We start from the raw sequence: 144,179 nt of genomic DNA on the forward strand, positions 1-144,179 counted from the left end.
AACCGACTGGAAGCTTTCGAAATGTGGATATGGAATAGAGTAGAGAATTAGCTAGGACGAGCGGAAAACGAATGAGAGGGTGTCCTAAATGGTGGGAGAGAAACTAATAATTTTAGATATTATTATCAAGAGGAAGAGAAACTAGTTGGAACATTGGTTAAGAAGGAACTATATCATGAGGGATGTTTTAGACGGTATGATGGCAGGAAAGAGAGGGAGACGGAAAAGGAGAATACAATTAATGGACGATAATTAAAACAGAAAAATCGTACTTGAAGAAGTTAGCGGAGACCGTGAAGCATGGAAGCTTCTCAGCTGCTGCCAGTGACCTGCCAAAAAAATGACAGGGGGATGATAATACCGCGTTTAGCACTGGTGAACATGTCGAATTTATTGTCTTTGTGGGCCACGTATACCACCAGTGTGTCTTCTGGTTTGTTTTCGTAGCTGTATCAATGAATGAAACTAAGGTTTACTTGAGCTCTAGACCGGCATCTCTGTTACGATTGTTCCCTTCCTCCAGTATAGCTATGGTTTTCTTGACTTTCTCTCCAAGTAGGCTTAACATTTTACTAGCAGGTTCCTAAAAAGAAATGTTATGTCCCTCAATTATGCTCTGTTCTGATAAATCTGATTTTTCTACTTAACGCCGTTTAGTGTAATCAGAATGTTCTTTACGAGGAGTTTTAACAGTCGTCCAGTCTGTCCAATATAGGCTTTCTCACATTTGCATTGAATGCGTAAGGCCTAAATCATCTTTTACTGGACGTTGCAGGGCTCTGAGTTCGGTAGAAGGTTTATGGATAGTTTATATCCCGTGCTTTGGTAACAATTTACTTAGCTTTCCTGACAGGAGACTACTGTATGGAAGCCAAGTGATTCTTCTTCGATCTTCTCGTTTGATGGTCTGGAATGGTGTAGCCTGTGGCGGCCCTTTTTTAAGTCCCTTCGTGTATCTGTATTGCTGTACTTATTCAAATGTTAAGGTGAATTTTAGATGATGGAGCTCGGTTTCTAGGCTATGTTCATCTGATATGGCGAGGGCTCTGAACACCAATATTGCGTTGAGCCTTCTGATGAAAACTTGTTGTCGAGGTAGAGGTATATGTGTGGGTTTTCTTTATACACTGTCTTCTAGGTAAGTCGGATTTTCTTCTAATCAGAATGTCCAGAAATGGTAAACTGCCGTCATTTTAAATTTTCCATAGTAAACCTGATAGGATAACATGTATTGATGAAATCTAGAAACCTTACTAAAAACTGCTGTCCATGGAGCTACACGAAAGTATCGTCAACGTATCTACATATGTAAGTTGCTTCAGAGGTATTAATTATAGTATATGATGTTTAAAGTCCTCCATAAACAGATTAGTCACAACAGGCAAGGCAAAGCAACTCCATTAGTTGCTTCATACCTAGTATTGGCTATCATAGAGAAAATATATGGAAGTGGGTGTGTGGCAGGACAATTCTACAATATCTGATGGAAAGTGTTTCGCTAAAAAGTCGCAGTGTCCTGGATCGGTACTTGTGTGAACAGAGATACCACGTTAAAGCTGATCAGTATATTATCAGTTTTTTTTTTTTTTTTTTTTTTTAAGATTGCTTCAAATTCTGTGGAGTTCTTTACATTGTGTTCGCATTGGTTGCAGAAGAGACATTAAAGTATTTTGCTAGACGGTAGGTTGAACTTCCTATGGTGTTGACAATCAAAGGGACCCCAGTTTTATGTATTGTGGATAATCCATGCTTTCATTAGAGAAGAGCTGTTTGTATACTTCTGCTAATCCCGATTTCTTCAAAATATAGACGGTTTCTCGTTCTATGATCGGTGTAGGGTCACTCCGTAGAGTTCTGTAGGCCGTTATTCAGTAGCTCCGTTATCTTCGGTTGTAATCTTGAGTAGGCAAGATCACTGTCGTACTTCCTTTGTCAGCTAGTAACACTATGTATGGATCTTAGCGAGTTGATCTGAGAGCTGCAAATTCTTCTTTGCTGATTTCAGATTCGGTGGTCAGACACACTTCCTGCCTGATTTCTTTAGCTTCATCATTCGGCAAGGAATGAATGACTCTTTTTATGCTGGATATGTCGGTAACGTGTTCGGCTCTCAGACCACCAAATCTGAGCATCAACAAAGGGGAACTTGCAGGCCAATCGATGCAATTTAAATAATTATAAAATAAAGTTAGCCACTTTTTCTTTTTCCTAGGCTGCAAAACCAACATTTAAACCTTAGCCTCAATTTGAGTAACGTTTCGAAACAATTTCCACATTGAAAAAGGTCTATTTGTTGTGTTTCTGAGTTGAAGAAGAAAATGCTAAGATACTCAACTATGGTCGTTTCTTCGTACAGGTCTTCGTGTCTGGTCTAGTCTTATATGAAAGGTTTTAAATTTTTGTGCAATATGAAGTAAGTGGTTGGCGTAGGCAAATGGTTAATCGCATCGGTTTTCTGCCAAGGTGGCCCGTGTTAAAATCCCTGCAAGTCCTTCAACGTGCTTCAATTTCAATCCATACTTGTATGATGTGCAAGATCTCCTGTGGGTAAGTGGGTAAGGAAACATATTCGAATATCGAGGAGCTGAAGTAGGTCCATGAATAGACAAAAATTTACCAACTTCCTTTAATCATTCCAAATTTGAAATTTTCAGTTATTTCAACCATTTTCAAACTCATGTATGATCAGTGTTCTTTTTTTCTTTCTTGTCACACAGATTGTAGTGAAATAATACATTATGCACACAACAAATTGTCTCACGTATAGCAAATGACTCATTGGACAATACGCTCCAAACAAGAGAGATTTTTTTTTTTTTTTTGTGCATCCACTGTACAGCAAAGGTTTGTTTCAGTGCTCCACAGCCTTACCAACTATCGTCTGCTGGTTGAAACGGTATGTGTAAATTGGGTTGCATCTATCTAGGCGTCTGTTAGTAGCCGAAAGTACTGAAGTCGACCTCATGGGGAGGATACTTTTGCTGTCGACTGTACACAGAGTACAGCCGGCCCTGCACACTTTCCACAACTGAAGCGAAATAGGCTTTTTGGAAAAAAGTATGATGCAAAGTTTAAACTTTGATTACTGATTTTAAATCTGTTCATCCTGTATGTAAAAACTGGAATGAAATACTAGATTTTTGTTGGTTGTAGAATTAATGTAGAGAACTATGTGAAGAGCAGAGAGCTCATATGAATTGATATTTTACAGATGCTGGTGAACAAAGGAAAAGTGGCCTCCGCCTAAATGCTACAGAAAAAAGCACTGAAACAGTTTGAGTGCAGCCTAAAAATTATTATACAAAGTCAGATTACTAACAATTGATTATGCATCCTTATAGTACATATATATCAACAATTACTATTGATTTAATTTAAATGCTGGCTGCTAACCCTCGCACTACCTAGATTATATATATATATATATATATATATATATATATATATATATATATATATAACGCGGAATACCAAGGAGGTTCATTTTGTGCTCACCTGTTAAGATTAAATATATCTCGCAAAAGAAAGAAATTAGAAACTCTGACAAAAATCTACAGGGACTGAAGTGAACAGTACACAGGGTGAGACTAACAGCTATTTAATATACTGCCATCTAGGAGTGGCAATTCTAAATGTTAGTCACATCTACCAACCGGGGGTACTTTGTACCCACCAACGTAAAATAACAAAATTTATGAGACACACTAATACAGTGACTGAACTGAACACTACATGGGATGAGACTAACCGCCAAATTTAGGAAAGGCGGGATACGGCCATTTATTATACTGCCATCTAGGAGTGAACCTTCTAAATGTCAATCACATTTCCTACCAACGGAGGAATGTGTACTTTGTGCCCACCAACTTAAAATAACAAATTTATGAGACATACTAACGTTCAATTTGTACCACCGCTTCAGCTAAACATTTACAATTCTAAAGAAACGCTTAGAAGAGTAATTACAAAAACACATACTGTGGTGGACACAAGTACCCCCTCACCCATTGGTAGTGCGAGGGTTAATGGAAACTGTTTTAGATCGAGAACTATAAAGGGGGTTTATTAACACAGAGGCAAAATAATAAAAACACACAGAGGTGAGTTTTCAAAACTTTACTTGTAACAGTTGTACACTGTCGGACTAATCTAAATATTTTCATTTAAAAAAAAATCATCAAAATAAAACTTGCCGCCTTTCATACATTCTTTTTTTTTCTTTCTTTCTATTTTATACATCCATCACTCTTGCACACTATTTATAGCATCTTATAGCATTAGTTGCATCCAAATGTTTATAGAAATAATTTAAAGTTAATATAATTTCTGCCTTCAGAATGTTGTTAAGAACACTACTTACATGACTCAATATTACCATAATTACCACAGACACAACAGAAGTCAGTCGAGTGCGCCTTCTCCCTTCCACATAATTATTTGTCTTAATTACAATACATTGAATGGATAAACAACTGTCAGTATAACTTTATGCACCATATTTAGACTTTCATCACATCAGAATATACTACAAACTTAGTTGATCAACCTACTGACAAAGTCCATAGTACTTTTGGAATAACTGCATAGTTTTTCTTTGATTTTTTAAGAAAAAAAATCGAACTGAACTTTCTGTTCTCTTTCCTCCACACACATGTGATATGAACAATTTTAATAATATATAGCACCACACTACAAAAAAACTGTGATGTATGTTTGCATGCATGCTAATTTGGCAACTTAACAGTATTATTTCAAATGCTTGTAAATCAGACTCAAATAGCCTTAGATACATGAAACGAAAAGGCGCTATGTGAATACTAAGAAGTTTTCATATTGACGGAAACAATAGTTCTTCATTGATAGCAACTTTTTATTATAAGTATGCACTGCGTTTACAACATATTTATCATCATTTACTTTCTTATGCGTTACGTCAACGTTTAACAGGTTTATTCCATATTTTCTTTTCTACAGAAATTGTTAGGAAAAAAAACTAAGCTAATTAGGTAGCAATTTGATGGCTCATAACGCGGGATTCAAAGGCTTGCACACCATAATACATCATAGTATGTACAACAAACTTATCAGGATCTGCCGTCAAACCAAGTTTGGTAAACATTGGACGAAATCCATCGATCGCGTATGCTATAGACTCAGTACAACAGCTGGCCCTCGACTCACTGGAACCTTTTCATCCGGCCGCCTAATCCGTTATTGAAAATGTATTTCTAACGATTATCTCTTATACTGAATTGAAAATTTAGTTTCTAGATAACTGATGTCCACCTTGAAAATATCCTTCGCGTCGGAACGTCCAGTGTGCCATCGAACATCGAGAGAGAGAGAGAGTAATTTAGAACGTAAAGGTCAATTTTCCTACTAAAATTGCAAACAAATAAATTTTTCTGCGTTTAAGTAATTAAATATTTTGGTTACAATCGTAATAGATTTTATGTTCCTGTAATGTTAAGAGTGTGATGAATGTGTTTCTCCTGTTAAATATGGCTACTCACTTCTTGTAAAATGTTATATACTGTCTCATATGGCCCTCGTACATACCTTTTTCATAATTGTTCTTTTTTTTAAAGAAAAAAAATCAAATCGCCTCTTTATTTCAAGCATGGTATAACTCAAAATTCCTAACTTTTCAACGGAAGCGCTTGAAAGTTTCAAAACGCAATGGAAACAATGGGCGCACGAACGACACAAAGTGCTCTCTAGTTCCCAGTTTTGGAAGCACATCTATGATTTTCTTTTAACCGGAGATAGACATCAAGATTAGCTTTCATTTTCTGCCTATAAGTCAATAAGGGCGATTTTTGAGTTATGTCGTTCTTGAAATAAACAGGCGATATGACGAAGGACGAAAATAAATATAATTTTCATATACTTCATGAACTGTTGTCTCCGAAGACAAGGGACGAGGGAGACGCAATAGCATATGTCTACTATATCTATTATAGGGAGCTGGCTTTAATGAGAGGCTGAGGAATTCAGAGTTGATTGACAGGTGCCCCACCCCGTCACCAAGAAACGGTCACTCGACGGTCCTGGGCAGGGTTGCCAGTGCGTCAAAAAATTCAGCTAATATTCACTTAATTCAAAGAGTTTATGCAATTATGCAATCCCTATCAAAGATTCCTGTATACGTGGACACACGCAAATTAGGCTGTGATAACAAATGCTTCAGTTTTTTCTCCCTTGCTCCTTCGTCGCACTGCACTATGGCCTTCCTTATTACTTCTCTAGCTTCGCTGTGTATAGTTTGCCCTCTCTTATGCTGTGAAGCCATTGCCAAATGAATAATAAGCAACAAAACCGCAACCACAACAGCACACAACAAATAACCAACTCACACTCTCTTCAGAATGACATTCATATGACAATTTTTTAACCCTGGCAACGCTGATACATAGAAGGAGGGTAAGGGAGTATTGCAAGAGTCAGGCAGAAAAATTGTTGAAAGTTTTCCCCCTTTACTTCAGTCCCCGCTGGTAAACAAGCTAGCTCCCTATAATAGCTACTTGGTAAGTTAGAACGTAAAAATATTAAGAATTTGTGTAGTTATGGAAACTGGGATACACTTAATTATATATATATATATTTCGAATAATCTTGTCTATTACAGAACAAATATCATCGGTAAGAAAGAAAGAAACTATCAACAAATTTGTTACTGAATTTTAAAAGATTTGGCAATCATCGTGTATTGAACGTGACCAAGAATGGCGTATTTAAGCTGCTTTGTAGTCACATTTTCAGCACAATAGTGACAGAAAATTCCTGTTTTATGCTTAGCTGAGAGAATAGTTTGAACCATGTGATAAAAGGTTGTTATGGGAAGAAAGAAAGAAAGAAGAGGAATACAACAATTAATAGCATTAAACGGCACTTCTTACTTCAGAAAGCAGTAATATCGAACTCTTTAGTTTACGGTAAGTGATTAGCGGCTTTATAGTGTAAAACGTTAAATAGAACACAAGTGTTTCCTGTGTGTTACAATTAGGAACTGCAAATTATTTAAAAAAGGTTTGGCCAACATCGAATAGGGAAAGGAATAAATGTATGTATGTATAGAAAAGTGAAAAAAAAAAACTAATAATAAAGAACGGTTTACATAACTATATTTCTTAGCAGATGCTCTCCTTGAAATATTTAAGGAAAAACATCTTTTCGCGTGAAGTCAGTAGTGTTTCGTAAGCTACATATAATTAAACGCAAGTCAAGCAAATTTATTATAAAATACGAATGTATAAGATCAAGACTCACATCCTTAACGGAAGAGTATATCTTCCGCTGCTCACTCGTATTTCGATAAGCCCGCATAGGTCCACAGTTGCAAGTTTGTTGGGAAGTTTAAGATTGGGTATTTAATGGGGACATCATGATGTACTTGGTAAAAATTGCTTAATATATGAGCACTAGCTTTACAGATATAGAGTTTTGTTTGTTTAACGAATATGCATTGTTATATGTTTGTTTATAGTCTTATGATTACTGGTTTATTATACTAGAGCAACAGATTGTGAGGTTTCTGATGCTGATAGTTCGTAAAGTTAATCAAAAGGAGATTAAATAACACTAGTTAACAAAGGTTTTGTTACATAAAAGGAAATACCTGTTCTTAAAGGAACTTTTTGCGCTGAATTCGAATATGCACTCGGTTTTTCTCCATCACGTACGATTTTCCCGTAACAGAGGGATTTTCGGGAAAATCCCTCAAAAATTTCCCTTTTCGTTTATTTTACACCCCAAGATCTTGTCCCCTTGCATATACTAACATAGAAATTATACCTAAGTATACTTTGATTCATATTTAACAAACCCTCCAAGTTTCGTAATAATCGCTTTATTCTTTCTAGAGAAATAAATATGTTTGTATGTATACTGTGTGTACTGTTTATTGCACCTTATAGTAATGCTTTCAGATCTCTTAAGTTGAGGTAAAACGTTTTGCTTTATTACCACAAACACATATATAAAATATAATACAATATAATTTACAAGTGTGACAATTTACAATAAACAATAATACAAATGTACCAAAAGGTCATGAAAAGACAATCAAAACTATCACAATATATGAAACTTCCATTGGGTTACAAAAACGTACACTACTTCCTTCTTTTGTAAGAAATGTTGCATTCTCTAACAAGACCCCAACAATAGTCCCCCATCATTGAAGGATCCCATCGTCCCTGGTACCTTTTCTCCACTGCCATTATATCTTGGTGGAATCTTTCCCCCTGTTCGTCGCTGAGAGCACCTAGGTTAGCAGGAAAGAAGCTGAGGTGGGAGTGCAAAAAGTGGATTTTTAGACATCCTACAACCCAACTCTTTGTATTTCTGTATCATGTCCTGTACGATTTCTGTGTAACTCTCAGCTTTGTTATTGCCCAGAAAGTTGCGCACAACACACTTACATGCTGTCCAGGCAGCTAGCTCAGCACTGTTTAACTTGCTGTCAAAGCTATCATCAAGCATTAATTTCCTAATTTGGGGACCAATAAACACTCCCGCTGAAATCTTAGCATCACTCAGGTTAGGGAACTTATCTCGCAAATACTTGAAACCTTTACCAGATGTGTCCATGGCTTTGACAAAGTTTTTAATAAGTCCTAACTTGATATGAATTGGCGATAGTAATATTTTATTAGGATCTACCAAAGGAGCGTATTTGACGTTGCATTCTCCAGGTACGTAATTCACTCTAGGTTCCCATTCCTTCACTTCATAATGTTTGTCATCAGCTCGGCTATCCCATAAACATAAAAAAACATTGGTACTTCGTGTAACCGCACTGCAGTCCTAATAAAATACCAACTACCTTGAGATCACAACATATTTGCCAACAATGGTCCTTGTAATTTATAAGATTTAGCAAAGTTGACATGGTGTCATAGGATTCTTTCATCTTCACTGAGTGCGCAAGTGGTATAGAAGGTTTTTTTTATTTCCATTATGTAAAAGGACAGCTTTAAGGCTGGCCTTTGACGCGTCGATAAATAACATCCATTCTTCTGGAACGTAAGGAATTCCTAGCTCCGCCATCAACCCATTTATATCCGTACATACGCACACATTATCTTGCATTGAGAAATAGCTTGAAAATTGAACATGCCTTTTCCTGTACACTGATATGTTCGTTTCTGCATCCAATAAGTTCCACTGCTGGAGCCTTGATCCCAGAAGTTCCGCCTCTTGTTTTGTCAGGTGCAAATCACGGACTAGGTCATTAAGTTCACATTGCCGGATGAAATGTGGCTCGCGAACACAGTCAGGGATGAACGTTGGATCCTTGGATGTACATGTTGATGTCGATGGTTCATCAAGGTCATGATGATCATCAGAGTCTTTTGGCCATATCTCTTCCCAGTTGGTAGGGGGCTCGGGAAGTGGAAGTTCATCCCCGTGCGGAATAGGTCTAATTGCGGATTTAACGTTGGGATAACTTATTGTGTATTTGCTTTTTTTAGAATGTCCCTTAACTACTGTGAGACAAAAATAACAATCATCCAGATGGTTGGTGGGTTCTCTCCACACCATTGGTACGGCAAATTTCATGAACCTCCGTTTCCCTTTGGCCCATGCAAGTAAAGTGACGTAGCACGGCGCACAAATTATGTTGGGTGCCCAAGTTTTGTCCTGATCTCCCACACGACATCCGAAATATATATAATATGCTAGTTTCACCGATGGCGTAATGGATCTACACTGTCCTTTAGCTACAAACTGGCCACACACATAACAAAAACTATTTGGTGAGTTAACACACGAACGCCGTCCTCTTGACGCCATTGTACTGATCACAAACTTAACTTCTGGTCTTAGTTGGGTATAATGCCGTTAAGATCAAACATGAAAGCACTCTTAGCAGCAAAGACAACTTTGAAAGTGAAGTAGTGTTAAACTACACGTCAATATAAAAATGTACAAAACTCCCTCACCAGGTGTCAAGAACACAAGAAAGAAAGAAATGCGCGGGGGGAGGGGGAAAACGATACCGTAGTGGAAAATTCAGACGACATTAGTTCATTGTTGTCAACAATGAGTCTGTATTCCATTCTTTCTTTCTTTTGCATTCTGTTACATTTGATAACAAATATTGATAACCATTCCATGAACAAAACGAAAAAACTTGGAGAATTGTATATATATATGTATTAAGATATACATATACTGTACGTTTAAAAAATATATACGTTGGAAGTACATTCTATTTTTATACACGTTTCTAATTTACAGAGAGCAATACAAGTGTGTTGTTGACTATTGTAAATATTCATTTTTATGTCTGTGTTTGTAGTAATAAAGCAAATCGTTTTTACCCCAACTCAGGAGATCTGAAAGCATTACTATCAGGTGCAATAAACAGTGCACACAGTATACATACAAATATATTTATTTCTCTAGAAAGAAGAAAGCGATTTTTACGAAACTTTTAGGGTTTATTAAATATAAATCAAGGTATACTTGGGTATAATTTCTATGTTACTATATGTAAGGGGACAGGAGCTAGGGGAATAAAATATCTGAAAAAGGGAAATTTTTGAGGGAATTTCCCGAAAATCCCTTTGTTACGGGAAAACTGTACGTGATGGAGAGAAACCGAGTGCATATTCGAATTCAGCGCAAAAAGTTCCTTTAAGATCAGGTGATTTTTCTCATGTAACAAACAAAAAGTTTAAATTTGTTAACTAGTGTAATTAATCAAGATGATTATGTTTGAAGTAAGCTGGTAGTATTTTGCATTTGCGTTAGTAATTAATGTTTTCATAAATTTATAACACAACGGATCATTATAAAGCTCATTCCAATAAAATACCCAAAATGTCATTTTTCAATGTTATAGATACGTCATAGAATTTATATGTTTTCGAACTAAATTCTTGAATATACATAGTTCGCTTTAATTTAGGACGATCTTCACATATTATACATTACAAAGTCGCTATTGGCTGTCAGTGATGACAAAATTTTCATGATACTTGCTGGGGAATAGCTTGGTTATGACATGACCATGATTAACTATTCACTTATATCGTAGTTTATATATACTATGTACATACACTAAGCGCACATTGAATTCGTTCAATCTACTCCTTTATAATGATAGTATTAAAAAAAATACTGCATTAAGGATAATATTACGTCGTTGTGAAAAATCACGAATTTCTTTAGAATGCGTTGTACTCTGTTTCGTGCAAATACGATTTTCTTTGTAAAGGCCCACTCTCCTTTTCACAATATAGATATTTATATTCCTAGTTAGAATAAAGCATAAAGTCCTCGTCTTGCACACTTATTTTAAACACAAATGTTTAAAAAAGAAATACACCTTTCTTTGCATAGCTCATTCTACAACGGGAACTCTCCAAATGTGTTTTAGCTAACTCTACAAACGAAAAATACCAGTTAAATAATAAGCTATATTACACATATGTATATACACTGCTATTAAACATTTATTTTATGCTAGTTAAGTCTTTATAACTGCGAAAAGTAACTCAATTATAAACAATTATAAACTCGTCGGAACATTTCAAATCTCAATCGTACACACACACATATATATATATATAATATATATATATATATAACTGATTCTTTTTAAAGAACTCTTGGCTATTTATATTCTAAACCAAATAACAAAGAATACTGACAGAATTTTTTTCAGAACATATCTATATCAACTGCTCGGAGTTTTAAATCTTTTTTTCCTCACTCAAAATTGAATATTTGAGAAATTAAACGTATCCCTTTCATTAATTAACCAACTTTCATCAGTTATCACCTAACTGAACAAGAAACGAAAGAAGTACCGATAAATAAGCTAATCAGTAGCTATTTCACATTTCAAAAACTGAAATTATACAGAAAACAGACAGATTCAGCAAACAGGACAGATTTAAGCTCAAGTTAGGTTGAACTCGCAATTATCAAGCTACGACTCAAATGTATCATGCAGACAAATATTTTGTAAGCTAATTTGTGACACTTTTAAACATGTAAAAATAGCTTTGATAACCACAAATTATCATCAATATGAAATAGAGTATGTACGGAAACAATACCTTATTTCAGTACATAATTAGATAAATGCTGAATATTCATGTTAGTCAATTCATTTTTGTATCCGAATATCTCAGAATATCAGAAAAACTATGAGAACACTGATAAAAGCTGTATCCATTCAACCATGAGCAGAAATCTTTAAACATGGGAAACGGAAGATGAGAAAATCGAAAAGAATACAGAATACAAGTCGCACAGTCTAGATCAACATTTTCGACACTGAGCAAAGGAAATCACAACATTAAAAACAAATAAGGTATTTACATTCTTCCTGAACCAGTAACAAAATATAGTTTCAACTCTTCGATTACCAAATGATAAAATACAGGGAAGGATAAAATGGAATACAATGAGACAAAAATACCAAAGAACACTCAAACTGAATTTACAATTATATGACGCACTCATACGGTGTAGGTCATGCACACACGGTCTAATTCTGGATCGAATTTATGTTCCACACGTCAACGCTCTAACGCCTTAGCAGTCTCAATACAGTTAGATATAAAGAGGTATCATTGATCACAAAAACACAAATCAATGACTCAAATATTTAAAAATTTGACAATGCAGTTTTTCAATACTTATAAAAAAAAATTACAAGCGAAATTTGGCCCACATATTGAGAAAGAAAAGGCAGATAAAAAGCTATTACAAACTTAACAGAACAGTCTAGAGAGACGGGTGTGTAGGGACTGCCCATAGTATTGTATTTCTTATGCAGCAAGGTCAATTTTTATGTAGAAAAACAATGTTTACGGTGGTTGTCACGCATGTTTACGGTGGTTACTATAGTGTTTTCAAAACTAGAAACAAGTTGACGTTTGGAGAAGCACGTGGTACGCTGTTGTCACTTCGTACGCATCGTGAGTCATCAGCTGGAACTATCCTGCGAGTCTTAACGAAAAAGAAAATCTCTAAATATTGGTTTGTTTGGAATGAATGAAAGAAAATGTTTGTCGTCCCAGTTTGTGCATGCTGGGATTTTTTTTAAATCACTTCCACGTACAAAGAAACGAAAGATGCTTCTTTCATTCTGAAAACACGTGTTTACTATTTAGTGGCAACATTGGAATGTTGAAGTCTGTTGCCAAGGAAACCCTCCACCCACTGTTGCTAAAATGACGTTTATGATTTGACCCTCGCTGAGTGACCACAATAACTATATGACGTAGATTTCTTTCTTCAAAACAAATCTGCACGTGTTTTTGTGCTGTCAGTTTGTTTCTAGTTTTGAAAGCACTTTAAAAGCTCATTATTAAGTCTCAGACCCTATCTAACTTATGTTGTTGAATTAGAACAAACGGGCGTTAGTGACCTTTATCTGCAACTGAAATTATGATAGACACAAATTTGCGATGTGAGAAGCATTTACCGAAAGTTTTTACCTACTAACGATGATGAGTCTCACTGAAACTGAACTGGATCTTATAAAGAAAGACACATTTTTGGGTAAGTTCGTTCTTAATGTCATGTAATAATTTTGATTTATATTTTTGTTTTAATTACATTATCCATGTTAGCAACTGTCTGCTTCTCTCATCCTCAATAGACACGGTAACCAGTATGTGGAGCAGATTGAAGCAACTTGTACGTGGTTGAAGCAGTGTTGGCAAGACAATATGACAGGGGTAGGTACACCAGTCATGGACTTATGATTACTCGTACAGTGCCAATACTCCTTGCTAATCGAGCTTCCTCGTGGGATACGTGGTTAGCGTGCAAATCTTTGGCGCGGGAGACTCGGTTCGATTCCCGGCGGGAGCTCACGGTTCGTACCCCATGTTAAGCTGTAGGTTCATGCCCCATATACGTTCGTTGCTGAAAGGAAAGAAATTCAAATGTAACCAACCAACTTCTTACTATTCACCCCACCCACTCCCATCTTTGGCTCTTACTGATTCTCTTGGTGCCTGCCTCCTGTCTTGTTCACTTGGAAATGACTAATGTATATGGACGAGGACTGTATGCTCCAGGTAGATATGTATAAGGGAGATGTTTTTTTTTCTTAAAGGTATCTAACACAGCGTTGAAAAAATGAAATCTGAAAAAACTATTATTTCATCACTTCTGATATGCACGCTATCATCATTTTTTTCCTACATAAAGCGCAAAACTTTTTTTTCTTTCTTCAGAACAGGAATATGTACAGCACTGTCAACACTTTATCGGATTCCTTAGCCTTCCTTCCATGATGAACCATGTCAAATGAACTAAATGAAGACCATAATGCTGCAAATATTACGTTACTCCAAAACACAATCATATATATTTTTATACAATAAAGCAAAAATTTTTGGCCCTGATCTCTCCTTAGACACTGAAGTGACAAATCGCATCTTGGCAGTTCTAGAGTTAAGAAATATCCTCTTTTCTTACAAGCTTTACACAGATAAAACTCCGAGAATACTTCCCGCTATCAGCACTTTGAATAAAGTTTACTGTTGTAGAGTAGTATGTCAGAATATACTGTTCGACTTACTGTTCAACATCTAAGAAATATCTAGAAATATCTAGATATAACTTAAGAAATATCTAGAAATGTTAAAGTTTTCATGCTGCCAAACACGAAACAATAGTGAGTACAGCGATAACATGGTCACAGAATCATATAACCTGACGTAACAAAACAGACTAAATTTAATTTACGGCTTTGAATGAAAGAAACTAACTATTTTTCTGTTAATTTTATATTATTATACTTAAACGTAGTTAAAGCATTCTCACGCACTTCAGATGAACTATCCTTCCTGGGTAAATGTAACTTGGGGTTGAATTTTCCCCATGCATAACGCCTGGTATTATTTAGATCGAGAAATATTAAATGAAACCTAAAACGTAAACAGTGAGTAAAGAAACAGCAAAAGTGAGAAAAAAAATATATTATTCAAATAGATTTTTTTTTTAACACAATATTCATCTACCTAACTCCTACTTATATGTCGCAATGGATAGACACGTTGTTTCGGCTGTTTCTTCTTCGTTGTTGTTGCTTCATAAACTTCGGTAAAGGTGTTGATATGAAACCAACCCTCGTCATGGAATTCACCTAATTTCCTCTTAAAGCAGAAGCGATTTTAAACTTGATAAAAGATTCAGAAAAAGGTAAATATATCTATAGTGAATCTCAATTTCATTTCAATAGGTAACGTTGTTACTACAGAATCAAACTTAAGGTTTATACAAAAAAAGTTCCTAGATTTTCTCAAGAACTACGCATAAGAGTTTACACTCATCCATATCAGTTTATCCACCTCGATAGATTTATCGATTGCTGTGTATGTCTCATCTTTAAACTTTTTTTTTTTTTCGTTAAACGTTAATACAGGGTTTCTACTCATCCGGAGAAATCTATTTCCCTGAGCTTTAGCAGGAAATTCCGTAACTTTCATTACAGGTGTCTGATGACGTTGAAACATAAATAAGGAATAAATAACGGTTAATATTTATATATGAGAACACATATAAATATATTTTGTAAAATTTCCCTTACTTTCTCTATTTCCATTATTTTTTCCCTGAGCTTCCCTGATCTGCCCCATTTTCCCTGACTTCCCTGAGCAGTGGGAACCGTATACAGGGTGTCTACTAAAATTCCAAAATGAAATTTCGTGACCTTTTTCTTTCCCAAACCATAAAATTTAGTAACATTTTCAAGAGGAAATTTGGGCCGAATTTTCATGCACGCGATATAATCGTGTTTTGCTAGCGATTTGGCAGCGTCTAAAGCCGACCATAGACATTTTTGGTGCTGAATTTTGATGTTTTATAGGATAAAATTTTAAAGTCTGTACTTACATTTGAACAGATAAAAAAAAAAAAAAAAAAAAATCGTGACTCAAAAACTATATTTCGTGACTTTTTCTTGACTTTCATGACCGTTTTCTGATTTCGTGACCGACAGAACCCTCGTGTAACACTGTAGAACTAGAGGAAAGCTAAAATGTGACCGGATTATAAAAGCAAACTGAATGAAGAGCATTTTGTGAGTCGCCAAATAAGAAGTTAAAATAATAATAGTTTCATGTGGAGTTACGGAACATAAACGTGGACGTTGTGTTTGTGTGTGCGAGAGAAAGGACATGAAAGTAAGGAACACGACAGCATTCGAATACATACAGATTCTCCAACTTGATGAACTTTAAAAAAAAAAAAAAAAAAAAAAAAAAAAAAAAAAAAAAAAAAACAATGAAAAGACAAAAACTGCTAAAGATCGCAATACAGAAAATTCGACGCCAAGCAGCTGCATTCAACTAGAAAGAATAGTGTCATCTATAGTAAACTGTTAATTTTTCTGTGTGGTTTTCACTATTACAATTACTCATTACGAATTGTATTTCTACAAGCTTTTGGATACAACAAAATGCTTCACATTTAACTCTCACACCACTCTTTTACATTTGCACACAAATACATATATACTTAAGAAAAATACAGTCTTCCAATATCACAAACTTAAAAATGCAACTGCCGCATACAAAGCAATATATTCATATATATACTACATACGTTATGTCGTAAAAGATATTCATCGATATCTTAGAAACTGAAGGATATATCCTTCAATGCCTGAAGGAAAGGAAAAGAAAAGAGAAAGAAAAAGAAACACGATACAATCAAAAACAAGATGCACTAATACGACAAACTATTTTTTTTTTTTTTAAAAAAAGAAGTTTCTCTCCTGTATATATATAAAAGAAGTTTCTCTGTTCACAATATTATATATTGTGAACAGAAATATAAAAAAGGTCAATCCTTTTCTATTTGAAACGACTGCACACTTGATTTTATTTAACAAAGGAAGAATGACTTTTGATAATATCTGTTTCTAATTTGCGATCTAATATATAAAAGGATAGTTCTAATTTCTCGACTTCCGAGATTTTTTTTTTTTGTGTGTGTGTGTGTGTGTGTGTGTGTCATTTATAAAATGGTTCCACACCAGACCAAAGCAGTCCATGAGAAATTTAGCTCAAAGGAATAATATTAAGTGATCCGTACCCAAAAATCCATGATTCGTCACCCCTGATTACGCGACTGAAGAATTTTAGCTCCCTCTCACGGCTGTCCAGAATATCAAGACAAACATCCCTCCGATTGGCCTCCTACTAAATCGTGAAGTTCTTTGGAATCATTTTGGCGCACACTTTTCTCATACCCAAATCCTGCGTTAAAATTTGATGGACAATGAACATCTTCAAACTCAATTCACTGCTAATCATTCTCACCATCAACTAAAGATCTGACCTCAAAAGATCTCATTGTCGTCCATTTTTGAGGTTGAAGGTCTTACCGCACGAAGTTCATCTTCCACATGTTCTCGGCCTTCTGAAAAGGACTTCTGCCATTTGAACACTTGTACCCTAGATAGGGAATGCTTTCCATATGCCTTTTGTAACTTTGCCTTTGAGGTCACAGTAACGGATTAATCAAGCTTTATACAAAATTTGACGGTACAAAGTTGCTCCAACTTTTACTGATCCATTTTCGAAACTCATCAATTTAAATTTCATTTCAGATACTCTCAAAGTCGTGTAGTATCTGGAGCAAGTTCAAAATTATACTGAGTCAATGGCAAGGGTTAACCTAACTGCTGTGTAACGATGGAGGCACCAGCTTTATCGGTTCATGCACAGTGTTGCAAACTCGTTTCTTTTCTAACATACCTCGTACATATATTCATCTTTCAATACTTCTGATGTCTTCTTTTTGATACGGCTGTACAATTAAAATGTTTGTGTTAGCAGTACAAGCTTATTTTTTTCTGCTTATACAGTTATAAATTTTAAATTTTTGCTTATTTTAGATGTCCATTTTTGAAACCCTAGACCAGATTTATACTACTACTAAAATTTCTACATATGTTAATCTCGATCTATAGAGAAGATATATTTAGAAACTTCGTTTTAATAGTCTTTCCAAACAAATGAAAAAAAGACATCGGATATTTAGCACCATATCGCTACACGTAGGTTCAATCCAAAAAGAGTCTGACTTCGACATATATCCTAAGTAAAACTAAAATAATCTTTTGTAAAACGAATGCGAGAGTATAATCGAAGTTAATTGTCTTTGGACAACAATATAACATTTATTTTTTCAAGAATCTTCACAATCATTCTACATAACCATTAATCAGGGCTGCCCATAAAAAAGGGAGTACCAATGTAAAAAAAAAAAAATTACAGTTTTCTTTTCTCAATTGTTTCAGTTTAAATTTTTTTCAGCCCTGAGGCTATACGAGACGTGGAGTGGACCTACAGTTTAAAATTGAATCCAAACCGTATAATACACTCGATAGTATCCTCATCGAAATTGAACCCAGACCACGAGCAGTAAAAGCACGTGCTAGCCACCTGGTTCAGTGGGGAGGGCTGAAATAAAGAATGGCTGCACAGGGGGTCTTTCCACAAATATATGAACAGCCGAATCAAACTACTTTTTGAAACTTTCGCGTTATTTCAGCATAAAAGTGGCCTGCTTCTGAACATAAACTGCGTTATTTCAGCATAAAAGTGGCCTGCTTCTGAACATAAACTGTCTGAATGTTCAGAATCACGATTTTTGATTAACTGATTTGTATTTACGTCCTGTCAGCAGCGAGGATGTATGGGACTAGACCTACGATACTTACTAGGAAAGTACTTGGGCTCGAACGGGTGAATACGTACAAAAAGGATAGCATGTGTAATGTTAACACCCCGGAAGCAAATAGTGATGTCCGTTTTTCTGCAAGATGATGTAAACGTTCTCAAAAGCAGGGCAAAGTAGAGCATATGCCATAACTACAGGACGTCTATAAAGTCTGACCCCGAGCCATTTTTGCGGAAACGGTTGGGTGGATGGAAACATCGGCGCAGCCGTATCCCATTATTTTTCGGCCCCCACATGTTGAATGAAAACGTATTTCTCCAGGGTCTCCCGAAGGATCCCAGACAGTGTCCACTTCACGATTTTCAAATGGTAATGGGGGTCAAGGAGTATATCGTTTGAAAGGTATTGCGAAAAGAAACAAACTGCAAGTCCCGAATCTCTATGCGCACCCTATGCAAAATGGTGGTCACAGACTCTTTCATGACATCTGTGTTCACATTTTGACTGTCTACCATTTTGTACAGGTTGAGCGTAGAGACTCGGAACTTGCTTCATCTTGTTTCTATTCGCAATACCTTTCTAATGATATATTAATTGACCCTTTTTACCATGTGAAAATTTTGGTTGGACCCTGTGTGGGACACTCCAGGGGAGCCTGGGACACAACTTTTTCATTCAAAATGTGTGCCCATAAAAATAATGAGATCCATGTTCGCCAATTTTTTTCATCTACCCAACCCTTTTCCTCAAAAATGGTCCAGGGTCAGACTATAAATGCCTTGTAGTTACGGCAGGTGCTCTACTTTGCCCTACTCTTGCGGACGCATCTTGCAGAAAAACGGCCATCACAGTTTCCTTCCATGGTGCTAACATTACACATGATATCCTTTTTGTGCGTATTCACCCGTTCGAGCCCAAGTACTTTCCTTGTTAGGCGTTTTCAAAACAATCTTCATTCGATAACATTTCCTGACCAGCAGATGACGCAAGAAATAGGCTACTTTCCATGAATACAACAGACTTAATCTTCAGATTTACTGCTGTTCCTTAGCAGGGTTTTAATATCTAAGCAACCAGAATTTCTTTAAAATAAAGATTCTTAGATAATTTATCTGTGAAACAAAAGACAAAAATGAGCTATCATTTCAAACAGACGAGGATTGATACGTCAAATTAGGACTCAACACAGAAAAGTGGCCTTGTAAAGTAAATATTTCATGAAGACCCTTGGTGTATATTATCAAAACACTCATGCAAACACTAAACGTATTCCTACAGCCAATATGGCGCATGTATATGAATATATATGTATATAAATACAAATATCTACAAACGTAAGCCTTGACAGAAGCAAGGCAGAAAAAATTATTGGAAACAAATTCTACTCCTTACTACAAAACATACTTACTAGCGGTGACAAAGATAGATTTTTGCTTTTTTTTCTTTCTTATTCGTACAGAAAAGCACATTTAAGGGCATAGACTACGCAAATATTTCGTAATTTTCAATTAAGTAGGATTTCTTTTTACGTAACGTGAAAACATTTTCCTTCATTTTTCTTATACCAGTACGTTTTCCTTATATTGTAACATTCGAAACTAAGATGATATAACCAACAAATGACAGGTAATGGTCTAAGAGGTACAGCAATATAATTTGTTTGCAAACGTTCCGCTGATGCACCAAGAAGACTATATGAAAAGTGTACCTACAATTTACCGTAAAATCCAAACCACATATATCCCCGCTCCCGCACCGTAAGTAAATATGCTAATCATTTATTCACAAGGGAAGATCAGTACAGACGCTAGTAAACAATAGATTTGTGAAGATATTAACCATCTGGCCACGAGCAAACGATCAGTGCAGAGGCAAGCAGGCAATAAATTTGTGCAATGTTAACCATTTAGCCATGAGGGAAGATCAGTGCAGATGCAAGTAGACAATAAATTAGTGCAGACATTAACAATTTAGCACCGAGGGAAGATCAGTGCAGACGTAAGTAGATAAATTTGTGCAGCTGTTAACCGTTTGGCCGTGAGCAAAAGATCAGTGCAGACGCTACTAGACAAATTCGTGCAGATGTTAACCATTAGCTAAGAGGGAAGATCAGTGGACACGAAAATAGGGAATAAATGCATTAAGTCTGATCTTAAACTATTTAGTTCCCTGTCCTACAATTATGCCCTTTCCGGCAAAGAAGACGGATACCAATGTGAATCAATGATTATGGAAGAAGTGATAGAATGAAAGTACTAAAACGGAGCGGGGAAATAAACTCACGGATGGGTATCTGGTTATGTACTATAACACTGCATAACTGAGATTTAACTTCAAACTCTTCGCAGAGAAATCAATGCTCAATCATTGTGTCTCCAGTCACCGTTGAGGTCACACATATACCTGCTCACAGAAACGTTAGAAAGAATTTTTTTACTAAATTTTTTGCCTTCGAAAAAAACAGAAATTTGTTTTTTTTATTAGTTTTCACATTTTGAACGGCAGTTTCTCCAAAACTTTATTCACCAAAATCATAATTATCTATTGTATTGTGTTGTGATCGTTATTCTTTGTATTAGAATTACAATTGATATGTATTACAGTACTTTTTTATCTATAAATTGGAACATATTTGACATTTTTTTTTACAGACTGATAAACAGCATATTCTGAACAGGTAATTATAAAAGAAAAACTTCTTCTAATAATTTTCCAGGAGGTAATGTACCTAAAATGGAAGCCACATTTCCTCGCTGAACTGCTATACTGATAATCATAATTTATTTCTAACACAATTTGTTTTAAACACCGCTTTACTGGCTTTAAAACCAGATTCGAATTACGTAAAACGGCAAAATAATCAGACTGAGCATTGCGAAACAATCATTAAAAATCCGTGCCATAAAACCTAATAAATAAAGTTCCTTTTTGTTACGAGAGGAATTAATTTTATGTAGAGAATTAGGATCTTTTAAAAGAGTTAATCAGGCATCGCGAATGTAAATGTGGGGCTCGCTTTGTGGATCAAGGAAGCTATTTGCTGATCAGAATATTTCATGGGTTGGAAGACCATAAATTTATTATCAAAATGCAATATTCATGATACACCGAGAAGAAACTTACAAATATGAAATCGAGAATATAAGATATTGCCATGTATCGACCACAATACGAATTAACATAACAGTATGGTAGTATCAGACTAAAGTGAATTTACTAAAATACATACATATTCCTTGATTCATAATTTTGATGTGATGGTTATTGATGATCATTGTGATTTCTTCTATGTCTTCTTTATAATTTAAAAAGTACAGAAACAAATAAAATTTAGGTTCCATTTCGATGTAAGACATTGTTTATTGCAGCGTAATTGGCCGGTTAGTTGTATGATGTCATAATTCACAGTTGGTTATTTTACGCAGAAATACGCAATATCTCAAATATATTAACCTTGTATCACAGTACTGCTGAGTACTGCACCGCTTTACATCCGTAATTTCAATAATGGATTCTATCGCTATTCCATTATTTTGAGAATTATCCTTTATGTTATTTACTGACGAACTTATCTACGCATTTGTAATTTTATTTTACATATGTTGGTTAGAACAAAAGGTTCCAGCACTGGGATATGAAAATTAAAATTGAAGATAGTTACAAGATTATTTAAAACACGAACATGGATGGCCCACTAGTTTTCCAGACTCAAGCGGCTTATTAACGGAATGGATGTTTTCAAATAGTCTTTAAAAGAATCTATTCCCTCAACGAACGGCTTCAGGCTTGAAAACAAGTTATCTCTAGCCAGGAGATAATTTTGCCTTTAATGTTTGTATTTTAAGTTATCATACAAGTACCTTTTTATTTCCATTTTTCGTAAGTCTACTTGGATTCGTTTGTTCTAAGCAAATGTATCCGTGCAAGAACAAAAATCACATATATCGAAAGATTTTCTATTTAAGTCAGTTTGTCGGATAGATTAAAAAAAAAATCAAAATTATTTTCGTAGTCTATACCCTTAATTCGATGAAAACAATATTTTCCTAGTTATAAAAAAAAAAAGGAAAAAATATAAGGTAAAATACTCTAAGTACAAAACTTATAAACAAATTCTGCATTTTAACGAGAAGCTGCCAAAGAAGAAATTGTCATGCCTACAGAAAAAAAAATTAAAAATCTAACTCAAGTAACTAACACACAACACAGTTGTTCTTTTTAATCTTTGGTATTACTAAAAAAAAATTGACTACTGAACCGAACACTGCGTGCTGCTGTTAACAATAATAATTTAAACTGTGACTTCTTTCTCTTAATTATTTAAACACTACCGTCATTTTTTATTCTTTACGTTTATGTACAAAACGGCTAAATTACATCCATTCACAAGCCATGTACAACCGTCGAAACCGTAGAATTCTCACTAATCTTCTCTGGCTCCATCAGCTCCGTCCCTTCGTTGACTTGTCGGAAGAAAACGTCGCCTCCGCTATAAACGTAACTAGTTTCTTTAAACATGAGTCCTAAAACAATGTTCAGCGCACTTCCATCATACCGATGACAACCTGAGTACCGGTAGAGCGGCTTTTTATTAAACCTACAACCACTCGATTGTGCCCCGATGGGGTCGATACAATCTTGGGTCAGCGAACACTGTACCCATGGCAGCATTAGTTTCGTATGAACTTCCGCTGTATTATACAGCAAAATATGATTGGATTGAACCATTGGCAGAAAGAAAAAGGATTCTGATGATGTGTGGAAATAATCAAACATCTTAGGATGAGTTAGTGATGATGTTGCATGATGGGTAGCCCACGTGACAACTCCAGTGGACCGAGCTTTCTGAAGAAGCGGTTCCAAGTGACCGGTTGTGAGTCGAAGATCCACTTCAAGGAACAACACTGCACCCGCCTTATCAAGTGCATCCTGCAAAATATAGGAATGGATATTACTATCTGCTTGGATCTACTACCAGAGCAGCTGGAAAAGTTTCTACAATCAATATGAGAAAATACATGTGAAATTTTGGAAATAACTTTATTCTTTTTCAAAGTATTCACCTTTAAAGATATCGACACATTTTCGCATGCGGCCAAACCAATTCTGAAAGCATTATTTCCACTCTGAGGCTGTTGCTGCTGCTTCAAGTGAGACAAATCGCTCACCACATATCCTATTTTTCATATGTGGGAACAAAACGATGTCATTAGGTGATAAATCAGGTGACTACGAACAATGAGTGATTAATTCGATATCTATACTGGATAAAAAATAAATTAAATAAAATTAAAAAAATCAAGATTGGTATACTGCGTGGGAATTGGCGTCGTTGTAGTGACGAATAATGCGACGATTTGAGTTTGTTTTACGGAATTTATTGATGTCCTCTGGCAAACAAATTGTATATCACTCAGCATTCGAACTTTTAAAGCTAGGTTGCCACTGTCCGGTATAACCGAAGAAACAATCATTTATTTGGCAGCACTTCTCGAACGAACAACTTTCGTCGGTGTCGGCTCACTTTAAAACATCCAAATGGTGGACTGCTGTTTCGTTTCGAGTTTGTATGAGTAGATCAGTTTCGTGGCCGTAACGATGTAGTACATCAAATTTCACTTATCTAGCTGATTTTCTAGAGTATTTCCTTATACTAATTGACAGGAGCCTGTTTTTGAGCTTTAGTCAAGTTATGTGGGATACAATGGCTTGAAAATTTCCGTACGTTCAGGTGACTATGAAAAATCGTATGTATTGCTTTCAAGTCAATGTTCAAGAATGCTGAATCTCATGCTATGTCACATGCCGATGTCTCTCAATCGCTTCCCACACATTATTAACATTACTGGGAACAACAGACGTAGATGGACGAATTTAACGATATTAATCAGTAAGAAATCTGCGATCATTCTGAAATACAGAAAATCAATCGTACGCAAAGCTATTGGTTGGTGTCTTATCCCCAAAAACCAAATGAAGTCGTTCATACCTTGTTTTGGCGTTAAACTATCTTTGAAATCATTAAAAACACTGTCCGAAAGTGTTTACACGAAATTTCCATTTCTCACACAAAACCTATCCAAACTGCTGTGACAAATAAACGAACACGCTTAAACAAACAATCAAAGATCATTTAAACATAGCAATGTCTATTCTTCCGACTTAGTGAGTAGATAGGGAATGGGGATTCTGCAGACAAATTTATTATTAGCCCATTTTAACTATATGTCACCCTATCATCTCTAATAACTTCTAATCTACCCCTAATAATTTCTAGCGCACTCCCTATCCCAAATAACTTCTATCACGTCTCAAATAACTTCTATCTTACTCATAATAACTTCTAATGCATTCTATCACTAAATCCAGTTATAAAAATCATTAAATCTGGTTATAACCGGTTTTGACTTCAAAAATCATTAAATCTGGTTATAACCGGTTTTGACTTCAAAAATCATTAAATCTGGTTACAAAAAATCATTAAATCTGGTTACAAAAAATCACTAAATCTAGTTACAAAAATCTGGTTATAACCGGTTTTGACTTCAAAAATCACTAAAGGAGGTGGGCGGATAAGGGCCATTTTTCGCCCATCAGACAACGGAAAAATGAAGTGTCCGATTCCGACAAGTTTGCAATGTATTTGTATACTAGAAGATATGTTGCATATGTAAAAATAATAGATACGTGATAAAGAAAATAGTAAGTCATAGAAATGAGTGCCCAAAGAGTCCGTTTCAGCGTTTTGTGACATTTTGGTAATGTTTGCTGTCTTTGATGGAGGCTTATAGGAAGAAGGAGTCGATGAACCAAAATAAATCTGACTCGTCATAATATAACACTGTGTAACCTTTGATATGAGTACTAACTGATTTTGGTTCAGTGTGTCCTTCTACCTATTAGAGAACAAAATGTATTGCGCGAGAGTATAGAGCGATGAATACCGTTTATACGCTGTAATGTACGAGTTCAACTGGATACTCTAGCTCTGATGTAAGTTACTGATTGTGACTGAAAATACATGCTCAGCATGTCAATAAGATATATAAAGAAAATGTATTGTTTGCGCGGATATGTGTGTAGGGCAGCAAAAATAGAGACAGCACGTTATGGAGTATTGAGAAGGCGTGTCATTTCTGAAAGTGGTATGAGTAAAAGTGCGAGCAGGAAAACCAGTCGCAGAATGGCATGAAATTCTGCAATAGATATATATATATCGAAGAATCATACATACCACGCGTCAATGAAGTACCGGTGGGAAGTCATTAATACGTTATATTGCAATACTGAGGGAAAGATGAAAAACAACGACCAACAATTGTTACCTGATGTCTCCGATCCTTACACTCACGAGCACTTAAGTGACAAAGGTATGTACTCTCTGTACATACATCATGACGATGCTTCTGTTCTCCGAGTTCAGTGGTACTGTCAATGTAAAGTAGGCGCACGGGTCGTCGGATGTTGTGGGCATGTTGCTTCCGTACTATGGTTTCTGGATTACTAGCGCCACAATTCCACCGCAGTTAAGAAACCGAGTCTAGAATATACTCATACACTACAAGATGCCGCTGCAGGATGGTCCAGTGGCGATTCGGATGACAACAGAAAGCACGATGCCTAATCTGCAAACTAGCTACAAGTGTCTCCAGCTATCTGATTATTATCTATGCTTGATTATTTCCGATGTAATATATTGATCTCATAGTCGTAGTAGACTTCATTCTTCTTATTCTTGCCGTTAGTGTTCTATTTACTGTTGCTTTCTCGGATGCCAACTCATGACATTAGTGTTTACGTTCCTCATTAACACACGACTTACGTCTTTGTTTATTTTATTTTTTACCTCTCACTTATAGCGCTTTCCATCAAAATATATTTGTTTTCTTATTTTTATGAGGTATACTATTGGAAACCATGCATTTCACATCTCGGGCCTGATGGGCGAAAAATGGCCCTTATCAGCCCACCTCCTTTGGTTATAAAAAATCACTAAATCTAGTTACAAAAATAAAAAACCACTAAATCTGGTTACAAAAATCTGGTTATAACCGGTTTTGACTTCAAAAATCACTAAATTTGGTTATAAAAAATCACAAAATCTAGTTACAAAAATAAAAAAATCACTAAATCTAATTACAAAAACAATAAAATCACTAAATCTAATAACATTTAACAAGAATGAACAATTACATTTTAAACTCTGATACATACTCTTTTAAATGTCGTTTGAATTATCAAAATCGGATAAAAAATAACGAATTTAGCATTTTGCCGCCTGTATTTATACAACCCAACACAACTTATCAGCTTTGAACGACAGAGAGGTTTGTGCAATAGAAACAGAGAGAGAATGATTAACAGCGGAGTAACGACGCAGTATTCTTCGCCTCCCATATACTTAACATTGAATTTAACGGCTGCACATAGCTCGGGAGCAGCATTCTTCGCTCAACTTTTCTCTCGTAACGACCAGAATTCAAGCGAATGCATCTTCGCCGTTAGCATCCTTGTCGACAGAGTCAGTATTTAGTTCCAAAACGTGCCACATGCATGCGCTAGTGTAGCAAGGATACTTTTCTTTCTTTATTTCATCTAGCCGGCAAATTCAAAATATAGTAGTAGTAAGATTATCGATATCTTGGTTCCTATTGAATATTTTGACAATCTGATTACATTTTTGGATAGCCCATATATGGATTGCGGGTTGCATAAATTCAGGGGCAAGTGTTGCGGGATTGCATAACCTTTGAAATTTCAGGGGCAAAATGGAAAATGCTTAATATTATCCTTATTTATAGATATATTTTGAAAATACAAACGGGCCCCACAATAGAATTAAAGATGTGATTTTTCTGGTGCATAACTGGTTGTCTACCTTTAAGAATACGATTTTGAATTTTAATAACTGCTAATTTATGTCAGTTTTGAAAAATAAAAAATACTAGCATAATCAATACAAAATTTTAAGACTTTTTTTTAAAGAATAACATTTTCCCGAAAATTCAAAAATAAACCCGTAAAAAATTCCCGAAACTTTGATTTTGTTATAACTTCACCAAATATTCATCGATTTTAAAAATTCAAACGGTAAATGGTTTCTATTTTCTTATAATTTTTTTCTAACGCGTTACTGGTTGTCTATGTCTAAGGATAAAATTATAAAAAATCAAAACATCTTCACCATTTAAGAATGTATTAAGGAAATGTAAACAGGATATAAATACTAGACTATAAAACAATTATTTTCATGTATTACTGGTTGTCTATGTCTAAGGATAAAATAACAAAAACAACTTTTATGACAAAAATATAAATTTTACTTAAAACTAAACTATACATAATTACTCACTAACACCTATCAACTACAGTACACATAAAAATTAAATATGACCTAAAACTAAACTATACATAATTACTCACTAACACCTATCAACTACAGTACACATAAAAGTTAATTAAATATGACCTAAAACTAAACTATACATAACTAGCAGCGTTCACCCCGCTTCGCTGCGGTCACCCCGGAACGCAATAAACTTTGTTACTTAGATAATTTTTACTTTTTCGCTTTCAAGTGATATGATAAAAACCATAGAAGATTGCAGTAAATCTTAACATTATATCGCCTGTCATTTATGTTAACCCGCCCCGCTTCGCTGCGGTCATCCCGGTGCTGGCATATTGTAAAAGTGTCTGTAAAAATAAGCAAATCAATTAAAAAATTTTAAACAGAAGATTCAAGCTATTTTCCGCTGTATATCGCCTGTCATTTATGTTAACCCGCCGAGTGACACGGTCATGCGGGTTGCATATAAATACGTTTATTTTTACCTATGATGAACTAATAACAAAGGATTTGTACGTTATGGACACTTGAATGGTCAATTATCTCAAGACACTGGTAATTAAAAATTAAAGTGGTATGATAAAAACCATCTAGGGTCCAAATCCTAATAACCCCCCAAAAATGAAAGAAATTGGTTTAGCCGTATTAGCGTGATGAGCGGACAAAGGATTTTGTACGTTCTCTTTTATATATATAGATTACTCACTAACACCTATCAACTACAGTACACAAAAGTTAATTAAATATGACCTAAAACTAAACTATACATACATTTTAACTATATCTTATAATGCCCCCAAGCTAATGTACTTATACCACCCTCTAGTATATATCTTTTATCATCATTCTCAACTTCTCTCAACTTTTTCACCTCTTCATTCTCAACTTTAAAGGCATACATCTTTGATCTTAACCCAATAAACTCCGTCATTATTTTACCTTTGTTTTCATCCTTCATCTTTCCTAATACTTTTTTGTTTACTAGTGGTATTCCATATTGATTATCCTTTCCATAATCACCTGTGTCAAATAGATCAACCATTTCCTTTAAGTCTTTGTAGAAGTCATCTGTATTAATTTGATATATAAAACTATCAGTATCCGTGTAACATAAGTCTATATCGATATCATATTTAGGTTTCATAATGTTGTAATGGAAGTCATACATTAATAGTTTTGATAAATCTAGCACACTCATACCAACATATATTGGTTTGTTGAAGGTCAATTTTTCTTTTTTCATATGTATCGCAGACAAATTTTCAGTAAATATTGTTCTGTAATCAAAGTTCGGTTTCGCTATTAACTTCTCCACCCTCATTGGATCACATTCTAAGGTAATAGATGGCCTCTTTCTAATGTTTTCCATTGTTTTACCAAATACGCTATTGTTCATTAACTTGTAAAAATCTTTCTCGAAATCATTTTTAGCTCTTGTTCTCATATTTGTATTTAAATCAATATATTCCTTTAACCAGTTTGATTGCTTGAACTCTAATATTCTATGAATTTTCTTTAATATCATCCCAAGTGACATATAGTTTTAAGTTTCTGTAGTGAATAACATCTTTCTTTATTGTAAAGCGTTGTTAATAATTTTGAATGTTTCGATCCTGGTGGACACATTTTCTGGAGCTAATGGTAGATCTGTATGTTTATCATGTAAGTATTCTGGATATTCTAAATCAACTTCTAATATGTAGCCAGTTTCTGAATCATCTGGAATATTCATTATGTTCATGTAAGGTTGAACCCATTTAAAGTCTTTGTAAGGCATGTATTGACTCATAGCCCATCCATATAAATTATTTGCACCTAGATAAGCTAAATACTTTGAAGGTTCGTCTTTGTTATAACTTTTCATATACTTATTATTTGCTTTTACATACCTCTTACTACATTGTGAAATTCCACCTCTTATACCTTTTTCTATCATTAATATTTTGTCAGTCAGTTAACATTTCTAGTTTAATCTTAGTCATCTTTAACATTGAATCCCACGATAAACCAGGAGCAGTGAAATACCAAGCAGGATCTAAACCATATGCTTTTAAACACACATCTCTAAAACTTTCAAATACATCAGCTAATATTAATACATCTGTCTTGTTATAAAGTTCTGTATATTCACCTAGATTTTTAATATTGAATGACTTCCAAACATTTTCCGCATGCTCATAATCTATATCACTGATGTGGGTTTTAGTAAGTTTATTAAAGAACATTTCTTTTGAAGATAGTTTTGTTTCTTCTAATCTTTCAATTGAGTCAATATAATCATATGGGTACACACCTTTTTTAATTACTAAATCTAATAAATCATTAGTGAAATACTTTGACATTTCTCTATATTGTTCTTTTGTAAGGTTATTTGCTAGTTCTGCTAAACTCCTTGACATAAACCTAAATGAATCTAGAAATCGTAAATTAATCCCATTCTTTTTATCAACCTTCACATATTTTGAGTATGTTATATATTTTTCTTCATTGTTTGCAATTAGTTTTATTTCATTCTTATCATAAGCAAGTTCTTTAACAAATAGGTGAGTATCATAACCACTTAAATTGTGAATAAATACTGGAATGAAATTAGGATTTCTTTAGCTTAAGTTACAATAACTGTGAGCTGCACCTCTAAACTTTCCAGTTAAATGATCATGATCTCTTACTTTTGCTTTATTTTTATTTATATTCTTTAAACATTTACCTAATTCATGTTTCCATTCTTCTAACTTTTCAACCATGCTATCATTATCTTTAGCGAATTGTATTTTCTTATTTAACATATTTATTTGTTTTTCAATCGCTGGTGGTAAATCATTCAAGTTTTTCTCACATATATGACAACTATTGGAATTATTATATCTATTTTCCTCATCTTTAGTTAGGTTATTCATTTCAACTTTTTTGTTATATATTTTCTTTATTTCTATTGCTTGTTGTTTTAACTTCTTCACAAACACCTTTGCAGCATCTAAACCAATATAACTAACAGGACTTTTATACATACCATTTGAGTATTTGATGTAATAACAGAAACTCATTGGTAAATGCTTTTGATACTTCACAGTTTTAGAACAATTATGGTTTACTTCCATTTTACATAACAAACATTCAAAATCGGCATATATCGTAAATGGTACTCTTAATGATCTATTATAATTTTCGAATTGTATTTGTCATATGGTTTTGGAAGTTCTATTCTAACAGATTCATGCTCCTTACAATATAGCTCATGTTGTTGTAATTGCTTCTCATTTCTAAAATGTCTTACCAAACATCTATCACAAAAGTACAATTTCTCCTTATGTTTTGTTACTTGACTTCTTATTAATCTCGATAAATCCTTTATCCAACAAAAATGACTATTATTTTCATCTTTTACATATAATAAATTGACGTGTTTGTCCTGCTTATTTTTTGATTTGAAGTGGGTATATATTATATTCATCATCATAACTATACACGTTAATGGATATGTTACTTCTCTTTTCAAACTTTACTATATCTTTTAATTGTACAGGAAATTCAATACCATTACAATATTTATCTTGTAACTCAATCACAATTTCTGTATAGTGTGAAGGTCGTTGATATTGAGAACATCTATCAATAGGTTTTAAATAACTTGCAATTGAATATAAGAAACATTTATTATCCTGATTTTTAATATTGATTACTGCTTTCTTATCTTTAATTGGTTTAGGAAGGTCAATATAGGAAGAAGCTCGTAATGGTACACATTTATTTAGTCTGATTTCTAAATGTTTAATTTGATGTAATGTCCATCCTGATCCTCTACCTTGAAATTCCTCCATCTCTCTACATAGTTTTTGTTTAGCATGGGTTATATATTCATCTAAGTCAGTTGATTGTAATATTCTTTCATTCATAGTTTTAAAATTGCGTTCTTGTACTTCTTTATCTTTAATATAATCACAAATGAATACAAGGTTGACTTTTAATGGGTGATGCTTTAATTCTTCCTTGATTTTGTTAATAACTACTTTCCCACTTATATTTAAAAACTTCACCGGATCTTTATATCCTCCTATGTTTTCAATTGTGATAGTTTGTAATCGTTTCTGTATTGCTGTTTCCTTTGTTTCTACTTTAATTGGTATTCGTTGTGGTTTCGATTCTTCAAAACATCTTGTTTAAATGGAAATATGTTTCTAATTTGTGATCTGTTTTGTTCATCTTCATGTTTAATAAGATCAATAAGTTCTGCCTTTCTTAATTTAGAATAACCTTTTATTCCCTTACCTTTACAATGTTTTTTTAATTCATCAACTTTCATTGTGTATAACACTTTCAATTCATCTGGTTCATTTTGATATTGTTCGATTTTTTTTATTAATTCACTCTTATTTAAAGAACTATTGTTACGGATTTTCTTGACTTTACATATTAGTTTTAGTTTTGCAACCGACATTTCCTTCATCTCCTCACCAGTAAAATTAATATTCTTTATACTCATCTTATATGAAAAAATACTGTATCGTTTTTTTATATTCACCAAATTTTTTAGATCATTTTCATAATATTTTTTTCATGTTATATATACCAACATTAGCATACTCAATTTTCCTAACACAACTGCTAATACTTGTACACTCCTGCCATTGTCTACATATATTAGTGTGTTGTGTTAGTATAGGGCTTTTATGGGATCACCCCATTAAAGTCATTATTAATATGATAAAAACTGAATCATTTTCATATACTCACTCATCATCATAATTATCATCACCTTCTAATCCTATTTACCTTTTATGAAATAACATTTATAATATTATATTACCTTTATTTATTTATTATGCAAATTATTAAACCCTAACCATTTAATAAACACTTTATTACCTTTTATGAAATAACCATAAAAGATAACATTTATATTATATTACTTTTATTTATTTAATTATTATGTAAATTATTAAACCCTAACCATTTAATAAACACTTTATTACCTTTTATGAAATAACATTTATAATATTATATTACTTTTATTTATTTAATTATTATGCAAATTATTAAACCCTAACCATTTAATAAACACTTTATTACCTTTTATGAAATAACCATAAAAGATAACATTTATAATATTATATTTTATTTATTTAATTATTATGTAAATTATTAAACCCTAACCATTTAATAAACACTTTATTACCTTTTATGAAATAACATTTATAATATTATATTACTTTTATTTATTTATTTATTATGCAAATTATTAAACCCTAACCATTTAATAAACACTTTACTACCTTTTATGAAATAACATTTATAATATTATATTTTATTTATTTAATTATTATGCAAATTATTAAACCCTAACCATTTAATAAACACTTTATTACCTTTTATGGAATAACATTTATAATATATTACTTTTATTTAATTATTATGCAAATTATTAAACCCTAACCATTTAATAAACACTTTATACCTTTTATGAAATAATCATAAAATATAACATTTATAATATTACTTTTATTTATTTAATTATTATGTAAATTATTAAACCCTAACCATTTAATAAACACTTTATACCTTTTATGAAATAATCATAAAATATAACATTTACAATACTACATTATTTTTATCTATCCAACTATTATGTGAATCATCAAACCCTAACCATTTAACAAACACTTTATTACCTTTCTTTCTCAATATTTTTTCAACCAAATACTCATCCTTATATTTAGTTTTCAATAATTCTGGTTCATAAAATCTTCCTCTAACTTCTTCATTGTTTAAATCTTTAATTTTATATGTTGGTGGATTAGATGGTATAACCTCATTAATAACAAACACTTCTGCTGACCAATTTGGTGTATAACCTTTTTCAAACAAACCTTTAATTTTACTTATACGAACATAATCACCAATCTTGTACTTTAACTTAACAGGCTCATATTCTTTCTTATATACTTTTTTCAATATCACATGCTCATTATTCTTATTCACTTCTACAGGATTCACACCAATTGTACTTTGTTATTATATTCATCAACCAAACCTTGCAATATTTTTAACCACTTATAATTACCTTGAACAGTAAATTTCTTCCACATATTTTGTTTAAGTGTTTTGTTAAATCTTTCAACAGAAGCTTTTTTTACCACTATAGGTTGAATAATGATTAATCCTATTTTCCTCCATCAACTTCTTAAATTCTTTATTGTAAAACTCTTTACCTTGATCAGTTTGTAAGTTACTAGGTTTTCTTACTTTTAACACTGATTCAAATGCTTCTGTAACATTCTTACCACTCTTATCTTTAACAGGAACAGCAAACGCATATTTAGAGAACACATCTATAATCGTTAGCAGATACTTATAACCTTTATTTAATTTGGAAACACCTTTTAATACTCCACTATCCATTTCAACAAGATCAGCTTGCCAAAGATCATCGATACCTTTAACAATAACACTTAACCTAGGATAATTCTTTCTAGATGGTTTATGAATTTCTTCTATAATGTCTTCTCTAATACCTTCACCTTCATATAGTCAATCGGGCTTTTTAATGAATTGGGATTTATTAGTACCACATACAACACATATACCTTTCTTAACATATCTCCCATTCTTTGTTCTACTCTAATGGTACCTTTCATTGCACCTGTTGATTTCTTACACTTAACACAATACATCATTATTTATTAAAAGAAAATCATTAAAGTTCTCTTTCTATATACATAATAACTTGCAATGATTTTCCTTCTTCCATAGCTGAATTTTTTGTGCTTGAAACATAATTATATCACCCTTTTTACTGTTTAAAGGAAAATTTACCACTATAGTATTGTTCAAAAATATATCTAAAAAGTATCTATCCAAACTTAATTCCATATGCATTATTTTTCCATTATAGAGAAATTCATAACCATTAGAGAGATTAAATATTTTGATAATTGGATCTGGAACATTTCTAGTTCTCAATCGACATAATAAATTTATAGTTTCTTTTTGCATAATTAAATTAAAAGCTTCCTTCTTCATCATTTGGAAATCATCTTTTGTTGTAAGTGTATTTAATAGGGATGATATTTCTGACTTATATTGATTAAATTCTGAAACAGGAACTTTTGCTTTAAATAGAATAGTAACATTATTATTAGTCTTTTTAAATTCTTTCATATATTCACCTTTTAAAACCTCAATATCATCTTTCTTTATGTGTGTGTCTTGTAATGATTTTAATACATCTTCAAATTTGTTTCTATCACTTTCTAATTGGTTGTTAATATCGCTTTTCACTGACTCGAGCTGGTTTAACGTAATAGCATCTTGTTGATCAATACCATTAGTTATATTAACTATTCTTTTTTGTGTAAAATCAATCCACGATCTATAATTTGTTGTGAAAATTTTATTTAGTTCAGATTTAAAATTTCTACGACTCATTAAATTTTGATGTGTGTAATAATTTTCTCTTTTATATTTTTCAAATTCTTCATTCTTAACATTATCTAAATTCCTTAACTGTTTCAGCTGCTCTTCACTAATATCACTTACCTTACTTTTAACATTACCAAAAATATCCATATTTATTATATAATAATTTGAATTATTTAACAGCAAGTAAAACTTATATACGAGCGAGTAAGCGAGTAACAGTTATACGAGCTCCACCAAAATCAATCAAATCACCATTCTCATCTTTAATTGAAACTTTGAAATTATTAAATTTATTGTGATGTATTGGGAAAAATATCTTTTCTTCAGATTCATATATAATTGGTTCTCTAAACTCTGCATTTGTTCTAAATGTTGCAATTAAGTCTGTTTCGTTGTGTGTTGTATCATTGTGTTTTAAAAGCATACCTTCTGCTAAATCACAGTGAATATTTATAGTATCAAACGGATGAAACCTTGGTGGCTTATCTCCAACATGTTCTATCTTTTCAGCCAAGTTCTTTTCACTAAAACCTAATACAGTATTAATGGTATCTAAGGTTATATCACATTGCTGGCTAAATATTTTAACTCTATTTTCCCTTATCCTCAGTAAATTGAATATTTTTAAAAGGATCGTTGGTATATGGAAGGTTTGATTTAATATATTCTTCTAATTCTTGTAAACTATATTGACCAGGCTGAATTATGAGTTGTTTTGTAAATTTTGAGTTGCTATTACAAAATGTTAATTTGTTGTTCTTTTCTGTAATGTTTGGAGTTAAGTATGTTGTGTAAAATCCTGCAACAGCTACTTCTAAATCGTTTTCAAATGGGTAGTGCAAAGACATGTTTAATACAGATGAATAACCATCTAAATTAAATACTTTCATTTATTATATAATAATTAAAATGGATAATTGGGATATTAAAGTAAGGTTAACAGAAGAAACGGCGAAGAGAAAGAGGAATGGTGAGTTGTTACCTGATGATATAAGATGTTTAATAGTTGGGCCTAGTGGTTGTGGTAAAACGACGTTAATGATTGATAATTTTTTGTTGGCACCTAAATGGTTAAAATATGCAAATGTTTATATTTATTCTAAAAGTTTAAATCAACCTAAATACCAACACTTAATACAACTTTTTCGAGATATAGAACGTAATATTAAAGACACAATAGCAATAATAAAAGGAAACAATGAAGAGATTATTCCATTAGATGAATGTGAGGACTATTCTGTGGTAGTATTTGATGATTTCATTTTAGAAGAACAAAACCACGTTAGAGAATATTTTACTCGAGGTCGTCATAAGGGTTTGAACTGTTTCTATCTTGGACAAACATATTCTAAAGTACCAAAACAATTAATTAGGGACAACTTAAACTTTCTTTGTATATTTAGACAGGACAATGTAAATTTAAAACATATATATGATGAATTTGTTGCATCTGATATGTCGTTTGAAAAATTACAATCATTATGTAATAAGTGTTGGAGTGAAGAACATGGTTTCTTAACAATAGATATGACTAGGAAGGTGAATAATGGTAAATATAGAAATAAAATTAAAGAATTTCTAAAAGTGTAAACTAAACGTATATGAATGCAGGTGAACGTATATGTTATGTTATTTTTTCTTTATACAATAAATGGATGTTAATAAAGCTAAGTATATTAAGTTAAAAGAAGAACTTATTAAAAGATTTAAGGAAATTAAACAAAGTAATCGAAATAAGTATGAGAAATTTAAGGAACAAGATCAGCCTGTTATTGATGCAATTAAAGATTTAGAGCAAGATATATCAAAAAGTAGCAGAAGAAAATAAAAATCTAATTCAAGAGTTAGTTCCAGTTGTGTATAAAAGTGCGAGAGTGGATTCAAGCTTATTAGAAACACCACCTATGTATGATAGTCCTATAAATGAAAGTGATACGCCTATAACAGAAGAAATAAAACACATGAAAAAACAAATTAAATATAAAGTAGAAGGAATAGAATCTTTAGCAACAACTCATTTTGGTAAGATTGCCTCAAGATATTATGCAACTAGAGATGATAAAAGTTTTGGAATATAACCATATGATGAAGATGGGAAAATTATACATATGATAGGAAATGCAGAAGTTAAAATTCATGATGATGATTTAGTTATTAATAATCGACATTACACAGGAACAGAAGGTTTATGGGAATTATTGACAAAACATAATCCAACAAATTATTATGATGATGATCTAGAAAAATATAAACAAATAGTAATTGATTCTAGTGTTGCATTTCATAATAATGATCCAAGTACAAGAAAACAAAAATCTAGTAAAGGTAAAAAATATAAAGAAATTATCAAACCTATTTGGGATGAATATATAAAACCAACACCTTCAAAAAAGACACCAAAATCTGGAGAAGGAATAAAGATATATAACGAATTATCAAAAGAATACATATGGATGGATGATGTAGAAAACTGATTGATCGCTTGATTGTTATTGATGGGGAAGAAAAATCTGGAAATGATAACTTTTATAATGAGAAAGTAGGTATTATGGATATGATTAATTCTAAACTCATACAATTTATTCCTAATGATCCAAAAGGCATAGGTTATTTGATAAAGATATTGAATACGCTGCCACCAAAATTTTGGAATAGTGAAAAGTATGGAAAAGGATTAGTAAATGATTTGATTAATAAACTTCCATTTGAGTTGCATATTCCAGGATTTCAATATTGTGGTCCGGGTACAAAACTTCAAGAAAGATTAGAAAGAGGTGATAAAGGTATTAATCCATTAGATGAGGCTTGTAAAGAACATGATATATACTATAGGGATAATAAAGATACAGAATCAAGACATATTGCAGATAAGGAATTAGAAAATAAAGCTTGGGAAAGAGTTTTTGATAAAGATGCTAATTTAATAACTGAAAAACTACCTGCTCTTGGACTGCTTTAGTGATGAATACAAAAGTAAGATTTGGTTTAGGTTTATAAGTAACAAAAGTAAGATTTGGTTTAGGTTTATAAGTATTTTTTAGATTTAGGTTTATATGTACTTTTTATGGAAATTTTTCATAAAAAGCTTTTAATTATATAATAAATATGCAGTTAAAAGATTTTACATTTACGATTCCTAATGAGGAACTTAAACAATTAAATATAGATCACATTTTAACTAACAAACAACTCAAACAAAAAGAAGCTAAACTAAGTAAATGACAATGTATGTCTCTATCTCTTTCCATACCACAACTTAAGAAAATAAACAAAGAAATGAAGACAAATGATAATAAAGTTCATTATGGTGGTTTTATATTTACTATTCCAACGATTTTAGCTTTAATAGGTGCTCTAGGTTCTGTTCCTGGAGGTGCGGCTGCTATTGCTAAGACTGTAGATGATGCAAAAAAGAATAAAATGGAATTAGAGCAAAAGCGACATAACTTAGCAATGGAAGAAAAACAAGGTGGTAAGCTTTCAAAAAACGTAAACTCCAAAACAGTAAAGAAAAAAAGAAATTAAACCTTTAAGTAATTTAGACCTAATACAACTTGTTAAAAAACTTAAGAAACTTTAGAGGTGTATTTATGAGTGATGAATTGCCTAAACAACCAAGGAAGAATGAGTGTGGTATTGTTAATTTTGATACGTCTAAAAATATAGGAACGCATTGGATTTGTTATTGGAAAAAAGGAAATAGAAAGTATGTGTTTGATTCATTTGGAGGTAATCCGCCAAAAACACTCGTACAATATCTTGGTCATAATATAGAGTACAATAGCAGCCGTATACAACATTTTAACGAGGTAATTTGTGGCCATTTATGCATTACAGTGTTAAAAATGTTTACAGATGGGTATAGTTTTTCAGAAATTATTAGTCAGGTGAATGGGAATAAGGATATTTGGAGAAGTTATATTTAAGTTTTATGGGTTTATTTTATGGGCTTAATTCATAAAACGATTACAAATATTTTTTATAATAAATATGGATAAGATAGAATCATATGAATTACAATCCTTTAAACCTAATCAAAAAACAATCGAGAATTTAAATAAGCCAAACAGGTCTATTGAATTTGATATTGACGTGGGTGATGGCTTCATACATCCATATTATGCTGATATTTATGTAACTTTTGAAATTAGAGGTAGAGATGCTGATGGAGAATATACTGCTGGTCAAAATATTAGACTTATTAGTAATTTCTTCCCACATTTGTTTTCTCAAATTCAAGTTAGTAAGCATGGACAGATATTAGATATTATAGATTATCCTGGTTTAACTTCAACAGCTGTAAACACATGTACGATTTCAAAACCAGAGGCAAATCACTATGATGAATGTGGATGGGAAGGAATTACGTGGACAAAATCAGATGAAGAAATAGTGTTTTTGCTAAGACTTTTTCCAGGATTTTGTTCAGATTTTAAAGATATTATGTGGAAAGGAGGTTTGAAATATACATTTAAAAGAAGTGGTTCTGATGATAATGCATTTGCTATTTGGAAAACAAAAAAGCAGGATGGAACATATGAAGACAATCAACCGCATCCAGGTAAAGTTAAGATTACAAATATGGAGTTAAGAATGCCTATTATTAATTATGAACCTAACTATGCCACCTTGTTAAGATCTAATATGTTAAAAGGTAAGATTCCTATTTCATTCAACACGTATCAATGTTTGCAGAAGACTGTTAGTGGGAAGTATTTAGAATTCAATTTAACCACACAATTTAACTCAAGTGAATTTGATATGCCTAATTTCGTGATTGCCTTTTTCCAAACTGATAGAAATGATAATCAAGAAAGAGATTCAAGCTATTTTGATCATTGTAAAGTTCGGAATATCCATTTTCGTAATTCTAGAAATGAATCTTTCCCATTAGAACCTTTAAACTTAGATTTTGCAAAACATAAGTATTTGAAAGTTTATGAAACGTATACGGTATATAAGCGAGCTACAATTGGAAACACTGAGATGTATTATTACCCGAAAGAGTTTTTAAAAAATAGACCGATGTTTGTAATTAATACAAGCAAACATAAATCAGTAACTGTAAGTGATAAAACTAATTTGAAACTGACTGTTAATTTTGAAAGCGATGTACCAGATAAAACAATTTGCTATGTTGTTGATTGGTAAGAAAAATTTAGAGTATGATGTTGAGAAAGAAAAAATAATTGAGAAGATATAAATCAATTATATGTTTATTAGATCTGTTTAGTTTGTAAGTGTTTTTATGACAATATAAAAACTTATTTAATAAATGAATATTCCAGATAACATACCACGTGAGAATTTAATTGCGTTAATTGAAGATACTATATTAAATCTTGAGATGTTATTAATGAAAAACAAAAGGAAGTTTAAGAGAATAAAATGTGTTTATACTACTCTTATTACGTTATCAATTCTACTATCAGCTTCTACAGGGTTTATCAATGTGTTTATTCCTGTTACAGTGTATTCAATTATTACAACTGCATTTGCTTCGGCTTCTGCTGTTATCACTGGTCTATCAACACGGTTTAATATAGCTTCAAAGAAAGATTATAAAAATATGGTGAATCGAATTGGGCTGTTTAAAGATGAGCTTAATGTAATTAAGCTCATGAATGGTGAATTAACAGATGAAAATGTAAGAGATATTGTTAACAGAATCAATTACATACTTAACGAAATTCGAGACTATTAGAAAAATTCTATATAATAAATATGGCAAAACATGTTGATTTTTTAAACAAGCTTGGAAGTCTTGAACAAAAACAAGTTATTGGATTAAGAGAATTAGAATTAGATACAGAATATAAGATTGAGAAAATGGAAAAAATAAAAACTAAGTTTGGTAAGAGTATTTTAGTTGAATGTGAAGAGTTTAAGTTCTTTCTTCCACCTAGATTTATAAAAAACTTAACAGATAAGATGATTGATGAAATTGTTAAAGATGGATTAAAAATCAAATATACTGGTTTAAAAGATAATTATCCAACTGTTGAGTTCTGTATGTAACAAAATTGATGCAAATAAAAACAATCTTATAAAAAAGTGAGCTGTTAGTATGGAGCCTCAGAAGAAATTTATTCTTACTAATTCATTCAATGTGATTGTGAAAGATGTACAAGATCAAACGCAAGTAGTATTTGAAATCAATGGATGTTTATTCAGTTTGAACTATGATCAATGGACTGAGTTTAAGAAATCATTATTTTCAATAGAGAATGAAGTTAGCAGAAGATTTCACTATCAATATCCTAATTTGTAACTATCAATATACTAATTTGTAACTATTATGTAATTATGTAGAATTTAGTTAACTTTTATGGTAAAATCATAAAAGTGTTTTGTAATTTTATTTTACTAAATTTAGTGATTTTTTATAACTAGATTTAGTGATTTTTTTGTTTTTGTAACTAGATTTAGTGACTTTTTTGTAACCAGATTTAGTGATTTTTTGTTTTTGTAACTAGATTTAGTGACTTTTTTGTAACCAGATTTAGTGATTTTTGAAGTCAAAACCGGTGATAACCAGATTTAATGATTTTTTGTAACAGATTTAGTGATTTTTTGTAACTAGATTTAGTGATAGAATGCATTAGAAGTTATTATGAGTAAGACAGAAAGTTATTTGAGATGTAATAGAAGTTATTTGGGATAGGGAGTGCGCTAGAAATTATTAGGGGTAGATTAGAAGTTATTAGAGATGATAGGGTGACATATAGTTAAAATGGGCTAATAATAAATTTGTCTGCAGAATCCCCATTCCCTATCTACTTTAGTGGAAACGCTAGTGTCATTGTTAGTAGTTGTTTCCAGAAACTTTTCCAGTAGCCCTTATACATTAGCGAATTATAACATACACTTAACTTGACTGTCTAGTAATACAGAGTAACCAGACGTCCCGTTCTTAATGAGATTGTCCTTTTCTTCAAAAAGTCGTTCAGTGCTCCGAGAAAACACAAACGGGACGCAAAATGTCCCGTTTTACAGCAAACAAACAGAAAAAAAGTGGTTTCTACTTTCAGCCATCCAATGAAAATTCTTGTATTATTTTTGTTATTCAGTATATATGCTGAATTTTATCTGCAATTCGTCTTAATATGACTATTATTTACTGTAAGGAGTTAATAAACAGTACATAACGTCTTCCGTATAATTTGAGCTGTAATAATTCCAGATGCATAAACATACTGGTCAATGGTTTTACTGCAGTACTATTGATATAATTAGGTTTCTCGTATCGGTGAAACTGTTCACACCAAGTCAGCTCTTGTAACATTTAGTCTCGTATCACTGTTGAGCTTCTTAAATTTGCAAACGAAACAGTACATAAGATTTTCTCCATGGAAACAAAACATTGTACTAAACACAAAATAAAAACATGAGTGGAGGGATCACACATCTTCGCGATTAAAAATCCAAATTTCAAAAGCGTGGGAACTATATATATACACCCTCCATTCCAAAAGAAACCGAACTTTTGAAAGCAAATAGTACCACTAGTGCCATCTGTTGTAATATTTTACCGGTAGATGGCGTAGTCCCTCATTGACAACTGGTATAAATGTTATGACATTTGGATGCACGGCAACAAAGTTATTGCGTTTCAACTGTCAGTGTGTTGTGTACATCGGTCGGAAAATGAGTTTCAAACAACGAGCTGCAATTGAGTTTTGTGTTAAACTGGGTAAAACTTTTAGTGAAACGCACCAAATGCTACAAAATGCATATGGTGATGAGTGTCTATCCCGTACGCAAGTTTACGAGTGGTTCAGGCGATTCAAATCGGGTAGAGAGACGCTGGATGATGACGAAAAATCAGGCCGTCCCAGAACCGGATTATCGGAAGAAAACATCGAAAAAGTGCGTGAATTCATCAAACATAACAAAAAATCGTCGGTGAAAGTTATTGAAATGGAATTAGGCATTCCTCAAACAACCGTATACCGCATTTTGACCGAAGTTTTGGGCTTTAAGAAGGTTAATTCGCGGTTTGTACCACACAAACTCACCGAAGACCAAAAGGTTGATCGAATTGCGCATTGCAAAGACATCGTTAAAAGTGCTCGGCAGGATCGAAACTTCTTGAAATCGATTGTAACTGGTGACGAGACGTGGTGTTTTGAATATGAGCCCGAAACAAAGCGGCAAAGTGCTGAATGAAGAGCGCCGGATGAAGGAACACCCAAAAAAGTCGCTTGGTGAAGTCAAAAGTTAAGGTGATGCTGATTTGTTTTTACGATTCAAAAGGAATTATTCACAAAGAATTTGTTCAGCCCGGCCAGACAGTCACTGGAGAGTTTTACTTGGGCGTCATGAAGCGTTTGCTGGCAAGAATTCGTCGTATTCGGCTCGAATATCGCGAAATCGGCAGTTGGACTCTTTTGGACGATAATGCACCATCACATCGTTCGCGACTTGTAACTGAATTTTTGGTCAAAAATCACATTATTCAGTTGCATCATCCGCCCTATTCACCAGATCTCGCTCCGTGCGATTTCTATCTGTTCCCGAAACTGCATTTGGCGATGAAAGGAAAGTGGCACGCATCGATTGATGCATTGAGAAGGCGACGACCGCCGTCCTAAAGACCATTCCAATAAAGGACATGGAGAAGTCGTTTGACAACTTGTTGGAGCGTACAAATATGTGTATCGATGCAGAAGGGGAATACATTGATTAATAAAAATGATTTGTTCCAAAATGTACATTGCTTTTTTGTTTTTTTAAAACGTTCGGTTTCTTTTGGAATGGAGGGTGTATATATATATATATATATATATATATATATATATATATATATATATATATATATATATATCCTGTCAGGGATAAGGAAAGTACCATGTTACTTAATTGTTTAAGGTTATTAATTAACAGAAGTTTATAATAATTTCTAATTGTACTCTTATTTACCGCATTTAATATTTACCGCTTTGGAGTCATATAGTTCTTTACTAAAACAGTCACATTTATAAACTTATTATCACTGACACATTTATAAAACTATGGTGAATAAGGCAGCCCGCAAGAGAGTGTACAGTCAGTGACAATAGTTCTTTCCATTTGATGAAATTAGTTTTGTAAGTAACTTCAGGATGGAAGGATAATTTTGAGTACAGTTTTCAGTAAATTAAAAATAATGTAATTTTTTGTACTTTCCAGCCATACCACCGTTGTTCCCAAAACAAATTTTACCACACGGAAAAAAAAAACTTTTGTCACTGACTGTACAAGAGTAAACATTTAATTATATTTCGAGTACTGTGTAAGCGACCATATTAATGCTGAAGATAATGATGACGTTTTTATACGACTATTTTACACGATACTATTAATTTTTAATAGTATTTATCCATTGTCCACTACAGCTTTTTCAGGAAAATACTTATTACTCACTTGTCAAAATTTGGCAGAAAAGTTTTATCGAATGCATTTAAAGCTTATCTGGTTAAAAAGCTGTTTGATGACTGTTTGCAGAACGGAACTCTTATTATGAAGGTGTTACTTGTTTCTAACCCCTTTTTATTTAATCTTAAATCGCCTTTAGTTAAAGTTCCTTCATACAACGATGCTGACAGAACATACTGTGGTTATTTATTTATTTTATTGATGTGCTAAGGCTTAAACAAAACCTAATATTCAAATGAACATTAACTCATTAGTATGAGATCAGTAACAAAATTCGACACACGAAGAGTAAAATAACGCAAGACTGAACTGATAGTCGAACCCGGTTGGTGGCTTACCGTGCAGATGTGTCAACCACTCACTCACTCGACTCTCTGACCAGCCACACACTTTTGCATTCTTTAAGGTAAGTGATGAGCACCTCAAATCATATACGTTGGAAGCTCCATTGTCCACATTACAGAACACCTCTGACGGTTCAACTATATCTTATATACATGAGAAATGAATAAATAAACCCGTACTTACAGAGGAGTTGGTTTGATATAAAATCGATTATTCCTTCCATTTACTATGTACTATTCAGTCTGCATCCAGCCGTGGTACAGTGAAGGTTATCTGATAACTAGTTTCGCTTGTGTAGTGTCTTAAAATGTGTGCTGCAATAGAAAACTCCGTAAAGTGCGAGCTGTTATACGTTTTCTTACGGGAAAACAATATTCACCGGCAGCAGCTATTCACCGGGAACTTTGTGCCGTGTATGGACCAAATGTGATGAGTGAAGGAGTTGTTTGTGAATGGGTTCGTTCATTTAAAAGTGGAGGAACAAACATTCATGGCGAAAAGAGGAGTGGCAAGCCATCCGTGGTCACTGATGAACGCGTTCAGCAAAGTAATGGAAAAGTTCGGGAAAATCAACGTTTCACAATAGCAAAATTTTCCAGGGCTGTGATATATGACGTAAAATCTAAAAAAATGCGGTCACAGACTGGCTCAAGGCATAGGTGGGAGATTTTTATGTTGATGGAATTTCTAAGATAGTGCAGAGATATGATAAGCACTTGAATGTTTATGGAAACTCTTGAAAAGTAGAGCAAAGAAATAATTTTCAGATGCATATAATAAATTATTCTTCTTTACTTTGGTGTTTCTTTTTTAACCAATTGGAGGTTACTTTCCGAACGGCTCTCGTATAACTGGATTGTTTCATTTCAATCAGATTTGATTCCAGGTAACATGGCAATATTTATTTGTGAAGGTTTTTATGATCCTTAAAAATCTTATGATATAAACTACTTTCTAAGACATAATTTTAGATTACTTGCAAAATATGAAATGATGCTGCATTGAACTGTGAACAAGTTTACGAATACAGATTGTATTTTGTTGTTTTCAAATATGTTGCATCAATTCTATTATTTTACCTTACGCCAAGACATAAACACATAATAAATAAAATATTTCCTAGATTTAAACCAGTGAACATCTGATGGAAGTGTGATAAACTGCAAGCGTATCACTACTCTATGAAGGGAGGCTATCAAAAGTGTACTCGGTTAGGTAAATTAATACATAGAAATCACTGAAAAGAAGCAATTCATGTACTGTATTTCATGGCTCTTTTGACTTTTACCCTTTGCTTACTCGTAAAATTATTAGGATTGTGCATGTTATATGCATAGCAAAGTTGATGCAAAAATAAATTCTCTTCGTCTTTCCTAGTCCCTAGTATCTAGGGTTCTAGGGTGCTATGGATTTAAGTTTTTCGCTTATAATCTTCAATTACAGCATGTGAACGGATTCTTTGCGATAAGTGTATAGCATGGAACTTACCAGATACTTATACTTACAATCTTAGGTAGGAATGTGCATCACTTCCCCATGAAATTATGTAAACGTCGCAGTCAATCCGCCTTTTTCAGTTTCGAACTTTTAAAATACTATCTACGAAATATTGAAAGCTAAGTAAGTAATTTGTCAACTATTCAGTTATTGTATCACACACCAAAGTTTTTGTTACTTCGATAATCAACGTTTTGATATAATTGTCATGGTTTTTCCTTCCAATCTACAACGAAAGCAATAATCATTCTGTCTCATTAATTTTACTTTTACATTACAAGAAAAATACCTATATAGTTCTTTAAGGCCCCTTGAAAAAAACCTACGTATATATGTATCTCCTTAGAGAACACTGAGAATGTAAAATAAATAAATAAAACTTAAACCTTAAAAGTCTTCGTATTGAAATTCTATGTTTCTATTGAACTCATCAGTCTTGATCACAAAGAAAACGTTAAAATGAATGATGCAGGACATACGAACGGTATTTTAGCAGGATTGTTCCATTCTGACCACACAAATATATATTCAAGCTGCAGAAATCAACATTCCTTTACAAAGTGGCATGAACTCTGCAGATTCATTCAAAGCACAATATTAACGCGCTCTCCCCTAAGGAATAAGTAATCATAAATCCAACGAAACGAATCAGCGCATGGAAAGGCAACACTGGTCACTTTCTTCTCAGTGATAAAACTAATTTATTATGTTTGTATTTAAAACAGATGAATATTAAAGAACAAGGAAATGAAACTGAACACTGGGCGTCAACGAAATGTGCTGACGTCCGCGTAAAATAAGTATCCAACTACTCTTGTGCCATATACGGTTCAATTTCATCTTGCCGATACTCAAGTATTAACGATGGAGCCTCAGCTTTTATTTTACATACAATTATGATTTATAAACTCTCATTATTCCATAATACTGAACTATTTAATTTGTTCTGAATTTTTTGAATTCCTTGTTGTGTTTCTCTAAGTAGCAACAGAAGTTTTGAGATAAGTTTCTAGTTCCTAGTTTACCAACCAACGCAATCTTACTTAAAAAATCGAAAGTATAGGAGTTTTTTACACAAAAGTTTACTAACCTGAATTATGAGAGGCCGATATGCATGTAATCTTTCTTCTTGTACGTGCGAAGGAAATGGCTCAAAGTCGAAGTTATTAATAATACATTTAGTGCTATTGCAATATCGTGATAACTGGAATTAAAAAAAGAGAGTATAAATACAAGTTTATTTATAGGATTTAACGTTTTTTTAACAACACCAACTTGTAATATCGTCATGATAGACATTAGTTTCAACAATTTTTATTAAATTCTTTTAATTGTATAAATAAATATATATACAGAATTACGTACCAGAAAATAGCAAGAATATTATCACAGAACTACAAACAAGTACATTATTAGCTCTAACAGGGGATGAAAGATAGGGAGAAACAATAAAAACTAGGAATAGAATAAAAGTAGAAAGAAAAGAGTAAAATGTAGGAAGAGAATAAAAGGTAGGTAAAAAGAGAATAAAAAGTATGAAGAAGAGTAAAAAGTAAAGTAGGAAAATAAAAAGTAGGGAGAAAAGTAAAAAAGTAGGAAGAGAATAAAAATGAGAAAAGAATAAAAAGTAGGGAGAGAATAAAAAAACTGGAAGAAAAGAGTAAAAAGTAGGAAGAGAATAAAAAGTGAGGAGAAAAGAGTAAAAAGTAGGAAAATAAAAAAGCAGGGAGAAAATATAGTAAAAAAGAGAAATAGAATAAAAAGTAGGGAGAAAAGATAGTAAAAAGTAGAATGAGAATAAGAAAGTAGAGAGAAAAGAGTAAAAGCACGAAGAAAAAGCAGGGAGAAAAGATAGTAAAAAGTAGGAAGAATAAAAAGTAGGGAGAAAAAGAATAAAAAGTAGGAAGAAAAAAGTAGGGAGAAAAGAGTAAAAAGTAGGAATAGAATAGAAAGGAGAAAAGAGTAAAAAAAAGTAGGAATAGAATAAAAAGTAGGGAGAAAAGATAGTAAAAAGTTGGGAGAAAATATCTGACATTCGAATCGATAGATCTCATTAAGCAAAACAAAATGATACAGGTATGTATAAATTCTCATACGTACATTTCGAGAATTGTTTTTGAAAACACAAACATTGAAACTGTACGAGAACCACGAGACTCAATAAGATCAAACTGGTAGTGAAGTATGGGCTAATCAAGCACTCTATTATGACCCTACCAACGCGGCAATATACAATACGATAAATTACATATAGCCCAAAATTATGATTCAATCTTTAAGCTTTGATTTTTGTTTAACTAGAATCCGTCCAAAGATGAAATCGATATCACATAAAGCTGAACAACATTAAAAGCTTAATGATTTTAATTACGTTACAATATATTATTTATGTATGTACTGTATATGATAAATATTGTAATATTCCGTTCACGGTTCTGTTTATAAACAATTAACATGTGTTTTTATTTACAAACAATCCCACGTGCATTTACTTCAGATCATTATGAGAAGCAGACGATAGCAATCAGCACCACCACTCATCACGTGATGGAAGGGGAATGCTAGCGCCACCACTACACAAGAACAGCTATAAAATGCAGATGATCACCGCATCGGGCATCAGTCAATCTTTGCCTGGTCAATACCCCTCTCTTAGCTTGAAGCGGAGCTTTGAGAGATTCCTTACTAGAAAACCGCCCAGCTTGCAACGTAGTATTGTGCTTCTTTTCCCGCCTAGGTTGCGCGGAGCTGTGTGGAACTCCAAGCTCTCTCTCTGCTTGCAGTGGAGCATTGAGAATCCTACAAACTTCACTCAGCTTACAGCGGAGTTTTGTGAGGAATCCGTCCCTTAGCTATCCGGCTTAGGGACATCTACCTTTCCTAAATTTTGGTGAACTTTGTATTTATTTATTTACTGGAACTGTAAAATAAAAAACTCGTAGTGGGAGAAAACGATTCCCGTGTGTATTTCTGCTATTTATTTATTTATTTTATTTTATTTTATTTTATTTTATTTTATTTTTTTTTTTTTTTGTATATGGTAGTGATAATATGTTACAATGGAATAAAACCTATTAATTACTATTGACAACGTACAACATATGTTTTAGCCCCTTAAAACAAGTGTTTTTCTCGACTTTCCCGAAAACAATACATGATAATCTATCCTCAAGCATTCCATTTTGTTTAGTTCGATCTATCTTGCCCTCAAACAATATTATCGTTAACATTAAAGTATAAGAGTTAATGTTAATTTTAGCCTATATCTTACTAACCACATTGTGTAACCACATTGTGCGACAGTTGTGATAGTGTCGTAATGAAAAAGCTTCAGTGTCCGTTTCAATTTTATTACGTGGTGTGGTTATCGCACAGTATCAATTTTTAGGCTTACAAGACAAGTTCGTTTCTCTCTATTTTCTCGAAATCTACGCATTAGGATTTACACTCACCCATAATCTTGTTGAGTTCAATAAGATCTATTAATATGTCTCATCCTTGGACTATTTCTCATGTTAAACGCCAATAATATTGTTGAATTATTTCTCTTCATAATCGCTATACATTAATTAGATCATACTAAGGTGAGGTTTTTTTATTCATTTATTGAGTATATTTAGAATTTCTATTTATTATATATCTACTGTATTCATTAAATATATTGTAGTCATCGTTACTGTAAAAATCTCGAATACCCCAAGAGCAGTCATACAGCTCGTTAAAAAAAGCTCAATCTGATACAGCTAGGTTCTGCCAATAATATACTCATAAAAAACTTAGAAACCCAGATAGGTCCATCCCCCTTTTTTGTAGTTGGGTCTTCAGCAAATCCTGTAGTCCAGCGTTTCCCAACCTTTTTCAACTTGCTGCACACTACAGGTTTAACTTGAATTCTCGCGGCACACCATTATATATATAACTATTATTATTTGTAAATATAAAATACCGTGGTATTTTTATGTGATTACTGATCTCCTTCTTACAGAGAAGAAAGCTCGATCACTGATTTTCCCCCGTGGTAAATCATTATGCTTATTTTTCATTCTAATTTTAAAATAGAAAACAATTACAATGAAATATAGGACTCGGGTTTTTAAAAATCCACTTTCTCTTTCGAAAACTGTATCTAACCTTTAACTAAAAGGGAAGATCACTAAATAACGAACATATAAACATATCTCCTATACTTTTAAAACACAAATGTAGGCAATTTGTATGCATGTTTGCTTTGTTGAATTTATTGAATGATATGTTAAAATTTCAAGTTACGAAATAGTCTGCAACAATAAAGAAGCAATAATGGTCATGACAATGATAAATACGTTTTTCAACATTAAAAATGTACAGAAAAGTAACACATTATGAAACTTAAAGTTGAAGATTTATAGTAGAGGTTCATAGTAATGTCAAATACAAATATACATTTTCCCCTATGTCTTGCAAGTTGGTTCCTACAGAATTAATAATTTGTTTCGATTTCCTCGCGGCACACCAGTGTGCCGCGGCACATCGTTTGGGAAACGCTGTAGTCAATGCTATTTATTGTGTAGTTTTTCTACACTAATGCCATCTAAACAATTCTATAAAGTAAAAAAATATACAAATCTTTCAGGTTTATGTCCGACGGTTATGTCGGCTAGGCTAAACCAGAAAATGATGATGAGAAATGAATGCAATGGTGGAATGAGTAAAGTGGGAGGAAACGGGAGAACCCAGAGAAACCCATGCACACGGTGTTTGTCCACTACAAGGTTCATTTGGTAGAGGCTGGGATCGAGCCAGGGACTCCACGCACCAGAGATGAACTCTCTACTACTGAGCCACCTTAGCCCCTGTCCAAATATACGTTCTTTATCTGGAAATTAGTAATAATACAGAAGTTTATTCAAGCTGGTCAATTCATTTTGAAATTACTAATAACAGACCATAGCAGGCAGGTATCCACTTTTGCTGGCGATTGTACAGAATTATTTTAAATTATAGCTTCCTGTATTGCAGTTTAATGTGAAACTGAGTAATCATCAGTACTCTTACTCTCAGGTCGCCTTAAAAGTTACTGAGACTGTTGCACAGAAGATGGTGTTACTGTCCCGAAACTTTAAGTATATGAGTACTAGCAGATCAAACTTAACATCGTTTGACAGCTGAAGGAAGTAGCTGTGCGAAAGTTTTGCGAGTCTTATAATAGTCAGACGTAAGTCATTGTGCCATGAAGATGTGAGAACTCTCTGCAAAATGGCGCTACATTTTACAATTTTATTTCGATAAAAGCGCAAATTCTAAGGAGGCCCATGAAGGAATGTCTGCTGTTTATGGCCACGATGCGTTGTCAAAACCAACAATCAAAAGATGATTCAGTCACTTTCGTTCTGGAAATGTGAATGTTCACGATGTTCATCGAAGTGGGCGACCAAGTACAGCAAAAGTAGATGATATTCTGGAAGAAGTCAAGCAAGACGAGCATGTAAGCAGTCATGGCGTCACTAAGGACGTAACATACATCATTAAACAGTGTTATCCGTTGTTATCCTCATCAGACACCTCTGTGGTCTGATGAAGATAACGATAAGTTGTCGAAACTGTTACACTGTATTTTAGTTCTAATAAATAAGTGTATATACTCTGGTCAGAAGTGTTAATTATTTTTTTACTGAGTTCCAGAGTCATGATGGATAATAAACAGTGTTAAACCATTTCAAGAAAGGCGCTACAAAAGCAATCTCGATATTTGGATGCCACATGATCTGACTCGAACATTTACTCGATCGAATTTCCATCTACGAGTCTCTACTGATACTTTAAAGAACTCGAGCAATTTCTGAAATATTGATTACGAATGATGAAAATGGATAAACTACGACAAGGATGTGCAAAAAAAATATCGTGGTAGAAGAAGCTTCGCTGTCTGTGGCACATCCCACATTGAAGTCCAGGAAAGTTATGCTGTGCGTTTGACGGAACTGGAAGGGTATCGTGCATCACGAGCTGCTGCTGCCGCCAGACAAAATGGCAGACTGGGACCTGTACTGTCGGCAATTAGCGAAAGTGCACCTCGCAATAAATAAATAAATAAATATAAATAAAATAAAATAAAACGGCCTCAACTGGTTAACAGGAAGTCGTTGTATACCACGCTGGCAACGCCAGACCGCTGCATCTTTAAAAACCTGTCAGAAATTGAGGTAACTTGGCTGAGAAATAACTTGGCTGTCAATTTTTTGACGAGAAACCACAAAAGTACTATAGAGTTGGGATTGTGGTATTCTCAGAGAAATAACAGGTCATCAATAACAAAATGGTTTATATGTGGTTTCATTATGGTATTTCAAACAGCAATAAATATATTCTCAAAGGCCCAATATTTTTAGAAAACCTGATATTACCTTGGAAAAGACTCCACTGGACTACTGTTTTAGTAACATGTAGATACACGAAGATTGAAAGAAAGCAGTCGATTGAGTCGAGATTCGAACCCGCGTCCCTGGCTTACCGTGACGATACATTAACCACTGCGTTACACAATCCGCTTCATGAACAGCTATACATTCTTCCATTCTTGATATCGGTGCTCAAACTTGCACACCTATGGGCTACGTAACAACTCCTGTTGAGGCTGGAGAACAAGTGTCTACACGTATAATTAAATTTGTAGCTTTATAGGAACTGGTGTGATTCGATATGCTCTGAGAGGCTGATCACTGATATCAAGAGTGGAAGAATGTATGACTATTCATGAAGTGGATTAGGTACCGTAACCCACAGTAAGGTAAGGACCTGGGTTCTAATCTTGGTCCAGTCGTTTTATTTCTCTGCATACTGTAAATATTTGTACTTATAGAGGAATAGATGTCATCTACTCAATTATTTCCTCAATTTAACAAATATAATTGAGTAGATAGTTTGACAACCCCATCTGTATGTTTCTATATCACACATTGTTAACACAGCTCTAACTTGCGTCGTTTTGTTTTCTCAGCCCTGGCGACGAGCAAATTTTCCCTAAAAATACTGTAAAGATTAATTTCCTTTAATTGTTAAGTTAATTATGGTAGCCCCCACATTTTAGATTGCTCCTTCCCGCGGTTTTTGCAATAACCTAATTGGAAAATTTAATGAAAAATGTTAACAGATTAAAATTAAAAATTACGGTAAAGAAAAATAATTGATTAAATTAAAAAATAATAGGTAAAATTAAGTTCAAAATTAATCAATTATAATTTAAAATTATGCTTTTCACTTTTATGCAATGAAAATTGTATTATTATCTTAAGTTGCGGAAGTTAGTGTCAAATTTAATGCATACAAAATTAATGGATTGTTGTAAATATATAGATAAACTAACTACCTATTTAACTAACTAAACTAAATAAATAAATAAATAAAAATCTTTCAAATTTATGTTCCAATTATGTCATGTACGCTAAAAGAGGCGATGATGATAATGAATGAATTAGTGGAATGAAGAAAGTGGGAGGAAACGGGAGAATTCCGATAAATTCACGCACACGGTATTTATCCAACGCAAAATCCAGTTGGCGCGAGCTTGGATCGAACTCACATAACAAAGCGAAACGCTCGACCTCTGAGCCAACTGCTATGAAAACATACTGTTTTCAAACACAACTGGTAATTAGGATAAATAAAAATGTCATTAAGAAAATATATCAACGAATGTGTGTGCGTGCGTGCATATGATCACCTTTAATAATGGCGATTTCATCGTTACGAAATCCGTGAGTCTATGACCCAGATTTAAACGCAAGTTGAGGCTATTGTAAGAAAAAGAGTTTTATTAATCCACTTCCGTAGTGGAGCCGCTCTGTCTCATTTCTCTCCAACAAAACAGACAATACGTACGGGTTGAAGAATACGGGTTCAGAATATCGCTTTCCAAGTTCGCTCTATATTGGAATCCCTAAATGTAATTATGGCGGTTTAATCTTCTATATTATAAAGCGTTTCTCAAGAGATAGGGTTTAGATGATGTAAGCGGTATCCAAGTAAACTTGTCAAGAAGTGTACATTCACATATTAAAAGGGTTAATTTCCAAAGTTGGTCGTCCATTTTTAGCAAAATTTTGAAAATATACCGGGAAGAAATGAATAATTTGCTTGTTTGTGTGCTTGATAATGTATAAGGAAAGCGAAAGTTGTATTTATTTTCTTATATAAACGGTTCTATACATGGAACTATTTAGCAAGCGGAGGGAACTACTTGGCGCAAGGTTATCCTTACTTGGCTTAAGGTTACTTGGTAGGATTACGGGAATGTAATGAGTATTTGTTTTGTAAACATGGCTGGTGATAATCAGGAAATCTATTAAAAGTTATGGTTTTACAAATCTAAAAAATACATGATAGAAAATGTGATAAGCAAATAACTGTAAAGAAACGTGGAGAAAGTTATACTTGTTAATGTAAGGGTGAATAACATAACCAACATGGCGGCAAGGGGAACTCTTTACTTTGGGCAAGGCAGTGATATACTGCCAGTACATATTATTGCCGAGCGAGTGTCAGCGAGTGAAGGCGGATTAGAGCCCCGCAGGGCACGTTGGTTTCTGTCTTTCCTTCTTGGGAACTGTTAACTATAATTATTGCGGGAACCGGTTCAGATTAATTGGTTATTGTTACTGCCTTGCCCGGCAAGGTTCTCGGACACAGGTCCCCTTCCTATTTACCCATAATAAAGCTAGAAAACAACGTGCCCTGTGGGACTCTAACCCGCCTTCACTCGCTGACGCTCGGTAATACTATTTGAATTAAATATTAAACTTCAGTAGACAAAGGAACCAATTATTACGTTTTTAGCCAAAAACTAGGCGGACAACCAACTTCGGAATAAATGACTATTAAAATATCTGCATATATAGCGGCGATCATCAAGATTAGGTCAAGATTAATTAATTATATAGAATTCTAACACCAACCCTTATTTTATTCAGTTCGGCATAACATCGACTCGAACTCGAAATACTTTTGCAGGAGGAATCCATTTTTAGCATCACTCGTCGACCCTATACATTCCTTTTAGCCATCTAGTACATATCAGAAACTATACACCTATGCACTACTTCAAAATTCTGTCAAAGAAAGAAACTACAGCTTTAACGTCAGAACTTAACGACATTATCTGCATTTTATTAAATTAATTGTACTGATTGGTTTTACAAACAAAACTCATATTATAAATATACCAGAGATAGAGATGATTAGTTATTACATTATACGGTGAGGTAAAGAAATTGAGGGGACCCGAAACTTATTACTCCATATATTTATCACGTTATTTATATCACAATCAACACTTCATACTCTTTATAACCTTAACTATTGACAGAATCACATAAAATATTTAAATTTATCCGTCAAAGAACTATTTTAACTGAACAACATTTTTAAACTATATCTTGTCGTTGTTACTTAATTAGATCTATATTTCTTACTTTCTTTGTATTTCAATCAACAACAGCACATATATATATATATATATATATATATATATATATATATATATATATATATATATATATATATATAACTTTTCCTCTTCTTCTAAAATGTTAAATTATAATTTTGATAAAACAGATTTTACGTTTATGGTTACAAAATATTCTTCCATTGGATTTAAATATTATTTAATAACTGAATATTTAAATTATTTAAAAACTGAAACTTACTATTTTAATACTTAAATTAAATATTTCCATTCAATTAACACAAACTAAATATAATGTCATCTTATGACCTCTTCTTACTACAAATAATCTCTGAATATTTTACAGAAATAAATATTAAATTTAATTATTTTTCTTCTTCTCTGGGACAAAGATATTAAAAGAAATGTCAGAGCTTATTTTTGTAACTTCTGTAGCGAAACAAATGAAAATTTGGTCCATTACGGCCCGTGAAGATTTGAAATACGCCACAAAAATATTCTTGCAGAATATCTGTTCCACACGGTTTTCCAGAAAGAAAAAAAAAATTTTTTTTTAAGTTATGATTTTTTAACGATTATCAATTAAAAATTATTTCGTTATTTAACAGATTAACTACAAGCCTGCCAATGTCTTCTTAACAAAATACACGTAAAATACCTACATAATTAAAGAAAAGTACACAGTTTTACTCACCGTTTCCACCCCATATTGATTCAACCCGAGATTGTAAACAACTATTGTATGATTGGGGAGAAAGTGTTCTACATTTCGAATTAAACCTACAGCCTGTTGCTCTTGATCGATGTTGACCTGTAAATAAAAGAAAAATGTTAATTTTAAATCTTCATTCACTCGATATTTGAAAGTTTATCTTAATATTTTATCTATGATTCAAGTGCAAAATTACCTGTTATATTCCAAAATTATGAAAATCGGTAAAATGTAGAAGAGGAAGAAGAAAAATAATCAAAACACTTATCTAAAACGTCCTATTATTCAGCTGACCAATGAAGGTTGTCGATTGACAGTTTGGTCAACTGAATAACAAAATGGTTTAAGCGAGGTGTTTCTCTTGTTTCCTTTCTTGAACAATTCAATTATGCATCTAATAATCTCTTCAAAGTATGAAAATTATTTTCTCAATATTTTAGAGTTGATTCGGATTCCTTTACGGTGGGTTTTCAGATATGATTGTTCTGTTTATACAAATGTATTTTTATAAGTACATTTATTGTTTTGTTTTTTTTTCAGTATATATATATATATATATATCCTTTTTACTATGCAGTGTGTTGTAAGAACACTTTTAAATGTTTGTTTCATACAAGGATCATCAATTTCAGCACAGTTGATCAAGAAACTTCACAGGTATAAACTGCAAAAGTGAATCCATATTTTGATTACGTAAACGTATTATTTTTTTACACTTAATATTCTCCTAGAGGTTCTCAGTTATTTCACTCTTCAAGAACGTATGAAAACAACAAGCGCTCATTTTCTTTGCTGTTCCGATGAAGGAATCCGGATCGACTCTGAAATACTGCAAAAATAATTTTCATCACATTTTAGAAATGTACGTTGTAAGTAGTCTTACGATACGAGAATTGATGTTTAAGATTGGGGTTCAATCTCGAACAGTCTACTATAATTAGACAAGATAAATTGGAAAGTAGAGTGATTTAAAGAAAGTGACAAGCACAAACATCAGTTTCGAGAAATGAATTGACAGCAGTCAAGAGGTAGAACGGTACTTTAATCTAGGTTTCATACATAAAACTACAGATTAAGAAGTGACAAAAGTGTGGTGAGAGTCTAAGAGTGAACTACGAATAGCTTAAGATAAAAGGAGAAACCCTTTCTCTCTACAGGGTAACCAGGGATTTTCTATTTTCATTTTTCCTGACTTTTCCAGATTTTCCAGGTCTGTAGAGCACATCTTTCAGATTGAATTTCTTGAGTTTCTAGTATATATTTTAGCTTCTGGGACTGGGAAATCTTTGTTAGCTAAAAGTCGTATTTAAAAAAGACAAAATAAAAAAAGACCCATTACAATAATATCCATCCTCTATATATATTCTTTTTATATATATATATTCTCTTTATTATTTATATATATTCTTTTATATAACTTTACATATAAAATTACATGATTTATTCTGACAACAATAAACAGAACCTCGCATACAACATACTGCAACTAGTACGTAGTGTTGTGACAAGTTTTCACTATGTTACAGAAGTGATTTTCTCAAGGTGGCAATTTCCACGTTGATAGCTTCTGTTTCCAGTCCAGCTTCTTTTGATAACGTTGCTTTCTTCCTGTCTAGTAAAGTAATTTGATCAACGATGCGTTTACGCCCACGCTTTTTCGATTAACTGCATTTTCCTCGGCACGCTTTTTCTTCATGGCTTTCTCATACCGCTTCCATGAAGAACGAACAGATTGAAGAATTTTTCTATTTATTTCCACCGGACAAGGCCCCAAAACTATTTTACACAATCATACACTAACTAATCTCGATGCTTCAATCTTCACAAAGGTTTTCCATCATCATGTACTTATCAATACAGAAAACACTCGCACTTCCGTTAAAAAGAATAAGCAAAATTTTCATTACCTTTCACAGTTCTCCGAACTCATCATTATTTACGAGTAAATCGGGATAAAAAAAATGTCTAGTCGATCTGTTTCAAAATTGAAACTGTCAAACTTATCCTTAAACTCGTTCTGCAATTTAGAACATATTTTATTGCACTGATGCTTTTGTTCTTCTGCAATTCGTAGTGGAGTGTGTTTTTTCTCATATAGTTCTTGCAAAACATAGTTCGTACTGCTTTGACATAAATTCCCATTTGCACAAATCTCTCTAGAAATGAGACAAGAAAGACCGCGCATAAACCTATATTTCATTGGACATTTTTCAAAGATATTCCCGCACATTGATACCAAAAATGTTATACATTCCAGCAGATATTTAAGATTTTGTCTTTCATTAGCTCTGCTAGATTTAAAAACTACTTTGCAGCAAATCTATGTCAACTTTAGAACAGCAGCAAAGTTTATTTTCATCAGATACTTGTATTATTAACAGTTTCAGGGTCGTGTCCGCTTCTATTAAGGCGTCACTTTTAATAAATATCTTCATAAGGCGACGAATGAAACATTGACATTCTGTAGACGAGAAGGGAGCTAATGGCTTTGACGACTGAAATTTAACCAGGAAAGGTTCAACATCAGCACTGCCAGTCTATGCAAGGTTAGCGGATCATCAATTGCTTTTTAAACAATTCTATCTTCCAAGAGGCTTCTTTAATTGTACCAAGTACTTCTTGATATGTAGTAGTAAGTTATTAACCCACTGAGCAACTTCGGCATTCTCCACCCAGTGCCAACTGCACAATTTCTTGGTTAATTTAATAATGCCTGTACACAATAAGAAATTTGCCCAACATACACGGCTGTTCTTGTAAAAGTCTGTGCAAGCTTTTCAAAACTTTGTTAATATTCCAACCAGCAGCATCATGTCCAGTTTGAAGCGATTCATGAACAATATGCTAACTGTAAGGACCGAAGTCGAAGAGTCTGGCACCATCTTCATCTCGTGCAATTTCAGCAGACAAATTGCGATGAAATTTCCAGTTGACACTAGGTCCATCCATGGAAATCTGGATTATTCTAGATAAAGATAAGCCATTAAGAGCTGCTTCGAATTTGCTAATAAGATCTTCCGCAGTAGAATAGCCAAAAAACACATAATTCAAATATTTAACTGATACTTGGTTAATCGTCTTATACTAAAAGCGAATAAGTACATTTATTTGTCCTCGCTGAATTACGTTATTTAGAGTCTCATCGAAGGAAACAACTATATTTGGAAGTTCCTAAGTATTTCAAGTAACTGGGACTTAAAATATTGCGCCAAGCCATACACAAAACATAGGACGAGTTTTTCTGTTCATTTCTTTTTTTCTCCCCATTGAAAACTTCTGAGCTATGATAAAACACGTTGAAATACCTTATCCAAACCAGTGCAATGAAAAATGTCCCACAATTATCTTCATTGGCCATATGATTTCAGCGCTTGTTAACTCTTCTTTGATAACACAGACATGCGGCTAGATTTTGATATTCCTGACACTTCATGTGAAATTTTGTTCTTCTCAATCACTGGATTCACTTACACTAACAGGAGAAGAAGATTTTAGCATTGCTGTTACATCACAGTGTGAAATATAGCTACGTGACTGATAACACTGGCAGCAACAGATTGCAACATTGCATAAGCAAGTCCTGCATAAGCCTGCATCTGAATCAGGGTTGATATTCTGTGCTGATTAGATATGATGTACATCAGTGAAAATGTCTGTTAGGTCATTTAGCAGAGACCAAGTGACGTATGAAAAGAAATAAGAGAATTGTGCATAAACAAAATGAAAGAAGTTTCACGATGGTAGATGATCTTGCTGGATAACTGCACGAATATCTAGGACCCCACGTAACAGTATTAGCAACACATGACAGCACTCCTGCGAAAAAAGTGTGTAAAAAGCCACGTGATGTGTGTCCCCCACTGCTGATACTATAAATAATCTCAATGTTTGCATTTATGTTTTGGATCCTTCTGTGTCTCCTATCAAACACCAAAGCAAAATGAAGTGCAAGAGAAGGAAAGATTATGTTGAAAGAAAACTGAAACAGATAGAAACTACATTTACGGATGCTTGAACTTCAAAACTGTATGAAGTGTCTTGACACACCACTAGTGCAGTAGATATTTGGAAACAGTTCAACCTGCCAGAAATGTGACATGTGGTTTCGTAATCTGAATACAGCTATGACAGGAGCTTCACATTCTGAAACGTTGAAACTGCTTTCTTTTATACCAGATTGTTCTTCGAGAAAAAGAAAGAAAAAAAAAAATCAACGATCTATACCAACCAGTACGAACTATTTAATTTCTAAAGTACGATCAACAAAAAGAAATAAAAGGGGAATCTGGCACGAAGCTGATCTGCACACTGGACATCCATTATCGGAAGAAACAAAATTACAATGTCATACTAGCTAGATGATGAAAATGAGTGTACAAGCCGATGTTGCAACAATCAAAAATTTAAACTACGAATAATAACAGTGAATCATATTGTCTGTAAGGTAAGTTATTCCACCGTTTCGCCTGTGCTGTAGGTCACATATCTTTTAGATCTTTTGCATTAATCTTATTCTCACCGTGCAAAAACGAACATTTCGGCCAATATAAAATAGATGCTTGCGCACTCCAACAAAACAAGACTGAAACAAAACACACAATCAAACTCCGTTACTTCCTATCACATTAGCTTGCATATAAGAATTATTATTTAAGGATTAACTTTCATTAGTTATTTTAAAACATAGCGACTAGTACATTTCATTGAATGGAACATAACTTACGTATGTAACAACTAGAGGAAGACTCGTATTCTTCCATACAGCATCTGGATATAATCTTGGTTCTTCTGTGAATCCCAATAATCTCAAGAGTTTTTCATCGGCAACTAAGCTGTTCTCCTTTTGATCTTCCCAATTATGCTGAAAGAAACATAGACACGTTAGTCAATATAACAACTTCAATTTTAAATTTTACTCTTTACGTTTTGCAATTATTTCTATCAATCTGAACAATTTCAGTGGTTTATATTATTTTCATCCACAAGGTTACATTCTGGAAAATTATTTATCTCCCTAAAACGTTCTCTTGCACTTAAGTGTGTTAAGTACAAGAGGAAATTCTGAGAAATAAAATTATTTGCCAGAAACTGACCCCACTGATGAAGGTAGTAGAAATACTGAACAGTTCAAGAAAGGAAACCATTTCTGGTTTCATATTCCACAATATGCTCTTTAGGCTAAAGACGATGGATGATTAATGAAAGTGCATAATTATGAAATAAATGGTGGAATGAAAATATGGGAGGAAACGGGAAAACCCTATGAAAACCCACAGACATCATGATATACAGCACAACCTCGTGTAGTCAGGGATGAATCACGAAGGTGAGTACTTTACCATTGAGCCACCATGCCCCGGCGCAATAGTTCAGATTATTACAGAACATAAAAAGGTGTAAATGCAAAACTAACAAAGGAGGGTCACGCAGTGGCTTCGCTGAGATCTGAACGAGACAATTGTGCTTGCATTTGATATGGTATAACTAGATGAATCCCAAAGTTATACGTGCCACCGGGCGGGATACCTTGAGTTACAACATATTTTGTAAGTAAAAGCTACAAAAAATTACCAACCAGAATAGTTTGAACCGAGCCATTTGTTCGGAAACGGTTGGGTAAATGGAAAACTTGGCGAACACGTATCCCATTATTTTCAAGGACACACTTTTCGGGATAAAAAAAAATGCCCCTGGGTCCGAGACGGGGTCAAACTCAAAATTTTCAAATGACAAGGAGGGTTGAGTAGCACATCTTTTGAAAACTGTTGCAAAATGAAAGACAATGGAGCAAGTCTCGACTCTCTACGACAACCCTGTGCAAAATGGCGGCGAGTCAAAATGTAAACAGAAACTTTGAAAAGACCATGGCCACCCCTATAAATCGGAAACGGTGAGACAAATGTGAAAACAGAAAAGGAAGTGAGGCATTATTTTCAAAATGGAACGATTTAAGCTAAAACATCTTGGCCCAGGGCCTCCACAGGGTCCCATGTGGGGTCCAACTAAAAAGCTTCAAATGGCAAGAGGGGTTAACTAACACATCGTTTGAAAGCTGTTGTTAAATGAAAGAAGATTTACCAAGTCTTGATTTTCTACGAAAACCCTGTGCAAAATGGCGGCGGTAAAATGTAAGCAAAAGTTTAACTAAAAATCTATTGGCACGTTGAATTCCAGATGGCCGCTTAAAACCTGTATCTAAAGGATAGGCATACCAAACTCTAAAGCTAGGAAAATTAAATTTGGCATTAATGTTGATCAGTTGGTGAAGAAAAGATGCGAAATGTTCAAAAAAGCAACATCTTTAGTTCAAAATACCGCACTATGTATAGAACGCATGTCCAGCTCAAATCACTGGCGTTAGAGAAGCGAAATATGGTATTTACGTTTATGGTTAATAGCAGATATCCACAAAATATCAAAGATATTATCTGTAATTCAATATGGCTACCAACGTGAAAAATAAGCTTGTATATAAAGCAGCTATTTCTTAGAATATTGTGACGAAACCAACGAAGTGTGACGCATCTCAATGTACTAAAATGACTTACACGTGGTTTAGTACTGTTCGCCAATCTTGTTAATGAATAGTTTTGTATATTTGGTATTGCTTGAAATATTGTGATCAAACCAATGAATGGCATACAAATGTAATTATCACGAATACGCTACAATAGATCCCCCAACCTGACTGGTGCAGCAAGTCCTTTATGTATAAATTATATATGACAAAATTTAAAAAATACCCGAAGATATTCAACTTTTGGTTAGCAGCATGAATAGAAAGTCAGAGTTGTGTGTTCATCACGTAAATGATATCGAGAGAATCGTGACGAACGTATCATTAGGAACAAAACATATACGCGTATGTGTTGTTACGGAATGAAATAATAGTTGAAGTGAATAGAAATTCAATTGTTCTTTAGTTTTCCTATTGTTTCTAAATAGAATGACGTAGGTTTTAACCGGCCATCTTGTATTCAACGTGGTCACAGATTTTCAATTAAGCTTTTGTTTACATTTTGACCCGCCGCCACTTTGCACAGGGTTGTCGTAGAGAGTCGAGACTTGCTCCATTCTCTTTTATTTTACAAGTTTTCAAACTATGTGCTACTTAACCCTTCTTGTCATTTGAAAATTTTGAGTTGGTCCCCGTCTGGGACCCTGGGGCAATTTTTTTTATCCCAAAAAGTGTATCCTTGAAAATGATGGGATACGTGTTCGCCGAGTTTTACATTTATCCAATCGTTTCCGAACAAATGACTCGGTTCAAATAATTCTGCCAGCTTTGTAGCTTTCACGTTACAAAATATGTTGTGACTCAGGATATTCCGCCCGGTGGTACGTATAACTTTGGGATTCGTCTAGTTTTAACGTATCAAGTGCAAACACAATTGTCTCGTTCAGATCTCAGCGGAGCCATTCCAACTGAACAAATCATAAACCTTCTCTCTTCATAACATAACATGAGATAAACTGGATTGTTGCATTCAAGGTAACGTGGAATTTCTTATTTAAACCAATGCCTTAGCCGTGCTGGAATACCGCTTATCGTGAAATCAGCGGTCAAACAGTGTTGCGTCTGATCAGAGCAAAGATGGGTGATCATTCGTACTTAAGTCACCAGAAATAGAATCGTGAAGACAAGTGGGGAGCTACTTCAAAGAATGGAGTAGCGAACATTGGTCTAGAAAGCCCACATTAACGGAGAAGGAAACCGACGTGTTGACCATACATCACCCCAAAGGCATGAGTGCCATAAACCAGCGGGTAGGCCCTGGCTCTTCAAGGACTATTGCGCAAGGAGTTCGAAGAAAACTACTGTCTACATAATAATACACTCGGATAGGTTCCCTGTAGTTTTGGCTACCTAATTTTCGTACATCGTCTGCTCTTTGTCAATGAGAGAATAATACGACTATTTTACAGTAAAGAAAAATATACCAGATGAGAAACTTATTTTCTTATGCAAACAATAATTCAAAATAAAAAACCAAATCAAAAATTTCTATCTAACGCTGTAATCACAAGTTAAGCACATCACAATGTTGAAAATATGAAGGCGTTAAATGTACAGCAATCTAGAGTACTTTACGGAGAATATTTTGCACTAGTCTGCTGAACTACCGACTGATACACAACAATGACTAAGTTTATATAATACAATTAAGTCGAATATATCACGAACCAATCTCAGGAAAAGGAAGACCTAAAACGCAATTCTCCAGCATAACTACCACCGGTAATTGAACGCAGGTCCTCCATGTATGCGTTAACTATACTGCTAGAAGAAAGCTCAGAGACACCAAGGAAAGAGGTTAACTACCATTCATATCAGATATGCCGATTGGAGATTAAAACAAGTTTTCTCTCCCAATACACTCACTCACGTGATAAACGTAAATATCGGCGGCGTCCTCTTTGTACCTCCCCCCCCCCTACACACACACATCCGGAGGTGTACAGTATAACTGAATACAGCTAAAAATTAATTATAATTTTCACAATAGCACTACATATTTTAGAATTAGGGATTGTTTCTGGGTTTTCAGCATCTATGCCATATTAGCACGTCACGTATGAGGGATGACCTCCTCGGCGAACACTATCCGAGGAAGGGGAAGGAAGGAAGCAGCTTAGGACCGGCATGTTAGACTACATATTTTAAAATTAGTGACATAAGTAACCATCTTTGCAAATTTAATTGTAAATTGAGAATTTAATTAATTACACTGTTCAACAATGAAAATGGAAACTGATCAAAATCACCTAATTCTTATTGATTTTGTGGTGCTGAAAACAAAAATCGAAAACTAGCTTTCATTTTTGTTTTACAGCCCTGTGTAATAATAACGTTATAGTAGTGAGTAAAATGTCACACTGAAGTGGCACCACCGGAAGAGCTATAGCAACATTCAATTTCTTTCCGTTCCGTATCTCAGTTGTGCTCTGCTAGCATGCAAACAAACAACTAAATAATATTTATCAGTGTTCTCGGTGTGGTTTTTGCAAAGCGTAGCACATAGAAATACATGTGTTTGCATGTACGTATATTTCTGAGCAGTTCCTCAGAATTTCTCGAAAAGTGTTTAAATAGACAAAAATGCCATGATATTGTGTAAACAGTGAGGACAATTTCTGTTATGCGTGTGGGGAAGTGACGTTTTCTTCACAAAAATAACATAGATCATTAATATATATATAAACTAACATTGTTGTTTTGGGTGTAAAACTGGAGATCAAGATAAAGCTTAGAAACTCCACACTGTTTGCAACAGTTGTGCCATTAATGTGAGAAATTGGATACATGGAAAAATACGCGCAACGCCTTTTACAATGCTCATTTGAGAGAGTTAAATGACCTCAACAGTGATCGTTACTTTTGTATAGTTCCCCCCCCTGTCCGGAAGAAAGAAAAAGCGTACATTAATCTATCCTAACATTCCATTGCGATTCACTCAGTTCCACACGGAGGACTGACTACCTGTTTCTCACTCACTCCAAGAATACAATCTTTCGTCTGATGATGATCAACAAGCTAAATCAAGTACTTCGAAGGACCCTGAAGCTTCAAGTAAACCACATCGACTAACTCAAGAGGAGCTATGTGATTTCATTAGGGATTTGAATGTCTTACAAAGCAAAAGCGAAATTTTAGCATCACGGCTACAACAATAGAATTTACTGCTGGAGGAAAAATATTTCAGTGTATGGGAACAGGGAAAAGATTTTCACTTCACCTTACCCCCACTCCCATCCCACTATACCGGAGTTAAGAGAGAAGATTAGTTTCCCCCCTCCCCCCGTTCACGAACATGTTCACCAGTCTACAGAACAACTGTGAAAAATACTTGCAACGTAATGGTGAACATTTTGAACACATGATGCACAAGCGCGATTCCTCTTAAATTTACAATATATGTTGAGAAACATTCAGTTAACATTTGACAACATTTCGAATGTTTCATAGGTTGTATAACAAATAAACAAATAAATAAATGTCAACTATATGTTTTCAGTACTATTTGTTTCGCCGCATATACTAATTACACACTACACTATATATAATATTTACACACTAAATGCACGTTATGTTTTGCACATGTCAACTCTATACATTCGATTAGCCTATCGTACAGAAGGCTACCTACTTTGAAATATGAAACAAAGGTATAACATCAATATGATTGGTTTGCCTTACAACCTTCCTTACTCTTAAATAAAAGAATAATTGAAATTAACTTTGTGAGGATTGAGTTCTTCTTTTGAGCAATGCTATCTGAAAATACCAATGAATCAAAATTTTAATACGTAAATAATAATTAATACTTGTTTTAAAGCTGGAAAGTTAAATATAGCCAAGTTATTGTTGGTAGCAGTTCTTTTTAGTGATTAAAAAGAATAATAATGTTTGGATGGAAATTTATATTTGACACGGTTGTCAGTATCTTGTCAGTAAATAAATTACCAGTCTTAAAGAAATCGTATAAGCTTACCTTAATATTCTGCAAATGCTCGGTAACAATATTCTGAATATTTGGTCGTTGATTTCCAACCAGGCACAAGAAAACACTGGTCCCCACAATACAGATAAGAAAAAGTACAAAATTCTTGGTCCTCATCTGTTGCCGACCACCAGGGCATCGAAGCAGCTAATCTCTTAGAGTTAACATAAAAACCTTCGTTTGGTCCCTTTTAATCTACACATAGGGCAAGATTTAAAAACCTGTGTGAGAAAGAAACAGGAAACAGTTATACCTGCTACATGAACTGATAGAACGCATATTATATACTAACTAAAGTTGAACTTATTAAAACATTTGAATTACAATTCTACCATGAAAGTTTCGGCAAAAGAATTATTGCAATCCTCAGATCCTTTCAAAAAACTACAACTTATATCGCTTTTGAGCCTTTCCTGTATACAATCACTTATACACTCTCAGTAGTAATATTTCGACGAAATTCTCTTTGGACCTTTATACCTCATATTTGTGTGCACTAACCTGTATCCTGTAAAGCTATCGATTAATAATTAAAATGTCAATTATTTCACTTGTGTTATATTTATTTCGCTAATAAAAATACTTGGGCAAATAGAAAAGACACAATTTAAAATTGTACCTTGACCATTTTGGTATCTTCTGACTAACACATTTGAAATCTCAACCTTTAAAATCTTAGGGCTCGCCAGCTTTGCAGAATACAACTTAGATCACAGAAATGTACTGCATTATTCATTATAGCTTCAGAAATATTTAACATGTTTTATTAAAACAAAACTGAAGAAGGTATTGTATACATACGGTATTACTAAAATTTGTAAACAGTTTTGACAATGTTTATCATCGGTTTCATCACACACACACACACACTAGAGGTAACGTGTCTGATGAAGGCGATGTTAAATTGTTGGAAATGTTACACTAGTTTTATTGATACATATTTGGTACTTTGGTCGGTTTTATTTTATTAATATATATAAGGAAATACGAGACAAAGATATAAAGAGAATTTCGTAGAAATATCACTACTGCACACAGTACGTCAGTAACGATACTATTATAGGATAAAGTTTATTTTAAGGAAAAATATTAAATAGTTTCCATATATCTTTTAGTTTCTTTAAGAGGAGAAATAATTTACGTTTTATTTATTGAGTTGGGGAAAAGTTTCGGTTTGGAACGGAGGTTTAATAATGCTTTTTCAACATACAGTACTCGTGTAGTGCATGTTTCGGCTCAGAGCTTGCTATCATTAGTAATTTGTGTTGCCTACTACAGCAGTATAAGCGTAGGTTACGGGACTACCCTTAATCTATGATAAAATTACTTTATTCAAAGATCTCCTTCTTCCTTTGCTCTTTCATTGTATTAGCGTATTTGAATAGAAACCTTGGGAACAGCAGGACAACAATTTCTTTTTCCTTTAAAAAAAAAAAAAAAAAAAAAAACATATAAAATGCAATGTAAATATTTGTTCAGCCTATGCTCCCACATAAAATGTGATTTATGGGCATACGAAATAAGCATCTAACTGAAGTGTTGCATAACTAACCTAACTGAGGCAACCCTTTTGCTGAGGGAAGAACTTCCTTTATGATTGGGCGAAGCAAAGTCTGGTTGAGGGCTTTCACAGCGCAAACACCAGACTTCCTTCGAAAATGGAATCCGATCTGAATGGAAGTGATGCAAATTGTAATAAGCGTTACGTGAAACTAGTTTAGCTCAGGACTTCTTGGGCTAGTTTTCATTCCAGGACTGTTACAAAACCAGTCACTGATGATAGGAGCTCAAGTGTGCAAGGTATAACGAACTACTGTGAGCATGACTCCGAATGACTAGAAATATCAACAAACTAAAACGGTCAGCACCACGAGTTCAAAGGTAAGCACAAAGTTATTTAAATTTACCATAAATAATTCCCGTCCCAACGTCTATGCTACTCGACCTTTGGTCACTCAGGCTCCTTAGCTACCCGGTGAATAACAAACCAAACAACCTCCTGCAAGCACCTTAAGAAAAGTGAGTTAATTTTCAAATCACTTTGGGACGAATTTTCCACATAAAATGCGTGTGTGTATAGCTATATAAGCATATGCTGATGTAGTTCTACAGCACTGATAAACTGATCTTACACTTAAAAGTTGATTATTGAAGATAGGAATTTTATTCAAACGTAAGATATATATATATATATATATCCTTTTCTTGCTTAATACACAATTTCTTCACACAAACTAGTACAAGGCTAATAAATATTTCAAAAAGTAGTAATGTAACTTTCCGCTAACGAATGACTCATTATGCTCTACTTAAATATTTTATACATGAATTGAGTTGATTTTGAGTTTATTCAGCAGCGAGGCTATATGAGACGTGGACCTACTGATGAACGTGGAATCCGAACCACATGAGCTCCCGCCGGGAATCGAACCCGGGCCTCCGACGCCAAAGGCGCGTACGCTAACCACTTAGCCACGGAGGAGCTCTATGTTATGCATGAGTCTTAGCAACAACTAACCTTGCACCATGACTTTTAAATAAATAATTACAAGGAAAGAAGAAAAAGAGAGCAACTATAGTTTAAGGCACTCATGGTTCAGTGTTCGAATCACAGGTGATTCGAGTACTGAATAAACAAGTAAACAAACAAAAAACTTGAAGCCGTTAATCTGAACATTATTCAATAAATAATTAACTAACTAATTAATTTTAAAAACATAGGCCTACATACCCTCCTGAATATAGGTTTATTTTTGGAACAGTTTATTCCTTTCGAAACGTACCCGCACGAAACCAACTACAATAACTAATAATTATGGTATATATATTGGCGTTGTATTTTATTTCATTGGCCAAGGACGGCTCCCTACAATTTTGCGGGTTACATGAGTCCTACAGATGTGTCAATCCCATGCGTGCGTGCGTACTTCTGTAGTTTGCGGTTAAAGTTTGGTGGGGATTTACAAAGATGTTAAAAATTTTCCCGCCCCGAAAGGGTTATGTGAAAAACAAATGTAAACTCAAACATAACCATAGTCTTAATTCTGAAAGCTAATATTACAAAAATCATTCTAATACCCATGCGATAATAAGCCTATATTATCTAAATGCCCTTTGACGAAAGAAATAAAAATAAACAAACTTAATCCAACGAGAACAAAGCTATAGTAACTTTTGCTAATTAAACATACACATTGAAAAATAGATCTTAACTAAAATCGGAATTTATCATTTATTTTCATTAAATACCAACGTGGAAACAGAAATCCAACCGCAACTCTATTCGCTGACAACACTACGAATATTTATGAATTGGATCTCCAAAGTCACGAACATATCTGCTACCCGTTAGGTACTCTCATTATATCAAAAAATATTTTCTCGTAAATCCAACGTTCATGAGATACATCACATAAAAATATGAGGTAACTTTAAGCTACCGGTAATATGTTCAGTTATGATTATTTATTTCACATGTTGCCACAGGCCCGATCACTAGACAATACAATTAAATGTCACTAAAGAACCAATCATTGGTACCAATTTACTGTACAGATTCACATACTTGTAAAATTTACAGAATAAATCTTTAATAATAAACGAGTGTACAGTGTATATAATAGAAGTACGACCTGTTTGTTGTGATCTTACATGAAAGATGAGTATATATGTAAAAACAAAACAAAACACACACACACACAAAAAAAAAGCTGAAAGTGTAATCCGTTGAGCACGAATTCATTCGCCCATTAGATACACATGAAGCATAGTGTACAAGTGAAGTTACCTGATTCAGAGTATGCAATATATGAACTAGCCAAATGTTGACGAAATCACTGAAATGTTGAGTTGAAATAGCACCTTTACACTGTTAAGATTATTTACTGTGTCCTTGCTGGAATTGTAAGTAATGCTGGAGATGACAAACTGTGACTAAGTAACATTGCATGATAACGTATTACCCCTTCGGGGCTTCACTGCAGCGAACTGGTTGCATTCATGCTCTTTAATGGTAACTTAACACAAGACCTGGAAAATGATTCTGTGAAATACAGCCAGTCGATTCAGTGAAAAAAAAAGTATGTATGGATCCGTAGTATGTAGGTATCTATACCTAATCTCGTTTTGCAGCATCTCCACAAATTTGGCGCAAATGAACTGATTAATGAAGTGATTTACATGGTAATTAGAACCAGAACTGTAAAAAGACAATAAACTGAACGAATACAACTGAACGAACGAACTAAACTGAACGAGGCGTGTGTGTGCTACAAATTATAATAGAACCCACAAGATTAAATGATATATACAATTACTACTCACTGAAATTTTGCAGTGCAAGGGCGATTAGAAAACCTAACATGCATTCTGTTTATTTTTGATACTGACTTGACTAAATCTACGTTAAGATAATTGTAGTAAACGTTGTTAACGAAAAAGCAGAATTTTACTTTTAATTAAAGTATTTTCAATGTCACCATTATTTCTTTGTTTGTGTGTGTAAATTCATTTTTCTTATGATGAAAAGTCAGATATCTAAAAGCCTATCCTACTAATTGTGGAACAGAGAAACAACTAGGTTTTCTTCTAAACGATAAATACATGGAATTAATTTTGTTAATTATCGGAAAACACCTCATGAAAAAATGTATTGATGACTATCAATTTCACAATTATTTTGAAAGTTAAATTAATAGCGAAACTACCACAGACCAAATTACAGTAAAGCTGGTAATCCGAAAGACATCAAGAAACAATATTTTGACACAATATTTATGTTCGGTTAAGATCAACGGCATAATTATCTACATATTATGCATTCAACTCACTTTCATCCAAAAAGGTAACACACTTGCACCTTCTTTTCACTTTCGATAACTGACCAGAGACAACCATGCTTCTATTGCTTACTACACAAAAACACTACTCAAGATGCAACTTCAGTTCTCGGCAGTGGAAAGTGTAGTCAGTACATTACCTAATTGTGTCCCCGCTAATTTGTGTGTTCACTCGTAAGTAGATCACGACCTACATTTCCCTTCAGCAGGACTTCTCGGAAAAAGAAAGTTCTCATTCCCAGTCACAGATTGCAACACTTATTTTGTTAGGTTTTGTTTTGAAAAAACAACTTCATGAGCCCTTGATACTATACCTATTTATTTGCCTCTTCGTAAATGACTCGCTGATCTGTATCCGTAAAAAATAAGCAGCATCTTTCAATCTCAATAGAAGCGACAAGCGAGCGCTTTTAACGCATGCACTTCACACACCGACCACAGGCGACACACCTTTCAGCGTTTCTTATCGAACGTGAATGATGCTTCTGCTGCTTAATTTACCCATAGCATGCTTTTGTGCAGGGATCAGATAGATACACTCGCTATGTCTCCACCAAGTTACTAGAAAAAAAGTATACCGGAGACTTACACAAGGATCACAGCAAAGTTATTTATAATTACAATTATATTGTTTCAAATTAAAGATTTTAAAACGGTAACTGCTTTATAAAATCTTAAATCATGGAAAATATTCGGAAGGTATAGAACATCTCTTAACAGTGCCGCTAATAACATTGTGCACTGAATATCAGTAGACTATACAGAACATTCGCTCTCTTCGCGGTTTTAAACCACTGATAATAAAAATCACGCAGAAATAACATTATCGAGGCTCATACCGTACCAGTCTTCGCAATATCCTACGCACAGCAACGCAACGCAATACAAAAAATACAAAAAGTCTTTATAACTCCTGTGCGAATCATCACAAATTTTGCGTTTAGGAAAATTTATGAACTATACCCGGTGGACATTGATTGTAATTACAAATTAATTTTATAATTTTAGAGAACTTACATCACATTTTATCATGCTGAAATCCATTGAAATAACTCACATTTACCATAGACATCACGCTACAGTACAGGACTTTTTAGACTTGCATAATTTGTAAAAGTGAACAACATAATTATAGTGAGAACAACGATAATAAATATTAGTGAGGAAAAGCAAAATTCTTTGATTATGTATAAATTGTACCTAGTAGTAACTGCAGCTTTTAAGGATAATCTGAATATTTGTGAATATATTGAAATCAGTCACGACGCCAGCTTTAAGTTCTTAGGGGGGCAAAGGAGGGGCAGATACATTTTCAGGGGGCGGCTATTTGCCATACCAAAAATGATATATTTATTACGTTTGACTTATTTTACATTACATTGTGTAATTTCGTTGCTGTTTTCATATTAGACTAGGGTGACCAAATCATCAACTAGAAAAAACGGGACACCTTTTATTTCTGAATAGCTTGCTCCCCTAAATATATATTTTTAACCTCTCCGTTCTCTCTCTCTTTTTTCTTTTTCTTTTTCTTTTCTTTTTTTTTCTTTTTCTTTTTTTTTGTATCTCTCACTAAAATGGGCAAATGTACACTTTTTCGTTTTAAAAACTATTGCTTAGGTTGTGGAATTAATTAGATAACAACTAAATATCAGCAGATAACAAAAAATGAAATATTTTAAAACATTACTAAAAATATATGAGCGCTCAAATCTGTCACTGACAGGATTTATAATTACTCTCAGCATCGGATTCCAACTCCTTTTATTTGCACTTTCTTACTTTTGAACATTATTTATTCCACTTACAACTATTTTTTTTATTTATTTATTTTTTTTTTTTTTTTTACTTTCACAGTTCTGTACCTTTGTTTCCCTTTCGTAGGGTGTTACATCTTAGTATATAGTTAGTCAAACTATATAGGCGTACTTATAGTTAGTCAAATCACGGGGTGTACTGTTCTGATCACAGCGCCTCAATCTTCCACCGTACGAAACAGAGAGTAAAAACAATTACATTTGTTCTTCATAAGACTTTCAGCCCCTTGCAATGTCGTCTGCGGAGTGGGGAGGCTTAAGAGGAAAATCAATGGAACCACCACATCCAATACCCCAAATGTCGTAATGACGTTGCTCAGTAATTAGACATATTCCAATATAATCATATAGCCAGGGCCGGCGCGAGGGGGGGTCGAGCCGTGCCACCGCCCAGGGCGGCACGTCTTGTGGGCGGCAAAATTTGGAAAAAGAAAAGAATAGTGTCAAAATATAATGGTTCGTAATAGGCCCACATGGAAAAATAAAATTGTGTTTACCTGAGAATGTAATTAAACTTAATTCACTCATATTCAGGAAAATACTCACTCAGGAAATTCAGAGCATTTCCCCTCATTTTCAATGATCAAACTACTAGCCACAGGTATCTCGTTCCAGATTTCCCTTGCAGCGGCGGAGATAAGATTTTCAACTAGGGCGGATAAGACTATCAAGTGTCTTTGATTTTTTTTTCTTTCTATTCAGCAATATTCTAACGCTCCACTCCAAGTACGCAAAAGGTACACCTTGTCTCAAAAAGGTTGAGCGCATTCTTTATTGGTGTTTTGAGGCAATAATTTTCTAAGTCCAGCTTCGGGTATCTTCGGGAAAAAGTAAGCCAGGTTCGAACCTCCACGCCAGCCTTTGCAATCGGGAAAAAGTTTGCAGATGTGTTTTTCTTCTTTTAAATATAATAAGACTTGTTACCAAGTGTTTAAAACAGCAACATTGATTGAAATACTTAATGATACAATATTTCGAAACTTTTTTTTTTATGTCAGCACATGCTTGTTTATCATTTAGCTCTCCATACGTAATGGAACATTTAAATACGTTAAAGAATCTTTCCATATGTAAAAGAATGCTCAAAGTTAAGAAATAGAATATAATTATCGCCTGAGTACTAAAATAAAAGTCAAAGTAGAATAGAAACAGCGTTTGTAATGGATATGAATGTCATAATTATCTTGAGATCCGTTATACATCGCTAGAAGCATAGTTCTAGAAGTCCTTGTGTTAGTTCATTGGTAAGCTGTCGGATTTCAAATCATAAGGTTGTGAGTTCGAATCCCGTCTAGGTTAATCGTTTCTTTAAAATTATATTTTCCGCAATGCATGAAAAATTATATAAAATAATTACATTAGAATACATAAGTTGTGTATATATAACATAATCATTGCAGAACATAGTAATTATTATGTTTAAAATATAACATCTGAGATAATTTTCACAGTAGGTCGGTATTATATATGAGGATGTAAATACAACTTAAGAAACTCGTTCAATAGCAATAAATAAGTTATGTAGTGTATTTATTTGCATCTATTTGTCATATAGATGTAACTTCTCAATATTCTCATTACAGCATGTCATTTACATTCGTGAAATACAATATATTCCTACGGATATAGAAAGTGTATAAACAGAGTATCCAAAGTCGTATCCTGCTTCAAGACACATAACTTTTCCCGATCCCCTTAACGTCACGGGAAGAAACACAAATTCTCTTTAGAACGGAATGTCGTTACTTAGAGTCTCATTCCAATACGTTGAATATGCTTTTGTATATTCATCTCTCTCTCTCTCTCTCTCTCTCTCTCTCTCTCTCTCTCTCTCTCTCTCTCTCTCTCTCTCTCTCTCTCTCTCTCTTTCGCTTTGTTTATGTGTGTATGTGTGTGTGTGTTGCGGAATATCCCAAGTTGAATACAACATTTGCCAAGTATATGAGCATCATTGTCATCGAATACCAGAAATTGAAAGTCGTGTTTCTTAAGGTTGGGTTTGCGTGTTCATGTTAGCTCACTGGTAGAGTACTGACTTGCCAATAAAGAGGTCTTGAGTTCAAAGCCTACAGCTAATTATCATTCTTTTGTTAGTAGGATTGCACAGAAATCGGATACAAGGAGTGGTTTACTTCTAGAAATATTTTCAGAAGCGTTTAGGTAGCCCTGAAAAGGGCTGTTTTCGGGAGTTAAGGCGGGGACATTAATATTGTGTCCAAGACCCTTCTGAATTTATTACACGCTCCATTCTTCTGGGCATGGAATCTATTACATGGGTGACAAATCTATCTCCTTCCCCTACCTCCAGCCATGCTTCGGAAACAAGATGCTACAGGTCATCCTGAGTTCTTGGTGGATCTGCCTCAGGCCAACTTTCCCTTAGAGTACGCTTTACTTCTGCCCACATATTTTCCATGAGATTGAGGTCTGCTCCACGAGCGGCCAGTCAATTAAACCAATCTCAGGGTGCCCTGCGAACCATTCCTGAATCACACGGGAAGTATGTATTGGCGACTGGTATTGCTGGAACTGAATTACACCATCAGGCTGAAATACCCGTACAGATAGCACCATGATATTACTGATAATGTCTAAGTACTGAAGATTGTCCAGATGTCCTTCAATTCTATGAAGCTGTCCTGCTCCGCGACTGGAAATCCAACCCCAACATAAAATAGATACATGGCCACTGCGATTGCAAGCAGCCACATATCCATGGTCATATCGGGTGCCTCTCGGACGATACACAAAACGGGGTCCCTCCTTTGATGTTGTGAATATGGATTCATCTGAGAAAACTACGTTTTCCCAATTGAGACCCACATTCGCCTGTGCAAACGCGAGACGGTAAATTTTGTGGTCGTCTGAGAGTTTTCCCTTCACGGCAGCAACACGGACACGTAACCCAGCATGACGAAGTCTTCGCAGAGCTGTATGCTTACTACCAGGAAAGAGAGAAACTTCCCTTAGCTGTCTAGACGTCCTTAGTGGGTCTAACCGGGTTTCGTTTACTAATCTCGCATCTTGGGCTTCGGTTGACACATGCGGACGACCAGGAGATCGTAAATTATCAGTCTGACCTGTAGCGCCATATTTCCGAATCCATCGCCTTCCTGTAGAGGCCGGGACACCTACTCGCCTGCTAGCTGCAGTTGCAGAATAACCTTCCAACTCCCATAAAGTAATTTCTGGTGTACGTCTATCCATAGTTACCAATGTTCTGAGCTGTGAGAAGGAAGCAATAGGTAAAAGCTAGTACCTGACGTGTGATTGGTTACTTGCACGACACGCCTATTGTGGGGAACAGCGTTGCCAGATCTAGCATAATGATGCTAGATCTCAGTGCATTTTTTAAGAAATCGCTACTGGGTATCCAGGCACAAAAGGGCCTTTGTCACACATAGTAGAGATTTTTTAAAGTACATTTTTGTATAAAGTACACTTTTCAAATAATGACATACAAAATGACGTATTTGTCAGATACTATTAGGACAGTCCATTAATTGTGTAACGCTACAGAGCATTAGAAAGATTTTCAATTTGTTACGTTTTGTGACATAAGGGATTCTTTCTAACAATTTAACTGTCGCAAACTTTTAATCATTTTCTAGCATTTCACTGTTCGTAAAATTACCAAACGAAAGGAAACATTTCTGGCAGTATTTAAGAAAACTCGCACTGAAGAAAAAACTGAAAAGTACACAATTACTATAATCTGAGTATTAGAGATTCTAATATCTGAGTATAAGGGGAAAAGGGGAATGGGCACAAAGGTGACCAGCAACAAATTTAGAAAAATATTTTGGTATGAGCTTCTCTTAGGAATACTTCGTGGTTAGAAGTCCCAAAATATTAGGGGGGCGGGGCTTGAAGATTATGAGTAATGTTTAATTTGTTTTCTATAGAAATCCTAAAATTTTGGAGTATCTCAGCGCCTTCACCGCAGGCGCAAATCTGCCACTGAAGGTAACTGTGCATCAAAGAGGGTCAAAGATTGTTAAAAATAACTCTTTGTACTTAATCTCTTACTTTCTTTCAAGTTTGTGCCATCTATTAATTATGTCAGAAAATGTGCCTGAACAAATCTCAATTACCGATATTGCCCATAACAGACACGAAATGTTTGGTTGCAAGGAAATGTTAGACCAGGATAAAACAGGTTAGGTTAAAGAGAACAATCTTTGGGAAGATTGGAATTGGGCGATAATGAAAATTGGGAATCTCTGGAAAGGGGACCAAATTACGAATGCACGAGCGTAGCTCAGGAATAGCTGAAAGCCAGTCTCAACAGGACTCTAAAATATCGACTTCAACATTATGTATGTATAATCAATGCACTCACATTGTCAATATATAACCCAAACTAAGCAAAAAATCAAAAGTTGTTTCATCAAAGTTTATAACTTAATATGCGTCGCATCAAATGAATATCAACAATATAGTGCATAGTAGATCGGTGTGACGGTAGGATGAGTGAAACAATCATATGATGGTAAAGAATAAAAGGCAATCTGACTTTAAAGGAAAAAGCGCCTGTGATTGCTTCTTCTCAATAAAACAGATATGGATTTTAGGAAACTTGATATTCAGTTTTCTCCAGAAACCATACAAGCAGCAAAACAAAACAAACATGGCAAGCATAACTATTTCTGTCGTTCTAGTTCCTTCCTATTTACCATAACCTTCTCTTCAACAGATAGGTTAAGTTAGCCTCAAATATGTTCTAACACGTGAGCCTACCTTATAGATGACAAACAATAATCCTGGCTTTGATTTCACGTAGCTATATTAATCATTCGGCGTGAGAAATTTTCACTTAAAAGCCATCGGCGTTGATACTCTGAATCAACAGCTCCTTCTTGCTCTACATATTGCCGTTTCTGATCTAAGGTTGCTACGTCAGAAACACAACTGGCTATCGTCGCAACGCAAAGTGTTCCCCAAAAGTGTAAAAGGTTTATTTACAATATTTTTAATCAGAAATAATGAGTCTTAATTGTAAAGAACCAAAACAGTATTGTAAGCTAAGTAAAAATTCAATTTCATAAAATTAAATATCCAGATAACAAATTGTTTTCTTGTTATTTTCTCTCAGAGACTATTCAAAAGGTATTTAAGCTAAACGTCATTCGGACCGTTACATGTGAGAGTTCGGCTTCAACCTTTCTACCTCTTTAGTCGGTCTATTAACTCTCTCTGTATTAGAGTATTGTAGAATAAAAGTGCTAGATTCTTCAGGTAGACAAATGAGTACGCAAAACGAAGGAAAGAGGAATATCTGAAATTTCAAGAATGAAACTCTCCAATTTTATATTTATCCACAGAATACAAGCTAAGTCACAAAACCAAAGTATATTGAAGTAATTTCAAATGTACAGTAATTTAGGCAATTTATTGTTCAAGTACTCTCCCAGTAATTTAAAGATTTATGACGTGCTCTGGGTATCCAAACTGCTGGGACTGGGTATCCAAGTGCTGGGCCTGGGTATCCATTTGGATACAAAAAGGTAGCTTAAAAAATGCCCTGCTAGATCTAGCATAATTTGCATGTCTCTAGCATCTAGCATCTTGCTTTTAGCATCCTGCCCAAATCTAGCACAATTTCAGCAAGTTTATCAAAAAGCCGTAAAACCTGGAGATGAGAAAGAAGTTGGTCGTGGGAAGAAAAAGAACGGCAGAAATGTATCCTCTTCCATTGATTCATACAGTCGGTAAACCATACAGGCAGTCTTATTTTCCGAAGTAAGTTCGAAACGTCTTTGGGCTATTTTGTGGCTCCACCCAGGGTTTTCTAATCCTTTAACTCCGAGGCATGGGCGGAGCTATGGGGGCCATTCTCCCCCCAACTTTTTGACAACTTCACCATCTTTATTTCTGACTTCATGATCATATTTATTCCTGAAATGACAGCTCCGAGACCGACCAAAAATCTGCCGCCCCCCCCCCCCCAGCAGACGATTCCCAACTCCGCTTATGCTGCGAAGTAATTTTCTTTCAAAATATGTAAACAAAAACTTTGCATTCATTTATACGATATATACGCCATTGAGTCTGGCAACGACTGCATTAATTTAGTTGAGTTAAAATTTTGGTGCGTGAAGTATTGAGTTCTATCCATGCATTCTTGCTCTCTGTGTATTTTAAGTTACGTTATCGTATCTCAACTTCGTTTTTTTTTTTAAACTCCTGAATTAGTAATTATGAGGATTTAGCATAATTTGACCGAATCTAGCATAAGTTTGATCAGGTTTTGGAATAATTCCGAGCTGTGAGTCTGGCAACGCTAGTGGGGAACGACTTGGTCAACGACTCGCGAAAGAAATCTGAAAATGGTGCGCCGTAATAATGATATCAAAAAAAGTTTTTATAAAGGAATATTAATACATACGAAAAGCTGTTTAAAGAATGAATTGTTATACTGACTTTACACGTATAAAAACATATACCATATACCAAACAGATTGAGCGATATGATGATAGCTGTTTTGAGACAAACTCTTTCGAAGTCCAACTTCGGGTATCTTCGGAAAACAGTAAACTAAAGCTGCTGGTTCGAACCTCCAAAGCCAACCTTAGTAATCGGGAAACGATGTACAGATATGTTTTTCCTTCTGTTAAATATAATAAGACATGTTGAAGTGGTATTAAGTGTAGAAAAAAGTAACACTGAAATACTTAATGATACAATATTTCGAGACGATGTATTCCCACTCTCGTTTCGTCATTGTGATTTCCATACGGAAAAGAGCATTTACGTATGAGCTCAGTTATATTTCAGAAGCAGCTTCCGAAAAGCGGTCATGTTAGCTCAGTGGTACACCACCGAGCGTTTAAATCGTGAGTTCGATACCCGTTCAGGTGAAATTCTTTTATGATATTCTACTTTCCTCAATGCATGAAAATTATGTAAAATAGTTACATTACAATTCATCAGTTGAATATATCAGTTGAATATATATATTCATATCATCAGTTGTATATATCAGTTGAATATATATATTCATATCATTTCACGACATAAGTAATTCTTATCTTTAAAATATAACATCTGAGGTATTGACAGAACGTCGGTGTGTTATGTGTGAATATTGAATACAAATTTAAAAAATCGTGTAATAGCAATAAATAAGTTATGTCATGTATTTATTTGCAGCTACTTTCATCGCAGATAACTTCTCAATATTCCCATTACAGCATTTAGGTAGAGCATATCGAAAATCGGATCGTGGTTCAAGACAAAAAACTAGCTAGCCCCAAACTGTCACGTAAGAAATTCGCGAATCGCAAAAGTAAAGTGAAGAGATTGAGAGCGGTAATTCCTTAATCGCTCTCTCTCTCAACTCTCTCTTATCTGCATTTATACACATAAAAGTGTATGTATGTATGTTCCAACATAACTCATGTATGCCTAGAGCAGGGTTTCTCAACCTGGAAGTCGCGGCCCCTAGGGGATCGCGAAGATAGGCGGAAGAGATAAATATAGCTAGAATCTAATACCAGAAATTATTTTTAAATATTATTTTTAATTTTGTTCTGATAGGCATACTTTTATTTTTTATACACACTGTAAAGAACAATAAAAAATAAGTCTACTGAACATTTTCAAAGGGTGTAGAATTCGTGTTACTATTCGGTTCAAAGTCTCCTGTCGTCGCGAATTCTGTCGAGAAATTTGAAGCTTAAAATATACAAAACGATAATCATGCCTGTTGTTCTGTATGGTTGCGAAACATGGTCGCTTACTCTGAGGGAAGAACATAGACTGAAAGTATTTGAGAACAAGATCCTTAGACGAATATTCGGACCCAAGAGGAACGGGAATGGGGAACGGAAACTTCATAACGAGGAACTACATAATTTATACGGTTTACTCAACATTGTTAGGGTCGTCAAGTCTAGAAGGCTTAGGTGGGCAGGTCATGTAGCTAGAATGGAAGAAAGTAGAAACGCTTTCAAAATCTTGACTGGAAGATCAATCGGAAAACGACCATTAGGAAGACTTAGGCGCAGATGGGAGGACAATATTAAGATGGATCTCGCTGAGATAAGAATACAAAGTAGAAACTGGATCCAATTGGCTAAGGATAGAAGTGAGTGTAGAGCTTTTGTGAACGCGGCATTGAACCTCCGGGTTCCATAGGCCATAGAGTTAGTTAGTTAGTAGAGTTGTTTAAAAATGAATTTAAATCAAAGAGGTATGATATAAAACTAATAAGAACTGTATATAGAAATACTAGAAAAATACACATGCAACAAAACCTGCACATTGAAATACAATTAAAATTAAAACCTAATGAAACACCTAAGCATGGTGTAATTTCACTAGTGCAGCAATGTCCGGTTCAATCTTCATGACGAACATTATCAAGCCATTTTCAACTGATAAGCGATTTCTTATCTTTGTTTTAATGTTTACCATAAAAAAAAAAAAACACTTTCGCACAAGTACGATATAGCAAATGGAATTATTACTTTTAAAGCAGCAATGCCCAGACCAGGATATTCTTCTCTCCTCATCAGGCAGAACTTGTCCAAGTCTTCGTTACAAAAAACCAGTTGCAAAGACTTGTCGCATGATCATTCTATTATTTGGTCAAGAAGTTGTGGGCTTAGATCGGATACGTTAATGGCCTCTTCAATGAAGGAGTGTAACATCCATCTTGAACCAGCACCTTCGTCGTTGGGAATATAGATATTACAGTTACTGTATCCACTGTCAGTGCCGGGTGCCGAAAAAGGGGCCACACATTTCGGAGGAAGTGTGTTACTCAAGTTAGGAAAGTGCATGTGCACATGTGTAAAATAGAAGGAAAAACGTAATAAAATGTGCTCAAAATTAAGGAAAGGTAGGGTTTATTTTGAAAATGTTATTGAGCTTCGTGCCAACCATGGTGGCGCTTCGTAGCTAGTCTATCGACGTCACTCATATATACGATGACATCGTACTATACTCTCGCCCCGGGCGCTGATTTTCCATGGCACTGTTCACTATAAACAAAAAATGGATTCTACTATTATAGAAATAGGTATGTTAAAAATCCCACACAAGCTCATTATAAAACAAATTATAAAAGGGTCGCTGGCAAGAGCATGTGATAAAAGGGGATCGTGATAGGAATTAGATTGAGAACCACTGGCCTAGAGTAATTTTAACCACATTTCTTATAGTTTCAAAAAGTGCTGTCGGGTTACCTATGGTGAATGGGAGGGGGATACATATAAAAGATTGCTAGAAAATGATCGATATTAGATTCATAGTTTTCGGGGTCGCTTAGATAAATAGTGAGACTTTCAATTTCGCTTAACTCCGATTAAGCTCTCATTAGTAGGGATGGGCACGAACGACTTTTCTTTGAAACTCGACTCGACTCGAAACAGACATCTTTGAGGTCTACTCTTGGACTCGGCGCGAAAAATATCTTCCAACTCGACTCGGATTAGAGTCAAGTCGAACCAAAGCGAGCCAAATCCTGTGTGTAGTCCTATCTAGACAATACATAGACAATAATTATTCTATCATCAATTATACTACTATTACTACAAATAATAATAATAATAATAATAATAATAATAATAATAATAATAATAATAATAATAATAATAATAATTATTATTATTATTATTATTATTATTATTATATTATTATTATGACAACACCGTGTACAAACATGAACAATAGATGGTTAGTAAAGGAATACTAAAAGCTAGTTGACTGCCGACGTCGGTAGTCATGAACTCTACAAGGCAAAGACATCGTTCATTACTCTAAGCTGTAAGCGTCGGTGGACTACAGATGATCAACTATTGACCTCTCGCCAGAAATTGGTGGCCCCGCAGCGACGATCCGTGGTGGCCCAAGTTCCATTTTGAAAACTTTACTACCAGCAGCAGAGACGTAATGAAACGCCAACGAACCACAAAATTACTCTCCCAAAATATGTCAAAATGCCTATATGTGTGATTTGTTTATATTTAGGTGAATCAAAAAAACACAAAACAAATACCCGGGGTGGACGCAAACTATCAATATTACGATTACTAGGCACGTGTTCTTCTGACTTCCCCACGGAAACGATCATAAAAAGCTTGGTTGTTGAAGGATAAATCATTGACGTCTTAATTTAGCCAATCAGACAAATCCCTACATCTCGAGTTCTAGAAGGTGATACCGTGAACCATTTCAGATTTATTGCTTCCTGGTGGAGTACTATCCATGAGCAAAATTTGAGCATAATAGCCGACATGCATCTTCGGTGCCTCTTATCTTTAGTACAATTTTAACCAGAGATGGTGTGGGTCAATGAAAATTTGATCCACGACCCACCATGACCCACTATCACCCACCACCCAAATGCCCCATTGGCCCACTCTGATCCATCAACCATCGTGATCCACTCTGACCCACCACCAACTATGAACCACTCTGAACCATTGTGACCAACTCCGACCCACCAAAACCTATCGACATCAACTCTGACCGATGGCCCACGTCCTCCTCTCCATTGACTAAAGAGGTTACACTTGTAATAAAACAAGACTGTGAAATTATCACTTATCGGAGTTTGAATTTCTACCGTTAATGGCTCAAGCACCTCTCTGTTACAATACTGGTGGGTCTGACCTTTACGATATTGTATAATGGCAAAGTGTTTCTCATCTTCCAAATTAAAATGAATTTAAATTTATCATATATAATTATTTCTTTGTTGCCTTACAGACACATTTCAGTAGAAAATAGGGTGAAATTTGAAAGTTTCAAATCAATGAAAAGTAGACCAACGTAAAAAAAAAGAGAGAGAGAGAGAGAAAGAGAAACTAATTTTCTATATAATTAAGCACGCCGTACTAATTGAAAATGCCCATGTAATTAAGTTTAGACTACAAATTTTATGGCCTTTTTTTCTAACTTTATGGCTTGATTGCCTTATGCTCGAAACGCTCCATATATTAAACACCAGCTTCAGCAATTATAAATAGAAAGCAGTGGGTATAAAATTCAAAAAGAACTTTAGTTTGCATTACTCAATCTGTTTCTCAACTAATATCAATCGTTTTCGATTATTTTTACAAATCAACCCACTACCAATTTCCAATATATAGAAAATGCACCCCCGTCCCCCCGCTCATAAAAGATAATTTTAGAAAATGCCAGGACATATTCTCTTTATTTTTAATAAAGAGTTATATGCTGAATTTCAGCTCTCAGTTGAACGTCTTGTGAGATACTAAATTTTTCGCAAAAATTCGGACTTCTACTCCCCCTAAGGATATGTATTATAATGAAAGTGACACGCGTATGATAACTTCCCAGTTGAGATTGGAGCCTGATTATATACCAAACGTCAATTCATTTGACTTTGCAATTTGACCGTGATGATTACGCAGACATAGTTACTTTCAATTTTTTATGATACATCAGGGGTGCCCACAAGGGGGGGCTATGACGCAAACTGCGTCATTGAAATATTTGGGGGGGGTTAAAAATCTATATAAATATGTTTGAGAGGGTGTAAAAATTAATCGAAAAGATTTTTTTTCATGGAAGAACACCTACGGATAGGTAATTGAGGGGGGGGGTGCGTCATGGTCATGAGGGGGGGTTGGCACCACTGGATACATATCCTTATTTCATATGTTACAGATGATTCAAAAATATTTTTTCAAGCAGTTAGCTCCTCTAGAATCTCACAGGCTGCATCCCAAAATCCAACTCCTACTATCCTATGACAATCCAAAAGTGACTGAACTTTTTTTATTAAGAACAAATGACAAAAGAAAAATGGAGATCTTGAAAGTAAAATGTAGAAAAGCTCGGTGCCCCCAATAATTACATATTTCTCCGATCCTTCATCCCGAACTTAAAAATAAAACTTAATTCGAATATGGTTAATTAGTGAATTAATTACAGTTAAATTCCACTCACTACATGCTACAGCTACAACTATGTAACAAAAAATAACAACTGTGAAACATGTTCTGAATTACTATTATATTTCTTACGCTATTATTAAACATATTAGAATAGTAAAAGAGGATTGTTCGTGAAATAGTATATTTGCTCTTGATTTATAACTTTTTCATACGGAAAAAATTAAAATATTATTCAAGTTTTAAACTTTGCTCTCTGCAAATATGTTGCCCTCTAGGCAATGGGACCAATGTGAAATGTGGACTAATGTGGACTAATGGGAAATGCTGCAGTGTTAGCGGCGCTGAAAACTTACGATTCGATTCTAATATCGAATGATTTCGATATCTTTATGTCGCTACGTAACCACCCTGGGCACTAATGGGAGCTTAATTGGACTTGAATTGAAAGTAGAACTATTCACCTAAGCGACCACGAAACTATGGATTCGATACTAATATCGGCCCGTTTCTAGCATTTTTGATATGTATCCCGACAGTACTCTTTTTCCAGACTGTAAGAAATATAGTTAAAATTGCTCTAGATATATCAGAAATATGTTGAAATACACACATAAATCCACTTTTATATTCTGTATAAATAGAGAGTGAGCGAGCGAGCGAGCGAGAGAGGGCGACTCAAGGCATCACCACTTCCACATTGCAAAAGCATATATCAGGAATTGAATTGAAAATCTATGTAAAGACTTTCTGCTGTGGCATGCTTCATAAGGACAATTCCAGTCTGCTCACGTGACCTTTGGGGTTCATGAATTTTTTTGCGAGCGTTCCGACTTTGGATTCTCTGTTTATACCTTCTGTTTATGCATCGAATACCTTTTCAAGAACATAAATGGCATTCTGTATTATGAATGTTGAGAATTACCCTCTATATGACAAATAGCTGCAAATAAATACACTACATGATTTATTTCTTGCTATTGAACGAGTTTCTTAACTTGTATTTACATCCTCATATATAATACCGACCTACTGTGAAAATTATCTCAGATGTTATATTTTAAACATAATAATTACTATGTTCTGCAATGATTATGTTATATATACACAACTTATGTATTCTAATGTAATTATTTTATATAATTTTTCATGCATTGCGGAAAAAATAATTTAAAAAAAGGATTAACCTAGACGGGATTTGAACTCACAACCTTATAATTCGAAATCCGACAGCTTACCAATGAGCTAGCACAAGGACTCCTAAAACTATGCTTCTAGTGATGTATAACGGATCTCAAGATAATTATGACATTCATATCCATTACAAACGCTGTTTCTATTCTACTTTGACTTTTATTTTAGTACTCAGGCGATAATTATGTTATATTTCTTAACTTTGAGCATTCTTTTACATATGGAAAGATTCTTTAACGTATTTAAATGTTCCATTACGTATGGAGAGCTAAATGACAAACAAGCATGTGCTGACATTAAAAAAAAAAAAAAAAAGGTTTCGAAATATTGTATCATTAAGTATTTCAATCAATGTTGCTGTTTTAAACACTTGGTAACAAGTCTTATTATATTTAAAAGAAGAAAAACACATCTGCAAACTTTTTCCCGATTGCAAAGGCTGGCGTGGAGGTTCGAACCTGGCTTACTTTTTCCCGAAGATACCCGAAGCTGGACTTAGAAAATTATTGCCTCAAAACACCAATAAAGAATGCGCTCAACCTTTTTGAGACAAGGTGTACAATCCCACTTGAGACAGGCGGTTCTAGCCTACAACACCTAGAGACAGTTAGGTTCTAGCAGTGAGTTTTTAACCAATTTACAAATTCTTCATATCTTATCAACAATATATATTTTAGAGAATACGTTATATATAATTGTTTTTATATTTTAGCAATATAAATTTGACAGCGTCATGGCCGAACACATTAAAAAGAACCATGGGAAGACAAAATAAATACCACCATTACTAAGGAAAAGATGTTCAAAATGAAATAATTCCAATTCTTAGTGAGTAAATTGAAAGCAAAATACTGTCTTTGTTGAGAGCTGCAACATATGATAGTATAATACTAAACTGTACACCAGATATTTCTGGTACAGAGCAAATGAAAACAATCGTTTTGTACAAATTGTATACATACAGTAATGAAGAATGCCTTGTAAAAATTTGCCAACACTTTCTTGGTTTTGTAGCAGTAACAGACACCACTGGTCTAGCACTGACAGAAGTAATAATTAAACAGCTATAGGAAATGAACTTCCTATCGAAGACAAGAAGGGCCAAAGATATGACAATGGTTCCAATATGAAAAGCAAACATTCAGGTATTCAGAAGAGAATACTAGAAGTAAATTCCCAAGCCTTTTATGTTCCTTTACTAAACTTTGTCGCTAACGACGCAAGCAGAACACTTCAGTCCACCGTTTCATTTTTTGTATAGTTAAAAAAAGTTTGTGACTTCTTTTCTGTGTCAGTTCAACGTTGGGCCATACTAAAGGAACATATTAGCAGCCTCATTTTAACCCGTAAGTACTCGCGCCCTTTTTGTGACACTGATACTAGCGCGGGGGCCCAGTATACCCCAAAATTGATATTTTTTATTACAATAAAAATATATTTTTTAAATAATTCACACAATGTAGCGTAACTCTAGACATGTTTTTAAAAGTATTTGCTGCAATCAGATTTTTTGAACTCGTTTTGAGACATTTTGTTATATTTTTTCATCAAGATTTCTGTCTAGCAACACAAAAACAAAAGTTACCTGGTTGGGGGGTCTGTGAACACCCCGAACGAGTACTTAAGGGTTAAAACTACTCAGCACTACACGGTGGGAGAGCCGAATTGATGCTCTAACTCCACTTAGATATCAAATACGAGAGATTTATGATGTCTTACTTCAAATAAGTAATGACAATAGAACAGATAGAATGGTCGCCTACAATTCTCTATGTATAGCAAACCAGCTGCATGGCTTTACTTTCTTTGCTCACTCGTTATCTGGTATGACTTCACTCCACATAAACACAGTAAGCAAAAGTCTTCAAACCATTGATTCTCATGTTTCGGATGCAGTCGGATTTCTTCAAAATATATCTAAATACTTTGAGAGGAGCAGAAATTATCCAAAGTTTCAACCTTACTTAGTTGATGCGATGGAGTTGGCATCAGCATTAGATATGGATGTTCCACGGATAGGTAGTACAGTGCAAGCTCGAATCGAAAGAAGACACAGCTTCAGTACTACGAGGCAGAGGATGAAACTATTGAAGATTCACAAATAAGATACAAGATCGATTTTTATTACAAACTTCTAGACGTGATTGTGTTAGCTTTAAGAGAAACGTTTGGGCAACTTAATCAGAGCGAGTATTTCGATTTTATTTACGATATTAGTAATCTTAAAGATATGCCACCTGAACTTTTGTCTGAAAAGTGCCTGCATTTTAATACGCGAAGAATCGAAAGATATTAACCCCAGTGATTTGAAAGACGAACTGAAACTATTATCGGCTATAATTAAGCCTAAATGTTCAACAAAAGAGACTAAAATTAATTAAGGAATATGACTTTGCTTCCAATGTCAGTGTTGCACTTATGATTTTGTATACCTTACCAGTAACAGTGGCAAGTAGAGAAAGAAGTTTTTCGAAACTTACTCTAAGATTATTAAAAACTGTCTACGTTCTTCCATATCTGAAACACGCTTAGGTGGTCTAGTGACGATATCAATGGAACACGAATTGGCTGAAACATTGGACTACGCGAATGTGATAAAGGAATTTGCTCACATCAAAGCAAGAAAAGTTTCTTTCAATTAAAGTATGTAAAATTTCTGTTTAGGGATGCATTCGAGTCGAGTCGAGTCGAGATTTAAGCCTGTCTCGACTCGTCTCGAGAAAATGTTGTCTCGACTCGTGTCTCGACTCGAAAATATGTTTCTGTCTCGACTCGTGTCTCGACTCGACAGTCTCTGTCTCGACTCGACTCGAATTCGAGTCGAGACGTCTCGAAATTCGAGTCGAGACAAAATATACGAGTTAAAATATACGCACACATGAGCCAGAATATTATGACTACCTACCTTATTGTCAGTGTGTCCAGCTTTGGCACGGATAACAATGGCGACGCGTCTTGGCATGGACGCAATGATCCTTGAAAGGTCACTGGAGAGAGTTGATTGGTACACATAGGCAAGGGCGCCGATTTTTCTGTAAATGTGGGGGGCATTCAGATGCAGAAGGCATATATGTGAGGATTTTAAGACAAATCGTATTCAAATTATGCCAAATATTGTATATTCATAAATACAATGCGGGGGCTCACATGAGCTTTTGGGGTGCCCGGGCCCCCTCGGCCCCCCAGGATCGGCGCCCTTGCACACAGGTCATCTAATTCCCGTAAATTCCGGGAAGAGGGGCGATGCGCTCTGAAGTCATGTTTAATCACATTCCATTTGTGTTCGATTAGGTTCAGATCAGGCGAGTTGGGCGGCCAGCACATCACTTGGAACTTGTCCCTGTGTTCCTCGAACCACTCCATCACAATCCTGGCCTTGTGATATGGTGCATTATCTTTTCGAAAAATGCCACTACCGTTGGGAAACATGGTCGTCGTCTGCAAGCAGTGTGTGATACGCCTTGGCCGTCATGGTGCCTTGCTCGAGCTTCACTAGACACATAGATGCTCACGTGAATGTTTTCCGGAGCATAATTAAGCCACCGCCAGCTTGTTTCCGTCCCGCAGTACAGGTGTCAAAGAACTGTTCTCTTGAAACACGACGAATTCGCACCCTCCCATCGTCATGATGAAGAAGGTATCGGGAAGGATCAGACAATGCAACGCTCTGCCACTGTGCCAAGGTTTAATGACGATGGTCATGTGTTCATTTTAGTTGCAGTTGCCGATGTCGTGGTGTTAACATTCGCACATAGATGGGACATGGGACCATCGTTAGGGGTGTTCGGTGCACTGTGTGTTCAAACGCACTTGTACTTTGCCCAGTAATAAAGTATGATGTTAGTTCTGCCACAGTTCGCTGCCTGTCTTGTTTTACTAGTCTGCCCAGCCTATGACGTCCGACATCTGTAATGAGGTGGGGGCGCCCAACCCCTCGACGTTTGGACGTCGTTTTCCCTTGGTTTCGCGACTTGTTGAAGACACTCACCACAGCACTCCTCGAACATCCGACAAGTCCTGCAGTTTCCGAAATTCTCCTGCTGAGTATGCGGGTCATTACAACCTGCCCTCATCACTCGGAATGCATCAATGTTAGAGTGATTGAGGTAATGTCAAGTCGGGGAACATGAAATGGTTGGGTTGAGCCAACAACCGATAATAGAAGTAGTGAACATTATGTCATGGTTGGGTCGTATGTGGGAATATGCAGGGTGTCCCATCAAACTTTGTGACCTGAAAGATTTGCGAAACGAACAAAAATGTGACGGATCCAGTTGTCCAGGAATGTACCAATGTCAGGGGGTGATAAAAGTCTGTGAGAAGCAAGTGTCCCCAGGATCCCCAACATAGGGCCCCAGGAGCCAACTTCAAATTTTCAAAAGGAAACAGGGACCGAGTGTTACCTCTCTCGATTGATCATGGAATGTGCAACAATATATATAGGAAACATTTGCTATATGAAGCATGTTTTTCAAAATGGCCGCCACAAATATGTGCTGTCTTAACATGGCATCGAACAATGTGATCTCAAATTGCTGCGAAGCGAAAAGAGATGTTGCAAATCCAATTGCACAGGAATGTACTCATGTCGAGGGCCAAGAGAACTTTGTAAGAAGCAAGTAACCCAGGGCTCCCATCATAAGGCTCAAGGGGGTCAACCGCAACATTTCAAATGGGAACAGGGGCGGATGATATTTCTCTGGATAGATACAACACCGTCTATAAAAAAAACATTTGCTATATGAATATGAAACAGATGTCAGGCAAGGACAACTAGCGGTGTTTCCCATATGATCAGACGATGACTTATTTATGGCACGAGCCATAGTAGAAGGTGGCTTAGTTGAAGAAACTACACCCTCTCAGTAACCTAAATTGCACGAAAATTTCCAAAGCAGGTTCATTGACCTGACTACCGCATGTTGCCCACTTTGTCCAAGAGCGGGATGGTTTGTTTCTAACTTTTCTACCGAAAAGTATTTGTCTGGAATGTTGTTTCGGAGACAATAAAATAAAGAAAATATACTAGGCAGAGAGAGAGCAGGGAGGAGGGAGTGTACCAATTATTATTTCCTCTAAACCAGCGTTTCCCAACCTTTTTCAACTTGCAGCACACTATGGGTGTAACATGGATTCTCGCGGCACACTTATAGATATTATTATTTGTAAATATAAAACACACTGGTATTTTTTTTCTTTGATTACTGATCTCCTTCGCACAGAGAAGAAAGCTCGATCACTGGGTTTTCCTCGTGGTAAATCACTATGCTTATTTTTCATTCTAATTTAAAAGGAGAAAACAACTGCAATGAAATGTTGGACTCAGGTTATTAAAAATACGCTTAACTCTTTCGAAAACTATCCAACCTTTTACTAAGAATGAAGATCATTAAATAACGAACGAACAAATAAATCTATTTTACTTTTAAAACACAAATGTAAATAATTTATCGAAAGGATAGAATGATATTTTAAATTTTCAAGTTACGAAATAATCTGTAACGATAAAGAAGCAATAATGGTCATAACAATAACAAATACTTTTTTCAACATTAGAAATGTACAGAAAAGTAACACGTCATGAAACTTAAAATTGTAGATTCATAGTAGAGGTTCATAGTAATGTGCAATACAATTATACCCTACGTTTTGCAATTTGATTGCTATAGAATTAATAATTTTGTTTTGATATCCTCGCGGTACATCAGTGGCCCTTTCACGACACACCAATGTCGCGGTATTTTCACTGCTAGCTTCTCATTTTAGACAGGTATATTTACAACAAAGGGGGTAGCGTGCACCTTTGCACCCCCTTAAATCTGGCCCTGTCCAGAAGTTATGTAGCCCTATATCGTTCATGGAAATAAAAACACAATAGTTATAACTATGCTAAATTACTATAGACTGCCAATTGCTCATTCAGACAATTTATGATGTTCACTTTATTGCAATGTTCTTATACAGACTAGATATAGGCTACGGATAATAGTTTTATACAAACTAGATAATCAATTATTATTATTATTATTATTATTATTATTATTATTATTATTATTATTATTATTATTATTATTATTATTATTATTATTATTATATTTGAAGTACAATCAAATATCACGACATTAATTACTAGTTTTAATTAACTGAATTGAGCTGAAAATTAATCCGTTCTGTATACTACCTTTCTAAAGTAATAAATGCTGGAATTGGTTTCAAGGCTGTTCCTGAGTGAATAATTTCTTCATAATAATATTAAAAGTTTTAGAAAAATTTTCGAGACATTCGAGTCGAGTCGAGATTTTTATGAGCTGTCTCGACTCGACTCGTGTCTCGACTCGAAAATTCGAGTCGAGAAACACGTTTGTCTCGACTCGTCTAGAATTTTACAAAGTGTGTCTCGACTCGAATCTCGACTCGAATTCGAGTCGAGTCGAGTCGAGATTCGAGACATGTCTCGACTCGTGCGCATCCCTATTTGTGTTTTTCTATTGTGTTTTAGTACGCTATAAGGCTTAGGCTAATCACTTACTTTCGCCGTAATATTTGATTCACTATATTATCTTCATGCTCCACATTATTGGAAACACCTTTCGATATAAACTAAGCTTAAAAATTAAAATTCTTAGTCGGACTAAAGCATATATATTTTTAAATTTTCTGTTTGCCCTGCTGTATATCACGTACAGCGAAATCAATCATGCTGAATATTGTACCATGTATGGAGTCGTTTAAATATTACGTAAGCATTCAAGAGAGGTAGTTCAATTTTTTGTTTACTTTTCCTTTTCTTACACGTTTTTAAATATGGTTATCTTACTTTTTCTTAATACCTGAACGTCCTCTGTTAAAATAAGGTTTGCGGATTAAAGAGGCGGCATTTGGAAGTACCGCCCAGGGCGGCAAAACTGCTAGCGCCGGCCCTGCATATAGCTTAGGAAATAATAATATAAATTAGGAAATTTTAGCGATTCGAAAGGTTTTTTCTACCCAATGTACGTAAATACGGGATATTTTCCCGTCCCGGGAGAATTTTTCGGGACACCGGGAAAGGTAGTGAAAAAACGGGACAATCCCGTTTTTACAGGACGGTTGGTCACCCTATATTAGACCTATATGATTATAAATTAAACTTATTTCAAGTAAAATTTGTAACTAACAAATTAGTAACGTCTGCACATGAAATATTTTTCAATGAAACTTTTGAAGCTTAAACATAAACTGAATTACTTTCGCGTATGCTACAAGTAACACATTCACCTACTACTATATGCTATGTACATATATTCTCTCTCTCTCTCTCTCTATATATATATATATATATATATCATCTCTCTATATATATCATATATCATATATATCATATATATATCATATAGCATATATATATATATATATATATAGAGAGAGAGAGAGAATATATGTACATAGCATATAGTAGTAGGCGAATGTGTTACTTGTAGCATACGCGAAAGTAATTCAGTTTATGTTTAGGCTTCAAAAGTTTCATTGAAAAATATTCATAGACCCTATATATATATATATATATATATATATATATATATATATATATATATATATATATATAGAGAGAGAGAGAGAGAGAGAGAGAGAGAGAGAGAGAGAGAGTTTACAAGGAGCTGCTGAAAATGTCGTAGTCCAATCCAGAAGGAGTGTAGGTACTAGGTAGAAAAATGAAACCGTAGTTTAGAAAAACATATCTCTGTATGTACAAATACAAATTTTCACGTTAATAAAGAAATTCTTATTCTTTACCAGGCCTCTGAAGTGATTATGTGTGCCCAAAACAGATAATTTCACGAACATCCAAATCCTAACTGTTATAACATTTTTGTTCCACCAAGGAAAGTCATCGAAGTAAATTAATTAGGAAATCAGTGAAACACCACGGGGCTCCCCTCCGTTATATACAGTGGTGGAGAAGGAAGTGGCTTAGTATAAACATGGCGATTTCTCAACAAATTATGCTTTACATCCAGGATTATTAAAAGCAGTGACTCTTTTAACTTTTCTGCAAAAACTGGAGCAGTTGTACAAGGTAGTATATTAACTCTCGGTGGAAGTGTAGAAGAAGTAAAACTTCACCATTCCACGTGCACCCTTTCTGGGTTGGGCTACGAATTTTTCAGCAGTTCCTAGTCAATACGGTAGACGTCACGTCAGTACTTTGAAACAAAATAAATAAGGGAGCACTAGTATAAACCAATACGTGACAACCAATGCGACAATACGTTTTATTGGGAATCAATTTAATTCCATAAATTTATTATTATCATTTGCAGGAACGGAAAACACAACTCTTTTTATCCCCTTCAAAAAAATTAAGCTTTGGTAGTTGCAAACTAAGCTGTTATAAGCACAACCTCTGAATATTGAAAGCCGAGAATAATGTTTCAGAAAAAAGAAGTACGGGACCTTTAGAACCTTTAATTAAAACAAAATATGAGACTCAAAACTTCAAACCTGGATAAATACAAACAAGTTACGTAACTGGTTTTACCTTTCTTTTGTTTCCAATCGAAGTTGATCCAATGAGAAGAAAACAAGTCGACCAAATCTACTATTGTTCGCTAGGCACAATAATTAAAAATCATAAGAAAGAAGTATAACTAAAATATACCTCAAAAGGCGCTAAATTAGAAAACAGAAATATGCGTGCATACCTAGACGCTCAAAGAAGAAAGTTTGAGGACTAATCTACCACATAGTAAATGCATAGAAAGTAGACTACAATTCGACAATGAGATTGGTTATGATACTGATATAAAATACTACATGTAGAATGTTTAAAGATTGTAGGAGTCTGGGGGTCAGTCTAGGTGGCAGTCAGGGGGGCAAAAGTAGCTACTAGGGGGCGCTCGCCCCCTTGCCCCCCTCTGGCGTCGTCACTGATTGAAATAAGAAGTTAAGGAAAAATCGATAATTAAAAAATACAGCACAAACAAATCACTTTCTATTCAATGTTAGCGTTGCATCTAAATTGATCTAATAATTACATTGACAAAGAAATTTAACCAAATTACAGTCATAAATGAAGTTGTTTCCATCTAACTTTGGTTACTGCAAACTCGTGTGTAAGTACTTCAAAGTTGATATGTTTAACAGCGAATCAAATAAATAGTGCACTATCATTAAATCTGATTATATTCTGTAATTTCTGCAATATGTCTCTCCAAATAGTGATAGGAAAATTATTAAAGTTTTCTCCAACCTGTTCAGTTGATTTCAAGGCTATATTTTATACTAACGGTTGTTCAAAAGAACCCTCGTTCACATGAATGAGGGCCTTCCTTACACTATTCCAGTTTTCATATACATTCTCCATGTTTCTCTTCTTTTACTGACCAGCGTGTCTGTAATAAAGATATTATTATTTTGCTTCCTGGATTCATGAAAGAATATAGAAGATTACAGTGTTTTATAGAACTGGAAAAAATGTTTAAAAAAAATTAAAGCACAGTAAAAAAAAAAAAAAAAACTCTTCCCAACAACTGCTTGCTGCACTACTTCTAACCAAATTCAATTAGCTGCGTGGAGCACAAACTATACTGGAGAACTGATTTCTTTCATTTGAACCTGTAGACCTGGGTACTCCTCAACATATTGTTACGATTGTCATAAGAGAGACCTCCACACTTAGTAAGATCAACGAAACCTTTGGTCAAATTCATTATACCTACTATTTCAGCTTGTTCGTTACTTATCAACTGCTTTACGACAGAAAAAGTCTCCTTAATAGGGTGGAGCGTTTTGCACTTTTGTTGGAAATTCGATGACGGCTAGTGCGGAAAAGATGCCATTAGTGGCACCGACCTTACTGACTTTTTATTTTATTTTATTTTATTTTATTTATTTATTATTTTTTTTTTTTTGGACAACCCCTTACCCTGCCCCAACGGACTTAAAGTTTTTAAGTGTTTGGTTAGGCAACACGCACAACACCAATGACAGAAAAGCTACTTGTGGTCGTTTTTAGATTTACCTGATGGCCATAATACAATTATTTTATTAAAAGAAACTTGTAGCAATGCCAGTAAATAATTTTAAAATGTTTATGAGTCAAAGTACAGCCATATTAGCTCAGTTGTTGGAATTAATGTCCAGATTTTGTTTGGAATGCCACGTTAACGATGACTATAGGAATAGCCCTTGATATAACACGATTTTCTTTGTGCAACTCTTCGCTTATTTTGCTTTGTATGCAAAATAACCCAGAACTCACCACGGGAAGGTGGTTGCACATCGAGTTCCGACCACCCACCCACCCAGTAGGCATACGTTAACATTTGACATTAGGTCACGTAGTTCTTCTTGGTCTCGAAGCGGGGCATTCTTGTTCTAGACTTCAGTGTTGCTCTAACGTAGATATTTCTTGCGTTCTGGCCGCACTTTTTCGACGCTGCCTCGGACACCAGCTTCACTGTCCGTTCCACAGCTTGACTGGCAAAGGAATGTTGTTGTTAGAGTAGCTGAAGTTCGGATGTTTTCTTCAAGCTGCTGATCTGTTAGGTTTCGTGTGATTGGCGGCTCTGTTAGACATTTAGACCAATTAATCATGTCGTAGTAATTTTCATCTGTAAAGTTTAATTTCGGAACAATGAAGTCACGTGGGAGGCTTGATCTCGGAGTCTTCTGGCTGCAGCACTTTTTTTTTTTTTTTTTTTTTTATCTTTCTTCAGCCTAACATTCGAATATGCGGATTTTCATCTGCTGTCATCGCTATCAGAAGGTTTTCATGATGAGCGTAGTATCCGTTTGTTTGTAGAACAGAATGAACTATGTGTTGTAGATTTTCTGGCAGAAAACGTGATAGCTTAACTATGCTAATTAGATGCATGGCGCCCATTTCAGACGAAGGATTTCGCTGTATTGAAAACCAGACGGGAGAGTATACTTTAACAATGTACAGGCAAAGTATACACGAACTTGAACTAGGTTTATCAGTACTGATGTAGTGGCGAAGCATCCTACAGGCCAATGTAAGCCATCGTGAATGTGATAATGGTCCTGGTTTTCTGTTTGCTAGATCGGTAGTACATATTCCTGTAGCAACAGCCTTACAAATTTCAAAGAGATAATTCTGGTCGCTGCTTAAACCATCTGTTTTTTCCATTTTAGACACCCATTCAACGGGAATGGGTGTAAAGGAGACGATCGGTGAACTTTCACAATCCTTTAATTTCTTTCCTATGGGGCCGGAAAAAGCGTTGGTTCCGGTCGTCCCACCATCCAATTCGGTAACCAGGTGTCGAAATGGCAACTCGTCGGTATGAAGAAGGCAAATGAGATGCTGCAGTTCCTTTCCTAGGGATCTTTGTATCTGACTTATCACGCCGTTATCACATCCTGTGTTCGTGGCTTCACCATCGCTGCCGACTGCCTCAAGACTTGACACGTCGTACTGGTTATTCTCTAAAAGCTCCAATATAGAATCAGAAATATCCTTGCCACTGCCAGACTTAGGTGTGGCATGACCCAAGTATTCTGAACCGGGCTCCGATAGGACTGTGATATGCTTTTCTGTAACCTCGTCTTCGTAGTTTGCCGTTAATTTTTTCTTGCACAAGAGTTGCATAATTTTTTCCGTCGAAGTAGATACTTGTAATCGCCCGGCCTAGGTGAGCCTTTTCTTTCTCGATCTTCTCACCCAGTTTATCTTTTTCTCTTCGTACCTTAGATCGGTCGACAACAAGATTTTTCCCTCTGGCGTTATGAGTCTCGCGTCCTGAAGTACGGCAGAAGCGATCAAAGCAAGCTGTCTGTCTGAAGCTCCAGTTCTAAACGCTACCTCCGCTGTATTTTGAAGCCAGATGCGCTTTAGGCTATGTTTATTTCTTGGTCGCGCCTCGAAGTCAGATCCCGACGTGCTTCCCGATTCAACAGCTTCGCTGGAGTCCCCTGACGACGCCAGTATCTTTGACCTGTGCCTATGCCTAATCCCACTAGTTGATTGACTTGCTTCAACACTTCCAGCGTCTTTCTTGGTTGTCTGTCCCTTAAATCTGCTCACTTTACGGAGAAACATCTTTGACAGAGATTTGCTTGTTCGGACGTCAATATTACCAATGCTCATTTTCCGTGATGTTCTCTGGTTCAAAATAAACTTGAATTCTCGTTTTGGAATCTTGCGTGTCCTCTCACAGTTGCAATCTTCGGCAGTTTTACATTTGCAAGACGCAATATTAAAAAGAGACTTTTCCGAGTGTGCAACAAAATCTGCACGAAGTGTTGCTTCTTGTCCTTGTCACTGAAATGTTTTTCAGTCAACACTTATTATAAAATGTTTTCAGCATGTCATAAACTTTCTTTTCTGAAACCACAGGAATGCTAGCTTTACGTCAAATATGTATAACCCTTTGTCCAACTAGTTTACAAATGTCAGTCACTGGTAATTTAGTTACACTTTCGTCACCACTTAAACCACTTCGAAACCAATGATAATGTCGCGTAACGTCAGCGTACGTGGGTAACTGCACTTCACTCATTTCACTTGGAGTGCCAAATAAGCCTCGTTTCACACTTTCCCGCGTTGGTCTGCTATGAGGCTTTTTCTTCATCTTGCTTTGCATTGCTTCCGAACTTGGAAACCAAAGTATACAAAATGTCTCTGAATGTATCACTAAGAAGACTGTAACTTTATTTACAATGCATAAACTCTCTGTCCTAACAGAAACAGTAGCGAACTAAAACCGTTAAGGCTTAAGCTGCCATAAACTGGCCTGTTGGGTTGATTGGCAGAAATACACTATATTTATACCACCGCCGAAGTTCGAGCGAGGATATTCTAGAAACGTCGGCTTAGGTTCTGGAACCAACGAGGCGAGCGGGAGGTTCGCGAATCTTCTGGACGGAGCGGGACGTTGCCACGACACTCGAAGAGCGTGGCCAAAGTAAGCACCTCGAAGTTGTGTAGCCTGCCACTAGGTTCAAGGTTCATAGGTTTGAGGTTCGTTGAAATGAATAATGGCACTCCTGATGCTTTAACTCTAGGTTCAGCTCGCATTAGCACCCTTAAGGGGCAAAATGTAAAAATAATGGACAACTACCGATATTAGTGTCGACACTATAGTTCTCGGCGTTGGTCACGCCTGATACTATTTAAATCCAAATTCATCCCCTACTGGCATGAAGGGCAACAAGGGGAGAAAAATAAAATATCTAAAATGATCGAGATTAGTGTCGAACCCGAAGTCTTCGGGGTCACTAAGACGTTAGGTGAAATCTTGATTATATTTAAGCCCAAGTTTAGGCAAGAATGCAGATGTCAGCTGGATTGGGAATTTACAGGGGAAACATTGGTATGTATGTATGTATGTATGTATGTATGTATGTATGTATGTATGTATGTATGTAGTAGGTGTGTGGGGGGGAAGGGATGTGTATGTATGTGTATATAATGAATGAATATTCCAGCATAACTCTGGAGTGCCTGGATAATTTCAAAGTTGGTACACATCTGACTTACAATCCGGAAAAAAAAAATACTATGGGAGTCAGAGACCCTAAGATGTGGGAGTTGAAATGAGATGACATGTAATCACAATGCAAAACGACCGATATTAGTGCGCAATCCATAGCTTTGGAGGTAGTTGAAATGAATTGTGACGCTCCCAATGCTGTTTATGTCTAAGTTCAGCAACATCGGGAGAAGGGGAAGGAATGACAAATAAAATGTCATAAATGTCTTTGGTGTGGGAGACCCGGGTTCGATTCCCGGTGGGAGTTCATGTGGTTCAGATCCCACGTTAACGTGTAGGTCCAAGTCTCATATAGCCTCGCTGTCAAAAGGCACGATAAACGCAAATCAATCCAAATGCCATAAATGTCTGAGATTAGAGTCGAATTGTTAGTTTCGTGGTCGAAAAAAAAACTTTTTGCGTACCATCATATTCCCTTTGAGTATCAACTTTGGACCACAACCATGAGTTCTTACTGAGTGTTTTCAAATGCTTTTCTACCAGAGAAAAATCCACTGAGATTTCTCGCCTCTTCTTGGAAACGAGATTAATAGGTACATTTTTAAATTCTAGACGAGAGGAGAAAATTCACAACTCCAGTGTTGAACACTAGTTCATCCAAGTCTTAGATCTCAGGCATTGTTTTAGTGTTACACGATTCATAGTACAAAATACTATAAATTGATCATGCGATTGTACGAACACCATGCACATAGCACACGGACGTCCACGGGTCGTCCGAGACTGATCCGCAATGGACTACGGGACATCTCGGGATCATCCGAATTTGCTCCCGGGACATCCATAGGACCTCCGCGGGATATCCACATGTCCGCTAATATCCCGGAAAACGAGATATTCAACGGGACCTCAAACTGATGGCCACTGGTAAATCGTGGGACATTGTGGTCCTAGGTATGTCCGGCGTGGGATTTCCCTAGGATCCCCTGTCCCATCCGAGACATCTGGTGGACATCCTACGTAGAAATTTTTTTAGGACGTCACATGGATGACGTGCATGGGATGTCTACTCATTATCTGGATAATCTCGGGAACTAAATGGGATAATTGGGATTAAAACGGGACGTTCTAGGGACGTCATGTGCTATGTGGGTATGAAGATAATTTTCATCCTATAATAAATATTGTTTAAATGTTGTTATATCACACCCTTCATTGATTTCTCGTGACCCTTAAGTATTCTCACAACTTCTAGATGTAATTTTAAAAAATCAGGTTAATTAAGGAAAAATTAAGTTTTGTACAGTCAGCGACAAAAGTTCTTTCCGTTTGATGAAATTAGTTTCGTAAATAACTGCAAAATGGTAAGACAATTTGAATACAGTTTTCAGTAAATTAAAAAGAATGTAGTTTTCTGTACGTGACAGTCTTGAAACTCGGTAAAAACAGTGTATGTTCCACCGTTATTTCCAAAATAAATTTTACCAAACGGAAAAAAACAAACTTTAATCGCTGATTGTACATTAATTTACAAAACGGGACAAGAAAAGCTGTCCGAGAATCTGGATAAAACGGGAGACAATTTCTTGAAAATCGATGACGAAAAAAAGTTTGTGGAAAGCAATACTAATACTAGTTTCCAATTGTAATACTTGAAACTCGTTGGATATACGTATTTAGGATGTACTGTCAAATTGGCTCATTACTATTTACCGTCGTGTTCTACTTGGGTGCAAACTTTGGATTAAATCTATGACTTCCTAGTGAGTGTTTTTTTGCGTTTCCACCAGAGTAGCTCGATAGAATAACTTAGTGAAAGACAGATATCAGGTCAAGAATTAGCATAAACAAAGAACCATTCAACAAAAAAGATCGTTCTTTAAGGAAGAAGTTGGTCAAGTGCTATGTATCGAGTATTGGACTATATAGTTCAGAGATTTGGACATTTACGGTGTAGGAAGTTAGAGAAGGAATATTTAGAGAGCTTGGAAATGTGGTGTTGAAGGAAGAAAAATGAAATGAAATCTTTGAGTTTTACGTCCCACAGTTATGCCGGTTAGGCTAAAGGAGACGGTGATGATGAGAGATGAGTGAAATGGTGGAATGAAGATAGTGGGAGGAAACGGAAGAACCCCGAGAAAACCCACGACCACAGTGTCCACCACAAAGTTCACTTGGAGAGGGCTGGGATCGAACTCGGGACCCCAAGCACGAGAGGTGAACGTTCTACCACTGAGCCACCGCGGCCCCCATGTGTTGAAGGAAGATGGAGAAGATAATAAGGACAGAGAGAGTAACGGTTGATGACGATGTTTTGAAACGGATAAGAGAGAAGAGGACTCTTCTAACCACCATCCTTCGAAGGAAGAGCAATTGGATTGGACACATCTTGCGAAGAAATTGTCTTCTTCATACCGCTTTAGAAGGAAAGATGGAAGGAAAGCGAGGAATAGTAAGAAGAAGAACACAACTGATCGATGATTTGAAAAATAGAAGAAAATATTGGGTGTTAAAAGATAAGCTGAAAATCGAGAAACATGGAAAAAACATTTCCAGGTTTAAACCTTAAAAACTCATTAATCCCAGGACCAAAAGGCAGTAATAATAATAATAATAATAATAATAATAATAATAATAATAATAATAATAATAATAATAATAATAATAATAATAATAATAATAATAATAATAATAATAATAATAATACACGTATTATCATTATTGTAAAGGGAATGCTCAATCCTTCTTTTAAGTGGGAACTGCTTGTGACCTATTAAAGAATGAAAAAGAGAGAATCTTTACTTATGACGTTAAGATTTTACTCCAGTCATGCTCTGCTGGAAACCGTTGTGAATCAGAAGAGATCGTGCATACGACAATTTATTACGCAAACGCGATTGAAAGTGAAAATATTTACAAATGAACTTTTTTTTTTTTTTTTTTTTTGCTTGTATGTAGAAAGCGATATTGTGGTTTTATAACAGTGAAAGAAAAGAAAAAAATACTTACTCAAAAAGAACAAAATTCAAGTATAAGATAGATTTGGTATCAGTCCAGTATAAGGAAGACTTCACTGACATATTTATTTGTGTTAAAGAAAAAAGAAAGAAAATATGCATATAAATATATCTGAATGAAACGTGTGTAAGTGTTAATACACCTGCTATAATTTTACATCCAGTGGGATTTCCTAGGGTATTCTTCTCTTGATTTTTACTTTTAATTTGTGCTGTAGAAGTACCTATCTCATACTGACGATATTCTAATTCTGAAAATAGAAAAGCAAAATAACCTTTAAGAGTCTTCATCCCGGCGAAATTAAAATACCGCTAATTTTATAGTAATTATGTGATACATTCAAATAGATAAAAGATAATTAAAATATGGAACAAGAGCGCCCTAGACAATATTATTTTGCGTGAGGTACCGTTGCGTGAGGTACCGTTTGCCTGAGTCACCTAGTGGCTTTCCGTTTTCAGCTGTTTAGAAACGCGAAAATAAATGCCGATTTTCAAAATGGCTCGAAATCGAAAGCAGATAAGTGAGTCGTGATAACGGTTTCTCATGTAAAATAATATTGTCTAGGGCGCTCTTGTTCCACATGTCTATTATCTTTTATCTATTTGAAGATATCACATAATTACTGTAAAATTAGCGGTATTTTAATTTCGCCGGGATGAAGACTCTTAAGTATTTGAAGGTAAGAATTACCTTCTTAAATCAAGGAAAGGTTATTTTAATGTTAATGTGTCTCTTTTGTGCTACATACCTTGATTTTACACGTATCCGTATTCTAAACAATAAGTTTTATGAGTATACTGCGCTCCTACTAGTGCCATCTATGGTTGTGCAATAGAATTACGTAGTATATATAAATTCTTGTCTATGACTGTACCAAGTAAGCTACTTTATTTTGTACTAGTAAACTGCTCGTTCTTCGCACGGGGAATATTATCATCATCATCATTATATTTATTCTGCCATTATTGGTAGGTCACTTGCCACAAGTGAGAAGCTTCCAAGCTCTACGGTCTTCAGCTAACCTTTTTATCTTCATGTACAATCTTTCCGTTTTGATATCGTCCATCACTTGTAGCCTCTCTCTCTTTCCTGCTCCATACTCTTTAGCACGTCCGTCATGATGCAGTTCCTTCTTAGCCAATGTGCCGTCCAGTTTGTTTTCCTTTTCTCAATAATATCTAAAGCTGTTCTTTTCACCACCACATTTTCTAACACCTTCTCACTCGTTTCGACCCGGCTAAATCTCTTCATTCTTCTCCACACCCACATTTCGAAAGCTGCCAGTCGTTTTTCATCATTTTTACGTAATGTCTATATTTCTGGCCCATATAGTACAATACTACAGAGGAAGCACTTCGTGAAACGTTATTAACATACTTACTTACTATATATAAGACTCCTGTAATAAGATACAATCCGAATGAAATAACTACACAAAATTTCGTAGACATCAGGCGGGAAACTTCCAAAACTTTTAGAACAAAGAAACGCGATTTTTTGAAAGCTAAAATTAAAGAACTTGAAGGTAATAGTCAGGGCCGGCGCGAGGGGGGTCGAGCCGTGCCACCGCCCAGGGCGGCAAGTCTAATGGGCGGCAAAATTTGAAAAAGAAAAGAATACTATCAAAATATAATGCTTCGTAATAGGCTCACATGGAAAAATAACATTGTGTTCACCTGAGAATGTAATGAACTTACTTCACTCATATTCAAGAAAATGCTCACTCAGGAAATTCAGAGCATTGCTCCTCATTTTCAATTATTAAATTACTAGCCACAGATATCTCGTTCAATATTTCCCTTGCAGCGGTGTAGACAAGATTTTGAGCTAGAGTGCATAAGATTATCAAGGTGTCTTTTTATATTTTTTTCAACTCAGTGATGTCCTAACGCTCCGCTCCAAGTATGCAAAAGGTACACTCTCACTTAAGACAGGCCGTTCTAGCCTGTAGCATCTAGAGACATTTAGGTTCTAACAGCGAGTTTTTGACCAATTTACAAATTGTTCATTCTGAATATAGTAAATCGTACAGCATATTTTTTCTTGAGAAATGTTTCATTTTTTGTATAACTAAAAAAAGTTTATGACTTTTTTCTGCGTCAGTTCAAAGTTGGGCCATACTAAAGGAACATACAGCAGTCTCACTTTAAAATCATTAACCACCACAAGGTGGGAGAGCCGAATTAATGCTCTGGCTCACGTCAGTTATCAAATAGGGGAAGTTATGATTCCTTACTTCAAATAAGTAATGACAATAGAACAGATGGGATGTTCTGTGTATAGCAAACTATAGCACGGCCAACAAGAGATGGCCTCTGACGTTTCTTATTACATGCGGTGGGACATTGCAGCCCCTATTTTGATACCAGTGTTACCAACCACGATCACTCTGTCTTATACCACTAATTAAATTGTCACTACAGTTGCACCGAATAAAACCTTGACACGCGAGTAGTGGCAATGTCACTGCGAGCTGTCAGAGACGTTCTCTTACTGGACGCGCTATAGCTGCGTTACTTTCCTTTCCTTTACTCACTCGTTGTCTGATATGACTTTTTACTCCACATAAACATAGTAAGGAAAAATCTTCAAAGCATTGATTCTCATGTGTTGGATGCAGTAAGATTTCTTGAAAATATATCTGGGTACTTTGAGAGAAGAAATGATGCAAAGTTTCAATCTTACTCAGTTGATGCGACAGAGTTGGCATCAGCACTAGATATGGATGATCCACGGATATGTAATACAATGCAAGCTCGAAGTCGAAAGAAGAGGAGACAGTTTCAGTGCGAGGCAGAGGATGAAGCTATTGAAGATCCACAAACAAGATACAAGTTCGATTTTTATTACAAAGTTCCAACGCTTAGCTATAAGAGAAAGGTTTGAACGACTTAAATATCATGACGAGTACTTCGATTTACTTTACGATATAAATAATTTTAAAGATATGCCACCTGAACTTTTGTCTGAAAAATGTACTAAACTTGTCAGCATTTTAACACACGAAGACTCTAAAGATTTTAACCTCAGTGATTGAAAGACGAACCGAAAGTGTTATCCACTATAGTTAATCCTAAAAGTTCACCAAAAGAGACTTTAAAAATAATTAATGAACATAACTTTGCTCCCAATGTCAGTGTTGCACTTAGAATTTTGTTAACCTTACCGGTAACAGTGGCAAGTAGAGAAAGACGTTTTTCGAAACTTAAGCTTATTTAAAATTATTTATGTTCTTCCATATCTGAAACACGCTTGAGTGGTCTAGTGATGATAGCAATAGAACACAAATTGGCTAAAACATTGGACTACGCGAATGTGATAAAAGAATTTGCTTATATCAAAGCAAGAAAAGTTTCTTTCAATTAAGGTATGTTAAATTTATGTATCTATTGTGTTTTAGTGCATTATAAGGGTTAGCCTAATCACTTAGACTAATATCTGATTTACTAAATATCTTCCATACTCTACCGAAAACGCCTTTTGATATAAAATAAGCCTAAAACTTAAATTTTTAGTCATGCCTAAAGTATATATATATATATATATATATATATATATATATATATATATATATATATATATATATATATATATATATATATATATATATATATATATTAAATTTTATTTTCTGTATGCGCGGCTGTATATTACAGATATACAGCGAAATCGAGCATATTGAATATTGTGTCAGGATAGAGTCGTTTAAATATTGCGTAAGCATTCCAGAAAGGTAGTTCATTTTCTTTGTTTACTTTTCCATTTTATACATGTCTTTAAATGACACTTTTATGTCATCTGTCAAAATAAGGTTTACGGATTAAAGGGGCGGCATGTGAAAGCACCGCCCAGGGCGGCAAAATTGCTAGCGCCGGCCCTGGTAATAGTAAAAATAAAAACATTCGGGACATGTATAAGGGGATCAACGAATTTAAGAAAGGCTATCAACCTCGTGCCTATATATTAAAGAAAGCTGACGGAACAGGGCTCACTGACACAGATACCATCTTAAATAGATGGAAAGATTTCTTTGACGAATTGCTTAACACGCAGCCAAAAAATAATGTGCGTGCAAAAAGGGAAATACCCAGCAGAACCGTATATTCTAGAACCCAACTAAATAGAAGTAGAAATCGCTATAAAAAAATTAAAGAAATACAAATCTCCGGATGTAGAAGAAATTCCGGCTGAGTTAATTTTAGCTGGAAAGATGATACTTTCAAATATCTAGGATCAATATTAACAGACGGAAATCATATTCACGAAGAAATTAAATGTCGACTAAAAGCATTGAATTCGTGTTATTATTCAGTTCAAAATCTCTTGTCGTCGCGAATTCTGTCGAGGAATTTGAAGCTTAAATATATATAAAACGATAGTCGTGCCTGTTGCTCTGTATGGTTGCGAAACTGGTCGCTTACTCGGTAGGAAGAACATAGATTGAAAGTATTTGAGAACAATATCCTGAGACGAATATTTGGACCCAAGAGGAACGAGAATGGGGAATGGCGGATACTTCATAACAAGGAACTACATAAATTTATACGGTTTACCAAACATTGTTAGGGTCATCAAGTCTATGAGGCTTAGGTAGGCAAGTCATGTAGCCAGGATGGAAGAAAGTAGAAACGCTTTCAAAATCTTAACTGGAAGACCAACCGGAAAACGACTATTAGGAAGACCTAGGAGCAGATGGGAGGACAATATTAAGATGGATCTTGCAGAAATAGGAATACAAAGTAGAAACTGGATCCAATTGGCTAAGGATAGAAGTCAGTGGAGAGCTTTTGTGAGCGCAGCATTGAACCTCCGGGTTCCATAGGCCATAGAGTTAGTTAGTTAGTAAAGTATTTTCCATTATACTTTACGAGGGCCCAATGAATCTCCCTTGTGTGTTTCAAGTTGCATAACGATTTGTGTGAGTGAAAGTAAAACAGAGTAAAACAAAAATACTAAGATGTACGTAATAAATAGATGTATATGCAGATTTAAGTAACTGCATACATAGATACACGTACCAGAAGCGTCATTTAGGGAGGGCTAGAAGGGAGCAAATTCCCCCCAAGAGTTTGAGGAATACCTATACTTTAATCGATTGTCTACTAATATACTAGTACAAAACGTGAAAGTCTTGTGTCGGTGGTCTTGCCCCCCCACCCACCCCCCTACGAAGTATGAAATGGTACCTCTGATCACGTATCTGTAAACTATGGAAGTATTCAACGAGATGTCTGAGAAAATCTAAGTGTGTAAGAGTATACATATTTCATAATGTAAGCTACTTAAATGCAAGTACAAGAGATTTTGTAATGACATTCTTCTGCTGTTTGGATCATGACCTTAAATTCTTAACTCCTTCGTGCGGTTAGCGTACTTGTCTTTGGCGTGGGAGACCTGGGTTCGATTCCCAGCGGGAGCTCATGTGGTTCGGATTCCACGTTAATCAGTTGGTCCCGTCTCATAGCTTCGCTGCTGAACGGGACATTCAACTCAAAATCAACTCAATTCAACTTAAACTTTTAAATTAACTCTTCAAAATCTATGATCGTAAAATCGAGTTTCAGTATAAAGGAACATGATGGAGCAACATGAGCCAATCATAGGAAAGAATAGATAACAAAACTGTGTGAATTGTTATACGAGAAATGAAGATTGAAAGAAATGTGGGTATACCTGCACCCACTGTGCGGCCTCCTATATTGGGAAGCAAGGTTTGCCTTTGAATCAATATCAATTGAAGATTTATAGATGATTCATACATGTGCTTTTGAAATCTAAAGAAGGAAAGAAGAAAAATATTTTCAGAAGCCGTATTTCTGAATGTAGTTCTAAAGGTTAATTGAGAATTATTTCTTCTTTTTGTACGTTCTCTACGTAAAATATACCGTTTGCGCCATCTTGTATCCTCTTGTGTGCAATACTATGAAAGCTCAATAATTCTCTCACTAACAGCTATAGCTACTACACATGTTGGTTTCGTCTCTCTCCCTTTTCCCGCGTTGCAATTCATATGTTATATTCACTTTTGTTTGAATATCATCTTCCTGACAGCACTGCCTGCAGGTTTACAGGAAGTGCGAACAATAACTTTATTGTTATTCAAATTAAATGTTCATATTTATGAAATGAAAGCTTACAAAAGTGTCGGATCAAATTAAGTCACAAGGGGAGTTTTTAAAAGTTCCATTTTAGAATTGGGTGTGTTGCATGTGATGAAAAGATAGTGTATATAGCATGAAACAACTTTTCATTTATAAGTCAGTCTCGTGTAATAGATTCTCAAAGTTTTCTTCTGAGAAAAATATTTGCTTCTGATTCCGTCTGACAAAACACACGTTCTTTCACGTAGCGTATCTGTAGTTTATAAACGATCAGTGTCTGCAGTGTTTCTTCTAGAGCTGTTTTTTTTGGGGGGGGGGGGGCACTATCCCCCGGAGCTCTGAGCGTGCCCCCCGAAGCAGACCAAACTAATACGTCTATTATATAATAATAAATAGAATAGTATCAGCAGTGTCCCCCGGAACATTGTTTCTGAAAGAAACACTGAGTTAGGGATGCGCACGAGACAAGATTTGTGACTGTCTCGTCTCGAAAATGTGCTATAAAAGTGATGTCTCGACTAGAAAATTGTATATTTCTCTATTGGAAGAGCCGTGTCTCGACTCGAATTTTGTCAGGAAAATCCTGTCTCGACTCGTCTCGTGCGTATCCCTACACTGAGTATCCATGTAGTTATGTAGTAGCTACACTTCTATACTAATGTTGACTAACAGGACGTCTTCACAATTTTTAAAGGTTTTAGTTCTCGTAAGCGGTTAGGAAATATCGTGACTCGTGACAAAGAAGCAGTTAAACTTATGGTTCACCAACATCGTAGAATAAAATTTTTCGTTTGTTCCGCTTAAATATGGAGAATAAAGTACTATTCCTCATTACTGTACTATTACTGCCCATAAACACTTCATGCCAATTCTTGCACATAAGATCGAACTAATTCCTTCCTAAAAGACTTTGTACAATAAAATCATCCGCAACTACAATTGGTAAAAAGAATTCTGAACTATTCCAAAACAGGTCCAAAACCAGCCACAGAGGTTGGGGGGGGGCATGAATATGTTAGGGGGGAAGTCATCAAAAGTTATCTTACAAATATTTAAAATTGTGTTATTTGTATTAATAATAGCATTTTGTATTGAGGTCTGGGGGTTCCATGAAAACTTTAGGGGGCCAGGCCCCTCCTAGCCCCCTCTGGTTGCTGTTCTAAAATACCCAATACATTGAGATATGAACGGGTCATTATGCGTAATGTTAACGATAGTTATATGATTTCTTGCGTCCGGAAAAATTGACAATACTTCATTGAATGATAGCGAACGCTGAACCAGTGTTTCTAGGGATGATGTACTATAGTGCTGGGTAAGTTACTTGTAAAAATGTAACGCTTACAAGTTACTTTATTTTCCCTTAAAATGTAACGCGTTAGTAAAGTATTCCTTGCCGCAGAGAAGTAACTGTTACCATACTTCGAAAGTAACGCAAGTAACGCGTTACTTTTAGATCCGAAACTTTGAATAGCTATAACAAAAACATCTTATTATTTCAATTCTCCCTACTAGTACTACTACCACTATTATTATTATTATTATTATTATTATTATTATTATTATTATTATTATTATTATTATTATTATTATTATTATTATTATTATTATTATTGCACATTCTGATTTTCACCAATCATCGTAAATGTTTAGAACTGTAGATTGATGATAGTAGCGCTGCTACATCCGTTCATGCGGACAGTTACTTTCTAGTAATAAAGTAGGCCTGCTCATCAGTCACAGTTTATTCATATTAACCCCTTACTGTATGTCGTTAATTATGTCATCCATCAAACATATGCACAGTAATAACTACTATAAACAATGCGCTATTATTGAAATGCTACACTCCACTGTAAAAAAAAAAAAAAATGTTTACTTTTTGTACGCGTAAACTGCAACGACTTCTGATCACTTCTTTTACATGTGTATATGTGTGCAACAGGAGGAGTGTGAGGTACAAAAGGTGTGAGAAATGCGCACAACTTGCACCCTTGGAAGTTTTTGCACACTTCCCACACATTTTGTACACAATTTGCACTCCCCTTGCACGCATATACACATGTAAAAAAAGAAGTGATCATATGTCGCTGTAGTTCACGCATAGGACAAGAATTTTAGGAAAGATTAAAAAATGGATCAAAAGATTGCGATCCTCGCCAAGAATCTTAGGAACGATCAAAAAAATGCATTAAAAGATTTCGATCTTGGCCAATAATTAGTGTTTAGATCACGGGCCAAAAATTTTTGAACGACCCCTAAATCGAGTTTTCGTATTTTCTACGGAATAAGTACACCATATTAAGTGAAGTGATAGTTTGGGTTTGGCTACACTATCTGTAGTTCTCTAGATATAAGACGTAAAACAAAATTTTTGATCGAAATATATTGGATCTTTTCACCCAAAAAGTGTAGGATTTTTTACTGTGTGTGTGTGTTCCACTACTTGTAGTTGCCATAGTATATTGTAAACATGTTTGTTGACAAATAAAAATATTTTGAAAAGTATATATTAGGGCTGTCGAAATCGGTTTTTGAAAAAACCGAAAACCGTTTTTTTTAAAAAAAGTGAAATTTCATTTTAAAAAAGTAAAATTTTGAAAACCGCATTTGCGGTTTCGGTTTCGAAAACCGCTTTTGCGGTTTCAGTTTTGGAAACCGCATTTGCGGTTTTCGGTTTTCAGAAAAACGGTTTTCTCAAAAACCGAAAACCGCAAATGTCACAAAAATTCGACAGCACTAATATTAAATAACGACGAGAAAACAACAAAGAATCTTTCCCCGCTTCGGCTCACAGTTGCCAGATGGAGGGAAATTTCCCTCGGCGTAGGGAAAAAATGCTCAAAATTTGCAGAGAGGAAAGAAGGCATTTTTTCTTAAAATGTCTTAAAGTGTAGGGAAATTGTTGTTGAGTATACTTTTACAATTGGCAGAATAAAAAGATAAGTTGCAATTTCTCACGAAGAGGCACGGCTATCGTTATTGGGAAGTAAAAAGATACAGAATAAAACATGATCGGTGCTACCTTCACGTATAAACTACTGCAGGTGTCTGGGACTTGCGATAAGAAGCCAGTCAACACATGCAAAACCAAAACATTCACATATCAACAATAAAATTGTGTATTGCGATCTAGATTTGCTTTCTTCCTTTTCTTTTTTTTTTAAAAAAAAAAAGAAAGGGAGATGCTGCTTTTTTGTTAACAAAAGAAAGAGTGGCAGTACTATTTATAAAAACAAGGGGAAATAGTAATAATAATATAAAAGATCTCAGTCTAAGTGGCTGAGATTTCAAATTGAATTTTACGAGTTGCATGTGTAGTGATCTTAAATAGGGATATACCTTATTTTCTATTTAGCTTAGTGTTGCCATATTACCCGATTTTAGCGGGTACCACCCAATTTTCAGGTTCTATATTCGTCCCCCGCTTAAACATATCTTAATCACGAAAAACCACCGGCTTTTTGGGAGAAAAATCTAAGACGACTTAGTTGATAAAGTGTTGGTACATTCAGCGTAAACCGCTACACCTCTGACAGTCTCAATCGCGATTGAGTTAAATTTGGACTCGCGCTCAGGCTCAGGATGTGGGCTATCTGAGCAGTGCGCGTGTGCAGGGCCATTTGCTCATAAGATATCTGCTCTAATGCACAATAGTTTTCTTTGTGTAGTTCACGTGTTTTTAATGTAATGTATTGGAGGTTATATACGAATGAATATTCGTTTGTAGATGTTGTGACAAACATACTTGAATTATTCATGCCTTCATAAGCTACATGCCAAACGACAATTTAAATGTAACTTTAAAGACTCTTATAGAAGCGAATTTACGGCTGGAAGGAAGCAAATTGGACCCCACCTGATTTTTATATATTTTGTAAATTAGATCACGAAGAACACGAATCTGAAGGAGTTTTGACATTCCGATTTCCGGAACTCGAGATATTAAAACTTAAAGTTTAATATAGAAAAAAAAATATGTATCTATATGAAAAAAAAAACAATATTCTTTATACGAAACATATTATGTCCTGTGAGATATAGAAAGATAACCAAGAAAGTTATGTTCTTTTTGTAGAGGTCTGTGTTCAGTTGGCCCTCACAGCGTGAGTTGAATGCGAATGGAGATAAGGCGAAGGGCGAAGGTCCTGTGTGGTGTGGGTATATCCAATATTCTACCTGGTTGTGGCAGTTCAGTTACAACGTAAACTCGTGTAAGAACAGAGTGAATATGGAACCTCCACAGAGCGTCATAAGGACGTGTATGCTGTACGAGTTCAAACTTGGGTCAAACGCCACTGCAGCGGGGCGGAAGATAACTCAGGTCTTTCGTAAAGGTGTCATGATTACGCAGACAGTGCAAGGGTGGTTTAGCAAGTTTAAGGACGGTGACGAAACACTCACGAAAGACGTATCACGTGCCGGAATACCAACACATGTACAAAATGAAGATCTTCAGGTAGCAATTGAGGTGAACAATGGACAGACATGTGAGGAACTCGGGCTATTTCTTCGCCATCGACCCACACAAACTTCATTACCGATAGTTGACAAACATTCAGCAGAATCTTCACTTTCTTTCTCGTTCCTTTGATGATGCGGATGATAATGAGATGTCCGTATACCATCAATATCGATACATTATCATCCGCATCATCAAAGGAACGAGAAAGAAAGTGAAGATTCTGCTGAATGTTTGTCAACTAGCGGTAATGAAGTTTGTGTGGGTCGATGGCAAAGAAATAATCCTTCTACGCATCGTACCAGAAATTATCTTGAGAATTCGAATAGAAACAGAGGTAAATTTTTAAGGGTTAATGAAATAAAATCTCTTACCAAGTTTAGTGGTAGATCCGAGGACATACCGCCTAGTGCGTTTTTAGAGAAATTTGAAGATGAGTGTGACTTAATGGGGGTGGATGAATCCAAATTCTTAAAAATTTTGCCACACGTGTTATTGCCACCTTGCTTAACTTGGTTTAAGGCTGTCAGAAGTAACCTACATAATTACTCTGACTTCAAAATTGCATTTTTATCTAATTATGAAAATGATTTTATGCTAGCCAACAGGGACGCATTAATACGTAACAGGCATTACAATCCTAAATTGGATAAAAGTATCACAGATTTTGTAATATCTGCCTATAATGAGTTAAAATCTATTAACCCGTTTCACTCTGAGTCCCGAATAATAGCATCTGTTCGAATCTTACTCCCCTTTAAATTGCAACAAATGTTGATTTCGGCCCAATTTGTCAACTTCAATCATCTTGTTATGATTGTGCAGAATTTTGATAGTCAGTCCATGAAACAAAATAATAGTAGACGGCAGGCTAATTATGCTTCTGTTCGTAACCTTCATATTCAACAAGAAGGTGTTTCAAATGTACGAAACAACAATAGTTATTATAACAGAACAATAAATGAACGAAATGTTAACGGCACTCGAACTGAACCTAATCGTAGAAACTACAATAGAAATAATAATCGTGGTGCTTTTTCACGAAATATGTTCACAGGTAGTTGGCAGACATGAAAATACTCAGGATTGTGGAATACAATGTGATCTATCAGAATTAGCCGATTGCCGTAATTTATACCCTTGTACTTTCTTAAGGTGACGTAAACAACTGTTATCAGTGATAACAGTAAAATGACATCCACTATGATATGGAGCAAATTTTCGCAATGAGAAACGCGCAGCAAGTAATTCAATTTCTGTAGTAGTATCATTTTAGGAAGAAGGTTGTAGTGCATTTAACGCTGACGTGGTTTTGAGCCCCTCCACGTCAGCCGGATCTAGTATAACAGTCTTTTATTAAAATGGTCCTTAGAACTACAATCTTTTGATTTTGACGTTCAACATATAAAGGGGATTGATAACGTCCCTGTTGATACATTATCTAGATTGTTCCCAAATGAGAATTATCAGGTATTATCTATAAATCTATTTAAAATCTTACAAGAGGAAATATCCAAAATTTCTCTGGAGGAGTTGCGAGAAAATCAAAGAAACTATGAAGAATATGCAAAAATTATACATCACTTAACATCTTGTTCTGGAAATTGTGACTGTCCTCGTACTTGGAATGCATTATATTGACTGTCTAATGGTGTGTTAGTAATCAAAGATTTTAAATATGAACATAGGAATAAAATTTGTGTTCCACCAATATTGGTGTCTCGCATCTTAAAGACATACCATGATGATTTCGGACATTTCAGATATTTGAAAGTGTATTCTTTAATTAGCAAATCTTTCTATTGAAAATTTCTCAGATCCCAAATCAAAAATTATATCAACGTTTGTGAGGAATGTATGAAGATCAAACATAATTATCAATCGCTATATAAACCTATGATTTCAATAATGCCTGAACGACCTCATTCCTTTATTTCAGTAGATTTGTGTGGACCTCTTCCAAGAGCGCCTACTGGTGAAACTTACCTTTTCACGGTCATGGATATTTTTTTACTAGATACTTAGTAGCATACCCTTTGCGTAAAGCGACTTCCTCAGCAATTGTTAGTCGAATCCTAAATGTATATATGCCTCATTGTGGTTCTGTAGAACATATACTTTGTGACAGTGGAGAACAATTTCGAAGTAATTTTTTCATACGTGCAATGAACAACGCCAATATTAAGATGCATTTTGTTACTCTTACCATCCCAGTAGTTCTATCGTGGAAAACATACACAGACACCTTGGTATGTTATTTAGACATTATTGTTGTGGTAAGCACTCTGACTGGATTAAGTATGTTACTGAAATTACTTACTTTTTGAATTATTCGGTGTCAGATCTATTGGGTGTAGCGCCAGCTAATATACATAATGGAACCGATTTCATACAACCGATTAAGCAACATTTTGGTATCACACTCAGTGAGAATGATGATACGAACTGTTCACATCTTGTGAGTATGGTGCACTTTCGCAGGATGCAGAAATTTAAGACTCGCAACTTAGAAGAACAACAATTAGATAAAACTAAGTTTCAACCTAACGATTTAGTCTTCGTAAAATTGCATCCACAAAGTGATGCATCATTAAAAAGAATTGATAAGATTTGTGATTTATTTGCTGGACCTTATCTTTGTATAAAACAAGTTAATCCTAAAGTTTTTGAACTAATGGATGTGAAGACGAAAAATTTTGAGGTTACATAATATTGGTGAACTTAAGCTATGGCGTCCTTCAAAGTATACTAGAAGTAAATGGATGGAATTAGTTAAAACTTTTATTCCATCTGAAATTGTGAGTAAAGTTAACATAAATGACTTATAACAAGTGGCATTAATTTCCAAAATGGAAAACAATTTATGACTTTCAATGCAAATAAATGAATTTATTGGACATGTAACATAAGCTAATTGTTGTAATATATTCAATTAATTTTATGTTTTGTTTTACCGTAAATGTCGTTATGATTTCGTTTATCCTTTGCATTTTTATTCAAATTCTATTTATTCATAATTACGATAAGATCTTGTCTTTTGTTCAGAGTGTAACTTTAATTTTTATTCTGATATTAATTACCCTGTTTTATCTTGAGTATTATTGTTATTGTTGAAGATATATGTAACCGATCATTTTCCGTTCAAAGAACAACTATATGAATATCATACTTACATCTATTTCAAAACCTTCTTCATTATGACCAAATAAATAATTATTAACTTGTAACAAACATTTCATGGATCCGAAAAGGACTTAAAATTAAATAAATTGTGAATCAAATTTCAAATGTGCCTTATCGTCGTTGAAATGTATAAATAAATGAAGTCAATGATAAAATTTAAAATATATATGATAATAATATTGTTATAAAAATAAATTTAATATATATTTATATGAATTACAATTTTCATATATACGAGGTGCATTCGAAAACTCGAGTGATTAACACTGGCGCAAATCCCGGGGGGACGAGGGGGACATGTCCCCCTCAATCTTGGACCTGGGAGGACTGTCCCTCCAATAATCTGACTTAAAAATTGCTTATTGGGATAAGTGTGATGATTTGTGTCCAACTGTAACAAAGGAATGTGACATGAAATTGATTTCTCTTGGCTTTTCCATTTCTTTTAAAAATAATCGTTTTCTGTAGTATTCAAACTGAACTTTGTGCTGTAGTGGTTTAGTAATCTCATCAATATGTATTAATTGCACTTTCGCTACTTGGGCACAAATTGCAATAAATGCCAGAGGAGGATATGCCTCTCTCCTCATGCCGGAAAGTTGTCTCAGCTGTAGGTACGGGCACAAATTCCGGGGAAATGGGTAGACATGTCCCCCCCAACATTGGAACTGGAGGTTCTCCCAATAATCCGATCTGAAAAGTGCTTTTTTCAGATAAGTGTGATGGTTTGTGTCCGACTGCCACAAAGGGAAGTGAGATGAAATTGGTTTCTCTTGGTTTTTCCATTTTTAATGAAAATGAATGTGTGCGACTGTGTGTGACGTAACCTCATGCGAAATCTTATCTCCTCCTCTCCCCTAAGCTCTAGAACACGAAGAGTATATAGACTACCCAATGTCAGTAGAACCCATCTTTTCAATAAATGCGCATTTCATCTATTTGTAGTATCAGCCTAGGCATCTACTCATGCTTCGTAAGCCAACTCTATGGCCTATGGAACCCGGAGGTTCAATGCCGCGTTCACAAAAGCTCTCCATTGACTTCTATCCTTAGCCAACTGGATCCAGTTTCTACTTTGCATTCCTATTTTTGCGAGATCCATCTTAATATTGTCTTCCCATCTGCGCCTACGTCTTCCTAATGGTCGTTTTTCGATTGTTTTACCGCTAACACTTTGAAAGCGTTCATACTTTCTTCCATCCAGGCTATATGCCCTGCCCACCTAAGCCTCCTAGACTTGATGACCCTAACAATGTTTGAAAAGTCGTATAATTTATGTAGTTCCTCGTTATGAAGTTTTCGCCATTCCCCATTCCCGTTCCTCTTGAGTCCGAATATTAGTCTGAGGATTTTGTTCTCAAATACTTTTAGTCTATGTTCTTCCCTCAGAGTAAGTTACCATGTTTCGAAACCTACAGAACAACAGGCAAGATTATCATTTTATACATCTTAAGCTTGAAATTCCTCGACAGAATTCGCGACGATAAGAGATTTTGAACTGAATAATAACACGAATTCCCTGTTTTTAGTCGATATTTAATTTCTTCGTGAATATGATTTTCGTCTGTTAATATTGATCCTAGATTTTTGAAAGAATCAACTGTATCAAAAGTATTACTTAATATTTTAACGCATTCATAATTTGCCGTGTTACGGTCCCGACGCACTTCCATGTATTTAGTTTTTTCTGTATTTCTTTCTATTATTCTCATTTCATCCCCTATTAAATTTACATCTCAGCGTACGCATAACCTAGTGAACACCGTTCAACTCTAGGCCCTGGTTGCTATCTTTGATTTTCCTTATAGCGTATTCCAGGGCAAAGTTAAATAATAATGGCGACAACGCATCTCCTTGTTTCAGGCCATTCTCGACGTGAAAGCTCGTGGGCAAAAATTTTCCTACCCGGATTTTATTTGGGATTCATTTAAACATGCCTTAATTAATCTAATTAGCTTTTCCGGTATTCCAAATCCTGTAAGAACGTTGTACAATATTTCTCTCCTAACCCAGTCGTAAGCCTTTCTAAAATCAATAAATAGTCGATGTACCGGGCTACTGTATTTCCACTTCTTTTCGAGTATTTGGCGAATGGTAAATATTTGGTCGAAGGTTGATCGATTTCGTTTAAATCCGCACTGATAATCTCCAATAATTTCATCTGCGTATGGGGTCAATCTTGCTAATAGAATGTTTGAAAGGATTTTATAGGATGTTGACAGAAGAGAGATGTCTCGATAATTATTAGTCAGTTTTGTCGCCTTTCTTGTGGATTGGAACAATTAATAATTCTTTCCACTCTTGTGGCAATTTTTCCTTGTTGTAGATAAGGAGGATGAGTTTATGTATCTTGTTCCAGAATTTTTCGCCTCCAGGTAAAATTAACTCAGCCGGAATTTCGTTTACACCTGGAGATTTGTGTTTCTATAATTTCTTTATGGCGATTTCTACTTCTATTCGGTTGGCTTCTGGAATATACGGTTCTGCGGTGTGTATCTCCCTTTCTCCCCGCACATTAATTTTTGGCTGCGTGTTAAGCAAATCGTCAAAGAAATCTTTCCATCTATTTAAAATGCTATCTGTATCAGTGAGAACTGTTCCATCAGCTTTCTTTAATATAAGCACGAGGTTGATTGCCTTTCTTAAATTCGTTGATCCATTTCTATATGTCGCGAATGTTTTTATTTTTACTATTATCTTCAAGTTCTTTAATTTTAGTTTTCAAAAAATCGCGTTTCTTTGCTCTAAAAGTTTTGGAAGTTTCCCACCTGATGTCTATGAAATTTTGTGTAATAATTTCATTCGGATTTTGTAGCAAACGTAATTTTGCCTGTTTTCTCTTCTCTGCTAGTTCGAACCATGGTTTGTTCCTACGTATTTCCGCGTGTCCCAATTTTTCTTTTGAGAGAGGATGTTTCGTAAGCAAAGAAAATAATTCAATTGCTGGAATATTTTTCTCCATAATCTTAAGGTTACATCTGTTAACTAAAGAGTGTATGACATTCGTCAGTTTTCTGGAACGATTCCTGTAATGTTATTGAAATTATAATCATTTTGCTCAAATACGAGTATTGTTGCATCCTACATAATTGATATTCTTTCTTCATAGTTCTGGAGAAATCATTATTTATATTATTATATTATTATAAAACAATTTTAACGTTGATCTTTGCGGATGCCTAATTAGAAACATACCAATTATAAATATGCATGTATTCAAATTTCAGAATGTCTTCACGGCAGTGATTTGTAATACTGATATGTACTACTACTTCATCTACATCGCCAAATATATAATATACTCTACAACATGTTCACCTCAGAAATCAGATTCATCTACCGTAATATGAGTTTAATCTCCCTTCTCTAGAATAAGCCTCAAATCTGCCCACCAACCAATGTTGAAGACAACGAATGGCGTATTCAGGATTTTGTTTCGAAGGACTATGTCGAACACAAGGAAGGAAGTGGGCAATTGCCCACCTGAGTTTGAGAATTAAATATATTTTAATTTATACATAAATTGAAGTTATAATGGCAAGAATTGAAGACCGATAAATCCTATATGATATGATACAAAAATTTAGGAGTGAATCTAACCCTTTATTCTATCATACAAGAAAAAGGAAGCATCCTCTTGGCCTTCCTAATTTCCCGGGCTAATTATTCCCCCGTTTTGATTTTCTTTAATTCAAACAGTTCTTTTAAAAATAACTAACCGATATAATTTTTCCTTTGTTATAATAACCAAAGTCCTGTCATGTTGATATCCAAGCAAGTTGGTGTGGAACACCAGTTTCGCTTATCAACTCCTCTTAGGTTTGGTGTTACTGATGACGGCCGACTTGAATCACAACTGACAACGGTCGATAAAGTATGATAAGCGAAATGAAAGAAAGTAACATCAAGAAAAAGAAACTGAAAAGTAGAAAGGACGAAAGAAAGAACAAAAGGACACAGTTCTTACATGGAATGAAATTTGACAAATACAGTATTATTTCTGAACAGAGCATAAGAAAATGGAAAGTCAATGACATTCTTAGAAATGGTAAGAAGGATTATTGTTATGCATGGAATGCGAAAAATTAACAAATTTATTTCGGGGGGAGCTTGAGCCCAGTCCGATAGCCCCTAAATACGGCACTGGAGACAATTCTGCTCCCCTGATCCTTCACAGCATTGTTTTTCAACTTCATAAATATTTAGAACATCGCTTATATATATATAATATAGGAACGGTCTTACCCGTCCCCCCCCCAATGTTGAAGACAGATTTGCGCCGATGGTGATTAATATATGTATTATTTAACGATCCAGGATCCTTTTCTTTTAATTGTAAACCCAATAAAAGGAAGTCCTATAGTCCGGGCGACATGATGCAACGACATCTTGTATTTTCAGTGTAATTTTAAATATCTTTTCTTATATTTCCGGGCAATCTATGATTTTAAAATATGCACTAAACAGTTAGAAGAAGAAGAAAATACGAAACGGAAAGAGAATCAAAAATTGATTCTAATATGGTGATTTTTGATGAGTTTTGGTCGTTGCGTTGTCATAACAACGTTTTGTAAATAAACGATATAATTCAGGAACCATCATAAAAAGGGATGTACGCATAATCATAAAGGTGTGTATTTATTTCAATAAATGTGTGCCACAATAAAAGCCAGGAAAGCTAAACGCAACATAAACTGTTTTAACCAATTTTATTAATATAATCTAGCTATAATTATGACTGAGGACATGTGTATAACGAGTTACGTTATAAAATAAACCAATACAATACCAATAGTTTGTATATGTGTGTATCTATTCAAAGTAGCATAATTTGCATCTATTGTTGGCTGAGTGCATTTGTATATACTTGTGTGGATAAAATATAAAGGATAAAGCAAAAAAAAAAAAAAAAAGAATAAAAACAAATGTGGTTGACACTTTCTTTAATATAGTTAAATTAATCTTGTCAGGTAACTTCTATCATAGATGTTTCACACTCAACAAACTAGGGACAATTTGATAAGAAAATGATTTTTTTTTATGTAAATCGAGGAAATTTTCTTAAGAGTCTTCATCCCGGCGAAATTAAAATACCGCTAATTTTACAGTAATTTTGTGATATCTTCAAATAGATAAAAGATAATTGAAATATGGAACAAGAGCGCCCTAGACAATATTATTTTGCGTGAGGTACCGTTATCACAAGTCACCTAGTGGCTTTCCGTTTTCAGCTGTTTAGAAACGCGAAAATAAATGCCGATTTTCAAAATGGCTCGAAATCGAAAGCAGATAAGTGAGTCGTGATAACGGTTTCTCATGTAAAAATAATATTGTCTAGGGCGCTCTTGTTCCACATTTCGATTATCTTTTATCTATTTCAAGATATCACATAATTACTGTAAAATTAGCGGTATTTTAATTTCGCCGGGATGAAGACTCTTAAGAAAACCTACGAAAACTGTTGCAGGTATGACACAGAACTATTACTTGAAACGAAACAGAATAACAACTCAAAACTGTAATAAATAATAATAATAATAATAATAATAATAATAATAATAATAATAATAATAATAATAATAATAATAATAATAATAATAATAATAATAATAATAATAAAACTATAAAATGAAGTTACGTTATTCTGTTATTTATACTTTAGAACAGTTTTTTCATGTAATATTCTTTTTGCAATGAAATCATGCATTTCATTCTTCTTTTACGAGAAAATCAAAAGATCCAATATATTTAATTCAATCAAAACTTTTCTTGAGAGCCTTATATCTGGAGAATTACATGCAGTGTAGCCAAACCCAAATTATCACTTAACTCAGTATGATGTGCGCATTCCGTAGACAACACGAAAACTCGATTTAGGGGCCGCTCATAATAAAAAAAAAAAAAAAATGCGGCTCCTGATCCGGTAACTAATTATTGGCCAAGATCACAATCTTTTGATCCACTTCTTTTTTTATCTATATATATAAAAGAGAACGCACAAATCCTTTGTTACCTCATCACGCTAATACGGCTGAACCAATTTATTTCATTTTTGGGGGGTTATTAGGATTTGGACCCTAGATGGTTTTTATCATATCACTTTAATTTTTAATTACCAGTGTCTTGAGATAATTGACCATTCAAGTGTCCATAACGTACAAATCCTTTGTTAGTTCATCATAGGTAAAAATAAACGTATTTATATGCAACCCACATGACCGTGTCACTCGGCGGGTTAACATAAATGACAGGCGATATACAGCGGAAAATAGCTTGAATCTTCTGTTTTCGATGCTAAATCGTTTGGTGACCAGGGCCAGAGGGGCAATTTCGCGCTCAAGCTTCAAAGCGAAAAAGTAAAAATTATCTAATTAACAAGGTTTATTGCGTTACGGGGTGACCCCAGCGAAGCGGGGTGAACGCTGCTAGTCATTCATAAAATTCTTGTCTAAGCTGTGAAATGAAGTTTATGATAAGCTATTGTTTGCAACTTTAAATAAAGACTTTCGGAACAGTCTTTGATTAATACTTCTTTTTAAAAGTCATATGCTACATTCCATTTTTATGAAATAATAATAATAATAATAATAATAATAATAATAATAATAATAATAATAATAATAATAATAATAATAATAATAATAATAATAAAGCTACTCAGTGCCATACCATGGAAAATCAGCGCCCGGAACGAGAGTATACAACGGCGCCCCCATGGTCAGTGCCCGATAAAAGAGCCGCGAAGCGCCACCATGGTTGGTACGAAGAGTAAGAAAATTTTTCAAAAATAAACTCTGCTTTTCCTTGATTTTGAGCACTTTTTATTACTTTTTTATTCTTTTCTTTTCTTTTTTCCTTCCGAATTTTGTGCCCCCTTACTTTGGCGCCCGGGACCGTCACCTCCCTCGCCCCCTCCTCCCACGGCACGGCACTAAAGCTATCAAATGAAGTTTACACTATTTTGCTGCTTATAGCTTACGAACTCCTTACGAACGAAAATTTTAATCAATGAAATAATTCTAATAGATTCTGTAAGAAGAATAACTATTCCTTTAAATTTCATCATATATTTTAAATGTTATCTTACTTGCTCTTCTCAGAAAAAATGACTAGGTATAGTTTTGTTATTAGCAGCGTTATTCACGTCTACTTTAGTAGAGATGTGTTTTTTTAATAGTTACAGAGAAATGGAAAATTAATTGATTCAGTTACAAGAAAATAAACTTATTTCGGTCTAATATCAAGTCATTTCACAACAAAATTTTATTCAGTTTTCCAGTAGTTCATCTCCAACATTCTAAGGCTCGCAGTACGTAATAGGTGCTACAGTTCACATCCTCAAAATATATTTGGCCATATATTAAACAAACAATGCAAGAAGATGCATAATTCGGTCTCTTTTCTTTTTCTAAAAAAAGCCTTTGTCTTCTACATCACAGATCTTTTTCCGGCATCACCTCTATATATGATCAGGTGCTTTGTCCTCTATACATGATTCTGTATTACACGCAATATGTCGTACTTATATTGTAAAAAAAGAAAAAAATGGGACCGCAATGGCTCAGGGGTAGAGCGTTCACCTCTGGTGCATGGGGTCCATGGTTCGATCCCAGCTCGAGCCAGGTGAGCTTTGTGGTGGACAAACACCGTGTGCGTTGGTTTTCTCGGTGTTCTACCGTTTTCTCCTACTTTCCACTATTTCATTCATTTCTCATCATCACCGTCTCCATAAGGGGGCCCTTAAGAAAGGGTCTTAGTCTCCTACATTAAAATTACTTTTTCGGCATCACCTTATCAGCTGATTTGTCTTCTATACGTGATTCTATACTATATGCCATAATATCATACATACTTCTATTTTCATATTTATATTGTCAATGTAAATAGCAGGAATACAAAATACAAATATCATAATTGAATGTTTTTGTAGAGTTCCAACTCAAATCAAAAGGTCAGATAATCGGGGAGGGAAAGGGATTTATAAGATTTTGTTTCAGTTTGGTACTCTTGAAGGTGATTGGCTACTGTGTTCACCGGTAGCCAATCAGCGTTCAGAACACCTGACGGCTTCGAAAAGTGAAAGTTCTGAGATCGAGACAGTAATCTGTATAAAATTCAATTCAAATTTTTAATCTGTCACTTTATAAGTATCAATAGGAATAGTAAGCAGCACAGAATGGCAGAATTTGTCAGTTCGAAATACGGGGGGAAAGTGCTCGCGTACGAAGGGTTCTTATACCGGATTAATAGACGTAGTAAAGAAAAGACATATTGGAAATGTACACGTGGGTGCAAAGCGACAGTTGTTGTTTTGGGTGACGATGTTTTATCAAAGAGTGGAGTACACTCTCATGAAACAGAAAGGAGCAAAATTGAAGCAAGATGCTTAATAGACAGGATGAAGTGTAAAGTGTCCGAGAATCCTGTAGATGCAGTTCCAAAAGTTTACAGGTAAGACTAAATTTTCTTTTTAAATGAGTAGTTATTTTATTGGTTAGTTCTATCTTCTAGTTAAAAATTAACTACTTTTTTCTTTCGTTTTTTAACATTACGTTAAGAGACACCAAATAGTTGATCTGGATAAACTGAAGTCAGTTTCTTGAAGGTAGTGGCCTAGTATCTCGCTAATCGTGTGATACAAGTTCAAGTTAGCAGTACAAATAATCTCAGTTTACAAGTTTTGACTTCAAACTTATTGCACTAGTCAGATGAATGTATTTTGCAGGTAAATTTTAACGAAACTATTCATGTATTTTTTTTATTTATTTCATTTGTTTCTATCTTCAGAGAAGTGATTGCAAAGGAAGGGATACAGGAAGAGGTTGCAGCCGCTTTGCCAACATTTGAGGGAATTAAACATACCCTGTATAACTGTAGAAGCGCAGAAAGGCCTGAACTTCCCACAACAAGAAATTGTATTAGGTTAGAGGGCAGGTGGAGACAGACATTAACAGAAGAGGAATTTCTCTTAATTGATGATGGTGTTGATTCTGATCGATTATTGGTAACTGAATTTATTATTATTCAATTTTAATTACAATAACTTTCGTAAAGTACTTAATGTTAGCAGTGTTAAGTTTACAGACATTAATTAATATCATCTAGTTTGAATTTACTTAATAGGATCCTCAAAGTTTAGTTTTGGAGCCAGAGGTGTACTAATACAATTAACTGATTCAAATAAGGGATTTCAATTGTATTATATTCTGGGCACGAGCTTTAGATAACTTTAACATTCAAGTATGCATCCTTAAATTTTTAGCTAGAATTAAGTATGCTGGTCATTACACTTCAAGCTTGCAGCATGTCTGAAAATTCAATATTAAATATATATTTTGTTTGAATTTAATAAGTTTGTTAATATGTTAATTACCTGTTAAGGTAATGCCAAAGAAGGAGCAGTGATGTAAAAGACAAAGGCTCTTTTTTTTCAAAAGGGCCGCCTTATGCATCCTCTTGCATTGTTTGTTTAATGTTTGGCCGAACATGTCTTGAGGATGTGAATTGTGGCACTTTTTAGTACTGCAAGCCTTAGTATGCTGGAGATAAACTACTGGAAAACCGATTAAAATTCGGTTGTGAAATGAATTGATATTAGCCCGAAGTAAGTCTGTTTCGTGTTCGTTTCAGATACAATGTCAAACGGGTTACTGGCAACTGAATCAATCAATTCGAGGAAAGAGATATGATGGAGACAAACACTCTTTTTAAAGGCCGCCTTATGCATCCTCTTGCGTTGTTTGTTTAATAGTTGGCCAGACATGTCTTGGGGATGTGAACTGTGGCATTTTTTAGTACTGCAAGTCTTAGCATGCTGGAGGTAAACTACTGGAAACCCAAATAAAATTTTGTTCTGAAATTGCTTGATATTAGATCTTTTTTTTTTTTTTTTTTTTTTTTAATGTTTGTTTCACATACAATGTCTAACATTCTTGCAACTGAGTCAACCAATTTTCCATGTATGATGAAACTTGTAGAGGTGGTGGTTGTTTTTACAGAAGCTTTTAGAAATACTAAAGAAATATTCCCTACAAAAATTCCTCCCTGCACATAATTCCCCGTCTCGAAAGAGTAGGCACAACGGGAATTACCGTTCTGCCTAGAGATAAGATAATTAAAAATATTTTCTTTAAAGTGCTGGAGGGTCTGTAGGCAGAACGGGAAGTAGGCACAACGGGAATGAACCAATCACGCATTCCATTTTTGTTGAATAAATAAAAATGTACTATTTTAGAAGAAAAGGTGATTAAATTGAAGAAGAGAAGATTTGTTGACCGCAGAATTTGTCACGCTTCTTCTGTAGTCATTTCCTCGATTCACCCTAACAAATCGAAGCCAGTGTGGTAACTCCAATGTTTACATCATTTAAAATAATTGCTTCTTGGCTATTGATTTTCTTATACAGAAGTTACTTAGCAAACAGATTAGGAAATCAAAAACAAAAATCACCAAAGAGACTTACTTTCATATTAATAATGGCTTTTCTTCTTTTTTTTTCAGAATTTTGTTGCAATTCGAAGAAAAAGACAGATAAATAAATAAAATGCCTCTTCTTCCTTTTCTTCCCGTCAGAAACTCGGTTGAAGGAAAGGGGCAAAAGAACAAATGAAACATTTCACTACTTTTTTTTTTTTTCGTCTTTCTAAAGTATTCTGATGAATGGTTCAAAAATGACAATATGTACCCTATAAAATTTTGCTGATCCTGGTTAGAAATATTGTTTCCTGCTCGATTATCCTTTTAGGACTCACGAGCAGCGAGTGCTTAGTTAGGTGAACTTTTAATCCCTGGAGGGGTGGAAATTTTCTGATTAATGTAAAAAAAAAAAAAAAAAATCATCCATGGTACAGTTAGTTCGGAAAATGGACGAAAATATGAAAATTGCCTTATACGAGTATATATAGCCTAACCCTTCCCTCTGAAAGAGTGACTATAGTATACGGGATCGCTAGTTCGTTCCCCGGTGCGAAAACCTTAAAAATGTTGAACACATTACAGTGGTTCGGATTCCACCTTAAACTGAGGGCCATGTCTCGTACAGTGTTTGTTCTGAAAAAGGATGTTCAAATCCAATCTGACCAAACACATTAATGGATCCTTTTCCAAGGAGATTATACGTTCACGTCGGTCAGGGCAAAGATTTCTGTGATGAGCTATACTACAGGGTACCCAAAAATAACCCTGGGGAGGAATATTCTCTTAAACAACAAGAAGAAGCTTCTAAGACAGGGGCATCATTTAGGGGGGGCAGGGAGAGGCAATTGGCCCCCTAGAGTTTGAGATTTATATAGATTTTATCAATAAAATAGTAGTAAATCATTGAAAAACGTGAAATTTTACTTATATCAAGGGGTCTTGCCCCCCCCCCTCCAAGCAAAATCTGAAATGACGCTCCTGTTCTAAGAAAGACTTAAGTGAAGTGAAATGATATTTTTATAAAATAAAAACTTGAGAGGTTTAGCGGTAAAGAAGTTCAATACCTCCTGAGGATGGACTTGGTAGTTTAATGCGCTGATTCCCTGATTTTTTTTCTTCCTTCTTCCATCGAACGATTCAATTAAAGTTTCCTGTCTCAAACATGAACTAAAAACTTACTAAACCACAATATTTATGATTCCACTCTGCTTTTTCTAGATAAAAGCTTTTATGGTTTTTAAACAGTATCAATGATTTTTTTTTTTCAGTTTTCTGTTCCATTAAAGGTATTGAGGCTAAGTTATTCAGTTTAGCGTTTCTTTGAGAACAAGAACCTAACATTTCACCAACTCATAAATCAACGAGAGGGTGGAGGGATTACATTCGCTCAGTAAATCAATAGTGAAAAATTGATGGAGAATTACCTGCAGGCAGTAAGATAGGGAGAAAAGCAATATATATATATATATATATATATATATATATATATATATATATATATATATATATATATATATATATATATATATATATATATATATATGAGTGTGTAGCAATCCATTTATCATTCTTCATTGATTACAAGCAATTCGTTTAAGGAAGTTATGTATAGACAGGGTGGCCCAAAAGAAGGTATACACCCCTGCATTGATCAAGTATAACATTCTAGCTTCTAGGTTTATTTGCTTCGGTTGTTCCGTGCTTAAGATATAAGTAAAAAGGGTGACTTCAACTTTCGCCTAATAACCACAGGCAATGGGATTTACAGATCTTAACTCAAGAGAAAATGTAGTCGAATCTTAAATTCAAGATTCGCCTAATGCTAAATTATGTTGGTAGTACTGACAAGAAATGACAAAAATTTGTAGTTTCTAATTTTTGTAAATAAATAAATAAATAAATAAATAAATAAATATATATATATATATATATATATATATATATATATATATATATATATATATATATATATTTAAAAAGTAATTATTAAAACAGTATAAGCACAATTAGGCCTACAGTATATGACTAGATGATTTATGTTTGACATTGAGATACGAAAATGTTACATGATGTTACATAAAGTTACAACATGTATTAGAGAATATATATCGATGGGTATCCGGACAAAGGTGATAAGTCCATGTTTGCATTTTTTTCAGGAAACAAAAAACAAATTTCAAATCATCTCATAAATTAGAGATTCATGCAAAACTTAGTCTTTATTAATGGAATATTAACTTCAGGTTCTTCAGGTTTTTATGTAACGTGCTATAAGGTGTGTACTGATCACTATTTTAAAAATAAATTCGTTTTCAGTAATTAATGATGGACATATCACTATAGTTTAGATACAATCAATTATAGACAAAAGGTATAAGTCCTGATAAGCAGTCCTTTGCAATGCAACATTATGACAGTTTTCTCACAAACAAAAATTTTCTTCTTAGACAAACAATAACAGAGATTCCAAAATTACGACTACAACATACAGAGTGTCCCATAAATTCCTTAACATAGACCATTTGGGTAACTATTAACGATAAAAAAAAATGATAAGCGGGAAAAGTTACTGTAAATTATGGCTTTTTAGTCTAAAATCTTAGAAGTTTTCAAACTGAACCAACCGTATAGCGCCCAATGTACACATGTATAGCGCCCAATAGTAAAGGAAAATGCAACATAGCCACTCTTTCTTGGATAACAGTAAATGATAGATTGTGTCGTTCGGAAAACGGTGGACAGCGGAGAATAGCAGAGACATCCATAATGGATCACAAATCTCACATGTGACATCAGTGCTCAAATTTCATAAACTTTACTGTTATCCAACAAAGATGTGACTGTTGCATTTTTCTTCACTGTTGGTCGCTATACAAGTGTAGAATCCAAACGGTTGGTTTACTTGAAAAACTTCCAACATTTTAGATTCAAAAGCCATACTTTACAGTAACTTTTCCCGCTTATCATTTTTTCTTATCGTTAATAGTTACTGAGATGGCCTACGTAAACGGATTTATGGGACACCATGTATTTTCGTAACAATGATTCAGACATTTTTATTTTTGTATTTCAGGTTAACTTTTTCCTGAAATAAAAGCCGCTGATTGTCAGCATGAAAGAAACAGCACAAGGTAAACAGAAGCACTATGTGGAGTCTTCTTCACAATCTTCTTCTGCTTGTAATCTATCAACGGTGGTTTTACTGACTGGGATATTGTTGTAAAAACCTTCGTAATCCTTTGGTATGACTCCACTCTTGATCATGGATAGCAGACCAGCTTTCTTTTGTATTGATATGGGAATTCTACTATGGTATAAGGAGGAAACTGTAATGTTTCCAGGTTTTGCTCTCCTGCCCCTTTGGTGTAAAAGGTGAAGTTCACGGAATTCTGCATCCGATAAGCGTTCTTTAAACTGTACAACATAGGGCCTGCACTTCTCAGACCGTAGTCATTTGATAGCCAGTTCACACTTCTGTTTTCTGTATCCCGTGTTCTGTTTTTGATAATCTTGGCCGCTAAAGCATAATAGTCTTTAAAACACTCACGATGAACTAGTTTCACTGAATAGCGGCTGGGCCTGATGCGCGCTCCTTCAATAAGTACTTTCCATTCTCTTGTAGTGTAAATTTGTCACCCCTTCCGCTCGTGTTCTATTCTTGCATGCATACTGTCGGCTTCAAGGTAACTATGACCGGACTGCATGAATTTTATATCGATGGTTTCCACGTTAAGTTCAGTCTTGATGGAATGAGCAAGTGCTGCAACTAAGTTGGTTCCTATTTTGGCCCGCGCAAGTGTCACAATAGCACACCACATGTTTTATCTTTGATGGTAGACTGCATAAGTAATCGATTATGCATGACGCGATTTCGCAAGCACCACGTTTACCTTCCGATTCATCCCAGAGATAGCAGTACCCGTTTCTTGTAGGATTCTCGAAAATTGTGAAATTATAGACAGCCAGTTTTCTTTTATAAAAAATTATACTGTCACCAGCGTGTGGAGTATATAGGACAGCCCATATCAAAACTGATACAAATAAACGAATCAGTTGTTTTTGACTTCTTCTTGTCAGCATCTTTTGACTCCATTACTTCCCTCTCTCTTAATTTATGAGCATTCTACTCTTGAAATAAACTTTCTTTTTCTTCCTCAGTTCCCTCATAATACCGATGACACAACGAAAACTGGTCCTTCTTCGGGAGAAAGAATTTCAGTTTGAAATCAGTGTGGAAAACCTTTCTGTACGTCTGTTCTCCAACTGGCACTGCATTCAGTTCACCGCACTTTTCTACATACAGGCGATACATTTTTGATATATTCAAATCAGAAGACAAGTACTTGTAATTCGTCTCCTTGCGGCAATAATGAGGTGCTATCTGAGGAAAACTAGCAATGTGATCACGTACAACTTGTAACTGATCATCCGGCACCTTGTTGTGAGGAATGTGGCCTCTTCTTCCATCTTCTCCATGGTAAGGTCCAGATGTTATTTTCCTTCTCAAGCAATTGTAAATAACTTTCTTTCTGATCGCAAGAGTGGAACAAAAGAATTTCTGGCAAACGCGATACTTTACACCACCCACTGTCTAGGAATACTGTACACTTTGGCTCTTCATTTTTTGATCAATATTTTTGCGACTTCTTTGACGCGCAACATGTTTAGAACACACATGTTCACATATAAAGTCTTTTTGTCTTTGATAATCTTTCAGATCATAAAAGTTCTTGCAAATTTCCTTTCTATGCTCTTCTGAAATGTTCGTAGAACATCCATATCTACACTGTGAACAATCTACTTTCCGCGGAACTTTGGCTAGCACCATAATTCCTTTTCTGGTGATGTACGACTGTCCAGATACACGTGCCTGTTTTCTTTTATTCTGCTTCCAATTTTCTGGTTGTGCTTTCTTCTTTCGACGTCGAGTGTGGTCACAATTATTCATAGGTACATTATCTCTCTCTTGTTCTGCTGGGTGGAATGTGGCATCGCTGTTTGAGTGCTCCACATGATCTGCAAAGAAAAAAATAAAGAATATGATTAGGTCTAAAATACAATAAAATTATTATTCAAAGTGATTATTGCCCACAAAGACATTTAAAGAAAAGACCTCCAGTACTAACAGACCTCCAGACAGTCTGTGATTGCCCAGTACTAACATGGGAGATAATGAACGTTCCTCGTGTTTGTGGAAAACGGTCTTTGAGTAGGGTATTAGGTTAGGCTATAAGCAGTACTAAGTTATTGCATCAAGATTATAATTCTTGTACCAAAACGGGAGGCCAGAAATAGCATAAATTAGAAATAACTACCTTTCTCTCGGAATTATTGTGTGGTAAAAGCTAAATGAAACATAAATCCGTATTAATAAAAGCAACAAGAAAATTGCGAAAATGTACTTAATCTTATAATTTCAGCAGAAGGTAACTACAACTTCTTAGTGCAGAAACAAGACTTACCATTAGTTGCTTCAATTCTTTCTTCTCTGGGTACTTCCTGTAATATGTATTCATTGCCTAACATGTTCACCACATATTCCACAGGTTCACTGTTATTTTCTAGTTCTTCTAGGATCTGAATATCGGTTAATTCTTCACGGAACGACATACTTCTTCCACCAACACAATTCAGAATACCTTTCTGTCTTCTACACTCATCAACAGAAGTTATATGTCCAAACAAAAAAATGACTACTACTAACCGTTTTCAGAAAAACAGAGGTGATATGTCCACATAAATGGACATATCACCTCTGTTTTAAGAAAAAACATAAGTAACATGTCCATATAAATTGACTTATCACTTTTGCTCACAGCATATCATGATTCCAAAACATATCACCTTTGTTTTTTGCCAATAACGTCGTTATTACGTATTTACATTTAGAACCAGTGCTCACAAATGAAAAAGCACTTCGGACATTATCCGTATCAGTCATAATCTCATTTTCGAAAAAAGTTGGACATATCACCTTTGTCCAGATACCCATCGATATGTTCTCTGTTCTAAAAGAAGCAGAGTTTATTATACAAAACCTAAATTATTGAAATATAAACGCTCTCCTTAAAACTCATTCTTTCAACGACTCTTTTCATCTTAAGCAGCAATGGGTCTGATCCAACCCAACTGTGTCGTTTATGTCCCAGTAGTGCACCGTGCCAAGATGGGTTAATTTTTGTGTATTTTATGTACTATAAATTATTTCTATCGTTTATAAACAACTGAATTTTGTTTAAGTAACGTTTTATGTACGGACTATTTTGTTAAATAAGTTTGTAGAATCTTTCATTTAATGCCCCATTATTCTCAAATATAGAATATTTTGTGTATATATATCAATTGTAATCATGGCATCTTGACATAATTTACTTTATTTTTGACTTACGTAAATATTATATATGTAAAAAAGAAACAAATAAATCAGAATAATACGCTTGAAGAAAATACAGGTACAACTTTAAGCGATACAAGCCTACTCTATCATTTACAACTTTATATCTACCTGACTTACAGAGATGACTTTTATAACAAACGGAAGGAAATTTTATTTACAAAATATTTTGCTATAAGTTCCAAGACTGTAGAATTAAAACTAAAGATAGAAATCAAGGAAAACATGATTGTTCTATAGACGGTGACTGCCAAATTGGATATGACAGCCATATTGGATGAAACTCGAAAAGATATTTGGGTACTCTTTAGGATATTACTATACTTTATGAATAAAAACTATTCTGCAAGTTTCATTAAGCTACTAATTTTTGCTGGGTTTGTCAAAATTCTCCCCAACATACTGGACTATTTAATAAGAGCGCGAAAATAGTTTCAAGAGAAAATGTTAACTATTAACGAGATGCAGACCTACCAACATATGCGAGTTAAACCAAGTTAAAAAAAAAATCAACTTTCACCTAATAAGAAAATTAAGTCTGTGTCATCACTTTGATTGACTTTTTCATAGCTAGGAGGTATTAGGGAAATCTTGAATAGGCGAAACTTGAAGCCCCGGTAAGAAGACATTAAGAACAAATAATAAAGAAAGTAAGTCTACCTGATGGATAACAATAAGAAATTATATAAAAAGCAATGAGTTGATCAGTACGGGACTGTATACCTACTTTTGGGCCACCTTGTATATAGTAACTCTGTACGACTTACGTAACTAATGCGTTTTGTACACCTTTACGTAACTTGAATTTTAAGTAAGTCAAATTTGTAAATTTCTTCAGTATAACTTCGTAAATTAATTCATTACTATTAATTATATGTGTGTATATTATTTTCATATATTATTTTATAGTTGACACATCATGCAGAAGTACTTACTCGGATATAAACTGGAGACATGATGGCTCAGAGGTAGCACACACATCTCTGGAATATGAAGTCACTTACTTTAGTTCGATCCTCAGGCCATGAGAGTTTGTAGTTGATGAACAACATTGTGTCTGTGCGTTTTCCCGGAGTTTTCTCTTTTCCTCCTATATTTTCATTCTACCAATTCTTTTATAATCATTCACTTTCATTAATTAACCGTCCCCTTTAATTTATAGGACATAAACGTGGGACGTTAAACTAGGAGCTTCATTTTGGATATAATCTTGGGAAAAAAGTGAAAAATAAATCACTATAAAAGTTTCATTATATATATATATATATATATATATATATATATATATATATATATATATATATATATATATATATATATATATATATATATATATTACGTAGTATTTCATTGCATACTGCAATAAATGTCAAAGTCACAAAAGCCGCAATGTTTATACACACTAGTAGTTGTAATTTTCGAGATTCATATGTAGCTGCAAATTGACATAAATAGGGGTTATCTGTAAACAGGAACGTACTCAGGGGTGGGTCCTAGGGATCCGGATCCCCCGAAATCCAGATTTTTCTGTAAATTTAGTATAATTTTATGGGTACTTTTACAAATTTTAATACAATTTATACTCATATTGAATTTGGACCCGCCCGAAAATCTTCGGACGCCCTGATATAAATTCTTGCATATGTCCGAACTTGTAAATACCCTAACAGCACAAGTATATAGCAGGCATATGCCTATCATGTTCCCTCAGGTACATGGGAATGTGTCCAGTATGTGCCTTATATACTTCTTAGAGAGAAATCACATGCATGGCAAGTGATAGTCACAGTCTATGTCCGCCCCTAGGCACATGTCTGAAATGTACCTGGGGAACGTGTCTAGTATGTTCTAGATATGTTCCCCATGTCGTAAGCGTCAATGAACCACAAAATTACTCCCCAAAATATGTTAAATCGCCTACATGCGTAATGTGTTTACATTAAGGTGAGTCTAAACAACACTTTAAACAAGTAAAAATATATATGTATATATATGTAGGGCTACCCTAGAGTGGGCGCGAACCACCAAACTTTGGATTACTACCGCAGTGCTCTTCCACTTGACCACAAAGACGATGAAAAGAACGTCGCTTGTAGAGGGATAAGTTATTGAGGTCTTTTGCATTCGGCTAATCAGAGTGCTCCTTTAACCGCATATATTCGACTATAACCGTTTGGGATCAGAAAAAATCTGCTTGTCATGTAATTTTATAACAAATTGACAAGTGTCTATTTACTTTATTTCATGGTTCTTCTATATTCACTTTCAAATGATTGGCGACAGTTGCCATCTAATAAAGTTGATGCGTTTGTTACTTCTAGTACACAATCGCTTAAAAAAAGAAGCAACAAATGCATCAAATGTGGTGGATGAATTTAGAACACCTGAATGGCGAATGCCTAACACATTTTGTGCTGTTAGGATATCTGAAACAGTATGTACCTAAAGGATGTACCTAGAGCATGATAGATAAATGACCCAAGTGACGACATAAAAACAAATGACTGTTAGAGTACGAAACTGAGCCAGGTATATAAATGCTATGTGGTACATAGTTGCAAATATCAATTAGGTGTAACAAGTACCTAAAACTGTAGGTAGCTGAAGTACATACTTAGGACATGGATATCATATATGTCAAGTGTCGGGTACCTAAAAAGTAGCTGGAACACCTAAATGGCACATGCCTAGTACACCTTGTACTGTTAGGGATGTTACCCTGACTTTAAAAACAATGATTAATTTACTAATCGTATGTCGTTTATTGCCAAAACTAAATTGATGGATGTTAAAACCAAATTATTCTTAAGCAAAAGGTTGAGGCGCGGTTAGATACGAGAATATATATATAAAACAAGCTGCTCGATTTTCTCTCTGAATTCTAAGCTACATCGTTAGTTGAGTTGATTTTGAGTTTATCATTCCTTTCAGCAGCGAGTCTAATTGAGACGTGAACCTACTGATTAACGTACAATCCGAACCACATGAGCTCCCACCGGGAATCGAAGTCAGATGTCCCACCCGAAAGGCGAATACGCTAACCGCTTAGCCACGCTACATAATTTTATTGTGTTATTAACAGTGTGTGAGAAATCACCCACATAGCACACGACGTCCCTAGGAGGTCCCATTTTGATCAGGGGTGGATAACTTAACGTAACTGTAACGTAACGAAAATAGCTCTCTGTAACGAAATTATTGGTTATTTAATTTCGGTGGGTACAAGACATAACACACATTTTCGTTATGAGGCAGTAACGTTATTCAAGCATGTAACGTTTTTGTACCGTAACTAATTGAAGGAACAAATCTGTTTCTGGTATGCTTTATAACTCTTCTGGGCAAAAAATCCAGCTTTCGTACCACCAGAATGAGATTCTTTCCTATGCGGGTATCTAATGGAACGAAAATGTGCGGAACAGAAGCTATTTCGTTACAAAGACTATTTGCCACATGAGTAACACAGTTGATCAGATAGGTTTGGTAAAGGTATTTCTGATAAGTAAAATTACCAGTAGTAAGTTTGGTAAAGGTATAAAGATAGGTAAAATTTTTGATCCCAATTATCCCATATAGGTCTAATTCCCGGGATTATCGGGACAATGAGTAAACATCCCATGGACGTCCTAAAGGATTTCCACGCAGGATATCTATGGGACGTCCCGAAAGGGTCAGAACATTCTCAGGGAAATCCATGCCGGACATACCTTTCAGGTCCCGTTGAATATATATATATATATATATATATATATATATATATATATATATATATATATGTATATCCCGTGGTGGTCCTATATGTGTAATGGGAGCAAATTCGGATGATCCTGGGATATCCTGTTGTCCATTGTGGATCAGTCGCGGACGTCTTGTGGACGTTCGTATGCTTTGCGGGCAGTTTCTCTAGTTAGTTTTTTTTTTTCGCACTAACTTTTGAATCAAAATATTAAAAGTGTCCAGTAGTTTAATTTCTTATGATTATTTTTTTTAAAGAAAGAAATTATTTTGCGGGGGAAATAATAACATATAACGTTACACATGCCAGAAAAAGGCAAAACTTTACGGTAGAAGCTTACGATTTGGCAATCCTATTAAGAGTCTTCATTCCGGCGAAATTAAAATACCGCTAATTTTACAGTAATTATGTGATATCTTCAAATAGATAAAAGATAATTGAAATATGGAACAAGAGCGCTCTAGACAATATTATTTTGCGTGAGGTAACGTTATCACAAGTCACCTAGCGGCTTTCCGTTTTCAGCTGTTCAGAAACGCGAAAATGAATGTCGATTTTCAAAATGGCTCGAAATCGAAAACAGATAAGTGAATCGTGATAACGGTATCTCATATAAAATAATATTGTCTAGAGCGCTCTTGTTCCACATTTCGATTATATTTTATCTATTTGAAGATATCACATAATTACTGTAAAATTAGCGGTATTTTAATTTCGCCGGGATGAAGACTCTTAAGCTCTACCTTAAACTGTCGATCTAGAATGAGTCCCAGAAGCGACAGTCCTATTAGCGACAGGAACTGTTATCTGTCCTATGAGCGACCGATTCATTTATATTGAGATGATGGAAGATGATATGATTCCATCTCGTAAAGTATGTTTGCCTTTGGCGTTATTAGCGCCCGAACAACCTTGGTATGAAATATGTACGTGCCAGTGATACTGTTCGTCAAATATATTTTTCCTCTACTCTGAGTGCAAATAAAATTTATTTTAATTTTAAGTTAGATTTGACATAAAACATATCAAATAACTTAACGAGACAACAGGGATATTTCCATGAAAAGCATATTCCTATGTGATTATTAAAAGTCCAGTTGTAATATCCCCTTTCTTCAAAAGCTCAGTTTTCTGTACTTAATTTGATTCAAATCTAATTACTCACTAAGCACAGTAATATATTTTATTTTGAAAAACTTAAACGTGTAACAGTTTCGCCAACTATCTGCTTTTTAGACTTCCTAAGAGTCTATGAATAAAATGAAACAAAAATGTCAATGATAGAAGACAGCTTTTGAGATCCCTTACATCTAATTGGCTATTCTCAACCAAATCCCACCAATTACAATGCAGTTCACTCTAAACAATCCAAAAGGTAAATAAACTCTTTACACTACCTTCCCCCCTATTGTAAGCTACTAAAACTAATTGCTTAATTTGCCTTCCTCCCTTGTTTTGGCTTATACATAAAAGCTTGTCGTGTAGCGATCTGAAATAATTCCTTATAACTAGACGAACTGTTAAGTCCAGCGAGAGATTTGTAACTTGTGTAATAATTTCTTTGAATATACCGTGTTTTTAGATTTTTTTTTTTTTTTTGGATATAATCAAATGGTGAACACCTTTTTTCCATGGGCGCCCGATGGGAAGGCAGGGATCGTCCCCTCTGGCTCATAAAAATGTATACTTAACTTAGCAAACCACGTATATTAAATACCAGATATACCAGACGTGATACAGCAACCATGGAGATGCATCTCCCTAGAAAATTTTCTTCGGACGCCCTTATCTCTTTCTGATTTCTTTCTTATGCCATAAACATATTCAATCTAAACTTATGCTCCGTATCATTTTAACATGAACATTTTAATTGTATTAGAATCATAGACAAAGGCGGAGATACTCTAAATATTTAATTAGTTTTCCCCTTGATAGAGTCAATGTATTCATAGAAATTAATTCAAAAATATAATATTAGGAAAAACGTATTAAAGATTGTTAATATAATGAGAGCATTCTCACGTATTAAATTCAGGTAGAGCGAAATTTTTCATAGTACATTTTGTTAGGTTCTAAATCACATCAGCATAAAACAAGTTAAAGAAGAGAGAACCTTATCTCCTTCCATTATCTTAGTATGAACGAATCGGTGACTCATAGGACAGTTAATAGATCGAATCGGTCGCTCATAGGACAGTTAACAGTTCCTGTCGCAAGTGGGAAGACACCTCGATCTAGATCTCCTATAGGGACAATAAACTTCAGTAATATCTTTATCTGAAATTTGGTTATATGCAGTCTACAATATTAGATTATCAGCGTTCAACTTTAAAAATAAAGACCCTTAATGGAGATATGTTACTTATGTTTTCCAAATAGATGCATCTTTATGCTCTCCTATTGAGGGCATGCTATTTATGTTTTCCAAATGAGGATAGGTTGTTTATGTTCTTCTAATGGGGACATGTTGTTTATGTTCTCCTAATGGGGACATGTTCTTTGTTCTCCCAATGGGGACATGTTCTTTATGCTCCAAATGGGACATATTCTTTATGTTTTCTTAATAGGAACATGCTTTTTATGTGTTCTCTTTATGGGAATATGCATTTTTTTATTTTTTCTAATGGGGATATGCTCTTTATGTTTCCACAGCAAGGACTAGTGTTTATGTTCTAATGAGGACACGCTTTTTATGTTCTCTTAATGGAGTCATGATTTTAATGTTATCCTAATGGAGGCACGTTTTTAAGTTCTCCTAATGGAGACAATTTCTTTGTTCTCCTATTGGGGATATGTTGTTTATGTTCTTCTAATGGAGAAATGTTCTTTATATTTTCCAAATGGGGACATGTTATTTATGTTCTCCTAATGGAGACATGTTCTTTATATTCTCCTAATGAGGAATGTTCTTTATGTTCCCTAATGGAGACATGTTCTTTTAATGGAGACACTCATGCCCCTTACATGACACAGATGCTCATAACAGTTACGAAACCACTCCTTGTAAATATCGTACGAAGAATTGAAATCGTTTTCGATCGTTTTTCAGCAAATTCAATTAACGGAATTCCTTGGAAACTCCTCCTTTGTAGTCAAACAATACTCCTCCCCGTTTATTTACTTTGCTTCAAGTTCTTCCAGGTTTTTGATTGGTTAATGAGGAAGGAAGGAAGAAAACATGATATAGACCATTTGTCCGCATACATCATTAATATTAAACAAAGGTCAGCCCGTTGCACACACCACACACACATTAAAATAGTTTACAATAACGCTCTTATTCGTGAAACATGTAACTTTTATTTTAATTACTACTACTACTACTACTACTACTACTATTGCCAAAAGAAATTGAGGAAAGGGTATAAAAAGAAAAAAAAATATTCAAGAAGTGGACTAACTTATTTATCAAGAACAGAATTTCAGTAGATCACGAACATTCAACTTTCAGAGCCATTGACGATTGCAACCCGTAAGCCGTCGCCATATCGTAAATTACACTGCACCCTTTTGCACGCACAGCCTTGTCTGCAGGCAATGTAGCGGTTGGCAAGAAGGACGCAAGATTTGTGTCAGTTGAATCAAGCCAACACGGTTTAGTTTTTACTTTTTTTAGATGCTTTGTTTCTTTTTCTTTTTTTTTTTCAAAAAAATCAATAACTAAGCCAGGGGAGTTTTCCAAATTCTATCTAGCGTTTATTGGAAAACGTTTGGTTCCTAAATGAGACATACACCGACCTATGGACTCATTGAGCTAAACAGAATGGCAGGGGCGAGATTAAAACCTCATAGTTTTCGAGAAATCGAGAAAAACAAATTTCTTAGCAAAGTTAAAAATTGATACTGTTCGGTAACCAGATGACAATGATACTCAAGTATAGTCTCACCAAACTTTTCATTGTGAGCTTAGCAACACCAGAGGCGGCTCCATAATGTAATCACAAAGTCACATGCATTAGCAATTAACACGAAGAAGATTATTAAGAGAAAAACAAACAATTACGGACATTTATTCCTATATATGAGTGAAGAACGACGGAACAAAAGTAACCCTGATTGATGTCCAATAAGTGATATTACTACATAGTATAGCGCACGTAAGTCAGGTACTCTATGGTCACGTGGTCTGTCTCGACTCTTCCTAGCGTTCGTTCTCCTTAAAGAGCAGACTTTTAAGTATCTGTCTTCAGGCCCGTAGCCAGCCCAAAAATGTAGGGGGAGCCCGGTAGAAGTTAGGGGAGGCTCGACCCAACCATCATTTGCAAGTCTATCGTGAAAATTTTTGGGGGGCCCGGCCCCCTCAGCCCCCGGTGGATACGGGCCTGTCTGCCTTTACGTACAATGTAATCACACATTTTCCGTGACAGTCAACTTTTCGTTCCTACATTCCTGTAGCAAGCGGTAGAGAGTGAAATAGTACGGAGCCTCAGCTCTAGCCTGACACATCTATATAGTGATAGAGATTTTCTGCTTCTGGCAGAAGAAAGGTTAACACATATTGTTTTGAGGACGAGAGGAACTTCGAAGTAGATTTGCAACGCTCGTATATAGATTACTATGAATTAAGAAACTAAAATACTACGTTAAGGCACTTTACAATCTCGAAATTTAATTGCATCTGATGTATGCTTACATTCTTTTCAAACATTTATGAAATAAATGAATATTCTTGAAGTACATTTTAAATTACTTTACCGCTTAAAGGTTGCTATGAAAGAAGCATGCGAAGCCGCCCCCCCCCAAACAAAAGCCACTCTTATAATTGGCATAATTGATTATCAAATACCAACAAACAGAGCATAGCTAATTGTCAAGTCACATAGGACAGATAGGTTTAATATGGGAGACACGGGGGATTGAGTAAATTCGGTTCTCGCTAGACTTGTAACTTCACGCATATTTTGGAACCTATATACTTATGTATATATGGTTGGCAAACGCGCCATCTCGACATGGGAAAAGAGGGTTTGATTCCTGGTAGAAGTACGTGTGATTTAGATTCTACGTGTGACCCCGCGTAACGTACTCACTAACACTCTCGCCTTTGGTGCGAGCGGTCCCGGGTTCGATTCCCGGTGGGGACACTCGATCGGAAAAGTGTAAAAAGTCTTTTCAGTCCAGCCACTCTGAGTGAGGTTTCCCTGAGTTTTTCTCATCCACACTAGGCAAATGCCGGGATGGAACCTGAACATACAGATCCCAGGCCACTTCCTTCCTTCCCTTTTCTCGGATAGTGTAATCACTGAGGACGTCATTTCTCATATGTGAGGTTAACATAGCCATAGATGAAAAAAAGTGGCCCATAAATTTAATTCCTAAACATAATTCTTAGATTCTACGTTAAACGGCGAGTCAAATGTCTTGGATTTCATGCGAAATCGAATGCATAATTGAATTTAAATACACAATGAAAAACAAATATCTTGTTCCTATTTTTAGAAGTTAGTAAGTATTATGAATACACGACAAATGAAGGTAGCTAATTTTTCACCATTATTTAGGTTTTTTTTTCAATCCGTTTCAATTACATTGTTATTAAGTACGTATGCTAATAGTAATGAATATCTAATCGAAGGATTTTAACATGACCGATTGATAAATTCAAATGAAAAAAAAAAAAATTGAGCAGTGTTTACAGCACGAATTGCTTTTTTCATCTTGAGTAATGTCAATTCTTTATGCTGCGTAAAGTACAGGGTGAGCACAAAAACAGTCCCTCATTTGAAAAGGGTATAACTTTAATACCAAAAAATACTATTATGCTCACACTTTTGCAGTAGTTACATAAACTCAAAAAATTGTTTTTGATAATATTGATTGGAATTACGAACACACGATGTGCGCGCCATCTACCGTATTCCTCGGGATCCATCGAGACTATCATCTAGTTGCAGCCAAATTTTATGAAGCGTAAGCAATATAGTGGAGTTAATAGCTGCACTAGTGTGTTCCTGAAGATCTGATAGACCTATACTACGCAACACCAAGAATGATTTTCAGGAATGCATAAGAGTTGCTATAAACTTCACTACATCCGTTACGCTAATATCAGTCATTTTCGATCATTTTTGTATACACTATATATCCCATCTACTCTTCCCCTAAATTGCAAAGTCAAAGCAAAATGATAAAATCCATCCCAGGTCCGAACCTCATTCATGCTGAAAATTTGACCGAGATTGGTCGGGTGGTTCAAGAGTTATTAAGTCACAAAAACATAGTCACTTTCATTTATATTTATATAAAATAGTAGCATCAATTAACCGCTTCGCTGGGTTAAATTAAGCAAAATAGTAACATGTTCCGTAGTCAGTCACTTTTTTTTTTTACTTTTACTAAAACGCTCTCTCATATAGATTATTTTCGA

At 34.8% G+C, this 144,179-nt stretch overlaps 2 protein-coding genes across 3 annotated transcripts; one reads left to right on the forward strand and one right to left on the reverse strand.

The window, feature by feature from the left end:
- Positions 1-21,346: 21,346 nt before the first annotated feature.
- Positions 21,347-72,673, reverse strand: LOC145670975 (uncharacterized). 2 transcript variants are annotated; one of them, XM_081739593.1, is made up of 6 exons: positions 72,499-72,673; positions 67,338-67,567; positions 61,568-61,705; positions 56,827-56,943; positions 47,784-47,897; positions 21,347-23,598 (listed from the first exon to the last, which is right to left on the reverse strand). In XM_081739593.1, exons 2-6 carry the CDS (start codon positions 67,461-67,463, stop codon positions 23,053-23,055), a joined length of 1,041 nt encoding a protein of 346 aa, XP_081595719.1. In that variant the 5' UTR covers positions 67,464-67,567; positions 72,499-72,673; the 3' UTR covers positions 21,347-23,052. The 2 variants fall into 2 exon arrangements, with proteins under 2 accessions (XP_081595719.1, XP_081595720.1); XM_081739594.1 differs by lacking the exon at positions 72,499-72,673 and adding an exon at positions 72,176-72,315.
- A 52,769-nt stretch (positions 72,674-125,442) lies between these two features.
- Positions 125,443-130,776, forward strand: LOC145671459 (uncharacterized). Its single transcript, XM_081740649.1, has 3 exons — positions 125,443-125,717; positions 126,054-126,270; positions 130,756-130,776. The coding sequence occupies exons 1-3, from the start codon at positions 125,443-125,445 to the stop codon at positions 130,774-130,776; spliced, it is 513 nt and encodes a 170-aa protein (XP_081596775.1).
- Positions 130,777-144,179: the final 13,403 nt, after the last annotated feature.

Source organism: Thermobia domestica, chromosome 15 (assembly GCF_964235325.1).
Source record: "Thermobia domestica chromosome 15, izTheDome1.hap1.1, whole genome shotgun sequence".
NCBI classification, from domain to species: domain Eukaryota; kingdom Metazoa; phylum Arthropoda; class Insecta; order Zygentoma; family Lepismatidae; genus Thermobia; species Thermobia domestica.

What these genes read in the sequence shown, in the direction of transcription:
- LOC145670975 (XM_081739593.1), bottom strand. Translation starts at nt 67,463, where the DNA reads ATGAGGACCAAGAATTTTGTACTTTTTCTTATCTGTATTGTGGGGACC. An exon ending in ATCAATATGGGGTGGAAACG is followed by an intron (nt 47,898 to 56,826) that starts GTGAGTAAAACT and finishes TTTTAATTCCAG; the next exon opens with TTATCACGATATTGCAATAG. An exon ending in ATCGGCCTCTCATAATTCAG is followed by an intron (nt 23,599 to 47,783) that starts GTTAGTAAACTT and finishes TATATTTTGCAG; the next exon opens with GATGCACTTGATAAGGCGGG.
- LOC145671459 (XM_081740649.1), top strand. Translation starts at nt 125,443, where the DNA reads ATGGCAGAATTTGTCAGTTCGAAATACGGGGGGAAAGTGCTCGCGTAC. An exon ending in GCAGTTCCAAAAGTTTACAG is followed by an intron (nt 125,718 to 126,053) that starts GTAAGACTAAAT and finishes TTCTATCTTCAG; the next exon opens with AGAAGTGATTGCAAAGGAAG. An exon ending in TTGATTCTGATCGATTATTG is followed by an intron (nt 126,271 to 130,755) that starts GTAACTGAATTT and finishes TTTGTATTTCAG; the next exon opens with GTTAACTTTTTCCTGAAATA.